This window comes from Apium graveolens, chromosome 3 (assembly GCF_009905375.1).
Source record: "Apium graveolens cultivar Ventura chromosome 3, ASM990537v1, whole genome shotgun sequence".
Classification (NCBI taxonomy): domain Eukaryota; kingdom Viridiplantae; phylum Streptophyta; class Magnoliopsida; order Apiales; family Apiaceae; genus Apium; species Apium graveolens.
The window spans coordinates 288272281-288416459 of NC_133649.1; the positions used below are offsets into that span (position 1 = coordinate 288272281).

General features: G+C 37.3%; 12 protein-coding genes across 14 annotated transcripts; 7 read left to right on the forward strand and 5 right to left on the reverse strand.

Annotated features, from left to right (window-relative positions):
* Positions 1-21664: 21664 nt before the first annotated feature.
* Positions 21665-23076, reverse strand: LOC141713529 (metalloendoproteinase 2-MMP-like). The gene has a single exon (XM_074516993.1). It carries the CDS (start codon positions 22923-22925, stop codon positions 21822-21824), a length of 1104 nt encoding a protein of 367 aa, XP_074373094.1. The 5' UTR covers positions 22926-23076; the 3' UTR covers positions 21665-21821.
* Positions 23077-34359: 11283 nt separating this feature from the next.
* On the forward strand, positions 34360-36292 carry LOC141713532 (non-functional NADPH-dependent codeinone reductase 2-like). The gene is made up of 3 exons (XM_074516995.1): positions 34360-34696; positions 34795-35038; positions 35241-36292. Exons 1-3 carry the CDS (start codon positions 34389-34391, stop codon positions 35643-35645), a joined length of 957 nt encoding a protein of 318 aa, XP_074373096.1. The 5' UTR covers positions 34360-34388; the 3' UTR covers positions 35646-36292.
* A 108-nt stretch (positions 36293-36400) lies between these two features.
* LOC141713530 (non-functional NADPH-dependent codeinone reductase 2-like) lies at positions 36401-38057 on the forward strand. Its single transcript, XM_074516994.1, has 3 exons — positions 36401-36824; positions 36938-37178; positions 37488-38057. The coding sequence occupies exons 1-3, from the start codon at positions 36502-36504 to the stop codon at positions 37890-37892; spliced, it is 969 nt and encodes a 322-aa protein (XP_074373095.1). The 5' UTR covers positions 36401-36501; the 3' UTR covers positions 37893-38057.
* Positions 38058-39119: 1062 nt separating this feature from the next.
* LOC141713533 (non-functional NADPH-dependent codeinone reductase 2-like) lies at positions 39120-40796 on the forward strand. Its single transcript, XM_074516996.1, has 3 exons — positions 39120-39525; positions 39607-39850; positions 40392-40796. Exons 1-3 carry the CDS (start codon positions 39203-39205, stop codon positions 40794-40796), a joined length of 972 nt encoding a protein of 323 aa, XP_074373097.1. The 5' UTR covers positions 39120-39202.
* Positions 40797-41416: 620 nt separating this feature from the next.
* On the forward strand, positions 41417-42893 carry LOC141713534 (non-functional NADPH-dependent codeinone reductase 2-like). The gene is made up of 3 exons (XM_074516997.1): positions 41417-41742; positions 41863-42106; positions 42217-42893. The coding sequence occupies exons 1-3, from the start codon at positions 41423-41425 to the stop codon at positions 42619-42621; spliced, it is 969 nt and encodes a 322-aa protein (XP_074373098.1). The 5' UTR covers positions 41417-41422; the 3' UTR covers positions 42622-42893.
* A 1800-nt stretch (positions 42894-44693) lies between these two features.
* LOC141711115 (non-functional NADPH-dependent codeinone reductase 2-like) lies at positions 44694-46243 on the forward strand. The gene is made up of 3 exons (XM_074513546.1): positions 44694-45109; positions 45218-45461; positions 45650-46243. The coding sequence occupies exons 1-3, from the start codon at positions 44787-44789 to the stop codon at positions 46052-46054; spliced, it is 972 nt and encodes a 323-aa protein (XP_074369647.1). The 5' UTR covers positions 44694-44786; the 3' UTR covers positions 46055-46243.
* Positions 46244-56802: 10559 nt separating this feature from the next.
* LOC141713535 (non-functional NADPH-dependent codeinone reductase 2-like) lies at positions 56803-58284 on the forward strand. Its single transcript, XM_074516999.1, has 3 exons — positions 56803-57228; positions 57316-57559; positions 57731-58284. The coding sequence occupies exons 1-3, from the start codon at positions 56906-56908 to the stop codon at positions 58133-58135; spliced, it is 972 nt and encodes a 323-aa protein (XP_074373100.1). The 5' UTR covers positions 56803-56905; the 3' UTR covers positions 58136-58284.
* Positions 58285-59305: 1021 nt separating this feature from the next.
* LOC141713536 ((1S)-1,7-diacetoxy-luvungin A aldo-keto reductase-like) lies at positions 59306-61004 on the forward strand. Its single transcript, XM_074517000.1, has 3 exons — positions 59306-59759; positions 59858-60101; positions 60376-61004. Exons 1-3 carry the CDS (start codon positions 59437-59439, stop codon positions 60778-60780), a joined length of 972 nt encoding a protein of 323 aa, XP_074373101.1. The 5' UTR covers positions 59306-59436; the 3' UTR covers positions 60781-61004.
* A 20061-nt stretch (positions 61005-81065) lies between these two features.
* LOC141711116 (putative protease Do-like 14) lies at positions 81066-86584 on the reverse strand. 3 transcript variants are annotated; one of them, XM_074513549.1, is made up of 12 exons: positions 86520-86584; positions 86053-86350; positions 85466-85531; positions 85284-85379; positions 84970-85094; positions 84605-84883; positions 83334-83455; positions 82894-83008; positions 82436-82528; positions 81777-81845; positions 81588-81676; positions 81066-81453 (listed from the first exon to the last, which is right to left on the reverse strand). In XM_074513549.1, the coding sequence occupies exons 2-12, from the start codon at positions 86339-86341 to the stop codon at positions 81333-81335; spliced, it is 1464 nt and encodes a 487-aa protein (XP_074369650.1). In that variant the 5' UTR covers positions 86342-86350; positions 86520-86584; the 3' UTR covers positions 81066-81332. The 3 variants fall into 3 exon arrangements, with proteins under 3 accessions (XP_074369650.1, XP_074369648.1, XP_074369649.1); XM_074513547.1 differs by having other exon boundaries at positions 85284-85385; XM_074513548.1 differs by having other exon boundaries at positions 85284-85385; positions 86476-86574.
* A 1449-nt stretch (positions 86585-88033) lies between these two features.
* Positions 88034-88630, reverse strand: LOC141715139 (uncharacterized). The gene has a single exon (XM_074518619.1). It carries the CDS (start codon positions 88628-88630, stop codon positions 88034-88036), a length of 597 nt encoding a protein of 198 aa, XP_074374720.1.
* A 2642-nt stretch (positions 88631-91272) lies between these two features.
* On the reverse strand, positions 91273-92112 carry LOC141715140 (uncharacterized). Its single transcript, XM_074518621.1, has one exon. It carries the CDS (start codon positions 92110-92112, stop codon positions 91273-91275), a length of 840 nt encoding a protein of 279 aa, XP_074374722.1.
* A 4903-nt stretch (positions 92113-97015) lies between these two features.
* LOC141715141 (uncharacterized) lies at positions 97016-97690 on the reverse strand. Its single transcript, XM_074518622.1, has one exon. The coding sequence runs from the start codon at positions 97688-97690 to the stop codon at positions 97016-97018; it is 675 nt and encodes a 224-aa protein (XP_074374723.1).
* Positions 97691-144179: the final 46489 nt, after the last annotated feature.

A 144179-nucleotide genomic window follows, 5' to 3' on the forward strand; every position in this document is an offset into this window, starting at 1 on the left:
CGTGTTGGTCTTGTGGGCAGGTTGGGCACTGGAGTAAGGACTGCCCTACAAAGAAGGCGAAGAAGGCTGAGGTGGTAGCACAAGCGAATGCTGTGCTTGCAACTACAAGTGGGCCCGTAGTGAACATGGTTGTTGGTGAGGCCACGGCTTCTGAAACCAACGCAGACCGGTATGTTTCCTACAACCCTGTATTATTTTCTACCTATCTGTCAAATGAATGGTTGATAGATACTGGAGCTAATGTGCATATTTGTGCTGATATTAGTCTATTTGTATCTTATCAACAGAGTCATAGCTTGACAGTGACGATGGGGAATGCTAGTGCTGCTCAAGTACATGGAATAGGAAACGTAGACCTGAAGTTCCCTTCTGGACGTATTCTATCCCTAACTAGAGTGCATTATGTTCCCGACATGCGTAGAAATATAATAAGTGGAAGCTGTTTAGTTTCCAATGGCTTTGAAATTTCCTTCAAATGTAATAAAGTAGTTCTTATTCACACTGGTACATTTTTTGGCAAGGGTTACTTGTCAAATGGTTTATTTGTAATTAATGCTGAACCCGTTTTGGGTACATTAAATAATGTTATTCTTCCTTCTGTGAATTGTGTTGAATCCTCAAGTTTATGGCACGCTAGACTAGGTCACTTAAACTTTGGTGCTCTTAAGAATATGATGAACTTAGAGTTGATTCCAAAACATACCATAGAAAAGAATTCTAAATGTCAAGTATGTGTGTCTGCTAAACAGATAAGGAAACCTTTTCATAACGTTGTTAGGGATTCAGACTTGTTAGATTTAGTACACACTGATATTTGTGAATTTGGTGGTGTGTTGACCAAGGACCAGTTTAGATACTTCATTACTTTTATAGATGATAGTAGTAGATACTGTTATGTTTATTTACTTAGACATAAGGATGAAGCACTTAGTAAATTCATTATATATAAAACTGAAGTAGAAAAACAAACTAGTAAGCTACTTAAAAAATTGAGATCTGATAGAGGTGGTGAGTATACGAGTAATGCTTTTAATGAATTTTGTGCAAACAATGGTATAGTTCATGAAGTTACTCCACCATACACACCTGAGTCTAATGGGGTTGCTGAGCGAAAGAACAGAACATTTAAAGATATGATTAATAGTATGCTTATTAACTCTGGGTTGCCTAAATACATGTGGGGAGAGGCTCTAAATACGGCTTGCCATATTTTGAATAGAGTCCCTCTGAAACACATGGATAAAACACCCTTGGAGTTATGGAAAGGCAGGATGACTAGTCTTAAGTATCTTCGTGTGTGGGGGTGCCTTGCTAAGGTGCTTGTTCCTGAACACAAGAGAAAGAAACTAGGTCCAAAAACTGTTGACTGTATCTTTCTGGGCTATCTTGAAACCACTACAGCTATGAGATTTTTAGTGTTAAAATCTGACATAGATGGTATAGTGGCAAACACGATAGTTGAATTTCGAGATGCGACGTTCTTTGAGGATGTCTACCCTATGAAGACTGGAATACCTGAAACGACTTCTGAGGAAGATCCTACTCACACATCAAGTTCTATTCCTGATCATGTGGAAAAGATAACAAATGTGGGGGCGGAACCTAGTAGTAGCTCTAGTCCTAAGGAACTAGAGGAACCAAGGAGAAGTAAGCGTGCAAAGGTAGTCAAGGATTTTGGAGGTGATTTCATCACTTACAATATCGAGGACGAACCTTTAACTTTCCGGCAAGCTATGGATTCTTCTGAGTCAAGGCACTGGAAGGGCGCTGTCAAGAGTGAAATTGACTCTATTGTTTCCAATGGAACATGGGAGTTGGTTGATCTCCCTCCTGGGTGTTCTACTATTGGGTGCAAATGGGTCTTTAAAAGGAAGTTGAACCCTGACGGCTCAATAGATAAGTACAAAGCTAGACTGGTAGCTAAGGGTTTTAAGCAAAAGGAAGGAATTGATTATTTTGATACATACTCTCCGGTTGCAAGAATGGTAACAATCCGAATGCTTATAGCATTGGCTTCAGTCCATGGTCTTATCATCCATCAGATGGATGTAAAGACGGCTTTTCTTCATGGTGAACTTGAGGAAGAGATATATATGGATCAGCCTGATGGATTTGTTGCATCAGGCAATGAAAGGAAAGTATGTAAGTTGATCAAGTCCATCTATGGCTTGAAACAAGCTCCCAGAGATTGGCATAAAAAGTTTGATGAAACTATATTGCCTTTCAGTTATAAGATTAATGAAAGTGATAAGTGTGTCTACACTAAAGTTAAAGGTAATGAGTGTGTTATCTTGTGCCTATATGTGGATGATATTTTATTGTTTGGAACCAATATTGAGATTATTAACGAGACTAAAGAATTCTTGAAAAGGCATTTTGAAATGAAGGATATGGGTGAGGCAAGTGTGATTCTTGGAATCAAATTGATTCAGTCCACTGAAGGAATAACCTTGACTCAATCTCATTATATAGAGAAATCTATACTTGAGAAATATGGTTATTCACAGTGTAGAATCGCTAGTACACCTTATGATTCGAAAGTTTCCCTTGTCAAGAATACTTCAGGAGTGCCTGTGTCTCAGTTAAGGTATTCTCAGATTATTGGGAGCTTGCAATATCTTGCTAACTGTACTAGACCAGATATTTCATATTCTGTGTCTAAATTGGCTAGATATACAAGCTGTCCAAACAGAACTCATTGGGATGCTCTTGATAGAGTACTTAGATATCTGAAAGGCACAATGTACCTTAGTTTACACTACAGGAGGTTTCCTGGTGTACTTGAAGGGTACAGTGATGCAAGTTGGATAGCTAAGAAGTCTGGTTCCAATGGAGTGACTGGATATGTGTTTACCCTTGCGGGTGGAGCAGTATCCTGGAAGTCGACTAGACAGACTATTGTGACTCGGTCGACATTTGAGGCTGAGCTGTGTGCACTTGATGCCACTGGGACGGAGGCTGAATGGCTACATGGGCTTATGTCCACGTTACCTGTAGTAAGCAGACCGCTTCCTGCGATTGCTATTCATTGTGATAGTCGAACAACTATTGACAAGATTAGCAGTAAAAAGCATAATGCTAAAACAAAGAGACACATTCAAGTTAGACTTAAGTCTATAAGGGGGTTAGTGTCTGACAGGATTATAGCTATAGAGTTCATAGGAACTCAGAATAATATAGCTGATCCTTTGACTAAAGGACTGGAACCTGCAGTAGTCCTTAAGTCAAGGTTGGGGATGGGACTGTCAACCCATCATAATTCATCAACAGTGGGAACCCAATACACATGAGAGGAGATCCCTCGAAGTGTATTCAATGTGGTAATAACAAGCTGTAAGGGTGAATTGGTAGTACCTTTGCTACATAGATGATACTCATGTATCTGAGTCTATCCCCTGTAAACCTAGAAGGTACTGTGACTGCTAAGAAAGTAAGAGTGTTACAACTCTGAATGGGATCAAGTCGTTAGACGAGATATTAGCAGTATATCTCTGGAGATGCCCAGCTAAGCGAATGTAATTGTGTGGTCGCAATTAGAGGAAAGGGTTATTCCTTGAAGCATTCGACGAACAGGATCGAGACATGACCATTAATGTCTCAAAGCCGTAGATTGGCTCCATAGCCGTTGATTTGTTGTTGTCTATGGAAAGTGGTAACACCCAACGGATTAAGATTCAAGGTGCAATATTCCATCTGAATCCGGTAGCCATTGAAGTAGAGAACTTAGGAGGGTTCAAACCCGGAAGGGTACCGACTCTGAAAAACAAGTCATGATGAGAAACCTGAAACGCATTTCTGTATGGATTTGTGGGGGATTGTTAGAAAATGGAGTTATTAAGTTCATAATTTTATTATGTTCTTGTTGTTAATTCCATAATCTAATGATTGGAAGTTGGTTCTAGATATCGGGACTTAAACTTTCATGTATGGGTTTAAGAATTTTCTTAATGAAATCCATAAGAGAAATGAAGTTGAAGTTAGTAGCTTGGAAAAGCTTGTTTTGAGAATGTGTTTGTCCCACATAGAAAGAAATAAAAGGGGTGTTGGCTTTATATAGTATAACACACATGGGTAGTGCATAACTACTAAGGTGTGTTATGGTGCGTGGTGTTCTCACGAGCCCACGCGCGCGCCGCCGCCGCCGCCCCGCCCCGCCACGCCTCGGCTCGGCTCGGCTCGGCACGTCACGGGTCGGGTCGGGTCGGGTCGAAGGGCGATTTGGGCGAATGTCTCGGCGTCTCGCGTACGCGAGGCGACCTGGGCGGGGAATTTTATTTCGTATCGATTTAATATAATATTTTAATTAGAATTTATTTATCAGTTGGGCTGGGTTGTGTCTGTTGGGCTCAATTGGACTGGGTCGGATTGTATAATTGGGCTAAGTCAGATACAATGAACCTAGACTTGTAACTGATGATATATATTCAGAAATTAAAGTATATATATATAAAACGGATGGTTTAATGTGTGGATTAATATATATCAGCTGTTACATTATAATAAATCAGCTGTTACGATTTATTTTAAATGTGCAGTTTAAATTCATATATTAAATTTGGGGTGGTCAGTTACACTTAGCCTCTAGTATAAATAAAGGACTAAGCTGCTGAGTTTCACACACCACACCCTACATTCTCTTCTCCTCTTCCTCTCTGCTCTCTGCTCTCTCTCCCAAACACAAGTCAGTCAGCAGTTGGTTTTCCGGCGAGTGAGGAGCTAGTCGTGGTTGAGCTTCGAAGGTGCTGTAATTCAAAGCTCTGAGCTGTTTTATCCTGGAGGAGGTGTTGCAAGCATTCCCAGTGCAGCAGGTGGGGGCAATTATCTCTTCAAGAGCAGTCAGGTCTTCGTATAAGGCCTGACGACTCAGCTGTTCTTGTAATTTTCTTGTTGTACATGTTTTTGCCTCAAGCTATGGCTACTGGTACAACTTCTTTCCTTCCTCTAGTTTTACAGTCACTGACATGCATGTATTTTACCTTCACGTTTTGTTTCAACTTGCTTGGCCTTGGCTTGTTTAATATGATATATAACTGCCTCTACGTTGCTATAATAATCAGTATTTCCAACAAAGGCGAAGTGAAACAATACTTGTATCCCTTGTTGAGCTCAGAAGAAGTTAAGAAAATCGAGACGAGCGAGATACTAGTGAATGTTTATGATGATGAAGAGAATGTGTATGAGATGAAATTCAAGCTCTGGGCAGAAAAGGTTTTTGTGCTTACTACCACGAACTGGTACAGGTTTTGCGAAGATCATAATTTGGTCGGAGAAGTAGATTGGATTACGATTTGGATGTTCAAGCATAGCGTTTATACTCATCAACTTTGCTTCGCCATTGTTCCTGGAAAGGGAAAATAACTAGCTAATATCAGTTGGAGCATGCATGCAGAGTACGTAACAAATTTATTATAATTGAAAACAAATTGTATTATAATTACTTTATTTTTTTATATAATTTAATTGGATAATGCACGAATCATGATGATTATGGTTTACTTTTTTCATGTTTATATTTCTATTGATTTATACATAATACTCCATCCGTCTCAATTTATCCGTCTTGTTTTATTTTTGATGGTCAAATTTACTCAATTTTAACTGTAAATAAAAATTTATTTTTTATTATTTTGAAAAATTGGAAAATACATATTAAAGTAGATTAAACATACTTTCTAATGATATAATTTTTATAAATATTTTCGATAACGAACTATGTAAAATTTTTAGTTAAAATTTGGTCAATTTAACTGTAAAAATTTAAACAAGACAGATAAATTGAGATGGTGGGATAGTTGTTGCTAATTAGTATAAGTGTTTACTAACAATTGTAATGGTTTTTGCGGTGATCATAATTTGGTTAAACAACTACATAACTGGGTTCAGATGTTAATTAAGAACGTAACTCATCAAACTTTGTTTTGTCATTATTCCTTGGAGAATAGAGTAATTTTGTATGAACTAAAATTAGAATAGTAGTAGAACCACGAGATTTGGTTATACATTATTAAAGTAGGCTTTTCTTAAAAAAAACCAAGACTAAATACATTTTTGTAAAAGTATTTTTTTTAAATGCAAAAATATTTTTTTATTTGTAAAAATACTATTTTTCAATTATTGTTTTTTTTGTAAAAATACGGTTTTTGCAATTTGATTCTACGGGATGCAACATTCGACAAATTTCTGCAACTCCATGCAATCTCATGCAAGCATAAAAAACTCGATTCAGCTAGTTGAATGTCTACTTGATTTTGGTTAATTCCGTATTTTTATAAAAAAAATTGGGAGATAATAAAATCGTAAGAAAACTTAAAAAAATAATATTTTTGTTAATTTCTCTTAAAGTAATTTAGGTTTATGTCGTCATAATTAATAGTTATATAAATTTTTTATATAATCTTTGTTTGGTTAAATTATGAGTATCTTGTCATGTTTATGATAAGAGTAAGTGATAGAGGTAACAAATTAGGTATCAAAATTTGATGTCAAATAATGTATCATTGGTGAATTGCTAATTTAAAATGTTTTAATTAGTAAAATTTATGCGAATGCAGAAAATTCACTTCACTGTTATTATTTAATTTATAACCAATCAAACAACACATGACATTCGAAATCTATTTCAAGAACCAATTTAACGCCTCTAAAATTATTCTCCTAACAAAGTTGGTTCAGATGAATTATTTTTCAGGTAATTTATATATGATAAGTGACATGTCTGGACTCAGGATCCCTAGTAGAGCGGATAATTTGGTACACGACACGAAACGGCACGAAAAATACGGATATGAGTTTTAATTTTTGATACACGAAACACGAATGTACACGAACACGAAATTACACGATAGATTTAGTATCGGATATGGGTTTCAATTTAGGTACACGAAAGTACACGAAATTACACGAGATAAATATATTTATAAATTAATATATATAACACATACATATATTTATGTATATAAAATAAATATAATATAAATATTTACAAGTTTTTATAGAATACTATGTAAAAATAGATATATTTATATATACACTCTCCATATTTCATTAAATTATACATTAAAATAGATTTTTTTATATATTATATGGATATATATATATTATATTAATTTTTTATTTAATATACACGAAAAGTACTCGGAAAGTACACGACACGATTCGAATCGGATATGGGTTTCACATATGGGTACACGAAATCATTTCGGGTCGGATATGTGTTTCATGTTTACGTACACGAAACACAAAATTACACGACACGAAAGTACACGACACGACCCGATTGCCCGCTCTAATCTGCTAGCCAGTCATGTGTATGTCTACGTGGCTAGCCACATTGGAAACCATGTGGCATGCAGGGACCATTTAGGAAAAGTCTACCATTTCTTACCGAGGTGGAAATTAGTTTCATCTCAACTAGGCAACATTACGTATCGTGTACAAACGTTCCGTGTACTTTCATATTTTCGTGTACCAAACTTTAAACCCGAATCAGATCCTTCAGTACACTAAAATACACGAATTATATATAAAAAATATTACTTGTTAAAAAATGTAATAGACACTTAAATGGTGAAGTGCTCACTCGTCAAGAAATCATAAAATATATTTTATTATTTACAATTATATATAAGTTATTTAGAATAGGTAAAATTCAAATTTGATATTTAGTATATATATATATATGTATATTATATATTTTTAAAATTTTAATTTTTTATTTATTCCGTTTATTTTCGTTCTGTGTCGTGTAACTATATTGGAAACTCAAACCCAATACTAATTATATTCGTGTTTTTTCGTATTCGTGTACTTTCGTGTCCGTCTACCAAATTTTCGAACCCAAACACTAATTATTCATGTCGTTTCGTACCGTGTTCACGTGTCATATATCAGTATTGTCAGGTATAATCTCAACATTAAACATGATAATTAATCAAGCAATGAATAATAGATTATTATATGCAGTTAGCAATAATGTATCTTTGTCCAAAGATTGTGAGTCTAGTTTAAGAAGCTGTAACTTGTAAGGCTTGAAAAAAAATGTGATATGTGATAGGGTATAAGAGACCCGGATAGGCGTCAACCTGGACTAAAGGGAGGCAGGCTCAACCGACCTGCTAAGACTCCCCTCTCCCAGGCCATTCAAGCATAGGAGCCCAGGCCCGGGTCTATCCTACTTCCCGGATCCGGATCCGCGGGTCTATCCTACCTCCCGAATCCGGATCCGCCTGCATACCCGGATCCGGATCGGGGCCAAAACCACAGTGAGGGAGGTCCCAGCAAGCACATGCACATCCCACAACCCGCCAAGCAAAGGTACGTGGGCACGTGACTATGACAGCTATCAATAACCAGCACACCAGACAAGCACGGCGTGTGTCAGGGGCCGTTAGGACACTCTGGAGGTGGTCCTCCCCTGGACACATGTGAGCAATCCACCCAAGTCAGGCGTCCTCTGGTCCCAAGATCCAACGGCCCAGATTTAGAGGTAACTACCCCTAAACCCTACCTTGGGGCTATATATACCCCCAAGGATGGAGGGTTTAGGGGTTGGAAAATATATTCACTCTCACACACTCACTCACACTCTCTCACACTCAAAAACACACAGCAGCCTCTAAAATTACATAAATATATACCTTCATCTTCTCCAAATCCTGTTCTTATTCTTACACCGGAGGCGCCGTGGGAGCCAAACCCCCCTTCCGGTGTTGTTTTGCAGGCGCCCAACTTGCAGCTACACCTCCCTCATGCACAGAAGGTCCAGGAACGCCGACGGACGGAGCCGCCCGCTCACCGGAGTTATCATTTGGCGCTAGAAGGAGGGGGCTCCATCCTTGGGTCTCGGTGCCCCTGGATTCATCTCCATCAGCAAACTCTTGAGAGAGTCCACTTCCAAACCTGTAAGAACATAAACAACCAAGCCCTTTCTTGAATATGAGTTTTCATTTTAGCCACGTTTATATGAGCTTGTTGATTTGGGCCTCGATTGTGTGAGCCCGCCCTTGTTTGTTAAGTTTTAGTTGTTTAGGGTTTGATAATTTTTGTAATCTTGAAGCCTGGGGTTTGATAGTCTTGGTGATTTTAAAACCCAGAACTGTTTTAGCTTGCATATTTTCTTTTGTGTTAAAGAGCCTGCTGTTCTTGTTTAGTATCATTCTTAGCAAAACCCAGAAAAGTTTGCTTGCTGTTATTCTGGAAATTTTTTGTAATCTTCAAAAAAGCAACCCCAGATCCACATTTGTAGCCTCAAATCTTGGTCAGTTATTTGCACAATTGTGGTAATGGCAAGAGCAGGAAAAAGTACAGCTGGTAGGCCCTCCGCCAGTACCCACATTCAGGATCAAGAACCCTCTCAAGCCCAAGAATCTGGAGACAGAGAGATCTTCCAGGAGCAACCACTGACGCAACATACCCCGGTAAGGGATGCCAGAAATGTCATAGAGCTCAATCAGTACAAGTACACCAATGTTCCAGTTGCAGAGGAGCATATGGCTAACTTAACAAGCCACGAACTCGCTGAAGCAATCAGGATCTACAGAGATGAACAAGCCCGGGCTCAGATGGAATTTGAGCAAGATGATGAGCAAGAAGAGTCCGGGGACTCTCAGCAATCCAGGAGATCTGTCTTCGACCGAATTGGGGCCAAGGCAAAGAAGAATCAGAAGGAGCCTAGCAAAAAGGAGACAGAGGCAACCAGAAAGAAAAAGCTAGAAGAAATCAGAGAAAAGATAAGAAAGGAAGAAGAGGAAAAGCTGGAGCAAAAAATTCAGAAAAGAATGCAAGTGGAGGAGGAGAGGCTCCTAGCTAAAGCAAGAAGCAAAAGAACTCGGAGGGACCCTACCCCCGAACTTATTTCTGATGAGGAAGAGGAGGGTCAGAAAGATCTCAAGGACATGATTTACGAGCTCCAAAGAAAAATGGAGAAAGAATCCGGGGTGGAAGTTGGGGAGACCCTCACGCCCTTCAGTCACTCCCTAGAAGCCATCCCTCGACAGAAAAATCTCAAACATTACAACTTTGACTCTTTCGACGGACTGGGGGATCCGGAAGAGCACCTCAACTACTTTGAACAGATAGCTCATATATACTATTACAATGACTTGACGAAATCCAGATTCTTCGCCTCGACCCTCAAAGGGGGGCTCAAAGATGGTTCAGCAGAATCCCGTCAAGAAGCATCCACTCCTGGAAAGAATTCAGAGGAGCCTTCCTTAGAAGATTCAGAGCCAATAAAACACATGAAATGCACATGTGCCACCTGGAGACAATCCGCCAATATGATAACGAAGCACTCTCAGCCTATATGCGGAGGTTCCAGGAAGCCATCAACAAAGTCTCGAATCTCGATGAAAGGGAGGCTCTAAGCATATTTCGAAGAAACCTGGATCCAGAACACAATGAGAGGTATATTGTGGAGTTGATAAACAAAGAGCCCCAAAGCCTGGCCGCGGCTTATTCCATGGCAGCCCGGTTCATAAAAGAAACAGATGTTCTCCAGGCGATGAGAATGACTCGGAATGGAGGGAACAGGAACAAATCTTCTGATGACCGACCGAAAGGGGGTTACCATCAGGAGAAAAAGTTCAAACAAATCAACCAAACCCAGCAAACAAATGTGGTACAAAACACCCCAATTTTCCAAAGATTGGGTCCTAAAACAGAGTCCAAAAGTGATCACGATCCCCCTAGGCAGCAAAGGGAGCCCAGGCAAGAGCCAGAGTGGACGCAACTAAACAGAACCCGGGAAGAGATACTGAAGGAGATCAAGGGAAAGCCATTCTACTATCCTCCAAAGCCAATGCAGACTCCGCCAGAGAGCAGGCCTTACAACAGGCAGTGCGACTATCATGAAACCCATGGACACAAGACTGAAAATTGTCTCTCTTTAAAATACTTCATTGAAGATCAAGTCAAGAAAGGCAACCTAAATCAATACATCTCAAGGGAGAAAAATCAGAGAGAGGAAAGGCAAAGAAAAGGAAAGAATGTGGTAAACGTGCTCCTGGGAGGTTCACACTCTCCCCCTAGGAGCCCAGGCTCAGGAGATGAGGTATTCTCCATTCAATCCTACCCGGAGATGATCATCTCATTCAGCAACAAGGATTATGAAGGAGTCAACCCAAATCACAACGAAGCCTTGGTCGTAACACTTGATATCTTTGACAACGAAGTAAGAAGGATGTTGATCGATAATGGATCCTCAGTAAACATACTCTTCAAGCATACCGTGGACAGGATGAAGCTTGGGAGCGTACGCTCCAATGAATGCCAAGAGGACCCTCTGTATGGGTTCGGGAACAACTTGGTCCCGATCCAGGGAACTTTATACTTGCCAGTCGTATTCGGATCGGGCTCAAACCAAGTTACCCATGTGATAAAGTTCTACGTGATCAATACTCCTTCATCCTACAACGGCATAATCGGGCGCTCGGCCTTAACCAGGATCCAAGCAATCACCTCCATATCACATTTGAAAATCAAATTCCCAACTCCGACCAGGGTAGGAGAAATCAAGGGAGACTATGAAGTAGCTGAAAGATGTTACAGCCAGGCTCTGGTAATGGCTGAAACCCACCAAGGCAACAAGAGAAAGGCCGTGGTACTCCGGAAACAACAAAGTATTAAGAAACATCGCCCCAACTCAAGAGACGATGCGAGGAAAGAAGTTCAGGTCATAGAGTCCCTCTCAAATCCGAAAGCAACCAAACCAAGCTCAGAAGAGCAAAAAAGCAACCAAGTCACAGAAGGGGTTGAATTGAGCCTAGGCCTTGGCCAAACAAACCCTACTGTGCAAGCAACCAACCCAGAAAAAATTGGAGAAATAAACAATAAAGAGATGACAGCCCAGGCTCAGATTTATATGAAAAAGAACGCAGAGGCTCGGATCCAGAAGATGGTATCAAATACGGATCAATCCAAGATAGAGGCCGCCGTTGAAACAGAAACAATTCTGATCAATACAAGCGATCCTTCCAAAAAGATAAAGATAGGATCCGGGCTCGAGCCTAATTTTAGAAAAGACCTGGTTTCGCTACTCCAAGGGTACTCTGACATATTTGCTTGGACACCAAGAGACATGCCCGGTTTGGATGAATCCATAGTGATGCATAGCTTGGACGTCAACCCAGAGAAGAAGCCAGTCAAGCAAAAGAGAAGAAATTTTGCCCCGGAAAGGCAGAAAGTAATCGATGAAGAAATTGAGAAACTACTGAAAGCCGGAATAATATGCGAAGTCAAGTACCCGGAATGGCTGGCAAATGTAGTGATGGTGAAAAAAGCAAACGGAAAGTGGAGAATGTGTATCGATTACACAGATTTGAACAGTGCATGCCCTAAAGACCCCTACCCTCTGCCAAATATTGATCAATTGATCGATGCAACCTCTGGGCACGTGATGCTAAGTTTCATGGACGCCTACTCGGGGTACAACCAGATCAAAATGAATCCCAGAGACATTCTAAAGACAGCCTTCATCACCCACAGGGCGGTCTATGCCTATGTAATGCTGCCGTTCGGATTGACTAATGCGGGAACAACATATCAAAGGGCAATGAATAAAATCTTCAAGGACCAGATTGGAAGGAACCTGGAATCCTATGTGGATGATATGATTGCAAAATCCACAAGCGTCCCCGGGCACACAGGAGATCTGAGAGAATGCTTCGACAACTTGAGAAAATACTCACTCAGGCTTAATCCAGAAAAATGCACATTTGGAGTAGGGGCAGGAAAATTCCTTGGATTCATGATAAGCAACCGAGTAATTGAAGCCAACCCAGAAAAGATAAAGGCAATCCAAGAGATGAAGGCTCCTAGAACACAAAAAGATGTGCAGAAGCTAGCAGGATCACTAGCTGCACTCAGAAGATTCATCTCCAAGCTAGCTGAGAGATGCCTACCCTTCTTTGACCTGTTAAAAGGAGCAACCAACAAGAGAGAAGTCAATTGGAGCCAGGAATGCCAAAGCGCATTTGAAGAAATCAAAAATTACCTTTCCCAACCCCCTGTTTTAACGAAAGCTCAACCCGGAGAACCCCTATCCCTTTACCTGTCAGCAGGGGCCCTGGCAGTTGGAGCAGCCTTGATCAGGGAAGAGAACGGGAAACAGCAACTAGTTTATTATATGAGCCAAGTGCTAAAAGATGCAGAGACCCGGTACCCGAGTCTAGAAAAGTTTGCTTTTGCCTTAGTCACAGCATCCAGGAAGCTAAGACACTACTTCCAGGGAAGAGAAATAAGGGTTGTAACAAATCAACCATTAAGAAAGATAATACACAAGCCAGATGTCTCAGGGAGATTGGTAAATTGGGCAGTTGAGCTAAGTCAGTTCAATCTAAGTTTCATTCCTAGAACAGCAATCAAAGCCCAGGCTCTAGCTGATTTCATCATAGAATGCAATTTTCCAGAAGAGCCCGTGCCCATGAGCATTGACCCTGAGAAAAACACAGATCAAGAAACAGAAGCCTGGGCTCTCAAAGTTGGTGGTTCTTCAACAAATGAAAGATCGGGAGCCGGGCTCATCCTAAAGAGCCCAGAAGGGTTCACAATCCAAACAGCAATCTCCTTTGCATTCTCAGCAACAAACAACCAGGCAGAGTACGAGGCCCTGATTGCAGGATTGAAGTTAGCAAGAACACTCAGTATCCAGAATCTCAAAATCTACAGCGACTCCCAGATCGTCGTAAAGCAAACAAATGGCGAGTACATAGCCAAGGATCCAGTTCTAGCCAATTACCAGGCTCTGGTCCAAAGCTACCTGGCCTCCATACCAAAAGTCCAAGTCATCCAAATCAGTAGAGAGGAGAATTCAGAAGCTGATTCATTGTCTAAACTTGTTCAAAATTCATCAGACCTGGATTGCTCCGTCTACTTCGAAGAATTGCAGAAACCAAGCACAGAGTCTGAGGAAGTCATGGAGATAGAAAATAGTCCGAACTGGATGACTCCATTCATTAACTACTTGGAGAAGGGAGAGCTCCCGGAGGATAAAGGGAAGGCTCAAAGGTTAAAGGCAAAAGCTTCGAAATTCTTCATGGAAGAGGGAATACTCTATCGCCGGACCTTTTCCTCCCCAATCCTCAAGTGCATAGGCCCAGGAGAGGCACAATACTGCCTCATGGAAGTTCACGAAGGAATCTGCGGGGACCACATGTCCGCAAAAGCACTAGCTCACAAAATCATAAGGCAGGGGTACTACTGGCCTACTATCCACCAGGATTCAATAGACTTTGTGAAAAAATGCAAGGAATGCCAACTCTTCAGCAATGTGACGCGGATGAGCCCAGTCCTACCCTCCTCAGTCTTGTCACCAATCCCATTTGCGGTATGGGGAATTGATATCATGGGACCCTTTCCCAGAGCCAGAGGAGACCTCAGGTACTTACTAGTCTCAATTGACTATATGACAAAATGGGTAGAAGCAAAGGCAATGAGGACAATAAACCAACAAGACTGCATCAAGTTTATGGACAACATATTGATGAGGTTTGGGATCCCGAGGGTACTGGTCTCAGATAATGATCCACAGTTCGTTGGTTCAGAATTCGAATCCTACCTTCAAGAAAGGGGCATCCGGCACAAGAAGTCATCAGTAGCCTACCCTCAAGGAAATGGGCAAGTTGAAGTAACAAACCGAATACTTCTCAGGGGGATAGAGAAGAGACTCAGGGAAAGCAAAACCAAATGGCCAGAAGAATTGCCTAATGTACTCTGGGCATACAGAACAAGCCCCAGAACAAGCACAGGAGAAACCCCCTTCAAGCTGGCTTATGGAACTGAAGCCATGCTACCAATTGAAGTAGGATCCCCCTCCCATCGAGCAATCAACTTTGATGAAATAGCAAACGAGGAGGGGCTCAGAACGAATATTGAGCTAATCGATGAAGTTCGAGACCAGGCAGTGGCAAGAATGGAAAAGTATAAGCAGAAAACAAAAGAGCACTTCAGCAAGAAGTCCCGGGTCAAAAACTTTCAAGTGGGAGATCTGGTCCTACGAGACACAGAAGCTTCAGACCCCACTAATACCGGAAAGCTAATGCCAAAGTGGGAAGGCCCATACAAAGTCAAGGAAGTTTTAAGGCCAGGAACATACAAGCTCATGAACATGGATGACTCTGAAGTACCAAATACATGGCATGGACTCAGGCTCAGAAAGTTTTACCAGTAGAAAAGCAACCAAAAGCAACCAGAACTTGTAGCCTATGGCAAGCAACCAATCTATGATCCGATATTTTGTATGAAAAAATTTGTAAATCAATGAAAAGAATTTTCCCTTCTCAGAAAGTTATTACTTTTAAATTACCAGTTATGGAAGCAAATAACAACCCGGGTACCTTCTCACACCCGGGTTAGAAGCAAACAACGAAAGCAACCACTATTTGCTTAGAAAAATTCTAAGTAGATGGAGCAATCACCAATCCGGGTTAGACATACCCGGATTGAAAGCAAATTTAAATTCAAAAAACAACCCGGATTAGCATTCAAATCCGGGTTACAAACAACCATTATGTACTTCAATTTTCCAAGTACATAAAGCAAAAAAGCAAACATCAACCCGGGTGGTTCATATACCCGGATTGAAAGCAAATTTAAAAGCAAAAAACAACCCGGATTAACATTCAAATCCAGGTTGCAAACAACCATCATGTACTTAAATTTTCCAAGTACATAAAGCAAAAAAGCGAACAACCCTGGTTAGACATACCCGGATCGAAAACAAATTTGATAGTAAAACTATCCCGGATAAGCATCTGAATCCGGGTTAGAAACAACCATTATGAACTTGTATTTCCCCAAGTACATAAAGCAAAAAATAATACTTCAACCCAGGTGGCCATCATACCCGGATTAAAAACAATTTCAAGAGCAAATCCGGATACGACTTCATACCCGGAAAGATCCGGATATAAAGCCCATCCGGATCGGGGGCTATAGCCACAACCTGGGTCAGGATCATTTGCACAATATAGCCATGATCCGGATTACTTATAAAAATAAAAACAACAGACGAAAGAAAAGCAAACATTTTCTACAACGGGGAAAAAGTTCAAAGAAGGATCCAGATTGACATCAATCCGGAACAAATCCAAATATTACAAACAGTTCAAATCAAAGTACGAGAATTGGAAATCCTAGAAAATGAAATTATATGGGCTGAGCCCGAAAAGCTTTGCAAAGCTAGTCCGGGTCTAGAGGAAGCTGGGGCTCGGACCATCATAAGGTTCCGGCTCCCCCTGACCCTGCTCAACCGCAGACTTTGCAGCAAGAAACTCCTGAATGAAGCTCTCCCAGGAAGCCAGGGGGTCGGTCTTAATGTGGCGCTCTGCAACGACCCAGGATCTACGGACTTCGGGAACCCCAGCCTGAGCAACTTCAAAATCATAAACATCGTTGGCCTTGAACTCAGCAATGATGGCCTCCTTGTTCAGATTTTCTTTAGCAGCAAGCTCGGCCTTGAGCCTCTCCACTTCTTTGGCCAGCCCCTCAGCCCGGGTCTCCGAATCCTTCAGCTTCTCATTCAACCCGGACTCCACCACACGGAATCCCTCCCGAGCTTCCTCCAGCTCCCCCTTCAAGGTATCGGCACGGATCTTCTCGACGTTAGTCCGGTTATTGGCCTCCCGGATCTCAGTAAAAGCAACATCAGAACAGATGGATATGGCACTCCCGAGCTGAGAAAAACAAAAAAAAAAAGATAAGCCAAGTATAGAATGAACTGGGGAGAATAATCCGGAACTAATAACTAAGAAATTCAGAAATCACCTGCACCCATTGACCCGTAACCCTCTTCAAGGCAGCCGCCATACTGTACCCCTCAACCTCCTCCCAGTCATCTTCGGAGGGGATACTAGACATGAACTCGGCTAGGTCGATTAGGGATTTGGTACCTATCTTCACGGCCTCTCCATCAGGCCCTTTGCCTTCCGAATCACATACAACCCGGTTGGAAACCACAGCTTTGCCCCGGGGTGGCTTGGTTGGAACGGATTTTCTTTTCTTCCTTGGGGGGCCATCACCGCCCGGAATCTCCTGGACCTCGGGCTCAGACTCGTGGCCCGAATCCGGGATGTTCTGGGGGACGGAAGACTCTGCCCCTCCCTCAATATCTGCGGAGCCAGATCCGGAACCAGGGGCTCCCTTGCTCGTCTTAAATGCCAGCCCTAGAGTGTTGAAAGCGGCAACATAAGCAGAAGAAGACATGATTTTCAAAAAATTGCGGTTGAAATGAGGCAGACCTGCGGAAATGAAACAAAGGAAGGTTAAATACCGGATCAAAGGCAAAAAAACTTATGCAAACAGATTACAAGCAAACTGGAACTTGATCCGGATCATCAAGCTGGATAAAAGAGATCCGGATCAGAGGCAAAAGACAAACAAACAGGTTGCAAGCAAACTGGCCCTTGATCCGGATCATCAAGCTGAGTGAAAGATATCCGGATCAAAGGCAAGCATCTTATACACAATCAAAAAGGAGAAATGAGACATGACCCGGGTCTCCAGGAGGAGAGGGGGTTCCGGACAAAAAGCAACATAAATTAAAGGAAAACTTACAGCCTAGACTAAAAAGCAGCTTATGATTCATAAATGTATCCCGAGTCGGCTGGAACTCGAGAGATTCACAGAAACATCTAATCTGGGTAACAGCCCGGTCTTCGAGCACAGCCGGATTAAACTTAGTCTGAACCCCCTCAGTAGTAAAGTAAGGAAGATAGGCCAAGTCATATCCCTTCAGAAGGATCATCTCCCCATTCCAGTACTTCAAAGAAGACTGGTGCATTATTGGCTTGGCTCTGCCCGGGCCGAAGCCGCATTCCGAGGCCCGGAACCTGATCTCATAAAAAGGCTTCTGACTCGATTTGGAGAGATAAAAAATCTGATGAAAAAGCTTCAAGGTGGGCAAGAATCCGGATTTGTTGCAGCAAGCAATGAACCATGTCATCGACTTTATCCCGTTCGGGGTGATTTGCATCGGAGATATCCTGTACACGTGCTTACAGAGGTGCTTGATAAACATATGGCACCGGGGGCTCCACCCGGATCTGAGATGTTCCATCCAAACCGGGACAAAACCATCTTCTGGCCGATGATAGATCCTCTCATCGGGTTCTGGCCATCTCCACTCAATATCTGGAGTCAACTGGAAAGCAGCCCGGACCGCCTCATTCATCTCACCCGGATCAGCCTCAGAAAACGAGTCCTTCAACTGGTAATGATCCCGGCTTATAGGGAAAGCAGCGAACATCCTCTCGAGAGCCTCCTGATTATATACCCCGGGGTGACCGTCGGCCTGCCTATCATATCTAACCCGGCTATAATAGACCTCGTTTTCGATCTCGTTCGGTTTCTCAACAAAGTGATACTTCACATCTATCCAGTACCCCTCGGGCGTGAAGGGAACTGAACCCCCAGGCATTCTCTTATACCTGAACTTTGAGATTACCTCAGCGGAAGGAGAAGCTTTCTTAACCATCTCTACCCGGATCTGTTCTCTACCGGATGAATCCGGGTCACTCTCCTCTCCAGAAAAGTGTGGGTAGCAGTTATAGACTTTTCTAGCCCGCTCCTTGATCCGGACCATATACCTATTAAAATGAAGGTCAGTTAGCCTGGGCCCTACAGATTTTATTTGTCTTACTAAGTGGTCCGGATCAGGTACGTTATGTTAATTTTATCATAACCTAATGATCCGGACCACCAATGCAAGTCCAACCCGGAAAAACATCAACGATCCGGATCATATTAACTACAACCCACAAAAGCAAACCACCGTGGACCCGGATCTTTATGGCAAATACCCAGATCCGGACCCATAGCAACAAAAAACTTAAAACAAAACCCATATACCCGGATCAAAAGAAACCAAAAACAACTTAAAAACCTCCCCCAGATCCGGGTCCTATACACTCAACCCGGATCAAAATCACAACCCTAACCCAAAAACAGTTAACCCAAGAATCAAACAGCAAAATCCACACATTTCACATATACATACAATTGTATTCTATCAAGAACGCGAAGAACAGACCTAAAAACCTCAGAAAAATCAAACACCCAAACCCAATTTTTCGTGTGAAACACATAGCAAAGTGCCTAAAACCTACAGATCTAAAAATACAAAGCCACAAACAGTTATATTCACCACAAAACCATTAATCCACGGATAGAAAAGCGAACTCGAGGCATGCAAGAACTTAAAGGAAAAATGCAATAAATCGAAAAGAAAAACACAAGGAAGCTTACAAATTGCAGACGGACGAGGCAACAGCGAATCAACGGTGGAAGAAAGTAGCCAACAACGCAAACCTTCGAAGAAAATTGAGAAAAGAGAAAGAAAGAAACGGCTGTTCGTCTTTGGGAGAGAATAAAAAATAAAATAAAGGAGAGGCTCAGCCTTTTATAGGCAAAAGAAGAGATAACCAGTCCCTGCCACGTGGCAGATCAGGGTTGGAAGAAAAAGCAGTTACAAAAAAAAACATATATATGTGTAATTACACACATATAAATGCGAATTAAACCCCATAATCATTATGGGGCGGATTTCTAGGAGGACAACTGTCGAAATTCAAATTTATGGGGGGAAATTAAGCAAAAAACGTTACAAATTCCAAAAAATTCGCAGGACCTAAAGCTTCCTACCCGGATCATATAAGCCTACACAGGAACATATCAATCTGGATTGATATCCATTGCACCAGATCCAGATTGGGGGGAAACCAGGATCAGAAATTTTTCTGAAGCAACTACTCCACCTTAATCCGGATTGGTATCCATTACACCAGATCCGGATTAGGGGGCAACCAGGATCAGAAATTTTTCTGAAGCAACTATTCTACCTTAATCCGGATTGGTATCCATTACACCAGATCCGGATTGGGGGGCAACCAGGATCATAAATTTTTCTGAAGCAGCTATTCTACCTTAACCCGGATTGGTATCCATTGCACCAGATCCGGATTGGGGGGCAACCAGGATCAGAAATTTTTCTGAAGCAACTATTCCACCTTAATCCGGATTGGTATCCATTACACCAGATCCGGATTGGGAGGCAACCAGGAGCATAAATTTTTCTGAAACACATATTCTACCTTAATCCGGATTGGCATCCATTACACCAGATCCGGATTGGGGGGCAACCAGAAGCACAAGTTTTTCTTTACTAAGCCAATATGCAACCCTACTCTACTCCCTCATCCAGAAAATCTGCATAAGGGAGTGGGGGGCAAATGATAGGGTATAAGAGACCTGGATAGGCGTCAACCTGGACTAAAGGGAGGCAGGCTCAACCGACCTGCTAAGACCCCCCTCTCCCAGGCCATTCAAACATAGGAGCCCAGGCCCGGGTCTATCCTACTTCCCGGATCCGGATCCGCGGGTCTATCCTACCTCCCGAATCCGGATCCGCCTACATACCCGGATCCGGATCGGGGCCAAAACCACAGTGAGGGAGGTCCCAGCAAGCACATGCACATCCCACAACCCGCCAAGCAAAGGTACGTGGGCACGTGACTATGACAGCTATCAACAACCAGCACACCAGACAAGCACGGCGTGTGTCAGGGGCCGTTAGGACACTCTGGAGGTGGTCCTCCCCTGGACACATGTGAGCAATCCACCCAAGCCAGGCGTCCTCTGGTCCCAAGATCCAACGGCCCAGATTTAGAGGTAACTACCCCTAAACCCTACCTTGGGGCTATATATACCCCCAAGGATGGAGGGTTTAGGGGTTGGAAAATATATTCACTCTCACACACTCACTCACACTCTCTCACACTCAAAAACACACAGCAGCCTCTAAAATTACATAAATATATACCTTCATCTTCTCCAAAGCCTGTTCTTATTCTTACACCGGAGGCGCCGTGGGAGCCAAACCCCCCTTCCGGTGTTGTTTTGCAGGCGCCCAACTTGCAGCTACACCTCCCTCACGCACAGAAGGTCCAGGAACGCCGACGGACGGAGCCGCCCGCTCACCGGAGTTATCAATATGATGCTGGGCCTGAATCCTGATAATTTGGGCTTGCTAATGATTGTTAAAACTCTTCAAATGCAAAGACTGATGGGCTTAGCTCCCATACAAATGGGCTTATCCGCTTATGTCATTGCTACATGCAAGTATCTCCATTTGAAAAATAGAATAATACAATTAGCGAATCACGCAAAGCTTTATAATTTATTTCTAGAATGAGTTGAATCATTTATTTACATTATCACTTCTATTTTCCACCATTCGATATCTCAATACCTTACCATTCTCTATGACATTAATTAAAGAGAAAATTGGGCCTTACGTTATCATCGGACACGTTGCCTAAAATTAAGTCAAGTTTGCATACAAATTTTAAAAAAATATTATTTTCAGAGCCATTTTTTAATTTATAAAGTGATACAGTAGCAAATTATCAAATTACCCTTATTTTATCCTTTTTAAGAGTTGTTTATTGTAAATACCCGAGGACAATATTGTCTTTTCATCTTTCCTTTACTCAAAAATTAAAAAAATAGCTCTTCAAATAAAGGTTCCCAATTTTAATTGCAAATAAAAGCACCATTAAATTTACAAATATACCCTTACTTCATACTTATTTTTCTTTCAAAGTCCAAGACACACATAAACAACATGAGATTTAATAGTCAAAACAAAAATTAGTGGGAATGCAATGTTTAACAAAATCAAACCAACTTTATAAATGATATATACATTCAACGAACATAACACCTAAGCTAACCTCCTCATCAATATGTGGGACCATTTATATATATACCAAAAACAAAACATGAAAAACCAAAAAATAAACAAAATATATAAGGGGCTACAATTTATTTTACAAAATAAATAAAACTAATCCCACAACTAAACCTAACATATGTCCCCACAATGGTCCCACAACATTAGCAAAACTAGACTCTCTCTCTTGTGAACCGGGATTGGTAGATGCCACGTAAGAAGGGTTGGACCCATACAACGATTGAATACCGTCCACGTCATCGCCGGCAAGTTGAACTTTCCTTGCACCGGAAGGAATTGACGGAAACATAACGGCAACTTCAACGGAAGAATGCCCTAACCCTAGTAAATGTCCAATCTCATGCACAACTACACTTTCCAAATCTACGGCCGAATATGACTTTAAATCCTCACCGTTGATCACCCAATTCTCGGCGCCATCTAAATGCAACCGTCCACTTGGCGGAGAAAATGCGTGTGCTAGGGTTCCTAGAACGCCGTCAAACTCTTCTCCGTCGCCATGATCGCCGTTATAAAACCCTATTTTTATATCGGCACGTCTATAATTATCGGATTGTAGAAAAGTCAACGTTGTCACCGTTGACCACCGGTCAAATGCGGTACGGAACACTGATTTAACATTGTCACCTAGTTGGTTTTCGGGTGCGAATGCATAGGTTAGCTCATTTTGTCCATTAGGCCAACGAGGCGATCCCGGAAAGTATGAATAATGAGCCACCGCGTGAAGCGGTGACGGCTTCGACTTCCCGGGATTCATAGTGCTGGTGCCGTTGACTATGTCAGCGACACCACATCTAGGTCTTTGGATTAGGGTAAGTGTAGTTTCATCAAGTTCTCCGGTGGAGTTTAGATTGAAGTTGCGTTGATAAGTCTTGAGAGCCGATTCGAGAGATTCATCGAAATTATTCGTAAAATTTTGGTAGTCAAGGTACCCGAATTGCTGCAAGTATTGCTTGAGTCTCGCTAACCCTTCTCGGCTTTCGCCGGATCGGCAACCGGTAAGGTTTTGGAAGGATTCCCATGCAGCAGTCAAGTTTGTTGGTGGTGAAGGTAAGGATGAAATGTTCGGAAAAAACTTCGGAACAAAGTCATTAGGAAATGCATGGCTATCTAGTACAGAACAAGATAAGGTTAGAAGAAATAATGAAGTGGTAAAGAAGTTTAAAGACATGTTTAGCATGTTAATGTGTGATTATGTTAATGTTTGTTTGGTAGGTTTGGGGATATATATGTAGGTTATGAAGGTAGTTGAAATAGTTGAGTTTCTTATGAAGGTTGTGGGAGAAAATGATTGGTGAAGGGCGGCATTTTGTAAGTTGTGAAATTGGAAGTATCGGTTGTTGTTGGACGAATCATGTCTTACGTGTTGAATTTTATTGATTTGGGTGTCTAGAAGAGAGAAACAAGAGTTTGAATTTTTCCGTATGTGTAAAGATATTGAAAAAGTCAGATATTTTGTTTAGCATAATTTCAATTATATACTACATCCGTCCCCTTCATTTCATTTCTTTACAGGTTTTTTCATATGTCCGACACATATTTTAAGGCAACTATAAAGTATATTTCCATAATTTATTTTTAAAATTTTCTTTTTTTTATAAAAGTTTGAACATTATATTTTATTTAGAAGAAAAATAAATTGAAAAAAATTATACAACTACATTTAATAAGAACATTAAAGTGCGTGTCGAGCCCCGTCCCCAAAATTGAGGGGGACGGAGGGAGTAGAGTTTTAACCTAAACAAACCAAACCTAAACCAATGATGTGTACAGCGGAGAATTTAACCTAATTAGGTATATTAAGAATTTATAAATATTACATATGGTATATTGAAATTTCAATTTACCATTTCTAATTGATAAAGTTTTTTATATGATAACTTTGGAAGTTCTCATTCGATTATTTATATTTCATTTTTTTTTTAAAAAAATTACATTTAATAACGTAAAATATAATTTGTAGGCTAGAACTCTCAAACTGGGTATTTTAAAAAAAATCTTAAATGATGTGGTATTGGTGACCTGACTTTATGAACGATTTTAGTGTACATGTATGGGAATTTATTTTAAATTGCATCATAATTAGAAAATATCACGTTATATTTGTGAACTATTTTCATATTCAATTTGGATAGTTTAACATTTTTTTACTAAAATATTGGTTGATCACAAAATATATACTTTCTACTCAATTTTCCCTTCTTATTTTAATATTTCTTGACCCGGGTCTAATTTAATTACAAAATATTGGAAGGGACTGGGGAATATATATTCCTTCTTTTAGATTCAACATAAAATTTTATCGATGTTTATTAAACTAAGTTAAAATTGAGCGAAATTTAATAAATGCACCCCCCACTATTGATATTACTTGCTTTATATAAAGGATCTGCTTTACATGTTCAGGTTATACACATGAGTAATATTATAATATCAATGAATAGATTGCAACTGTATTAAAAACGAAAAAAGCAATGCAGGGTCCGCACTGAATACCTTTAAAATAGTTAAAATTATTATGTCTTTTGTTTGCACTAATCACACGCCAAACAGAGAGAGCAATTGACTTAATCCAAAAGGCAAAACAGTCAAACGCGTATAAAAATAGTATTAACTTGAGGGATTTGTAATTTATTTAATTGTATGATGCTTTCTCATAGCTCATGGCATATATCATCAATTTGAAAAATATTATTTTAAAATGAATATGATCTTCGAGATTAATTCTAAGTGCAATATCTAATCCAAATTAATTGAAATATACTATAAAATTGATCTATGTTAGTACTTTCTAACTGGTTATAGCCGAAATTTGGTACGAGAGATATTTGGGTCAAAACCGGGTCAATATAACTCAATTTGAGTAAATGTTAAGGAAATGGATTTTCGCGGGCTGGTTGGCGGGAGCCCAAACTCTTGGACAGGTTGTGGCGAGCCCAAACCCTTGAACAGGATGACCCGAGCCAAAATTTTTGGACAGGTCGACGCTAACCAAAATTCTTGGACAGATCGACCCAAGCCAAAATCCTTGGAAAGGTTGACGCAACAAAACGTTCGCACAAGTTAGGGCGAGCCCTAAATATTTGACTGACAGATTTTTTGGACGGATTTTTCGGACATGATTACTTTGACAGATGCTTTTGACAGATTCATACCTTGAATTTTCTTGGACAGGGTTTTGGCAAACCCCGACTGTTGAATAAGTTAGAGTGCGCCCTTTGTACAAGGGATGGAAGAGATCAAACGCTAATGACACAGTGTGGCGCCAATATACATAAATATTTGGGCACATCCTTAGGCGCAGAATACAACTTTGATATACTACTTGGACGGACTCTTTGGATACTTCAGGAGGACGATGGATAATTATTACTAACATATTTTTTACAGGTAATTTATTGAAAAACTCCTTCATGTAATGCAACAATAAGAAGGCGGTGTCCGAGGCCAGAGACCTTCGGGGATCTGGCTGGACGGAAGGCCTCCTCCTGCAGTTAATGATTGTGCTCATTGGGGATGTGGGGTAAACTATGGTGTGTGCTTTAGGAGCTTTATCTCTTTAGTTCATGGGTGTCCTTGTTGAAATACTTCGGAGTATCTAGCACTTTGCACCCAAAATCTGGTAGGGGCTACTAATTCAGGGGAATAAGGGTACGTCCAACATTTGGGGGAAACCATGTTATACATGCGTCCACGGATTAGAGAAATAGCTGATATTGGAGGGTTATCCTCGACAAGGGAGATGTCTTATTCGCGAAGTCTCAAAACCGTGGATGAGCCTTGAGTTTTTGTGGTTAGGCCTCATCGACGGACATTCCTAAAACAAGTAGAATATGTTTTCCAATAGGTTTCCTACTGGGCCTCGGGATGAGAAATCTAAGCCTATTAGATTTCTTGTTCCCCAATAACTACGTTGACTTTTTTTATCGTAAGGAACCCGCAGCCGCTACCCTTCGGGTGCGCACTGGGTAAACCCCATGGGCTCACGCAATAGCCTGCAAACCACGTGAACCAAGGTAAACCGCATTTTAAGCAACAAGCTCTGACTCAGGAGGCATAATCATAAATTCTCATCCCGTGGGATTCGAACTCGTAACCAAGGGGATACTTATCCCCTCTTTAACCAACTGAGCCAACCATTACTTATAAATAGGGAAAGTAGAAAAATTGCAAGGGGTCGTAAGCGAGATAAAGCCATTCCTGAAGCAACTAAATAGGGTTCCGGGAAAATAGATTAAGGAGCCACCACCAACCCTAAACAATCTCAGCCCCCACATCACAACCATCACATTCCGCTCACTTTTCAGGCGAAAAATCACCATCATGGATCTTAATTCCGGCGTCAAACCTCAAAATTTATTGTTACTAAATTCCTTCTTCAACACTAACTTAGCTTAGAGTTTGTTTAGAGGTTCAAATTAACGTAGCCGAATTGAGCTATTCGAAGCGTGTTGAACTTGACTTTTTTAAACGAGCCGAGCGAGTTTAATAACTAAACGGAAAGTAATTTTCAAGATCGAATCCTTAATAAACGAGCGGCACACGAGTTTACTCACAAACAATCGAGTTGAGCCGAATTCGAACATCGTCGAGTTGTCCACTAATAATTTATATTTAATTTTTACTCGACCAATCTTAAAGTATAACATGTAATTTTACAAGTTAAGTTAAGATCAAATACTGGTCTTTCTCTTATAATGAATAATGATATACACAATCACAATCCACATTGTTTCTTAATATATATTATTTTATTTTTCAAGTCGAGTTTCAGTAAATATTCAATTTGATTTTAATTATTGACACATTCATAAATTTAGAAATCATACCTTATTTTTTAAATTGTCGAAATTTTATTATATTTTGATGTTTCACTTAAATTTATTTTTTATAAATTACAAATTATTTAATGATATTATGAAAATAAGAAGAATTGCAGACGAAAAGATTGTGATGACAATGTTTGTTAGTTTTCTTATGAAAATACTAAGTGCTTAATATAGAAATATTAACAAAGTTTTTTTTTAAAATTAAATTATTATTAAATGATGAGAAAAATGTACTACTAAAAATATTTAAATGATTAGTAATAATTAATCATTTGTAATATAAATTAAACTTTCTTCGAGCCAAGTCCAGTTATCCGAGTTCGAGTTGAGTCCGATCCAATTCTGAGCTAAATGAGCCGAGTTGAAGCCGGACATACAAAAAATTCGGCTCAACTCGTTTACTCGTCTGAACTCATTTTCATGTTTAAAATCGGCTCATTTTTCAATTTATAATTTTTTATAAGATATCGAAGGATCACTTCGTTTTCTCTATTTTTTAACGTAAAAAGAATGTTGTTTCTGTGGGCTACTTTCCTCGAATAACTAGATCGGTGAACCCGAGGAACAAAAGCCCAAAGGGGACTACATTTTCGGCCCACCAAATTTTGTAAGACATACTACATGCAAGCCCAGGAAGGATTATTGACATGAAAAGTTGAAATAATATTTATTTTTTCTTTGGAAACAATCTGGGAATTAACTACTGTTTGTATTATAATAGTTTTATGGAGACCATGTTTTTATCGGAGACATCGAAGACCATCTATATTCTGCAATCAAAACACTATGAAATATATTATCTTGTGAAATATGTTCAACGAATATCAACAATTCATTAAAATTGTTGAAGATCATTTAGTAAGTATAATGTGTATGTTTTGCAATTTTGAACAAATATTCTACAAACTAAATATGTTTCGTAGAATAAAATATCTTGCAATGTTCTACATGCAGTACATGCATGATTTTCAAGATTTTGAATAAAATAATGATCTTTGTAAAACATAATTCTAGAAAATAATACGTTTTACAATATTTTTATACAAGATTTTAGTTGCAGAACAAGAACATGAGTAGTCTTCAAGATCTCCAATAAAAACGTGGTATTCATAAAACTTGACTTTATTATGGATACGTATTTAGAGCATCAACCTCTATTTTTTATTGAATAAGTATAACTTTAAAAAGTTTCGTTAAAATGTTTGATATGGTTCGTGGACAACGAAATCTCTTTGTTTTTTTCCCTGGACAACGAAATGTCTCCCCAAACAAGTCTTAACATTGGTTGATTATATTAACCATGATTAAGTTAGATTAATGATTACTACATTAGTACTGATGTTGACTTGTAAAAGCACTGATACAGCCGGCCGGACAATTCAATAATGGTTGGCTGGCTGGGCTACCTGCTGCATATGCTCGTGGGACCTCCCGTTCATTTACATTTGGGTCGGGAATGGAGGGGTTAAATACGAAAATTAAGAAAAATGATAAAATGATAGAGGATAATTAAAAAAAATGAATAAAGTAGTGGGATCAATATCATATACACAAAATGACAAAATGACTATAGTGGATAAAAATAGTAGATATAATATAATTACTTTTTATATAATAAAACTTTCATATTTTTAGAAAATTTTGAAACGTAAACAATTGGAAGGGATATCCAAAAATGAAAATGTAAATACATAGAGGGACATGGGAGTACTTCTAAAACTAATTATTTTAAATTTAGACAAATACTAAGATCACACGTACGATATTTCATAAGTTCGATCTTTCTCATTTATAAATTGTATTGCTCTAGCACGAATATCCCCGCTAAAACAAAATTTAATTTCTTCCGCAACAAATTTTTTTTCAAATTTTAAAATATGAAAGATGTCCTCGAAAAATCCGCAACAAATTTTTTTTTCAAATTTTTTTTCAAATTTAAATATGAAAAGTGTACTACTAAAAATATTTAAATGATTACTAATAATTAATCATTTGTAATATAAATAATACTTTCTTCGAGCCAAGTCCAGATATCCGAGTTCGAGTCGAGTCCGATCCAATTCTGAGCTAAACAAGTCGAGTTCAAACGGGACATACAAAAAATTCGGCTCAACTTTTTTACTCATCTGAACTCATTTTCATGTTTAAAATCGGCTCATTTTTCAATTTATATTTTTTTTATAAGATATTGAAGGATCACCTCATTTTCTCTATTTTTTAACGTCAAAAGAATGTTGTTTCTGTGGGCTACTTTCCTCGTATAACTAGATCAGTGAACCCGAGGAATAAAAGCCCAAAGGGGACTATATTATCGGCCCACCAAATTTTGTAAGACATACTACATGTAAGCCCAGGGAAGATTATTGACATGAAAAGTTGAAATAATATTTTTTCTTTGGAAACAATATGTAAATATGTTATGTTTGCAAATAACTACTCCTGTATATAACCCGCTATGCACAGTTGTTTTTATCATTATATTATAAAATATAATTTAAATATATTATTGTGGGGATTCGAATCTTACCCCTAATATAATAATTTTACCATGTGGTATAATTTTTTATATATTGCTGCTAAGATTCGAACTCTATACTTTTTCTATAATAATTTTTAAGATTATATTCAACGGTTATCATTAGTTTCATCTGACGGCTCTGAATTGACTTATCAAGTATCAACAATCAAACTTTTAATATTTCGTTTTTAATATAATAATAATATAGATTGTATTATATTTTTTTCTTCAATTCATTTTATCACAATAAATAAGATCATAATGTGCAGTTATAATTTTTAGAAAAAAATACCCCTAAATAATATTAATATGAATACGTACTTAGGAGTATCGATCTCTAATTAATTGAAAAAGTTTAACGTTAAAAAGTGTCGTTAAAATGTTTGATATAGTTCCTGGACAACGAAATCTCTTTGTTTTTTTCCCAGGACAACGAAATGTCCCGACAAACAAGTCTTAACATTGGTTGATTATATTAACCATGATTAAGTTAGATTAATGATTACTACATTAGTACTGATGTTGACTTGCAAAAGCACTAATACAGCCGGCCGGACAATTCAATCATGGTTGGCTGGCTCGCTACCTGCTCCATATATTCCCCGTCCCTCCCATTTGTTTGTTTACATATACGTTGGACACGAAGAGGTTGAGCACGAAAATTAAAAAAAATGATAAAGTGGTGAGTTAAAGTGAAAAAAGTGAGTAAAACAGTAAAATCGATTAATATTATATGTATAAAGTGAGTATAGCGGAGAGAAACAGTAGATGTAATTATTTTTTATATTATAAAATTTTTACTATTTTTAGAAATTTTTGAAATATAAACAATTAAAAGGGATATTTCAAAAAGAAAAATGTAAATAAATATGAGGGACATAGGAGTACTTCTAAAACTAATTATTTTAAATTTGGGTTAAATATCAAGTAGGTCACTCATTGGGGCCAAATGTTTCAAGTAGGTCACTGACTGCAAATCTGACTCGATGTAATCACCGATTAACTCTATTTGTGCATTCCGTCAGAGTCAACCGGGTTTATAGTCAATTTAGACGGGAACCGTTAAGTGTTCCGTTAGTGTGTGACATGTGGACGTCTTCCTGCCCCGTGGCGCTGACTGTAACTGTTACGTGTAATGTGCTGCAATATATAACAAAAAAAAAAGAAACTATAGACATAATCGACAAGACAGCGCGGGAAGATGAAAGGGGAAAACTGCAAACCCTAATTACCCACTCCTTGAATCGTTGAATTGAAGTCGTTCTTGGCCGTATTGTTCAAGATTACACACTAACAAGCATCTGAGAATCATCTTAATCTTATTAAGGTATGTTTCGAACTTATCCCTAGGGTTTTAGGTCTTGCATGATAAGTTCTTGTTTTTTGATCATATTTTTATAAAAATTATGTAATTTTTATAGATCTTGTTATCTTTGATTTGTTTGCTTGAAGAAATTATTTTAATTCATTCTATATTTACTTCGTTTTTTAGAAATGTCTACGAGGGTTTCTATTTACTTACACCATCATGGGATATTTAGTCCTGAATCTTTTAGAGGTAATGCTGATTATGTTGGGGGAAGGATAGATATCATCGAAGATATTGACACGGACAAATTTTCGATTCTTGAAATGGATGATTATCCACTGAAATTTGAGTATAGTAAGAGTGATATGCTTTATTTTCAATGTGATGGTCATACCTTTAAGAATGGTATTAGAGTGTTATATGATGATCAGTCATTTAGGGATTTGATTGAGGTGTCCTTGCCGTTTAAAAAGTTACATATATTTGTGGATCATAAGAAAACAGGGCAGTGTACTGATTTGGTAGAGAAATATGATGAGTTCAGTGGACTTGACGTAGGGTTTGATATTGATGAAGTGTTTAATAATGATCTTGATGTTGGTGATGACTGGTCTAGTGATGGTAATGATAGTGACCCTAACTATGACCCTAAAGAGGGAGAATCTGATGAAGAGCTTGTAGCTTCTAGGCAACTTAGACAACAAAACCCCGATGCTAGTGATGAGAGTGAGTATGATGAGAATGACTATGCTAGTGATGAGTTGAGGTCCGAGGATTCTTCCAGTGAAGATGAAAACATTAAGAAGGGGTATGTTGCAATTCCTCCTGGTAATAAAAGGAAGAAGAAACCAGCAGTTTATAATCCTGAAAAGTTGGGTAGGCTTAAGTTTGAAGTTGGGCTTAAATTTTCCTCCATGGCTGAGTTCAGAAAAGCTGTTAGAGATTATGGAATATCTGAGAGGAGAGCCCTGCATTTCATCACAAATGATGCTAAAAGAGCACAGGTTGGATGTGAAAAAGGGTGCACATTTTATTTGTGGTGCAGTAGATTGGAAGGGTGTGAGGCTGTCCAAATTAAAACATGTCAGCCTGATCATCTATGCACCAAACCATACCACAATAGGCTTGTATCTGTGAAATACTTAACAGAGATGTATGGTGAAAAAATCAGAAAAAACCCACAGTGGAAGGTGAAGGAGATGCAAGAAACCATTAGGCAGGAGTTGGAAATTGATGTACCTAGAATCAAGTGTTCTAGGGTAAGACAGGCATTCATTTGCAGATAATGTCGAGAACAACATGTCTGAGTGTTTCAATAACTGGATAATTAATGAAAGGTAATATACTTGCAACATATTCAATTGTCTATTCAACATTTAATTGAGTTTGATGTGTTGTTGTAAGAATGTATTCAACATTTAATTGAGTTTGATGTGTTGTTGTGTAGGTACATGCCACTCTTGAATATGATTCAAGAAAAGATGCTGTACAAAGGGCTCCAGAAAATGACATTTGGTAAAAAGATGCATTGCTCTCACTGTAGGCAGACTGGGCATAAAAAACCCAAGTGTCCTGAGTTGCAAGTGCAAACTAAAATTGAAGCTGTTCATGAGCAGGGGGGAAGTGTGATAACTGAGAAGGATGACAAAGCTGGAAAGGAGAAAAGTACCAAGTTACCTGTCAGAAGGAAGAGCATGCCAGGTATTGTGACTAGAGAACCAGATAGCCAAGTTGGAACTCAACAATCTGCAGTTGTTGATGTAGATGCAAGTAAGAAGGGGAAGGAGAAACTGTTCCACAGCAAGAGAAAAGAAAGACCTTTTTGGATGCAAAAATTGAACAAGAAAAAAATTGACAAATTTGGAGCTGAGTGTGAGCAGTCTGGTGCAAATAATGAAAAGGAGAAGACAAAATCTCTTTCTGGTAAGAAAAGTTTGTATTTTGAGAATGAGAATGATGAAGTGGGATATAAGCCACATTGGATGAATGTAGAACCAATTCCCAACTTCAAAGAAAAGCTAATTGGCCTAGGTTTTGGCAAACTTTTCATGCCAACACCTGGTTTGACTAAGGCCAATCATGTACCTACTGGGACTCCATCCGCAGACACTCCACCAATCCAGAAATCACAATCAAACACCGCTAAGGACCAAGTTGCAGATGCAGAGGAAGAGAAAATTGATGTTGAGCCTGAGAGTGAAGATGAGTATGAAGAAGAAGGTCCACCAGCAGTTAGGAGGAGCACCAGACTACAGTGGAAAACCAAGTTCAAGAATACAGCAGAGACTCCAGTTAACCTAGATGATGACTAATTTAGTTTGCTTTCATTTATGCATTATCAGTTAACCTAGACTCCAGTTGGTATAATTAACACCTAACTAGGTGTTAATTGGATGAACTTGATAATCTTTTGGCTATGTATTTTGGGAAGAATTTGATGAACCTTTGGGAACTTGATAAGTAGTTATAATGTTCAACTATGATCAATGTAATGACTATTTCTATTGTGTTTATGAAATTATCTTTCTATTATTTATGCCAACAGTTTTTTCTTATGATCAATAACATTAGCAGAAATATCACAATCACAAACACTAACATAATTGTTAAAACATTAATATACTACATATCTTCAAAAACAAGCAGTGAGAACATAATTTAGTTAAAACAAGATACATTACATCAAATTTCCTAACCCACTAACAATAACACAGATACATTACATCAACTTCGCTAAAATCACTAACAGAACTATCAGAATGAAGTAGATCTTCCGATAATAACCATTTTTCTTCTCCAAAGCTCTCTTCTTTTCTTCATTACTTGCAAGTTTCTCCTCAAGCATTGCTATCTGTTCTTCAAGAAGTGCCATTTTTTCATCTTGAAAAATTCTTCTGTTATTCAAGTGGGTGATAATATCACCGTGTCTGCCTAAAGTTTGAGGATCGTACCATCGAAAATAATTGCATCTACCCTGCAATTTTTAAAAAATTATGAAGTTCCAAAAACCTAACTTAATTGCAGAAATATTTCAATAAAAAGGCTTACTTGGGGTTGACAACATGTGTAGAATCTTCTCCCGGGATTGTTGAGTGACCAAGATGTATACATCTTGGCCCTTTTTCCGCAATAACAAAGCTGTTCATTCGTCGAAACTTGGGACGACCTTCCGGAGCTTGACGTCATAGGCCTTTTGAACTTAAGGTTCAATTGAAGTTTGTCCTAGAACGAATTAGATGAATAAAATGGGATTGGAAAGATTCAATAATTTTTAGTTAAGAACCCTAGTTCTCTAAGGTCTGATTTTAGTCTGTATATATAGACCCATAATATTAGAGCCGTTGCACAACCACGTAAGCACCAGGTCATCCACTCAGTGGCTGCATATCCATGTCACACAGTTGACCGTTACTAATTTCTGTTGACTCTGACGGAATGCACAAATAGAGTTAATCGGTGATTACATCGAGTCAGATTTGCAGTCAGTGACCTACTTGAAACATTTGGCCCCAATGAGTGACCTACTTGATATTTAACCCTTTTAAATTTAGACAAGAACTAAGATCACACGTACGATATTTCACAAGTTCGATCTTTCTCATTTATAAATTGTATTGCTCTAGCACGGATACCCTCGCTAAAATTTAATTTAATTTCTTCCGCAACAATTTTTTATCAAATTTTAAAATATGAAAGATGTCCTCGAAAAATCCGTACACACAGTCACACACTACATGTATATAAAAGAGTAACGCTAGAAGCACAAAAAATGGTACAAAAAATTGTTACGTGTGTCATTGGTAATGTGACACTTTAGAATGATTTAATTGGTGCTTTTGATGTAAATACAGGGAGTCCATTTTCATTTATCCAATAAATATTTGACACTTGGCATTTTGTAATTTTTCCGTGTATAAAATGCATGTGATCTGGCTAAAAAAACAAAAGAACAGAAGAAGAAATTAGAAAGAACACAGAAACTAAAAGATGGCAATCACAGAAGTTACCATGAACAATGGGGAAAAAATGCCAGTACTGGGAGTTGGCACAGCTGTTTATCCACCACCACCAGCACAAGTGGTGACAAAAGCAGTTCTTGAGGCAATTGAGCTTGGTTACAGAATGTTTGACACTGCTGCATTGTACCAAACAGAGCAAGCACTTGGTGAAGCCATATCTCAGGCTCTTGATCTTGGCTTGATCACGTCTCGCGATGAAGTCTTCATTGTTTCTAAGCTCTATTGCAATGATAATCATGCTGATCGTGTCCTCCCCGCGCTTCAGAAGACTCTAGAGTAATATACAGACTCATTGTTAGTCTCTTTTAGTGTTTTTAGTATACATAGATTTTTTTAAAATTTGTTTTGGTTTATTGATTTTTGTTGTTGTGCAGGAATTTGAAGTTGGAGTACCTTGATCAGTATCTTATACATTGGCCAGTGAGCATAAAGGTCGACGCAGTTCTTTTTCCACCAAACCCTGCAGATGTTGTTCAAATGGACATTAAAGGTGTTTGGACAGCCATGGAGGAGTGCCAAACACTTGGCCTTACAAAATCGATTGGTGTCAGTAATTTCAGTTGTAAGAAGCTTGCTGACATTCTGAGTTTTGCTAAGATTCCTCCTGCAATCAATCAAGTAAGTTAGTTTTTTTGAATTGAACTTCTATAAGTACTTTTGTTGTCCTTCAAAGTTATTACAAGAAGTTCGAGAGTCTCATGCATCACTATGATATTGGTTTTTAGTTTGTACCTAAAGGTTTTTAGTTTGTATGAACTCAAAAGCACAAGTTGAAGTGCATGCATTCTAATATTGTTTTTTGATCTGTGTGTGTTTCAAGGTGGAGATGAACCCAACATGGCAACAAGGGAAGCTAAGGGAGTTCTGCAAGGCCAAAGGCATCACAATTTCTATTTACTCTCCTCTCGGAGCAGCAGGAGCATTGTGGGGAACCAAAAGTGTATTGGAATCAAAGGTTCTTAAGGAAATTGCAGATTCAAAAGGAAAATCTGTAGCTCAGGTGGCCCTGAGATGGGCTTATGAGCAAGGAGTTGTTATTGTAACCAAGAGCTTCAACAAGGGCAGACTACAACAGAATCTTGATATTTTTGACTGGAAACTGAGCGACGAAGATACTAAGAAGATTGCTGCTATCCCACAGGTCAGGGCAAATGAAGGAAATGGGTACTTTTCTGAAACTGGGCACATAAAGTCAGTCGAGGATCTCTGGGATGGAGAAATTTGAGTTGCTTTCCCCTCACAGAGTTCTGGTAGCAAATCTATTTGAATTGTATTCTTTTTCAGAATGTGAAACCTTTCTTTTGTGTACAAACTCTCCTAGTCTGCACAATATCTTCAAAATGAGGCTCTCTGTTCTTCATATATGCTTTGGCGTTTTCCAAGTTACATTGTATAAGTATATAGATAGTCTACCGTTGTTCTCTATGAATTCAATGCCAAATATTTGCAGGTGAATGCACATAATGAGTTATAAACTGGAATTGTATCAAATCTACCATACTTTCTCATATTAAAATTTTGATACTACAGAATCAGACTTTTGACAAGCTCAATGTTCAAAACATTGGAAGTCTGATGTGTATCACCTGTCTGTGGTCACTCATCTTGACAAACGCAACTACATTGATCAAATGCACCAGAATTGTTATGGATGCATGCCATCATTTAGTTAAGACGGCTAATTCTAATGTTGTTCAGGTTTCCCCCTTAGTAGTACAAAATACACGACGTGTATTATGTAAGATAGTTGAGAATGCTATGCCTATTACATCAACCGGTCCATCCCAGAAACATAATTGCAATTGCAAAATGATGAATTATGGGAGATAACTTTAGTACAAAAAAGTGATCTTAAACATCACCTCATGACATCAAATGAGGTCCTGGTCCTGGTCTTATAATTTGTTTGATACTGCTAGTTGTAGCTTCTCTTGTTTGGTCAATTCCTCTTATCTAAACCATTTGTCTTAACCTCATGGAGTCAATGCTGATGGCTGAGCTTAATAGAAAAGCAAACAAAAGGGTTCACCGGAAAACTTTATTTGAACACACTAAGCTTGGAAGGTCATAGCAACTGAAAGATGGCTGTACAAAGTATTCCAGAAGTTACTCTGAACTCTGGCAATGCGAAAACTATGCCAGTTTTGGGACTAGGCACAGGAAGTTTGCCCTCTCCAGCACCAGAAGCAGTAATAAAAGCAGTGCTTGAAGCAATTGAGCTTGGTTATAGGATGTTTGATACTGCTACTTTTTACCAAACTGAGGAAGCTCTTGGTGAAGCTATATCTCAAGCTCTTAGTCTTGGTTTGATTAAGTCTCGTGATGAACTCTTCATCACCTCTAAGCTCTTTTGCACTGATAACCATGGTGATCGTGTCCTCCCTGCCCTTCGAAAGACTCTGCAGTAAAACACAGAAACCTTATGTTTATTCACATTTACTAAGATTTTAGTTTTATGTTACTTTGCTGATGAAAATCTAGGAGTTCAAGTTTGTTGTTATCTTTTTTTTTGTGCAGGATTATGAAGTTGGAGTATCTTGATCAGTATCTTATACACTTTCCAGCAAGCGTAAAGCCTGGAGTAGTATTTCCACCAAAACTTGAGGATGTAGTTCCAATGGACACTAAATCTGTTTGGACAGCCATGGAACAGTGTCAAATACTTGGCCTTACAAAATCAATTGGGGTCAGTAATTTCACTTGCAAGAAGCTTGCTGATCTTCTGTCTTTCAGTAAGATACCTCCAGCAATTAATCAAGTAAGTTTAACATCAAACAATACTAAATGTTCAGTTTAACCCCGAGCTTGTCTCTCTAGCTACTACACCGTTTCTCTCTGGTAATTGTGCACCTTATACATTAGGGTAATCAAAAATTAATAACTGCCAGTCTTAGTTACAATAAAAATTCTTAGACTAACATCCCTGTATACTAACTTTTGTCGTAGTGAAGGCTGATAACACGCTAGCTCCTATCTAGCTCCACCTCTTATTTAAGAATAAAAGGAACATATGTGCACAAACAAAAGGTTAAATGTTGTCTTTCTGATATTTTTTTATTATTCAAAGGTGGAGATGAATCCAACATGGCAACAAAAGAAGCTCAAAGAGTTCTGTCAGGAAAATGGAGTCAAGATAGCTGCTTATTCTCCTCTTGGAGCAGGAGGAGCTTCCTGGGGAACCAAAGGAGTTCTTGAATCTGAGGTACTAATGGAAGTTGCAAAGTCGAAAGGAAAATCTGTAGCACAGGTTGCTTTGAGATGGGCTTATGAGCAAGGGGTTGTCATAGTGTTTAGGAGCTTCAACAAAGAGAGACTAAAGCAGAATCTACAAATTTTTGACTGGGAGTTGAGCGACGAAGACTCCAAAAAGATTGCTGAAATCCCACAGAGCAGGGCAAACCTTTGTAAGATGCTTATATTTGAAACTGGTCCTGTAACATCACTCGAGGAGCTCTGGGATGGAGAAGTGTAATATGTTTTTTCGCGAAGTATGTTTATTTGACCTGGCAAATCAATAAATGTCAGATACATATCCTTCCTTTGAATAATTTGTAAATTTGGATCCTGCAATGAAGTTCCTTTAAGGGTTATCCTTTTAGCTAAAAATTGTAACTGTGGGAATAAGTTTCATGTTTCAGAGATCCTCATTTTTGCCAAATATAGTGTGCCAGTCTAGCCAAGTTCTTCATGTTTCCGGCACAAGTAATGCCAGTTTGAGAATTAAATACATTATATTTAGCAGTTGATGATTAAGCCTATGATGCGTTCCAATGATAAGTGGAACAGCAGCATTACAGGAAAAAATTGACACTAAAAATTAGAAAAAGACTTTTTTCTGACAGTTAAACTTGTTTCAGGTTTGTGATATGGTCAGTCCATAAACTTCTAATTCTAAACTTGAAACTTTCTGAATTTTGAATTTACCAAAAGCTCCATTTTAGACATAAGTGTCACAACTTACATGTGCTAATTGAACATGATGGCAAGAAGAGGAGATGAGATGTAATAAAATAAGAGATTACCTCTGACAGAACTGAAAGATTCTGAGCTACCCTGTGGCGAATCAAGCAAGCATTTGCCATGGCCAAAGAAGCAATTTCTTTTTGATAATATGTAAGAGGGGAAGCAGAAAAGGGTCAACATTGTGCCGTCTTCTGAATTATCTGAACAAATTTGGTTTCTGGATGGTTGTTTTGTTTTATTCAATTACTGAAAAATTATACCTTAGAATGACCGTTTGACATTTCTTATGATTCAGTGAGAAGATGAGATAATATTGTTTTAATGTTTGACGATATTCTTCAAAAGTCCAGAGAATCTGCAGATACCGGCAAGGTGGAGGAAAAGTAATGCAATTATGTGACACATGTCAGTCATTCTACACTTCTAGATGGCCTTCCTGTCATCACATTGGCACATTCTTCTACTGTGAATCTTTCCCAAGTCAGAATGTCTCGAAAGCCAGGTGGATAATTGTATAGTTAATCAAAGAAGAAGAGGTTTAGCAACTACTTAATATAAAGAAATTGGAGATAAGACCATACAAGACAGAACAATAACATAGTAAAACATTAGATCTTAGGCAAAGTTGTTGACAGCAAATGTCAGCATGTTATTTTATTTACTTTGTCAATGATTCTAGTAGCCAATGGCGTGACAATTTCTCTCACTGTTTTTAAGTTGAGAGCAGGTGAAATATCAGACAACGGACGAGTGAAGTTTCTCTATAAATTATAAGCTTGGCCAAAGGTGCTTGACAGGTGATACAACACACACTCAAAGATGGGTCTGCAAAGTATTCCAAGTGTAGCTTTGAGCTCTGGAAATGCGAAAAGTATGCCAGTTTTGGGACTGGGAACAGCTACAGCTCCCCTACCGAAACCAGAAGTAGTCATAAAAGCAGTGCTTGAAGCAATTGAGCTTGGTTACAGGATGTTTGATACTGCTTCTTTTTACAGAACTGAGGAAGCTCTTGGTGAAGCTATATCTCAAGCTCTTACTCTTGGCCTAATCAGGTCTCGTGACGAACTCTTCATCACCTCTAAGCTCTGGTGCACTGATAACCATGGGGATCGTGTTCTCCCTGCACTTCAAAAAACTTTACAGTAAGACACACTACTGGTTTATTCAAAAAACTTTTCTGAAGGGAATATTGTAGTTCATTATTGTTTCTTGTTTTTTTTAAGGAATATGAAGTTGGAGTATCTTGATCAGTATCTTATTCATTTTCCTGTGAGCCTAAAGCTTGGGGCAAATCTTTTTCCACTAAATCATGAAGATATAGTTGTCATGGACATCAAATCACTTTGGACAGCTATGGAAGAGTGCCAAACACTTGGCCTGGCGAAAACAATTGGCGTTAGCAACTTCTCCTGCAAGAAACTATCTGACATTCTGGCTTTTGCTAAGATCCCTCCAGCAGTCAATCAAGTAAGTTCAAATTGTTAAGTAACTAGTCTGTCAAATACGGATTGACAACAACAAATATAACCAATGGGAGGACTTGAACCCGAATCCCTCCCTAAACCGAGCTCTGATACCATGTTAAGTAACCAGTCCGTCTAAAACCTGAAGGTGTTAGAGGAGGACCCCAACAAGATCTTATACTCTTCAACATGTACTGGTTAAACGATATTAAGCTGTCCGTTTCATCATTGAGCTTGTTCCTGTCATTTGTTGTATTGCTATTTCTTAATTAATTATATAAAATGTAGTACTAGCTTTACCTCTTAGCATGGTACAAAGGTCATGTTTCCCAAAGTTTTAAAATAAATAAATTTGTTTGGTCGATGGACCCGTCTTTAGTAATGGGCTTTTGAGCGAGGGAGAGTGTTTAAGATAAATGATGATGCAGTCAAGTCTCTGTACTAGCAACTTAAATATTGTACAGGAGTTGGTTACTTAACACTATTGAATACACTAAAGGTTGTAATCTTGCCCTGTCATCTTCCTGATTTTTTTATGTTCGAAGGTGGAAATGAATCCAGCATGGCAACAAGGGAAGCTGAAGAAGTTTTGCAAGGCAAATGGAATCACGATTGTTGCTTATTCTCCTCTCGGAGCAGCAGGAGCCTTTTGGGGAACCAAAGAAGTGTTGCAATCTGAGGTTCTAATGGAAATTGCAAAGTCGAAAGGAAAATCTGTAGCTCAGGTGGCTTTGAGATGGGCTTATGAGCAAGGAGTTGTCATTGTGATGAAGAGCTTCAATAAAGAGAGACTAAAGTCGAATCTTGAAATTTTTGATTGGAAATTGAGTGATGCAGAGTCCAAGAAGATTGCTGAAATCCCGCAGAGTAGGGCAAATCTTTGTACAATGTATATCTCTGATACAGGTCCGATTAAGTCCCTTGAGGACATCTGGGACGGAGAACTCTAAGACGACAAACGCAAGGATGTAATAAGGCATCACCACTAATATGTTCCCTAATTTTTTCTGAATACAAGGTGGTGATGATCCCTGATTCTGAATATGTTACTCCTGTTTTTTTATTGAACCAGCAGTTTAAAACAAAATTGCATGCCTGTAACATAACAGCTATCAAGAATCTACCAAGCATCGCATAAAGATGCATAGTATATACGGGGTCTGGTCAGTTACAAGTGATTGTTGCGACATATCATATAGGTCTCAATCCCATACTTGATATTCTCCTTTTGATCAAATTCCTCATTTTTAACTAAAGAATGTCGTTCCTCGTCTTCTCTATTACTCCCTCCGTCTCAATTTATGTTTGACTTTTTGTGGCTTGATCAAACTTTGAAAAGTTAAGTCAACTGGACCACGAAATAAATTGGGACGTAGGGAGTATTTTTCGATTGGTAATTCATTAGTCAATTGTAAGGAATCTAGTAAACAGCCGGCCACAATGCTTACCAGAAGATGAGACAAAATCAAAACCAGATTCGTTTTTGTTACATGTTCGTGTTTTATATGTAGTCCTATCGATTATTTAAGACAATCAAACTAAATTTACATAGTTGGCCAGAAATTTGAACTAAAACATGACAATTCCAGAAATTTCTCTGAGCTCCGGAAATGCAAAAGCAATGCCTGTTCTGGGACTGGGATTAGGAGCTTTTGATCCAACACCAGAAGTTATAGCTAGTACGATAAAAGCCGTTCTTGAAGCAATTGAGCTTGGTTACAGGATGTTTGATACTGCTTTTTTTTACCAAACAGAAGAAGCTCTTGGTGAAGCGATATCTCAAGCTATTAGTTGTGGTTTGATTAAGTCTCGCGATGAACTCTTCATTACATCCAAGCTTTGGTTGACTGATAATCATGGCGATCGTGTCCTTCCTGCCCTTCAAAAGACTTTGAAGTAACACACTCATACAGTCACACATGATTCATTAAATTTTATTTTTTAGACAAAGATCTTATTTCACTTTGCTGATGAAAATCTCTGAGTTCATTATTATTGTTATTCATTGTTGGACAGGGATATGAAGTTGGACTATCTTGATCAGTATCTTGTACATTTTCCGTTGAGCATGAAGGCTGGATCATACCCCTTTCAACTAAGCCCTGATGATATTGTTCCGATGGATATCAAATCTGTTTGGAAAGCCATGGAAGAGTGCCAAACACTTGGCCTTACAAAATCGATTGGTGTCAGTAATTTCACTTGCAAGAAGCTTGCTGATCTTCTGGCCTTTGCCAAGATTCCTCCTGCAATCAATCAAGTAAGCTTAAATTGACAAACTTTTCATCCTTTTACGTGTACTTTATATAGTAGTCTGCATTAGTATCGAATAGTAACAATGAAGTCTTATTGATCTCTTATTTTATAAAGGTGGAGATGAATCCAGTATGGCAACAGGGGAAACTTAGGGAGTTCTGTCAGGCAAATGGAATCAAGATAGCTGCTTATTCTCCACTAGGAGCAGCAGGAGCTTTTTGGGGAACCAAAGGAGTGTTGGAATCTGAGGTTCTGATGGAAATTGCAAAGTCGAAAGGCAAGTCTGTAAGCCAGATTGGTTTAAGATGGGCTTATGAGCAAGGGGTTGTCATTGTGGTGAAGAGTTTCAACAAAGAGAGACAAAAGCAGAATCTTGAAATTTTTGGGTGGGAGTTGAGTGATGAAGAGTCCAAGAAGATTGCTGAAATGCCGCAAAAGAGGGCAAACCTTGGGCAGTGGTTTATCTCTGAAACTGGTGTTATCAAGTCAGTTGAGGAGCTCTGGGATGGAGAACTTTAAAGTGATTAGAGCTCTGGTGTTACCGCTTTTGCATTTTAGTGGCTGAAATTTCAAATTTGCAATATAGTGGTCAAACATTTACTCTTTAAAATACATAAAGAGTTGTTTTCTTACTTTCTGCATTCAGTTCTTCAAGCTATTTCTGTACATTTCTTTTCAGCTAAGTTAATTTTGGACCCTATATTGGTAATTTATTTCTGTACCTTTTGATCCACCTGAACAACATGTACAGAGTCCTTAGTGTACCTGGTATAGTAGACGACCATATCATTTCAATTAGACATAGGAGCCATTCGATATCCAAAGCCAATTCCATATAGAAAGTGAAAGTTCATCTGAATTGAATGTGGAATACTCTTATAACACAGCCCTAGATGCTAACAGTGAATTTGGTTGCTTAAATGGAGTTGAAAACTGAACTAGAAACATCGGGCTTCTTTCAGTCTTTGTACTTCTCCAGAATGAATGCATCACTTATATTTTGTTGATTTCCCATCAAGTGATCATAGTACAACCATTCATCTTGTTCCCCAAGGGATGGTAACTGATCAAGGAATAAACCTCGTGAGTCCATCTCTGCTCGAATTCTTTTGAAGTCTAGGTCCAGCAAAATTAATCAAGCCAGAGACATTGAGATGGTACCTATAGTGTAAAGAATAAGCCTCGTATTTCCATCTCTGCTAGAGTCCAGCTCCTGCAAAAAGTTAAGGAGTTCTGTCAGTCAAAATGGAATCAAGATAGCTGCTTATTCTCCACTAGGAGCAGCAGGAGCCTTTTGGGGAACCAAAGGAGTGTTGGAATCTGAGGTTCTGATGGAAATTGCAAAGTCGAAAGGCAAGTCTGTACCCCAGATTGGTTTAAGATGGGCTTATGAGCAAGGTGTTGTCATTGTGGTGAAGAGTTTCAACAAAGAGAGACAAAAGCAGAATCTTGAAATTTTAGAACGAACTAATAAAAAATTGAGTAAATCAAAGCAGAATCTTTTTTACAAGTTTTTTGTAACTTGTTGCTGAATTAACAAACTGGTTTGTGTGGCCTACGAGAACTAATTTGAGGATGATGTTTGCTTGAATTCAGGAGCTCCTACAAACTATTTTGCATGGTGGCTTCGTCATTGTATAATGCAACTGAACCTCTTGTTTTCATGATCATGTACAGGATACACGATCAGGACAACTTTACAGCCTTATAATTGTTCAAGGCAGCAGAAACCGATTGTATAATTCTACACTGAAAAATTCCAGAATGCAACATGTTAAAGAACTGAAGCTAAGAACCTAAACTTTCATTACACAAGGTCATCGTAGGCTTCACAATGATGGGAGAGGGGGGAGTAATATCCACTACTGATTTAATGTTAGATGATCGACATGCTTAGATCATTTAGGAGATCCAAGACATTCAAATACAATTACGAGGACCTACATTTGGACTTGGAAGCAATTTACCTTTACTCTGTCCATATTCAGATGATAGGAACCGCTAACATATGAGGGCCTGCATTTCTCAAATTAAAACCTGTTAATTAGAAATGGCGTACAAGTTAAATTTTAAGTTATAAGTTGCTTAAGCAGCAGTTCTCAGAGTGACTTTGACAATGAAGCCTGCTGATGATATGAGTGAACCAACACACTCAACTCTAATAATTACGCCCAAAGTTGCTGGAGAACAGCTAAATCCAAATATTCTTTCTTCATCTACATATGTAGGTGATGTATGAGATTTTACCTGCAGGTGGGTTCCATAGGAAAGTACCAAATGATTAATAGGTGATATAATTCTTGTTTAACTCACTTTTCTTATGGAGTCGTCGCTGATTATTCTGGTAACAAACAGTTCCTTTAGATCACAATGCTTACCAAGAAAAGAAAATTTTAATACCATAATTGATTGCGTGTCCATAGCCCCTAGTCGATAGTTCTCCCTTCAAGGTAATCCAAAGACTCTTTACACTCGGCATAAGAGGTTGAAGGTTTAAGTTGCAGTAAATTGACCATTTTCAGAAAGCAAAAAAACATTTTTCACATATTTATACGTAATTTAGATGGTATCTTAATGTCTGGAGTCCTAGTTGATCATATACGAAAATCAAACAAACAAACCACAAATTAATTCATAAATACTAAGCTCGGAAAAAGGTGAGTGGCAGGTTATACCAACTCAAGATGGCTCTACAAAGTATTCCAGAAGTTACTCTAAGGTCCAGCAATGGAAAAACTATGCCGGTTTTGGGACTAGGCACAGGAGTCGCTCCCATTCCAGCACCAGAAGCAGTGATTAAGGCAGTGCTTGAAGCAATTGAGCTCGGTTATAGAATGTTTGACACTGCTTCTGTTTACCAGACAGAGGAAGCTCTTGGTGAAGCTGTATCTCAAGCTATTAGCCTTGGTTTGATTGAGTCGCGCAGTGAAGTATTTATCACCTCCAAGCTCTGGTGCACTGATAATCATGGCGACTTTGTGCTCCCTGCCCTCAAGAAAACTCTGCAGTAATGCAAACAAACCACTTCCTCGATTACATCTGAAACTTTGATCTTATATCAGTTTGATTATGAAAATCTTGTAAATAATTCTTCTCGTTGTTAATTGTTGTACAGGAATATGAAGTTAAAGTATCTTGATCAATATCTTATTCATTTTCCTGTGAGTATGAAGCATGGGGCTAACCCTTTTCCAGCAGACCCTGAAGATGTTGTTCCGATGGACATCAAATCTGTTTGGACAGCAATGGAAGAGTGCCAAACACTCGGACTTACAAAATCAATAGGTGTGAGTAACTTCTCTTGCAAGAAGCTTGGTGACATTCTGGCTTTCGCAAATATTCCTCCAGCGATCAATCAAGTAAGTTTAAATTCACAAATAAAATAAAATAAGAAGGTAATGTTGAATAATATATGTTGTGGTATAAGATCCTATTGGTGCCTTCCTCTGCCACCTTAAGGTTTTAGAGCGACTGGTTACTTAACAGGTAATACCAGCATTAACACAAAGTACAAATGCACTTTACTCTCTTTGATCAATGTGCAAAGGTGGAGATGAACCCGACATGGCAACAAGGGAAGCTGAAGGAGTTCTGCCAGGCAAATGGAATCAAGATAGCTGCTTACTCTCCTCTTGGAGCAGCAGGAGCACATTGGGGAACCAAAGGAGTATTGGAATCTGAGGTTTTAATGGAAATTGCTAAAACGAAAGGAAAATCTGTAGCTCAAGTGGCTTTAAGATGGGCTTATGAGCAAGGGGTTGTCATTGTGATGAGGAGCTTCAACAAAGACAGACTAAAGCAGAATCTTGAAATTTTCGGGTGGGAGTTGAGTGATGAAGAGTCCCAGAAGATTACTGAAATGCCGCAGAGCAGGGCTTGCTTTGCAAAGATGTTCATCTCTGAAACTGGTGTTATCAAGTCAGTTGAGGAGCTCTGGGATGGAGAACTTTAAAGTGATCAGTAAATGGACATTCTAGTACATGTACACCTTCTGGAATAAGGCTTAGCCACTGATAAGTCACTCATGTTTGCTAATGCTAATGCTTCATATGGCAGAATGGGAGCTGATTAACTCCACTGTTCTACCAACTTGGCAAACATGCCTGGTTGTGTTTAATAAAATTTGAGCACTTATGCATCACGTTACTACTAGAAAAAATACCTCAGACATCTGGTAAAAATCAAATCAATGTTTAATTCACGTTTCTCATTTTTTTAAACAACAGTTATTTTATTGACCGATGTCTACTATACGCGGTAAGGTCGTTTTAAAAATAACCGATATCTAAAATCTATAATATATTATAATAGACGAAACATTAAACGTTTGATAGTCGGTCGGTCAGTACTCGAAGAAATTACTTAATTACCCTCACTTAGTTATTTCAATTCTAATTATTGGGTCGATCAATTCTAATTCCAATTGATATTGAAGTCAACTTCCTCTATTACTTTACCAATTTCAATTCTATTTTATATCGAACTCTATATTTGACAGGGATAAATAAATTATGATAGTATAATTAAATACTGCAAGGTGTGGGCTGCTAGGCCCAATAAAAAGATATATGATACTCAGACCAGAAAGGTTAAGCCTGATGGACCAGATCAGGCCTGATGAAATAAAGAAGGCCCAAAAGCCCTGATTATTAATTAATTTCGTAATTAATTAATAAGGGAAAAATCAGCTATTGAGAAGAGTCCCGATAAGGATATAAATCCTTATAGATTAGCCTCAAGGGGACCTAAAATGATAAGGAATCAGTTTCCTACTATCTAGGACTCCAAAGTCCATTCTAATTATGAGACTTGCCCACCAAGTCTCCTATACTAAGTCCAATTCAAGGACTCCCAACATCTATATAAGGGGTCTCACCCCCACCAATCAGAACTACGTTTTTTGGCTTGATTCTCTAATTCACAGAGATACGTAGGCATCTCGTAAAGGCAGAATTAAGCTACGAAACACAAGAACAGCCATTAAAGGCCTTGAGCTCCCGAATCTTGGTAATAAATACAGCAAATAATAACCTTAGTTTTTTATCCATAACATTTGGCGCCGTCTGTGGGAAAGCACAACGACAACCATGGCGAGAACACGGAGAACAATTAGAACTCTAGAGGAAGGAACACCATCAGAGACAACCCAGGTGATTTCGTCAACCGTGGAGGTTCCTCCCCATTCAACTTATGCATCTACTCAGGGGGAAGCCCAGATAGGGGCAACTCAACCTCCGCCACAAGGGATAACTCCCCCGACTATTCAAGGTACGAATCCTCAAGTTCAACAAGTACATGTACCTGTGACTTCTCGACCCGTCGGGTATGAATATTCAACTGTTGTTACTACTAACCCCCCTTATGGATTGCCCCTTCACCCTGAGGTTGGAGGAAGCGGATATGCTGGGCGAAGCGAAGCACGAGGGCAGTCGCCCCCCTATATACGAGGTTTGGGTCCTATCCCTGAGGATCGGGAATTTTCTGGTCCTTACACTGAGAGAGACTCCGAATCTTCGGATGATGAAGTGGCCCCGAGAAGGAGGCGTCCTGGAAAAGAGCCAATGGACGATGGAAGGCAACGCCCCCAAAGCACCCCAGGGGCGAATCCCCAAGAAGTGCAGGAAAGGATCAGGGCTCATGAGGCTGAAATCCAAAGGCTGAGGCGTGATTTGGAGGCTCACCAGGCCACCAGACCCCAGATACCTCCTGGGGGGAGAAATCCTCCTCCTGTCATAGACCTGGATGGTCCGGTAAGAAGAAGGGCTGCTGTCCCAAGAACTGATCCAAGCAATCTCCTTCCCCTTGGAGATCCTGATGATCCAACTCCACCCTTCACAGAAGAGATAATGAATGCCCATATCTCAAGGAAATTCAAGATGCCCACTATCAAAGCCTATGATGGCACGGGAGACCCCGCTAATCATGTTAGGACATTCTCTAATGCACTGCTGCTGCAACCCGTGAATGATGCTATAAAGTGTCGGGCCTTCCCTCAAACCCTGTCGGGTATGGCTCAAAGATGGTACAGTCGCCTGCCCCCAAATTCTATTGGATCGTTCAGAGAATTAAGTCAGGCTTTTATTAAGCAATTCATCAGTGGAAGAGTCCATGAGAAAATTTCAGCATCTCTTATGAGTCTTGTGCAGGGAGCTAAGGAATCCTTGAGAGATTACCTGAATCGTTTTACAAAGGAGGCTTTAAAAGTCCCAGACCTTGATGATAAGGTAGCCATGATAGCACTGCAACAAGGAACTAGGGATGAGTTTTTCAAGATGTCCTTGGCCAAACGTCCCCCTGAAAACATGTTGCAACTCCAAGAGAGGGCAGGGAAGTATATCAAGGTTGAAGAAAGCATGAGGAAGACCGTAGTAAGTAATGAGCCCACTGGAGGCAAGAAGCGAAAAACTGATCTGGAGTATATCGCTAAGGACAAATATCCTAGAACCGAACAAAACCCTGATTCAACCCCCAAGAAGGGAGGACCTGGGCAAAAGTTCACTGAATACGCTAAGCTGAGTGCTCCTAGAAGTCAGATTTTGATGGAGATTGAGAAAGATAGAGATATTCGTTGGCCTAAGCCCTTGAAGGCTGATCCCGCCAAGCTAGATAAGAGCAAGTATTGCAGGTTTCACAAGGATGTTGGCCATGACACCGATGAGTGTAGGCAATTGAAAGATGAAATTGAGTTTTTGATTCGAAAAGGGAGGTTGAACAAGTATACTGGAGATGGAGGGGACAGAAACAATAATTGGATGGATTTAGCGGATACAACCAGATCAAAATGCATAAGGATGACATTCCAAAGGTATCATTTATCACTGACTTTGGTGTTTATTGTTATCTTGTTATGGCTTTTGGTCTCAAGAATGCAGGAGCCACCTATCAAAGCTTGGTAAACAAAATTTTTAAAGATCTCATTGGTAAGACTATGGAATGTACCATACCCAACCAAGAAGTCGGGGGCAGGAAGATGCCATACCTCAAGACAAGGGAGTCGATAATGAAAGCAAAGAGAAGGATGATAATGAAAGCAAAGAGAAGGATGATAAAGAGTATTGGGTTCTCTATTTTGATGGAGCATCAAAAACAAACTCCAGTGGAGCAGGATTGGTTTTGCAAAGCCTTGATGGGTTCTTAATTGAGTATGCTATGAAGCTAGACTTCCCAACCACAAATAATGAGGCAGAATATGAAGCCCTGATAGCTGGCCTTGGTCTAGCTGGGACACTCAGAGTCAAAAATTTAAAGGTCCGTGGAGACTCGAAGCTGATCATATCCCAGGTAAAGGGAGAATTTGAGGCAAGGGATGATACGATGGCTAAGTATGTCCGCCTAGTAAGGGCTGTGATGACCCAATTTAATGAATGCCATGTTGAACACATTCCAAGGGAAGAAAATGTTAAGGCAGATGCGCTATCAAAGTTTGCTTCATCTGAGATAGAAGAAAGTTCAGGAAGTGTATACTTCCGTGTTTTGAAGACACGAAGCATAGATGTTAAGCTTGTGGCTCCCATAGGCCTGGGGACGTCATGGATCGATCCCATTAAGGCTCACATTCAAACCGGTTGGTTGCCAAGTGATGCAACTGAAGCACGAAAGTTAACTGTTCGAGCACTAAGGTACTCTTTGATAGAGGGGATTCTGTATAAAAGATCTTTCGTGGTTCCTTACTTGAGGTGTCTCAGGCCCGATGAGGCACGCTTGGCTCTTGAGGAAGTGCATGAAGGTATTTATGGACAACACTTGGGGGGCAGGGCCTTAGCTCATAAGATAACCCGTTTAGGCTTTTATTGGCCAGAAATGATGGCTGATGCCAAACAATATGTAAAGAAGTGTGATCGCTGTCAGAAGCATGCACCAATTGTTAGACAACCCCCCGAGATGCTGACCTCTATCAACTCGCCTATTCCCTTTGCTATGTGGGGGATGGATATTCTAGGGCCTTTTCCTATGGCCACGGAACAAAGGAAGTTTCTGATTGTAGCCATTGATTATTTCACCAAGTGGATCGAAGCCAAACCCTTGGCCAAAATCACAACTAAGCAGGTTGCACAATTCCTGTGGGAAAACATTATGTGCCGATATGGAATTCCCCGTATCCTCGTCACTGACAATGGAACACAATTCAACAATGAGGAATTCGAGAAGTATTGTGAAGAAAATGAAATTGAGTTACGATTCACCTCTGTGGCTCACCCGCAAGCCAATGGGCAAGCAGAGGTAGCAAATCGGATAATCCTGGATGGACTAAAGAAGAGGATCGAGAAGTCAAGAAATAATTGGGTGGATGAAATACTTCCAATATTATGGGCCTACAGGACTACCTGTAGAGTCACGACAGGAGCAACTCCCTTCATGTTGGCATATGGGGCAGAAGCAGTAGTTCCAGTAGAGATATCACATTCCTCTCCAAGGATTCAGGCTTTCAATGAGGAAGAAAATGAGGAAGGGCAGAGGTTAGCCCTGGATTTAATCGATGAAGTGGGAGATAAAGCACATGCAAAGATAGTAGAATATCAGAAAAAGGCTTCATTCTACTACAACCTAAGGGTTAAAGAGAGGTTTTTCAAACAAGGTGATCTAGTATTGAGAAAAATAGAGGCTTCTGGTGTCGGACAGAAAGGAAAGCTTGCCCCGAATTGGGAAGGGCCGTACAGAGTCAAGAGCGTTCAGGGTAGAGGAACCTACAAGCTGGAAACTATGGATGGTTTTGAAGTCCCGAGGACCTGGCACGCACAAAACCTGAAGGTTTACTACGTGTAAGATAGGCGAAGTACGATTCTCACTTGTCATTGTGACAAGTAGGTTTAAAAGCACCTTGAAGCTTTGCTTGCGTAGGATTTTATATTCTAGTAGAATTTACATTGTCTAGTTATTGTTGATTAGGGTCGAACCCATGCTGTGTAAGGTTTTGGAAAACCGGACTTCATATTAAAGAGTTTGAAATTATTTCAATCTAAGGATGTTTAAAGTTCAAATGCGTATTAAGATTGTAAAGTTAAAATAGAAAGAGGCAAGAAAAGCAACATATGAAATATAACCCCGGAGGGTAACAAGTTCTGATATGAATGAAAGTTCAAAAAGAAGATATACAAAAAAAACTTAGGCCTTGGAAGGCTGAGATTCCTCGGAACCACTATCCGAAGTCTTCTCGGATGTCTCAGTCGTTCCTTCGGACGTCTCGGTCGTCCCCTCCGAAGTCCCTATAGAGGTTCCCTCTGCGGGAGATGCTGGCTGTTGAGGCGCCGCTCTTAGAGGCTCTTCTACCCTGGCCTTCTTAGCGACAGGCTCAAGCTCATCTTCGGAAGAATCTTCCTCCTCTCCATCCTTGATCATATCAGCAAGCTTCTCAGTAACACCTCCAAGCTCTGGAACTCGTACAGGGAAAGGAAAGGAGGACTGCTCGAGGACCTCTGGAAAATCATCCTGGATGGCCTCCACAGCAGCGTCCCAACCCTCTTTGTAGCTAACTGGGTGAAGAAGGGCATCATGCTCCACCATCAAGTCTTTGAATTCCTGGGTGTCCATCCAGCCATCAAAAGCTTTGTCCTTCTGCGCCTTCAGAATGACATTTTCTGCCCGGGCCGTTTCCAGATCAGAAGTGGAAGAGGCCAGTTGAGCTTCAAGGGCCTCTATTTTTTGGTTGGCCTCCTCCAACTTCTTGTTGGCATCTTCCAGGTCAACCTTCCAAGCCTTAGCTTGGTGAATTGCCCCTTGGAAATGGGCGTTAGCCTGCAAGAGAAACAGCAAAAGTTTAGAAAAGAAGCATGGAAAGATAAGTATGAAGGGCATAGGTAAAGGACGTACCGTCGCCAGAGTCTGGGCTCCAAATAGCTCATTCCCCTCTAAGTCCTGTTGAAGGACAAAATCTTGATAGTCCACCGGGGAGATGGAATGCTTAGACCATTCCTTGGACAGCGCCGTGCTGCCCACGATTGAGTCCTTGCCCCGGATCCCCCAAGCAGGTTGAAAATAGGCCCCTGGCCTCTGCTTGGTGCGCAAAACTTGGCTGGGGCCTTCCTCGCTTGGCTCCATTGCCTGAAGGAGGAACTCAGGGAAGCGATCACCAAGTCGAGGGTCTTTAAAGACCTTCCCAGCCCTCTTCATCCTGGTTGTCTCCAGGTCCTTAGGCTTAGTAGCCTCCTCAATCTTCTCAGCCACTGCAACAAACGAAGTCAGTTGAAGATCAATGGAATAAAAAATGAAGGAAATAAAGGAGGTAAGAAAGGGAACTTACTTTTCTTATGAACGGGCGAGAGGCCGCGTTCTACCAGGACGGTCTCCCGGATAAGGTCCCAAGAATGGGAAGTACCGTTGTCTTGTGTAAGGAGGTTGAAAGCTCTAGCCTCCTCCTCAGACAAAGTTATATCATTTGGGCTCCCGTCCACGGCCAACCCAAAGGATGATCGAAACAGGGAGCCCCAATCTCCACCTTCCCAAACAATGAACAAAAAATCTTTCTTCCACCCCAAGTTGTTGTCAGGGATGGACTTCCCATTCACGATATGGGGGATAGTGGGGCGCTGATTAATAGAAACCCAACCCGGACTTTTATCAGGGCTATTCTTGAACTGAAAAATCTTTCTGAAGACAGCAACAGATGTGGGGACATTGTGCTTGGCGCATTGCGACAGATAGCACAGAATCAGCCTCCAAGAATTAGGGGGAAGTTGGCAAGGGCTGATGCCCACATCAGCCAGTAGCAAAGGAATGAATGGATGAAAAGGGAGTCTGATACCTGCCCTTAGAGTATCCCTATAGACGCATAGCGCGTCCTTCTTCCACTGACAGGCCCTGTCGGCCGGACCTGCAAGAACCAGCTTGAAAGGTTCCTTGATTCTGAAGCAGCTGCTCAACTTTTCCAGCTCCTTGGGTCCCGTAAGGCACTGATATGATCGTGCGCGTCCAGATGCGCATCAGACGGGTACTCGTCCCCTCGAGTGTTGATCATATCGATTAAAGAAGTGTACCTCGATCGGATAGGGAACTCGTTGGACTTTCTAGCCACGTTCATCTTGGCCAAGCGGGTCATTTTCTTGTCCGCCATCTGCAAAAAGGACACATACAGGATATCTTAAGAAGGGCACCCAATAAAATAGACACGAAAAGAAAAGGGAGGGATTTTACCTGAAGAAGCGCTCCTAAAAAAGGCTTTGAGCTCCGACTTGCTGTTATTGCTCTGAGAATCTTAGCATGAGGAGAAAGAAGAAAACTTAGAAATGAGAAGGTAAGAAGTAGTAGCCTCTCCTCAGTTCTTTATATAAGAGGAAAAGGAAGTTGAAGGGACGAAAGCCCATTAAGGACAAAAGCCCATGGGAAAAAGCCCAGAAAAAGGAACATTCCAGAATATTCCAAGGATTCTAGAGGATTCTAAACGGATCAATATTAAGCCCAATAAAGAAGGCCCAGTAAATTTTGAAAAAGCCCAATAAAGGAGGCCCAGTAAGTTTTGGAGAAGCCCAATAAAGGAGGCCCAGTAAGTTTTGGAAAAACCCAATAAAAGAGGCCCAGTAAGATTTGGAAAAACTCAATAAGGCCCAATAAAGAAGGCCAGGCCCAAATCCAATTAGGATTTGGAAAATACAATACCTTAAATTAAAGCCAAATAAAAAAAGGCTAGTGGAAGACCAGGATTCAGGTCGAATTCCAGGTCGTGAATCCTGCTCGAAAACTTTCGAGCAGGCACCCGAAAATAACGGATAAAAAAGACCAGGATTCAGGTCGAATTCCAGGTCGTGAATCCTGCCCGAAATTTTTCAACTAGATACACGAAAACAACGGAAAAAATAGGACTGAATTGAGGTCGAAACCTCGACCAGGAATGAAGTCGAATTAGCCAAGCATCTTTCAAGAATGAGGATTAAAAACCCAGGTCGAAGTTCGACTAGGATCCTGGTCGAATTTCAGGTCGTGGATCCTAGTCGAAATCCTTCGACCAGGAAGCAAGAAAACCAAAGAATTTTCTAACAGGATTCAGGTCGAAATATCGACTAGAATCCTGGTCGAAATCCTAGTCGATAGGCTCATGACCAGAAGCTAAAAAAGGTGGGGGAATTTTCGACCTAGATCCAGGTCGAAATTTCGACTAGGATCCTGGTCGAATTCCAGGTCGTGGATCCTAGTCGAATTCCTTCGACCAGGATGGCAAGGCTGACCCCTATTTCGACTAGGATCCAGGTCGAAATTTCGACTAGGATCCTGGTCGAAAAAGGGCTGGAAATCTGAAAAATTCAGAAATTAAAGGAAAAATCCCAGAAAATTAGGGAAAAATCCAGAAATTAAGGATAAATCCCAGAAAATTAGGGAAAAATCCAGAAAATTAGGGGAAAATCCAAAAATTAAGGATAAATCCCAGAAAATTAGGGAAAAATCCAGAAAATTAGGGAAAAATCCAGAAATTAAGGACAAATCCCAGAAAATTAGGGAAAAATCCAGAAATTAAGGATAAATCCCGGAAAATTAAGGACAAATCCCAGGAAATTAGGGAAAAATTCCTGGAAATTAAGATAATTCCTGAATAAAAGGAAAATTCATTGTAAATGTGTAGGTCGCTCCACACTTTACGCGAAAACGAAACCCTGTAAGGGAATAAACAGACTTAACTTCTGCGAAACCTAATCAATGTTTCCCAAAAGTTGGGGGGCAAATGATAGGGATAAATAAATTATGATAGTATAATTAAATACTGCAAGGTGTGGGCTGATAGGCCCAATAAAAAGATATATGATACTAAGACCAGAAAGGTTAAGCCTGATGGACCAGATCAGGCCTGATGAAATAAAGAAGGCCCAAAAACCCTGATTATTAATTAATTTCGTAATTAATTAATAAGGGAAAAATCAACTATTGAGAAGAGTCCCGATAAGGATATAAATCCTTATAGATTAGCCTCAAGGGGACCTAAAAGGATAAGGAATCAGTTTCCTACTATCTAGGACTCCAAAGTCCATTCTAATTATGAGACTTGCCCACCAAGTCTCCTATACCAAGTCCAATTCAAGGACTCCCAACATCTATATAAGGGGTCTCACCCCCACCAATCAGAACTACGTTTTTTGGCTTGATTCTCTAATTCACAGAGATACGTAGGCATCTCGTAAAGGCAGAATTAAGCTACGAAACACGAGAACAACCATTAAAGGTCTTGAGCTCCCGAATCTTGGTAATAAATACAGCAAATAATAACCTTAGTTTTTTATCCATAACAATATTATTATAATTTATATTAAATTCAACTTCTTCTACCATTTTATATTTTAGTTCATATCGAGTTCTATGTTATTCTAATTTGTTACTTTGGGCTAAATTAATAAGCACACTAAATAAAAATTATTAAGATTTAGTTGATATGTGAATCGGGTTAAGATAAAATAATATTATTATCAGTCCTCCTAAACAAATGAATTTGGATATACAAAATAATATATTTTATTTATCCAGGATAAAAAAATACTTTATACAATTGATTCAGACTAACACAAAACTAAAATAAAAATACAAATCGAACAACACAAATAAAATAATATAAACTAATTATTCAGTCTAAAACAAAATTATCTTATTGATCCACACTTAAAAAAAATTAAAATTAAACTTAAATAATTAGTTTGATTTGGTCGGTGTATTGGGCATCGAGTTAAAATAAAATAATATAAACCACTGATCCGAGATAAATCAAATTAATATTAGACTCAGTATAATTCGTATCCTGTTGATTTGAACTAAAATTAAAATTTTAATTAAAACATATATATATATTATTTTTTTTAAAATACACATAAAATTATCAATAAAACTATATCATTCAATCAATAATATTGTCTTTTTCAAATATCTTTTATAGAATTACCGTTAATCGATTAAGTAATCAACATGCTAAAATCATATTTTTTAATGTCCCAACATAATGAAGACATTACAATATTTTTACCCTCAATAAAATAATAATTTCATTATAATAACATTTCCCTCCTTATCGATGTTATCACTTTAAATAAGTTTAAATGTTTCAAAAAGTTATGAACATATACGTCTACTAATATAATTATTATGAAATCATATCATTTAAAGTTTTAAATGAACAAAATTTAAAATTTAATTTAAAATTTTTTAAAAAAATTATATAATATTAAAAAAATCTGTGTGATCCGTGCATCGCACGAGTTTTAAGCTAATAACTTTAATATCTGTAACTTCTTTATAATATGATGTTTTTTTTCAAAAAATTTCATACTTTTTAAATGTTTAAGTTAAATATAGAGTAAATCCGTGGATAAATTTCCAAATTCAAATTTAATCTGGGTTTTGGAAATTTAGGCTAGAGCGGTTCACGAACCGAGTCGAGCCGAGTTTTGTTCGAACCGAGCCGAGCTTCAATTTTTTTCTGACGAACCGAGCCGAGATTTCTTAACAAACAGAAAACCGTGTTCGAGTTCGAGCTCATTAACTAACGAGCCCGAATTTAGGCTCCATCTCGTTGCTGACTGATCAAATATGGAGAAAAGTATAACAGCTCTTAAAAATTCTGGAGCCAAGTCAAATTTTGAGGAAAATATAGAAACTTCTAAAGAATTTTAGACTTTTGCGTGTTGGTTTTTTTGAATTTTTCATATCGATTCGAACTAATATCTACAACCTTTAGTCGTTGTTCATCTCTATGCACTGCCAACTACTTGCGTCAAAATGCTGACCAAGAGAAAACAAAATCAAATTCTAGTTGTTCTACTTGCATCTGTGACACCTACATGATCTTATAAGAATCACACAAAGGAAAGGCTAAACTCACACAAAATTTTTATCCAAGATGGCTCTACAAAGTATTCCAAGAGTTGCTCTGAGCTCTGGTAACGCGAAAACTATGCCAGTTTTGGGACTAGGCACAGGTGACTATCCACATCCAGCCCCAGAAGCAGTCATACAAGCAGTGCATGAAGCAATTAAGCTTGGTTATACGATGTTCGATACTGCTTCTGCATACGGGACAGAGGAAGCACTTGGTGAAGCTATATCTCAAGCACTTGATCTTGGTTTAATAAAATCTCGTGATGATGTCTTTATTACCTCTAAGATCTGGTGCACTGAGAATCATGGCGATCGTGTTCTCCCTGCCCTTCAAAAGACTCTGCAGTAATATATTGATCCCCTCATCATTTTCATTTTAAAGAACCTTGTTGATGAAAATCTTAAATTTCGACTTTTTGTTGTTGTTTACAGGAACATGAAGTTGGAGTATCTTGATCAGTATCTTATTCATTGGCCAGTGAGCATGAAGCCTGGATCAGAGCCTTTTCATGTGAATCAAGAAGATGTTGTTCCGATGGACATCAAATCTGTCTGGACAGCCATGGAAGAGTGCCAAACACTCGGCCTTACAAAATCAATCGGTGTCAGTAATTTCACTTGCAAGAAGCTTGCTGATCTTCTGGCTTTTGCCAAGATCCCTCCAGCTATCAATCAAGTAAGTCCAGATTTACGTGGTCAGTCTCGTTCTTCAGCTTGTCTCTTTAGCATTTGTGTACTTTATGCCATCATTTTTATAACTATAGAACAACAAAAGGAGAGGTCCTACGGGAACAAATACAAGGTACAATCTTGCACTTTGATCTTTCTAATGTATTTTTGTTTAAAGGTCGAGATGAACCCGGTCTGGCAACAAGGAAAGCTGAGAGAGTTCTGTCAGGCAAACGGGATCATGATATCTGCTTATTCCCCTCTTGGAGCAGCAGGAGCACAATGGGGAACCAAAGGAGTTTTGGAATCTCCGGTCCTGATGGAAATTGCAAAGTCGAAAGGAAAATCTGTAGCTCAGGTGGCTTTGAGATGGGCTTATGAGCAAGGAGCTGTCATTGTAATGAAGAGCTTCAACAAAGAGAGACTAAAGCAGAATCTTGAAATTTTTGACTGGGAGTTAAGCGATGAAGACTCAAAGAAGATTGCTGAAATCGAGCAGAGCAGGGCATGCAATGGGAAGATGTTTATTTCTGAAACTGGAACTATCAAATCTCTTGAGGAGCTTTGGGATGGAGAAGTTTAAGATGACTAATACATGGTTACTGGATTCAGTGATATCGAAAACCTTCTGGAATGAGGAATTTGGCTGCCATTACATCTTTCGTGTTTTCAGATATCTTCTTTGTAATTTATAGTTACTGAATAAGCCAGAATCAGGACAATTTGATGCCATTACGAGTCATTATCTGTCTGCATAAATATCAATCTTTTGTCAAAAATGCTAGCTAGTCATAACATAATTACTAGATGACAAACAATCAAGAAAGAGATAGATGACTAGTTTAACCTGCAAAGTTCTATCACTATAATTACTTATAAGCTACATATGTGTACAAGGTATTCCGGAGAAAAAGATGGATGTAATAGCAGTGAAAGCCTGCACATATTCTCACCATGAAGTATTGATGGTAGCATTCATTTCCTTATAGACATGCCAGTAGTGACCTTTAAAATGCTCTGGTTGTTTAGAATATAGCTTCAAGTTCAGCCCATCCTAATCTGATTAACTGGAAAATGATCAAAGAATGATTCTTGAGCAACAGAGTGAAGGCCAGAGGGGAGGGGGACTTGAAAGTTGAAACAAAATTGTTAAAGAAATCATCTGATCCCTTATAATCCCGCTTCGGTAACACTTAGATATTTTAGGAGAACCGGTAAATAAACTGCTTCGTTAACACTTTGAAATTTTAAGAGAACAAAAACGATAAGTTAATGTCTTATACTTCATGTTAATGAAGGACTCCCGCAAAACTTAAAATTTAACACTTTAAATTTTAAGAGAATTGATGACTAAACCGTTTCACCAACATTTTGAAATTTTAGTAGAATCGAAACAATAACTTGATATTTTTTATTTCATGTTAATTATCTGTCATATTTAATTTTTTGCGGTCAATTTGATCTAATTTAAACTGAAAATTTCATATAATAAATTATTAAAAATATTTATAAAAATTATATCATTAGAAAGTATTATTAATCTGCTTTAATATGTATTTTTTAATCAAAATAATTAGAAAGAGTTTTTATTTACGATCAAAGTTGATTTAATTTGACCATCAAAAATTAAATAAATAAATCGGGACAAGGGATTATGTGTTCGGTTCAAACAATTTTTGCTCACGGCTGACGTAAACAATTTTGATATTTGTGTGGTTCAAACAATTTTTCTTATGGCATCAGGGCTGTTGTTCTTTGAAAAAGTGACGCACATGTTGGCTTTATGTGCGTGACTTCTGTGGTATACATTATCCACACCTCTGATCACCTAAGAAAATCAAGTTACAATAGCTATTTTCTCTTGTAAATTGATCATACCAAGAGATGGCTCCTCAAAGCATTCCAGCAATCCCTCTGAGCTCCGTCGATGCGAAACCGATGCCAGTTCTGGGACTAGGCACAGGTGCTTATCCCCCTCCACCGCCAGAAACAGTGATTAAAGCAGTGCTTGAAGCAATGGAGCTTGGTTACAGGATGTTTGATACTGCTTCTTTTTACCAGACTGAGGAAGCTGTTGGTGAAGCTATATCTCAAGCAATTAGTCGTGGTTTGATCAAATCTCGCGATGAAGTCTTCCTCACCTCTAAGGCCTGGTGCACTGATAATCATGGCGATCGCATCCTGCCAGCCCTGCAGAAGACGTTGCAGTAATATAAATTGACTGCTCACTCATTTTCATTTTTAAGTACAAGAAATGTTATGCCAATTTGTTGATAAAAATATATGTTAACTTTTTTCTTTACAGGAACATGAAGTTGGAGTATCTTGATCAGTATCTTATACATTGGCCAGTGAGCCTGAAGCCCGATGCAAACGTTTTTCATCTGAAGCCAGAAGATGTTGTTCCGATGGACATCAAATCTGTCTGGACAGCCATGGAAGAGTGCCAGACACTTGGCCTTACAAGATCAATTGGTGTCAGTAATTTCACTTGCAGGAAGCTTGCTGATCTTCTGGCTTTTGCCAAGATCCCTCCAGCAATCAATCAGGTTAGTTCGATTTCACAAACTAAACGATATTAAATAGTCAGTTCCATCCTGTACCCTTCCTTTCAAGTAATTGTTCACATTATTGAATGTGTTAAGTAACCAGTCGCACTAAAACCTTAAGGTAGTAGAGGAAGGCCCGAACATGATCTTATACTATTTAATAGAATGAATAACTCAAAAAAACGAAAACAAACATATGGACACAAACACGTCGTACAACCTTGCACGTACGTGTTCTATATTCCTGATCTATTTGTGTTTTTTGTGTCGAAAGGTGGAGATGAACCCAGCATGGCAACAAGGGAAGCTGAGAGAGTTTTGTCAGGCAAAAGGAATCAAGATAGCTGCTTTTTCTCCTCTTGGAGCATCAGGAGCCTTTTGGGGAACCAAAGGAGTCTTGGAATCTGTGGTTTTGAAAGAAATTGCAAAGTCTAAAGGAAAATCTGTAGCCCAGGTGGCTTTGAGATGGGCTTACGAACAAGGAGTTGTCGTGATAATGAAGAGCTTCAACAAAGACAGACTTAAGCAGAACCAAGAAATTTTTGACTGGGAGTTGAGTGCTGAAGAGTCCAAGAAGATTGCTGAGATCCCGCAGTGCAGGGCAGACCGCGGGGAGTTGTTTGTCTTTGAAAATGGCCCGATTAAGTCTGTCGAGGAGTTCTGGGATGGAGAACTTTAAGATGATCATTACACAGATGTAATAGTATTTAGAAATTTTCAATAAGTGGAATCATATATTTCAAGGTCCTAGTGCAGAATAAGAACTTTCAAGGTTAAGAACTTGATATGCATTTGTTTAACTGTCTGAACTGTTATGTAACTTTCAAGGTCCTAGTGCAGAATAAGAGCTGTGAACAGCTGAAAACATATATTAAGACAGAAACAGAGTCCATTTTTTTCTTATTTTGTTTCCAGTAATTCTGCTGTATTTGGTTAGATGATAAACACTAAATTTCTCTAAAACAGATACAATACTACTCCTGAAAATTCACCAGTGATAAGTTGCCTTGTTCTATAATAGCCAGAAAATATAAAGTTATTTAATAGCCTCGATTCAGAATAAATTGCGGGAATAGATAAAAGCTCTATTCGGGGTGACATTATAAGTGTTAGAATTTAAAACCTAATTGGAGCTTCTTACTCGACAGATACAAGCTCTATTCGGGATGACATTATAAGTGTTAGAATTTAAAACCTAATTGGAGCTTCTTACTCGACAGATACAAGCTCTATTCGGGATGACATTAGTGTTAGAATTTAAACCCATTCTAGAAGTAATCCAGCAGCAGACAAGAATCCTCAAAATCTTGGACATTAAGGTTATTAACAGCTAGGTCAAATAATACAGCTGGGTTGTACATGTGTGAATAGAAGCAGTAATATGGATAAAATAGATAAGCTTTGGGTAGTACTAATTGTCAAAGCTTCTAGACTACATGCAAGATAGAGTTCTGAATGTAAACATCTGGGCTCTTAAATGATACTCCCTCAGTCCCTAAAAACGTTTCCCATTTGTGTTGAACACGTTTGCCGATGCACACTTTTAATATCTTTAATTTCGTAGTAGTATTAAATATAAAAATTTCACTGTATTAAAGTATTCATAAATACGAATCCAACAAAATCACTCATGACTATATTTGCTTTTATAGATTAGATGTAAATTAGTAGTCAATCACTTACCGTGAACAGTGTAAAAATTAAAAATGGAAACGTATTAAGGGACGGAGGGAGGAGGGAGTAGCAGAATTAAGATAAGATGGCTGCTGAATAGAACATCACAGAGTGTGTATGTGGATGAGACTGGGACAGTTTTGGCTATTTATTAGTAAATGTCTAATATAAGGTAGGCTGGTTTAAAGATTGCAGATGTAAGAAAGAGTGCACGAGATAGAACCAGAAACATATATGTGAGCAAGTAATTAATAGACATAGGCAACAAAAAACTACTTTCACTATATAAAATTTCATATTTTCAATATTTGATCTTCCAAAACCCCAGTTTATAGCATTATTTGCAAATTTGCCTGAACAACATAATTTTCTCCCACACAAATAATCTCCAATTATTCTCCAACAATCAGATTTTAAGCTATAAACTGATACTTTATACTTTACAATCATCGATTGATTCATCGTAGCCAAACCCGTAGTTTACATTCCCCCGATACTTAACCATTTCAAGTTTTGGAAGTGTTCTTGATCTTCTTTCGGAATCCATACAAAAAGAAATTAATAAAAATTTCAACGCAAATAACTCGCACAAATGCCACACACAAACAAAAATGTTTTTAAAATCATCATAAGCATGTATCTCTGCAATCGCAAAATTCTATGTCTATATATGAAAATTCTGGGAGAAGGAAATATAAAGTTACTTGCAGACACGGATCGTCATGTATAGCATTTGTCCACTCTCTCTTAATTAACAGCGAGAAAGAATGAATTAGAGATATCGCTTTGGCTAAGCATTTGTCCACTCTCTTTTGCTTTATAATTATCTTAACCTAGCATGGGGTATATGTAGGTTCCGTCGGATGATATCTATGGTATCGATCCCAATGCTCAGGATTTCTTAGTTTTCCTTCTTCGCTGATCCAGTCATAAGCTGTAATTTTAGGCCAACTAAGAGCAATAATGAAAACAAATGTTATAACAAAGATTTAGAATAGTGCTCTAAGGGCCAAAAGAGAAAACAAAACTAATTAAATTCACTAAATTCAAAATAAGTTAAAAAGATTGTGAAGAAGCTAGAATTGTGAAGACATGTTTTCTTCAACCAAAATAAGTTCAAAAAATGTCCACGCAAAACAAATTTTAAATCATTTTGAAAAACATAAGGTGTGCAAGTTAAATAGAACAAAATTCTAATCAGAATAATAATATTGGGTTGAATATCAATTAGGTGACTAACCGCGTCCAATAAACTCAAGTAGGTTACTCATTGCAAATTTGACTCAAAATAATTATAAATTATCTTAATTTGATCATTTCGTTAAAGTCGAAACTGAAAATAGCCGAAATTGTAAATGGTAACAGAGGAAGGTATAGCTCGTTTTAGGCTTCAATATGGTTACTAAAATTTTGTATTTGACTCACGGAATCATAATGAAATATCGCTTAATTCTTCGAAATAACTCAAGTAAGGGGAATTAAAACCATATTTCATCATGATTCGTGAGCCAAATAGAAAGTTTTAGTAATTATATTGAAGCCCAAAATAAGCTCTACCCTCACATGTTACTATTTTTTAAATTCGGCTATTTTCAGTTTTCAAATTTAACGGAATGATCAAATTTAGTTAATCGATGATCACTTTGAGTCAAATTTGCAATGAGTGACCGACTTGAATTTTTTGGACGCAGTCAGTCACCTGCTTGATATTTAACCCGAATAATATTAGTTTAGAATAGCAAAACTTCCTACTATATGATTCATTTTCCACTCTTCTTCATTTAAGAAGATCAAGGAAGATAAACACAGAAGCAATGATAATGGTAATTACAAAACATCAGTAGTAGCTAGATTACCATTCATTAAACCTCTTGTCGTCGACTGAAACTTTGTCAGCCTCAATGCTAATATTATCAGTACGACGATCATATGGTTTTATGACAACCTGATGCATATTCAATTGCATCATTATCAGGAAAAACTCAAAGAATTAAACATATCGATTATATGATTCCAGAATTATTATACTCACCTTGAAACTTTGTCCACCCCAATTACCACAACTCATTGCTTGCGATGTCTCTGACAATATTCGATAATACTGCAAGAACAGATAAAACATATTTAAAACCAGATATCCAATCTTAAAACTGCAGAAACCCAACAATATTTATTAAAACAAAAATTCAAGATACAAGGGTTGAAATGCTGAGAGCACTTAAATTTCTCAGGAAAAGGAAATTGCATCTTAAATTATTAATTAATAGTTTACACACAATGTCATCAGAATCATGATTATAAACATTGCTTAAACGTAGCATACGAGATTCGTATTGAATTCCTTACCTGCTTGGAAGTCCGTATCAGAATTCCATTACAGGTAGCCACTAAGTCACCAGGGCGTACATCATTTTTATCAGCAACTAGTGATCCTTCAGATACCTGATCATGAGAAAATACAGTTGCTCTAATAGTAAATCTGCTGGAAATTCAGCATGAATTTATCACTTTACTGCATTCAAGATATATGAAACTAAAGTAATACTATTAACTCTGTTTTCCTATGTTCTACCCATATGGCCTATGGCCTATGTGCATTCAGCCTTGCATGACATATCTGTTGTAACAGTAAATTTTCCCCTCTTGACATATAGTGTATCTGCTATAGTGACTACTGAATACAACGGAGTTAAACTTGAATATTAAACGGATGTATTACATCTTCAAGTCTCTTAATGAAATATAATGATAAAGTACTAGGATGCTCACCTCTTTGACAACAACATATGACTCTGCAGGGGATATATTTAACTTTTCCCATACTTGATAAGATAACTGATCCAAATCAACCACGCTAATTCTAAACCAAGGCCATACGACGCTCCTGCATTTAGGGAAACTAAATCCAAAAGAATTTAGGAACCAAATGAAATGACAAAAAGACATCTAAAATAATGACAGAATTGGGCTGTAAAACTGAGGTCATTGTCTCCGCCAAAACATTCTAAACCCCAAGTTCAGTTCCGACTTAGAGACCAACATTCTAAGAACCCAAGTAACTACCTACGAGTAAGAATTTGCAAGGGGGGCTAATGAAAGCTTATTAATTTCATGCATAATAGTATAGGAGAAAGGGGAACCATTGGATCGACCATTTTGGTATACAAGAAATTAAAGTGTCGTCATACCTATATGACTTCCACATCTCCAATCACGTAAAAATAATTGGAATAGGAAGATAATGACCACAATTCATGTTAATACCCAACTACATATCTAGTACTGGTGACAAGTGGTCCACCTTCGCAATCCTGTTTAAGAAAACACTTTCTTCAAGGGCTAATCCAGAAAAGATAGGGTAATATCAAAAAATAAATATATATATAATGTTCAATTAGAGATATGTTGATGTGATTACTATAGCATATTTCTACCAATGAAAATAAAACTGGCCAAGATCACTCCCCGTACATATTTATAAGAAAATTAGGGAAAATACATAAAGCTTTAAGCAACATATCGTAAAATTATAATAAAATAGCAATGTGACTAATTATTTAGAACCTAGTAATGACAATGTCACTTAAAATAAACGTTAGTGAGATAGCAAACATTTTCATAATGCTACCACACTACAAGAAACAGGGACTTATAATGACCGATTTGGCGGTCGGTAAAGGCCATGTTTCTTGTAGTGCCAGTTGATACACAAAACACACTAGCTTATAGTCTCACCCATGTCTTCTACTTTGAAATTGATGGCAGTGTGCACAATGAGCGCTTTCTTTTTTAAACATATTATTTGGGATGAAAGAAGTAGTTAATCACTTAAACCATTAAAGTTTTGAACTAATCCTCCAAAAAATTGTCTTCAAAAATCATTTAGGTAATAACGAATTTGATGAATATTTCACTCCACAAAAATGTTTTTCTATATAAGACAGAAGGAAGAAAGAGAATACCTCAGTGGCACAAGTAGACCTCAAGAGCTCATCACAACCAAAATTTGGGTATTCCAGATTTAAATTTCTATTATTATCAACCAAGGAGCAGGTTTCAAAGTTACGACCCAAAGCAATGACATTCATCCCTTTAACAATATCTGATTGCCTGGATCTCAAATCACATACTTTTGTTCTACTGGGGACTTTACTTTCATAGTAAGAACATTGTGATAATAGTCCACATAGTCTTCTTTAGCTAGAAGCAATGTTCCATCTGTCATCCTTACAATTCTCTGAAAGAAAGTAACACTTGTTAACTTCAAATGTATAACATCTAGTAAAACTAAAGAAAATTAGGCAAATTGTAAGAATCATTCAAATTGAACTAACGGAAAATTCAAAAGTGGAATCCTTTTCATTCCAAAGGAGTTTTGCAGAAGTCAGTATGGTAGCCTCATTCTCACTTGAACTCCAATCTATTATAAGACCCGAGCAATCAATTTTCCTTTCCACGCCTAGAATAGATATAAAGTTTTGCATCAAGTTTTATTACAACTATAACTATATCAGCTATAGAAGTTAAAAAAATATCAAAACAATTTGTAAACTATCATAAAAAAAGGACATATATTACAAACCTCTTCAAACCCTAAATTTAGATAACAATTATTATAGAGTAAGTGATAGTTAGTTACCAAGAAAAGAAGAAACGGATACAACTGAAGGTGTGATCTGGGAATAGACCCCCCACAATTCTTTTCTGTTGACACTAGTATTGGAATGCTTGGTATCTGTGACTAGAAAATCATATGATCAAAATATATTTCAAAAAAAAAAGAATAAATAATGATAGAAAGTACTATCATATATAGTAAATATTACCTCGGGTAGACATTTGACAACCAATATCTAGAGAAGGTTTAGCATCAACATAGTAATCCAAAATTTCTGCACATAATTACAACGTACACTACAACATATTAGGCCATTTACGATGATTTTTTTGTACTGAAATCGTCGTAATTGAGCCAATTACGACGGAATTTTTTCGTCGTTTTTGCTGGAATAGTAAGTTTAATTTTTCGTCACAAAATACAATTTTTGTCGCAAGTTAGTAAGCAGGGGTCCGCGTTCTCAATAAAATAATAAATCAATCAGAGACATCCCTGATTTTTCCGGGGGCCTTGGCCTAATGTACACACCGCATTTTACAAATTTCATAATATAAGGGATTCAAAAACTTTGGGGTACTTGAGTGTTGGAAACCCTAGGCGAAAGGCTTTCTAGCCCAGGCCACTCCCATGATACTAATTATACTGATGCATACAATAATACTGATTTACTAACTTTTTAAGCCAGGAGATTGATCGAATCTGGCATCTAATGATCTGGTCTCCCTTTCTTCAGGAAACCTAAGACACAGTTCAGGAACGTAGTACCCGCCCAAGGGCGTGTAGGTTGGGCTGGTGTGCGAGTAGACGGGGCTGCTGGGCGTGTAGGAGGGGCTGGTGCGGGAGTAGGAGGGATAAGACGAGTCCATAAGTTAAATTTAACCTGCAGTTAGAGGTGGCCAAACGTGCGGGTTCGAACCTGCAGTTTCGTATAGCCATGCAACTAGTGAGTAAATCATATTTCACCAGCACTAATGAATAATTATACAAAACATGCACACGTATATATTATACAGAAGTCCTCTGATTGATGATGGTGACTGGTGACGTGACAAATTATAAAGGGGGATATGCTAAATCTATACTTATCCGGGTATAATTTGTAATTTGGTTAATCCTCATTTTCGCTATCCCTTTCTATCACGACCGTTGGATATTTTTCATCAAATAATCAGAGCCGTTAGATTCAAATACTTAAAAAATACACTCCACAAGTTCTCAGATTCGAATCCCGTCAAAAACAAACATTTATATTATTATTTATAAAGATACATATAAATTATGAGGTTCAAATCTTACCAACAACAAATATTTATATTATTATTTATGAATAAGATCTCATAGATAATATACTATTTATAATATTTGTACCTAACTTGAAATTATGCACAATGAAATTATAATTATATAATCATTATGTAGTATTTAATTATTTATATAGTATTTTAATAAAATTATAAAAAATAAAAATGAAAATATATAAATATTAATCAAGTCGCACGGGGCGTAAGCTAGTCTGAATAATTGTAAAACTATCCTATGAGCTTATTAAATTTTTGACCCTTATAATATATGCGTTTCTATACATAAATCTCCGAATTCTGTGAACGTACTTTTTGATCTTGTATGTATTTTTTTATTCTTCCGCCCTTTTTATCATGACACTAAAAGTTGAAGTTAAAAAAAATATTTGACCCTCCAAGTTATATCGTTATATGGGTTATGGGTTAAAAAAAAATATTACTTTTTTTTCAGAAAAAAATATTACTTATATCTTAAGTGTCAAAGGATACACCAAAATATACCAAAATATACTTTAAAGCGTAACAGTTAATTATCTGACATTGTATAGACTAGTACAGAAAAATGAAACCACAACGAGTCACCATGGTGATTAATGATAGTTGCTACTAGACCTGTAAAATTGGTCTGTATCCGAACAACCGAACTGAAATTTATGGATCCAAGATCTGATCCGAGATCCGAATTATATAATCCGATAATTATCCGAAAACTAAATTAAACCGATCCGAAAATTATCCGAACCGAAAATTTAACCGAAAATGATCTGAAATACTAGATCCGATTATAAATTGGAACCGAACAAAACCGATTCATATAATATTTGAACCGAATATGATCCGAAATAAGCAAACTTCATACTTAAATGTATCTTATATTCGTGATAATTTAATTATTTAATTATAAATTAATGTAAAAGTACATTATATTATATTAAAAGTACTACATTTAATAAAAAAATATTTTTTAAGTTAAGTTAAGATCCGAAATATCTGAACCGAATTTAATCCGAACCGAATTTTGTCCGAATTTCATCCGTTTTTTTATCTGAATTAGACTCGAACCGAATCACATCCGATCCGATCCGAATAACCTCGAATTATATCATAATCTAAAAGTGGAACCAATTCGAAATAGATCTGATTCAAAACCATGACAGTTATCCGATTTGCCGGGTGTAGTTGCTACCATATGTAAATGAATTTATACATGATAAATTCACCAAAAGAGTTGTGATTAGTTAATGCAATCATACATTTGTTAATTAGCTAAAACGAAGTGCAGTCATTAAAATATGTCCTACATATGACACGTATATTTATTGCATGGGTCATGGTAATAAAAAGGGTCGAATATATTTTTTACCCTCCGACTTTTTACTAATCACAGTAAAAAAGGTTAAAGAAATTGAAAACATATATCTTGGGTCAAAAGTAGGCTCGCAGAATTTAGAGATTTATGAATACAAATGCATATATTATAAGGGCAAAAGAGTTAATTAATAAGCCAATGATAAAACTTAAACTTATTTAATATGTTTATATTAAACAAAAAAATATTTTAAAATTATTTAAAATCTTTATTCATTTTCAATCTCATCTGTTTATATGTTTAAAAAAAAACCAAGTTTGCTACTTTCATTTTCAATCTTTTATAAATATTTTTTATGATTCCAATTTATTTCATTATCTAAATTTTAAATTTATTTATAAGAATCTTTCATTTACAGAATCTTAATAATAATTATGATGCAAACTGAAATTCATAGTAATTACACGTATATCATATTATTTTGATATTTTCTATAAAAGTATATTATTTTAATAATGACAAAAGATACCGTAAAATATAGTAGCTACATATTTTAGGATTTTTATAGAGATGAGAAAAAAAATTGCCAAAAAATTTTAACAATTAAAATGCGTGTTGTTAAGTTCACTTGGTTCCCTTCTCTTATTAACAAATGGACCCAAGTTTAATAACAATTTTCTATAATACGTACATGAGCATATAATAAAAAATTATATATTAAATTTTGATTAATTTTTGAATCATAAATATTCAAGGACCTTTTACATTAACACCAATTTTACTAATAAAAATAAATCAATATTATAGGAATTGGTGTTTAATATTTGCTAATGAGCACATATTACAAAGAAATTCAATAAACAAATATGTAAAAGTTAGTTCTAGGTGTGCACAATATATTAGTCAGCTTATGATGGACTCTCCTGCATGCACAAAAATTTTCACCAATAAAATTTTTACAACTCATTAATCACACTTTTTTAGCATGTGCACGTGAACACACACTCGACAAATCTTCGAGATGTCAAAAGACCGTAATATGGTATGTTTGCTAATCCACATCAACATACACTTGTCAAATTGTACTGCCCAAGAAACTTCCTTCATCTAGCAGCGAGCGATTGACATTGTGATTGAGTTCGATGAAACGAGAAGACTACATTTTGTTGGAAAATGTGGGTATTGAGCCCCACATTGTCAAGTCATTTTGAGCCGTTCTTGAATGGGTGTCGCTTGGGATATGTTCCCTCCGTGAGAGCTTTCCGAGACACTTTGAAACACTCAAAATGTTTAAGGGATGAATGAGATACGATCATTCAAAGTTGGTCCTTTGAAGGTGGAATTGTAGATGTGAAAACTTGTATCCCACATTGAAATGGAAAAGGGGTTTCCATTGCTTTATATAGCACAACACTTTAGTAGTGTTTAAAAGTGTTAGTAAGGTGTTGCTCCATCTCCTACGTGCGCGCGCAGGGGGTGCAAATTGTGGGATTTCGAGGGGTAATCCGAGGCTTGCGAAGCCTTCGGGCTTGCCCGCGTTTGCGACCTGCGGACATGAATGTAGCAGAAAATTGGCCCGAATAATCACGGACTTGTTTTGCTAATTTTCTACTGGGCTTGGGCTCTTGAATAAATATTCATTATTTAGTATTTATTTTATAAATACGAATATGAATTGATTTGACAGTTATAATTCGATTCAATTACGGATAATAATTGACTCTCGAATTAAATTTAATTAACGCGTTTAATTAAATAAGAGAAGTAGTGCACACGTTTCTCTAAGCCTATATATTTTCGCTATAGGGTTTAGGGTTTTACTCACTCAGAACACACAGCCGTCTCTAAACACAAACCCTATTCTTCTCTCTCTCGTCGGTGATAGTTTCTTGCTCTATTCTAGCTCGCCGGAGGTGCCGTTTGTACAACGACACCGTCTTCTCGTTTTATCCTGGGAGGCTGTCGGCTCGCACATACGGTGAGAGGTGAAATAGCTTTAAGGAGACAGTTCCTTTCAACTGGACTCGAGAACCCTCTCATATCCTTATCTCTTTTGTTTATTTTTCTGGTTTACACAGTTATACTCGCACACTGTTATTCGCACACACTGTTTCAATTGTATGTATTAATCGCAGATTATATTCACAATCTTAAAGCTATTTTATTTTATACATCTGTGACTTATACATCTGTATCTGCTTGTTTTGTTGAGTAACAGATCGATGGAGAACCAAACTGTGAACGATCCGATGAACATGACGGCTGATCCCAACGCACAGATCACTGGATCCGATGGGGTTCACCAGCAGCCGATTAACCCTAACGCACAGATCGTACGATCTGATGGGGGTCAAACGCCTGTTGGACATGTGCCTTCGGGACATGTGCCTGTGGGACACACTATCATTGAACAGTTTAGTGTTCCTCTTGGACATATATCGGCAGGATTCACTCCTCCGATCATACCTGCGGTGCCTACTGGTGTGCATACACCTGTAGTACAGATGCACGTACCATCTGTTCCACATGTGGTGCCTGCTACACCTGTTATGCCAACTGTGCCTGCTGCACATGCTGAAAAACCTGAGAAGTTCAACGGAACGAACATCAAACGTTGGCAACAAAAGATGCACTTTTATCTGACCACGTTGCATATGGATCGCTTCCTTAAGGAAGAACCACCGTTGCTCACTACTGAGAGTAACATGCAGACTGTGTATGCTGCTGATGCTTGGAAGCACTCCGACTACATCTGTCGGAACTATATGCTAAATTGTTTGTCTGACTCGTTGTATAACGTATACAGCGCGAAGCCAATAGCTAAGGTCTTATGGGAGTCACTTGACCATAAGTATAAAACCGAGGACGCTGGGGCAAATAAGTGGATTGTTGGCCGCTTTCTTGATTATAAGATGGCAGACTCTAAGACTGTGGTCAGTCAGGTGCAGGAACTGCAGGTGATCATTCATGACATTCATGCTGAGGGAATGGTCATAAGTGAGTATTTCCAAGTCGCTGTTGTTATTGAAAAGCTTCCACCTGGATGGAAAGATTTCAAGAACTACCTTAAGCACAAGCGAAAGGAGATGTCTATGGAGGATCTTATTGTTAGACTTCGTATTGAAGAAGACAACAGAGGGTCCAAGAAGAAAGTTAATGTTGCCACTGAGAAGGCAAACATGGTGGAGCATGCTCAAAGCTCCAAGCCCAAGAAGACTAATTCTGGTAAAGGGGCAAAGCTGGCACCCAAGGGAGGAATTTCAAAGTCAAAATTTCGAGGGAAGTGCTACAACTGTGATAAAGTTGGTCATAAGTCTTCTGACTGCAAGAAGCCAAGAAGCCCAACAAGAAGAAAAAAGCAAATATGGTAGAGAATATCTCCAAGGAGATGGGTGATATAGACCTCTGTGCTACGGTCTCTGAAGTAAACCTGGTCGGTTCTAATCCACGTGAATGGTGGATTGATACTGGTGCTACTAGGCATGTTTGCTCAGACAAGACGATTTTCTCTAGCCTCAAAGCTTCCGATGCAGGTGAGAAGCTCTACATGGGGAATTCAGCAACTTCTACCATTGATGGTGAAGGCACGGTGATCCTGAAGATGACCTCTAAGAAGAATCTGACTTTGAAAAATGTACTTTATGTGCCTGATATTCGCAAGAACCTTGTGTCTGCTTCTCTGTTGAATAAGCATGGTTTTCGCATTATAATAGAGTCAGATAAAGTTATTTTGTCTAAGAGTGGTATGTTTGTAGGCAAGGGTTATTTAACCGATGGGCTTTTTAAGCTCAATGTAATGTCCGTTAAGGACGATAATGAAATGAAGAATTCTTCTGCTTACTTGCTTGAGTCTCCTAATTTATGGCATGCTAGATTAGGACATGTAAATTATGATACTTTACGACGTTTAAGTGCAAAAGAATACATACCAAAACTTACTGTTGATTCAAAACATAAGTGTGAGACTTGTGTTGAGGCAAAATTAACGAGATCATCATTTAAACGTGTGGAAAGGAACACCAAAGTGCTAGACCTAATACATAGCGACATATGTGATTTAAAATTCGCTCCAACAAGAGGAGGAAACAAGTATTTTATTACATTCATTGATGATTGTACAAAATACTGCCATATATATTTGTTGAAAAGTAAAAACGAAGCTATAGATAAATTTAAAATCTATAAAGAAGAAGTTGAGACACAACAAACTGAGAAAATCAAAACGATACGAAGTGATCGTGAAGGTGAATATGTTGAACCATTTGGGGAATTCTGTTCACAACATGGTATAATCCATGAGGTCACTGCACCATACTCCCCTCAGTCAAATGGTGTGGCTGAAAGGAAGAATCGCACTCTAAAAGAGATGATGAATGCGATGTTATTAAGCTCTGGGCTTCCACAATCGATGTGGAGAGAAGCCATCTTAAGCGCAAATAATATTTTAAATATTACGATGCGCAAGAATAAGGATGTAAGTCCTTATGAAATGTGGAAGAAAAAGAAACCAAGCTACCAACACCTGAAAGTGTGGGGGTGCCTTGCAAAGGTACTGATCCCTACACCGAAGAAGGTGAAGATAGGTCCTAAGACTGTGGATTGTATCTTCATCGGATATCCTCCACACAGTACTGCATATCGGTTTCTTGTTCATGAATCCAAGATTCCTGATATTCAAAAGAATACCATTATGGAATCAAGGAATGCCTCATTCTTTGAGACGATGTTTCCCTGTAATCCAGGAAACCAACAAACTACGACGTCTAAATGATCTCATGAGTCTGTAGATGACGATAATGAGAGTGACGAAAGTGAAGACGAAAATGTGGGGGTAGTGAGAAGGAGCAAAAGACAACGAACGGAGAAATCCTATGGGTCTGATTTTATGACCTATTTGCTCGAAGAAGGTGACCCAAAAACCTATAAGGAGGCGGTTACCTCACCTGATGGGCCTATGTGGAAAGAGGCCATCAAGAATGAAGTTGATTCAATTATGCAGAATCATACTTGGGAACTAGTGGACTTGCCAACTGGTTGCAAACCATTAGGTAGCAAGTGGGTTTTCAAGAAGAAGTTGAAAACTGATGGCACTATTGATAAATATAAGGCCAGACTTGTGATTAAAGGATACAAGAAACAAAAATGCTTTGATTACTTTGATACATATTCTCCTGTAACGAGAATAACGTCCATAAAGATGATGTTTGTTATTGCTGCAATGCGTAATCTAACTGTACATCAAATGGATATGAAAACAGCTTTCCTAAATGGAGACATAGATGAGGAAATCTATATGGAACAACCCAAAGGGTTTGTTGTCCCAGGACAAGAAAGAAAAGTTTGTAGATTGGTGAAATCATTGTATGGTTTGAAGCAAGCGCCTATGAAATGGCATGAAAAATTTGATGAGGTCGTGCTGGCCAATGGCTTCAAAATCAATGAATGTGATAGTTGTGCCTATTACAAGGATAACGAGAGTGGCTATATCATGATGACACTATATGTAGATGATCTACTTATTGTCGGAAGCAATGATAAAGTGATCAAATCTACCAAGGACATGTTGAAATCTAGATTCGACATGAAAAACAAAGGACTAGCAAATGTAATTCTGGGAAATCAAATTTCTAGAACATCAGAGGGTCTTGCATTAAGTCAACCACATTATGTTGACAAGATCCTTGAGAAGTTTCTTAAGGATAATTTTGAGAAAGCTAGGACACTTGTGGATATGACTTTGCACCTATCCAAGAACAAAGGTGTAGTTGTTTCTCAATTGGAATACTCGAGGATAATTGGTAGTCTGATGTACCTCATGAGTTGTACAAGACCATACATTACATACTCAATTAGCAAGTTGAGTAGGTTTACGAGTAATCCGGGAGCTGATCACTGGAAAGCGATCATAAGGGTACTAAGGTACTTGAGGGAAACTCGAGACTATGGACTGCACTATAGCAGATACCCAGCAGTATTAAAAGGATATACTGACGCAAATTGGATATCTAGCAAGAAAGCACTTAAGTCTACGAGTGGCTATGTGTTTACATTAGCTGGAGCGACAATATCATGGAAATCCTCAAAACAAACGGTGATAACTCATTCCAAGATGGAAGCTGAGTTTGTGGCACTAGATAAATGCGCCGAAGAGGCTGAATATCTACGTCAGTTTCTGGAGGATATTCCAAGATGGCCAAAGCCTGTAACTGCAACAGGGATTTACTGCGATAGTCAATCCGCTATTGGCAGAGCACAGAGCACGATGTATAATGGAAAGTCTCGTCATATACGACGACGACACAGTTCCATTAGATAATTGATCTCAACCGAAATTATCACTATTGACTATATACCATCAAAAGATAATATTGCGGATCCACTAACCAAAGGGTTATCAAGAGAAGTGGTTGAGAAATTATCGAGAGGGATGGGCCTTAAGCCTATTGCTTAACGGCACCATGGTGGACACCCAACCATTGCTGCTGGAGATCCCAAGAACTTAGTTCAATGGGACAACTAAATCATGATGACCAAATCACTGTGGGGGTAACCCCTGGCATGTTCCTATAACGAGGAAACAGTGAGACCCGTAAGGTACGAGGTTGAGCTTTGAGCTTTTAATGATCTTTGATGAATACATGGAGTTCAGGAGTGAACGCATGGAATTCAGTTGAGTAAACGCGGGTTACTCTATAAGATAAAGATCACATATGTGGGAGAGAAGTGGGGCCACTTCAAAGGAGAATTGCGAGGCACAATTCTTTAGAAACTCCTGCAGAACCAGGACGATGTTCCATGGCCAAAATGGACATACTCATGAGAGCTGAATGAGTCAGAAATGATATAGTGATAAGTATATCATCGTTTACACAAACGGTCGAACAGTTCAAGGACAAGCATGTCTACTGTCTACCAGTAAAGTCGGTATGTTTAGTCGAGCGAAGGTTCAAGGAGCATTCTCTACCTATCGTATGCTATATCTGATCAAAGAAACTATCACCAAGTCAAACTCCGTGTCTGTCTGTCTGGTGTGTGCTACTGAAATATCAATCTCATCCATGTGGGGGATTGTTGGAAAATGTGGGTATTGAACCCCACATTGTCAAGTCATTTTGAGCCGTTTTTGAGTGGGTGTCGCTTGGGATATGTTCCCTCCGTGAGAGCTTTCCGAGGTACTTTGAAACACTCAAAATGGTTAAGGGATGAATGAGATACGGTCATTCAAAGTTGGTCCCTTGAAGGTGGAATTGTAGATGTGAAAATTTGTATCCCACATTTAAATGGAAAAGGGGTTTCCATTGCTTTATATAGCACAACACTTTAGTAGTGTTTAAAAGTGTTAGTAGGGTGTTGCTCCATCTCCTACGTGCACGCGCATGGGGGGTGCAAATTGTGGGATTTCGAGGGGTAATCCGAGGCTTGCGAAGCCTTCGGGCTTGCCCGCGTGTGCGACCTGCGGACACGAATGTAGCAGAAAATTGGCCCGAAAAATCACGGACTAGTTTTGCTAATTTTCCACTGGGCTTGGGCTCTTAAATAAATATTCATTATTCAGTATTTATTTTATAAATACGAATATGAATTGATTTGACAGTTATAATTCGATTCAATTACGGATAATAATTGACTCTCGAATTAAATTTAATTAACGCGTTTAATTAAATAAGAGAAGTAGTGCACACGTTTCTCTAAGCCTATATATTTTCGCTCTAAGGTTTAGGGTTTTACTCACTCAGAACACACAACCGTCTCTAAACACAAACCCTATTCTTCTCTCTCTCGTCAGTGATAGTTTCTTGCTCTGTTCTAGCTCACCGGAGGTGCCGTTTGTACAACGACACCGTCTTCTCGTTTTATCCTGGGAGGCTCTCGGCTCGCACATACGGTGAGAGGAGAAATAACTTTAAGGAGACAGTTCCTTTCAACTGGACTCGAGAACCCTCTCATATCCTTATCTCTTTCATTAATTTTTCTGGTTTACACAGTTATACTCGCACACTGTTATTCCCACATACTGTTTCAATTGTATGTATGAATCGCAGATTGTATTCACACATTTAGACACGCAACTCAACAAAAAAGTTAACCATTTTACGTGATTAAGATCAACGTAGGCATGTATGTGTTAGGGATGTCCACCCCGCCCCGCCCCACTGAGCTGACCCCGATTTGATCCCATTTAGACATGCAACTCAACAAAAAAGTTAAGGGTTAATTGCAATGTGCAACCCTTTGGTTTGGTCCATTATCAGTTTGGTATCTATACTTTGCATATTTGCACTTCGCACCCGGGACATATTAGTGCACTGCATATTGCACCCAGTTGACCAACTTCCGTTAAAAATCAACGTTACCTCCTTAACAGCAGGGTTATATTTGTCTTTTTGCAATCCTTTGTAAATGAATAGTCATCCATTATACTATTATTTCCTATTTCACTATTATTTCCCGGTTTATTTCACTATTATTTCCTTAATCAAACAAACAACCCCCAATTTATCATGCCGATTGAAACCAAACAAAGTGAAACCCTAAATTTGTAAATTAGCTTAGTTTTTCTCCATTAATCTGAGAGTAATGAGAGGCCGATTAAGATGCGTTTTGGATGTTGATCATGTAACCCTTCAAAAATTGACGAAGGAAGCCGTTTGTAGTGATGAAGGTCCTGTTCTTGTCGATTATGGTCTTCCGGATGGGAAAGAGGTCCCCGATTACGAAGGTCAATATCTTTCTCTATGTTGTTCTTGTTTGAACCTTGCATGTGTATGTCTACGTAGTTGTTCAAGTAAAACCTTATTTGTGATCTGTTCGTGTTTGTCTGTTGTGTGACTCGTTATAATTCTTGTTTTAATTATAATTTGTCAGTTGTGTGATAATTATTGTCATGTTTATGTATTGTAAATTGTTGGAATGGGTTTTTTTATGCAGTGTATAGTCCTTACTTCTCAATTAAACTTCGATATGGTGGCAAATTCAAATGTGACTTCACCTCATACTGTGGTGGGAAGATAGCATATTTTGATATGTGTTCTATGGAAAAATTAGATTTAACTGAAATGGAAGCCATGTATTTTGAAATTGGATTGAATAGTTTAGACATGGATTTCTGGTACACTTATGATGAGTTGGATATGTCAGTTAATGGTATAATTCCTCTTGAGACTAATAAAGACCTGAAACATATAATTCAACTAGTGGAGTCTAATTACAATTTGGTAAGGTTATATGCAACCCCTAATGGTCCATGCTCTGAAGATGAAAATATGATGGATTTCTCCTTCACTCAAATGACTATTGATGATAGAATTAAAAGGGTAGAAGACATCAGAGTTGAAGTAGAGGGAAATTTGAATGAATTACTAGAAGATGCTTTAAATTATATGGAAGAGGAATGTAAAGATATAGATGCTTCGAGCTTTCATGGAGACACCTCCAATTTGGACTCAAGTGATGCTGCTTGTCCCAAGTCTAAGAAGAGAGTGAAGAGAGTGCCACCACCAAATCCCCCTTATAGGACAAGAAGAAGAGGAAGATACTCTATGTTGAGGGGTTTGTTTAAGAACACAGAAGATACACATGTGATAATTGATGAAGATAATGGTGCTAACAATCCAGGGAAGAAAAAGGTTGACAGAGGGAAGGGCAAAAAAATTGTTGATCATGACAGTCCCGTGAAAATGGGGCAAAATGACAAGCAGAGGATACAACAAAGGAAAGCATCCATGGAAAAGAAGAAGACCGGGTTCTGTACCAAGGCCTTAAAAAAGATAAATTTGTAAGTTTCCCCTCATTTTGAAAGTCAGATTATGTGTTAAATGCTATTATTTTGCCTAGACAATGTTGTATAACATATAATAATGTCACTTAGGGCAATTAAACTGGCTGTTAAAGCAAGTCCAGTTTGGAATGGTGGAGATAAGTATCATGTTACCATGTCAGCAGGAGGACATGAGGTAGTGGTAGATTTGAAGGAGAGAAGTTGTGCTTGTAGAAAATGGCAATTGACAGGAATACCTTGCTTCCATGCTGTGGCCTGCATACAGTTCCAAAAATTGGACCCTCATGATTTCATTCATCCATGCTATAGCAAGGAGACATACATGCATGTTTATAGCCATATTTTGGAGCCAATAAATGGGGAGCCTTATTGGGAAGTAACTGAAGCTGAGGAACCATTGCCTCCATTGAAGAGAACAGCACCTGGTAGGCCGAAAAAAGTTAGGGAGAAAATAAATGATGCTCCTCCAACTAGAGCCAATAATCCTAATATGCTTAAAAGACAAGGAACAAGTCTAAGATGCTCACACTGTGGCCAGTGGGAGCACAATGTCAGAAGTTGCCCAAGAAAGGTGTGATTTCATAATTTCACATTTATCATTCATAAGGTGTTCCTATTTCAGATGTTTACAATAACATATTATTTGATATTTGATTTGCAGAAAGCTGAAGAAGAGCATGGTGAAGAAGCACTAAAGTGGGAACCTACAATTCCAAGGTGCCCATATTGCAAACAGAAAGGCCACAACTTAAGGTCTTGCACCTCTAGGGTGAGTGAACTCTACATTTTGCTCCATCAACTTGAGTTTAGTTTTTTTTGTAACTTTTGTCAAAAATGTGTAGAAAGTTGACCTTAAAACCAAGACCAAAGAAAAGAATGCAGAAGATCAAAGAGTGTTCAAGGAGAAATTGTCTAATATTCAAAAAGCTCAAACAGAAATATGTGATAAAGCATCTGCACCAAGGAGGGCTTATGACACTACCAATAATACCAAGTCTCATGGAGGAAGCCCTTCAAACCACCAGCACAGGCAGGACCATCAGGGGTGGAATGTGTGGACAGAGATGGTGATCAATTCACAATACTAAAACAACTGCAATCTGCACTAATGAAGAAGAAAAGTATGTTGGGAAAAAGGAAGAACAAAGCTACTTAAGTGACTTGCTTGCTGCTAGACATTTAGAACATCATATCCGTGTGTGCCAAACTATTTTTATGAATTTGTGGTGACTTCCTTTGGCAACACTGATATAATGTTGTGTTGTCTTATTTTGTGGTAAAACTGCTTTTGGTAATCATGCTTATGTGTAAGTGAACTAGGTTTATGACAGTTTGGAACTAAGGTTATGGCAATTTGGAACTTATTTTGCGTGTTATGTTTTGGTTTGCTCAAGTTAAAGTACAACTTTCAATTGTTCATAAACATTCAACTACAATTTAGCAACCCCAATTTTATTACAATCTACCAAATTCACACTTAATGCAACAACATCCAACTAAACTAAATTAAACTAAACTAAATGCAAACAGCCACCAACTATACTAAATGCAACAGCTAAAGAAAAGAGATGTTAGAGATGTTTTATGGCCCATGAATTATTACACCTCTTCTACCACTTCTGTCTTGCAGATCCAGTAGAGTAAGATCACCATCCATGTCACAACCAACAAAATTAGTGTGACTTTGCTACTTGATTTTTCATCTGGGATCATTCTTTGCCCATCAACTTCATTCAAACAAGCTACACTCCTCCTAACTTCAGCTTCACTTTGAAGGCTTTCAAGATAGTTAATCCTCCGCAAAAGCCCATGAATGATGATTCTTGAACGCTCACACAACGGTGCATCCAACCACCGAAAATGACGACATCGGTCGCACGATATAAAACGTCGACCGGCATTCAAGTTCGTCCAAGCAGTTTTGACAATAAGCCATGCTCCACATACACACCTTTCACTCATTTTTATTCAACAAATTAGTTCTATGGGCATATACATATAACATACAACTTAACTTATATAAGGAGGGAGAAGGAGAATATGACCGTTGGGCACTTTACAATTTTAAGGACAATTTTACCCTTCCCTACATCCAAACTAACGGCACAATCTAACGGAACACCGACGGAAGGGTGCAATATGCAGCGTACTAATATGTCCCGGGTGCGAAGTGCAAATATGCAAAGTATATATATCAAAGTGATAATGGACCAAATCAAAGGGTTGCACGTTAACCCAAAAGTTAATGATTTTATGCAATTAAGATCGCATGTACATGACTATGTGAGCAATCAAAATAAAAAGAAGTTAAAACCATTTCAATACAATTATATGCAATTCATTTTTGGCCGGATATTACGCCAAAAACTTTATATACTTATAACGATGGTGAAAATGATAATCCATTGTAAAATTCATAATTAAGGTATGAGGATAAAATCCCAAAAACTTATTTCTTCTTCAACTTGCAATTTAACAGCCAGGGAGAATGAATCAGAGATATCGCTTTGACTAAGCATATTTTTACTCTCTTCCACTTTATAATCTTATTCTAGCACGGGGAATAGCCTGGCGACGTCGGTTGATATGTACTGCGGTATTGGCTCCGGTGCCCAGAATTTTTTAGCTTTCCTTTTATGTTGATCTGGTCATCAGCTATAACTTTAGGCCAACTACGAGGAAAAATGACACAGATGTTACGACAAATATTAAGGATTGTGCTATAAGGGCCAAAACCGAAAACAACACTAAATTCAAAGTAATGATATTGGTTCTTACAAAACATTAAGTTATAGTAGTAGATTACCATTCATTAAACCTCTTGTCGTCGACCGAAACTTTGTCAGCTTCAATGCTAATACTATCAGTACGACGATCATATGGTGTTATGACAACCTGATGCGTATTCAATTGTATTATTATCACTTTTATGCTAATAGGAAAAACTCAAAGAACTAAAGAAGACAGATTACGATTACAGAATTATTATACTCACAGTGAAACTCTGCCCACCCCAATTACCACAAGACATTGCTTGCGATGTGTCAGACAGTATTTGGTAATACTGCGAAGGATAGAAGAAACATAATTATAACCAAATATCCAATGTTAAAACCGCACAAACCGAGAAAAATTAGAACAAAAATGCAAGATATAAGGGGTGAAACTCTGAGAGCAATTCCATGTTAAGATAAGGCCGAAAGCAATCTCATATTAACTGTAATACTGGATAAGAATCATACATAATACAAGACCATTAGTCAGCTTAGTTACCAACATATAGGCTGATTTACATTTCACTTGAAAGCTATTTTTATTTAAACCACTCAGGATTTATTTTCTTAGTCTGATTTGGCCGTTATATAAAATCCTAGAAGGATTGAAGCAAAGCATAAGATTACTTTCTTGGTCCTTCACCACCTGCGCTGAACATTATGTTAAGTAAAATACAGTTACCTGACATATTTTCTTTTTAGAAGAATGTGCAAAAAAAAATTGAGTTACAAATCGTAGTACAAGCAATAACCTAAAATTTCTCAGGAATAGAAAATTGCATTTTATATCATTAATTGATAGCTTACACACAATGTCATCAGAATCACGATTTTAACATTGCTTACATGTAGCATACAATCTTGGTATTGAATTCCTTACCTGCTTGGAAGACCGTATTGGAATTCCATTACAAGTAGCCACTAAGTCGCCAGGATGTACATCATTTTCATCAGCAAGTGATCCTTTGGATACCTGATCATGAGAAAATGCAGTTGCACTAATAGTAAATCTGCAGGTAAAATCTGCAGGTAATACACAGTTGCACTATTCGTTTATATGAGTTTTACTTCCTTTTTATTTTTATCATCTCTGATCTATACCTAATAGAACTTGATTATTAATATTAATTTATGTCTGACTCCCCATACAGGTTCATCTCTGCATATTTCTTCCTTGAGGCGTTAGAGCACAAGGAAAAATATTAAAATCAAATTAAATTGCCTCACCTCTTTGACAACAACATATTCAAATATTAACTTGAATATTAAAGGGTTGTATTACATCTTCAAGTCTCTTAATAAAAATTAAATTAAAACTAAGATATTAAAATGCCTCACCTCTTTGACAACAACATATGAACCTGCAGGGGACATATTTAACTTTTCCCATACTTGATAAGATAACTGATTCAAATCAACCACGCTAATTCCAAACCAAGGCCATATGACGGTCCTGCATTCATGGAAAGTAAATCCAAAAGAATTTAGGAACCACATGGAATGACAAAAAAACATCTAAAACAATGACAGGTTGGGCTACAAAACTGAGGTCCTTGTCTCGGCCAAAACATTCTCAAACCCAAGTCCACTTCCCACTTAGAGACTAACATACCAAGAACCTGAGTAACTAGCTGACCTATGAGTAAGAATTATTAATTTCAGCATATTTTGTCAAGAATCTTACCTACAACCCCGGTATAGTAAGAACATCAATTAATTCATTTTGGTAGACCCCATAAGCAACAATGGTAAAATTGACATACAAGAAAGTGTCATACCTATACGACTTCCATGTCTCCAAGAACGCTAGAATAATTGCAGTAGGAAGATAATGACTACAATCCATGATAATACCAACTACATGTCCGGTACCTGTGACAAGTGGTCCACCTTCGCAACCCTGATCAAGAAAACACTTTACTCAAGGGCTAATCCGAAAAAGGGAGGCTAATACCAAACTATATATAATGGTCGATGAAGGATATGTTAATGTGATCACTATAGCATAATTCTACCAATAAAATAAAATCGGCCAAGATCACTCCCCATACATATTAATAAGAAAACTACTGAAAATGCATAAAGCTTTAATTAGGCAACATAATGTAAAACATAATAAAATAACAATGTTTTTAATTAATATAGAAGCTAGTAATGACAATGTCACCTAATATAAAAGTTAGTGAGCTAGCGATATCACTTAAAGCTATGTAGGTATGTGCTGGATTCTGGTTATTTGGAACTGGCATATTGATGTTGAATATTGAGATTGTTGAGAAATTCTTTCTTCCATATTTTAACTAGAGAATCAAATTGCAATGTGTAAATTTGACAAAATAATAAAAATTGTGTAGGGAATTATTATGTAAATTTCTAATTTAGCAATTGAATAGGATAAAGTTGTGTAGAATGTAGACAACAGTACTGCAAAGAATTGGAGATGGATTAAAGAATTGGGTAGCAGACATGTAAAATAGTAGTACTAAAGCAAATTTACTGGTTTGGCAATAACTATTAAGTTTATTTTTCGTATAGGTCATTGAGTTCTTAGTTTTTTTTGTATTGGCTTTTTTTGTTGCGGCTAAACATTTATGTAGCTATCGTATATGATGCTGGGTAGTTGATGAAATTCAAAATGAAACAATCAAGAATCATACTTATACATCTAAAGAACATAATTATAACTGCTGATGATTTATATATAACTGCATAGGAAATTAAGCAGTAAAACGCTATAATCCCTCAAGATAAATACTACAAGCTACATGGCACAGTCCCTTGAGATAAAAAGAAATACATATAGCTTAGTCTTCGACTATTCGCGATCAATGGAAGTATGCACAATGAAAGTGGTTCGTTTTTGTAACAAATGTTTACTGAATTTAATCACTTAAAACATTGAATTTATGAAACTAATCCCCTAAAAAATTGTCTTAAAAAGTATTATGTAATAAAGGATTTAATGAACATTTCACTCCACAAAACTTTTAATGAACATTTCACTCCACAAAACTTTTTCTATATAAGTCAAAAGGAAGTAAGAGAATACCGCAGCAGTGGCACAAGTAGACTTCAAAAGCTCACCACAACCAAAATTTGGGTATTCCAGATTTAAATCTCCATTATTATCAACCAATGCGCAGGTATCAAAGTTACGACCCAAAGCAATGACATTCATTCCTTCAACAATTTCTGCTTGACTAGATCTCAAATCAAATACTTTCGATTCTATTGTGGACTTAACTTTCAGAGTAAGAACATTGTGATAATAGTCCACATAGTCTTCTTTAGCTAGAAGCAATGTTCCATCTGTCATCCTTACAATAATCTGAAAGAAAGTAGCACTTGTTAACTTCAAACGTATAACAACTAGTAAACTAAGCAAATTGTAAAAATCATTCAAATTGAACTAACGGAAAATTCCAAAGTGGAATCCTTTTCTTTCCAAAGGATTTTTGCAGAAGTCAAAATGGTTGCCTCATTGTCACTTGAATTCCAATCTATTATAAGACCCGAACAATCAATTCTCCTTTCCACACCTAGAATAAATATAAAGTTTTGCATTAAATTTTATTACAACTACAGTTATCAGCTATATATAGCAGTAAAAAGAATATCAAAACGCTTTGTAAAATATATGAAAAAGAACATATATCGATTACATAACCTCTTCAAACCCTAAATTTAGATAGCATCCGATTATTACGGAGAAATTGATAATTAGTTACCAAGAAAAGAAGAAACGGATACAACTGAAGGTGTGATCTGGGAATAGACCCCCCACAATTCTTTGTTGTTGACACTAGTATCGACATGCTTGGTATCTGTGACTAAAAAATCATATGATTAAAAAACATTTGAAAAAACAGAATCAATCAATAATGATGGGAAGTACTATGGTAAATGTTACCTCGAGTAGACATTTGCTGGACAATATCTAGAGAAGGTTTAGAATCAACATAGTAATCCAAAATTTCTGCACATAATTACAACCTATAGTTATAATATTTTATTGAAGATTAAAGATCCCAATTGAGAGCCGGCCTGAGCTTTCTGGGACCTAAATCAAAATCAGTTTTTGGGGCCTAACGTACATGCGTGCACCCACATTTTACAAATTTATATATATAAGAGATTCAAAATTTTTGAGGCCCTTGTACTGGGAGCCTAGACGTGAGGTTTCTCGGCCACTCCCATAATAATAATAATACTAATTATCAAGTTGATCACTATATAATTAGGAAAGTTTCAAATTTACTACCGAAAAATTCGAGGTCTCAAATTGGCCACTTTCAAGTCGGTAAGTCTCAGATTGACCACTTTTCAAGTCGGTTTTAAGCTAACGACATCTCAATATTATCACCGAAAATTAGCAATTTTGTGAAAAAATGGTCAATTTGAGACCCCAAACTAATCGATGATAAATTTGATATTTGCGGCAAATTTGATACTTAACCTAATGCATAAATCATATAAAGACAGGTGTGAAATACTAACTTTTCAAGTCAGGAGATTGATCGAATCTAGCATCTAATGATCTGGTCTCCCTTTCTTCAGGAAACCTAGGACACAGTTCACGAGGAGGTGAGTACGAGGGGGAGGTGTGGTAGTAGGATGAGTAGTGGATAGTGGGGGAGTACCGGGGGGTAGAGGAGGAGTAGTCTGGGGTAGTGGGCGAGTAGGAGTAAGCTGTGGGGGAGTAGACGGGGCTAGAGGGCAAGTAGGAGGGGCTGGCGGGGATGTAGCTGGGGCTGGTGGGAGAGTAGGAGGTATTAGCCGAGTCCATAAGCTAACCCTGCAGTTTCATGTAAGCCAAAACAATCGAGTAAATCATACGACAGTACTGCCACTAATGAATAATCAAACAAAACATGCAGAGTGCAAACATATATATTACACAGGGTCTGAATGATTAATTACCTGAAAGCAATGCAGCAAAGGAAGAGATTGGGGTTGAAAATTACCTGAGATTGAACAGATTGCTTCACGGTTGCGCCGTTACAAATCACTGCTTTTCTTACGTACGTTGTGTTAACCTAGCTAGGGGCCTATGTTGAGTATATAAGAATATAAATATCAGAAATTATTTTTTTAATACTTTAATATTATAATCATTTATGAAGTTTTTTTATCAGTGTATTATTTCTATTACTGTTATAATGATTACTAACGAAAGCCGTGCGGATTATTTTTAATATTATATAATTTTTTATTTTAATTTTCAATAAAAATTTCAAGCTATGAAATTTAATTATTAGAAATTTTTATTAATATAATTTGATAATAATTTTAAATATACATATGTATAATTCATAAAAAAAATAAGACTAATTGACCAACTAATTATATTAATTTATTTAATTTTAGCGTAGAACAATAATATACATTAATTTTGTTTTATCACCACGCCCGTTATAACAACCAGCTAATTATATTTAATTTATTTTAAAATTATATTTTAACTCTGGGTGAATATTATTTTATTTTAAATAGAATAGATAATATATTTTGTCATAGCCTCATAATATTATATCGACCAACTTATTACATTACAAATTTTATTTTTGTTTTAGCCCGGTTTAGTAAATATTTTTTTAGCTTGATCAGTAATATTTATTATTTTGTTTTTGCATGAGATAATAAATCTTGGTTTTATCTTATATCAATAAAATCTAACTAATTATATTTAGTTTTTTATTTAGTTTTGTATTTTAGCCGAGGGTAAATAGGTAAATATTATTTTCTTATATACCGAATGGATAATATATTTAATTTTGTTTTAGCCTGATGACATTAAATGAGCTAAACGAATTTTCTTTCAAATATTTTATTTTTCTTTTAACCCGTTTATTATTTTGTTTTAGCCCGATAACATTATATCGACCAAATGAATTTTCTTTCAAATTTTTTGGTCTTTATTATTTTATTTTAGTTCGAGACTGCAAATCCAACTAATTGTATATAGTCTATTATTAATTTTTATTTCAGACTGGATCAATTGTATAATTTTGTTTAGCTCGGCCCAGGTGAATATTATATATTATTTTGTTTAAACAAAGTTCATTGGATATATCATAATTCTATTTGTAGTTATATAATTCTAGTGTAAATATTAATCTATTTATGAGAGTGTTTTATTTTAAATATTGCTATAATTACGGTGAACAAACTGACTACCGACCAAACTTTTATTGTTTCGTCTTTAATATAATAGTATAGATTATTATTATTATCGATATTATTATCATTATAATTGTTATTATTATTAGAATATATTTTTAGCAAATCATTATCTTTGAACTTTCTATTTTCGCTTAAATCTCAATGTATTATTGACTACATTTTAAATTATTTTTATTTTATTACAAGGTTTTGTGTTTTCCAAGCTTTATAAGTTATAGAATTACATTTAAATAGTAACTTTTACTATTAATTATTTTCTACTAATTAATATTTTTTTTGACAAAATGTTGTTTTATTACTCAACTAAATCGTTCCACATAGAATTTTTAATCTTGATTGGAACAGACCTACAATCAAAAATACGATCAGGATACATATGAGACACATGAGCTAGTTCATGAGCCGACATATTCGCAGACCGTTTAATAAAATACAACTTAACGTTGTTATGCTCACGAATTAATCCTCTGCATTTCTCAATCACTTCCCCAAGTCTAGATCGCATCGGAGTTGAACTTCTTATAAGCTGAATCACTACTAAGCAATCTGACTCGATGATCACTGTCCTATCATTCCAGTCTTTTATCAAGTGCAATGCTTCTTTGACAGCCAAAGCTTCAACTAAAGTCGAAAGCATCACCTCACTGAAAGCTTTGGTTTTTGCTGACATGAACTGACCCTCATGATTACGTGCTAGGATTCCTATGCCTATACTTCCTTTCTCCTCAAAGATTGCCGCGTCCACTTTGATCTTCACTTCATTATATTGTGGCCTTGCCCAGGTTACTGCCCCATCGCCTAGTACAGGAGGTTGAAGGGGTACCATGTAATACCTTTCCTGAGCTATAGTCCATTGTGAGAGGTACTCCCAAGTTTTAGCAACAATTCTCATTGAGTTCCATGGTTAATTATTCCAAACCAAATCATTTCTAGCTCGCCAGATAGCCCAACACAACGTAAAAACTTTAATCTTGGTTCGAGCTGTTTGTCTCGATAAACTCTTTTCTATCCACTTCTGAAAATCCATAGGCTCATTCGTGCTGATATCTGAGTTATAAATCTGCCAACAGGAAGCTGTTGCCTTACACTTCACCAAAGCATGAAATATTGTTTCTGATTCCTCCTGACACACTGGGCATAAGTTGTCTATTTGCACATGCTTCATCTGGAGAATAACCTTAGTTGGTAAACACTGAGATGTAGCTCGCCAGACTAAGTTTAAAGTTTTTGAAGGTGCTTTAATCCTCCACAACTCCTTCCAGAAATCAGAATTATTGGACTCTACCCATGCTCCTTTTTGTTTCTGCAGAATGTTATATGCACTTTTCACTAAATATTGGCCCGAATGTTCTAGCTTCCAATATAAAATATCAGTATCCAGTTCCTGTTCCACCCTTGTATTAGTAATACAATATTGGTCTCTATCATCAAAAAGATCATGGATCACATCCATATCCCATTCTGTGTTGCCAGACCGGAATAATGATGCAACAGTTTGGTTCAATAATGAAGGAGAATCTGTAGAAACATATGGATTCTCTACATTATTTAACCAAGGCTGGCCAATAATCTGCACTTCCTTTCCTGTACCAATCCTCCATTGTGAACCTGCAGCTATTACTCTTCTAGCTTCTACAATACTCCGCCAGATAAAACTAGGACTACCACCTAGTTTAGCTTCCATAAAATTCGAGTTTGCATAGTACTTGGCTTTATAGATACGAGCCACCAAACTTTCCGGCTGAGTAATAAGCCTCCAACATTGCTTTCCTAGAAGAGACAGATTGATGTCATGTAGAGATTTAAAGCCTAATCATCATGCGTGCTTGTGTCTTGACAATCTCTCCCAAGCCATCCATGTAATCTTTGAGTTATTCTTTCAGGAAGTGTTCCAAAAGAATTTAGCCATGGCTTTCTCTATATCCTGAATTAATTCCAGGGAAAGAAGAAAAACATTCATGGCATACATCGGTAAAGTTTGAGCTACCGTCTTGATTAGAACTTCTTTCGCCGGTCTGGAGACATTCTTTTCAGTCCAATTCTGAATACTAGCAGTGACTTTGTCCTTAAGATACCCAAATATTACAGACTTATTCCTGCCCAAAATATTAGGCAGTCCCAAGTATCTAGATGTATGATCAGCCTCCCGTATTTGTAATGTTTGGCAAATCAATTCTCTATTAGACTGAATAATGTTTGAGCTAAAAAACATTGTGGATTTACCCATGTTTATACACTGGCCAAAGGCTTTTTCATAAGCAGCCAACATCTCCAGTATTTTATTAGCTTCTCCCTGGTCTGCCTTACAAAATAGGTAACTGTCGTCCGCAAATAACATGTGACTAATTGACGAAGCTTTCCTACATACCCTGATCCCATTCAGCCACTTGTTGATTTAATATTTCCTAATCAGACTTGTTAAACCTTCAGCACATATGATGTAAAGATAAGGAGATAGCGAATCTCCTTGGCGGAGACCACGACTTGGCTTAATTGGACCCATCTCAAAACCTTCATGAATAATGGTATATTTAAAAGTAGAGACACACTGCAGAATTAAATAAGTCCACCAACTATCGAAACTCATCTTGAGGAGCATTTCTCGTAGAAATTTCCATTCTATCCAATCATAAGCTTTGGAGACATCCAGTTTAAGAGCCATGTAGCCTTCTTTTCCAAACTTCTTCTGCTTCAGGTAGTGCATTACTTCAAATGAGTTCATGATGTTGTCTGTAATTAGCCTTCCGGGTAAAAATGCACTCTGCGTATCAGAAATGACAGAATTCAGAACTTTCTTGAGTCTGTTAGCAATCACCTTGGTAATCACTTTCATCACCACATTGCATAACGTGATGGGCCTCAGATCCGTCAGTGCGGTTGGAGATTTCTTCTTTGGTATAAGAATAATGTTAGTAGTATTAATGTTCTCCAGCAAAATACCGGTTGTAAAGAAATGTCTTACCATCTGAATTACCTCTTTTCCTACCACACTCCAATTTTTTCCAGAAAGAAAGCAGGTGTATTTCCATCCGGTCCTGACGCTTTATCGGGGTGCATATGAAACACAGCGTCTTTGACTTCCATCTCTGACACTGGTTGTACCAGAACCCTATTCTGCTGATCTGAAATAGTTCTCGAAACACAATTCAGCACCTCATCCCTCTGAGTTTGTTCTTCCGTAAACAGCTTTTGAAAATAATCTTTAATAAGCTCTTGCAGACCTGTACTCTAATCGACCCAATCCCCATCTGCGTTTTTCAGCCGCTGTATATGATTATTTCATCTCCTCTTGTTACAAGAAGCGTGGAAATATTTCATGTTCTTCTCCCCTGCTTGCAACCAAAACTGTTTTGATCTTTGTCGCCAAAAGATTTCTTTTTGATCTAAAACTAAGTATAGTTGCTTTCTTGTGTTATCAAACTCCGCTACAGATTGAGGGTCTGTTTTGTTGCGTAGATTCTTAAGCCTGATTTTACAATCTTTGATACGCCTATTAAAGCATCATGTTACTTCCTTCCCCCACACATCCAAACTTTATGAGCATCGGCTTATTTTCTGAGTTAAAGAACTGCTCCCATCAGCTTCCCAGCAGTCTTTGATAATTTGGAAACACGCTGGCTCTGTAAGCCATGCGTTTTCGAGCAGAAATTGATATCTTCTTCTACCCCTGGTTTGCAGCTCCGGGCACAACAACAATGGACTGTGGTCAGAGGGGGAACCCTCTAAATTATAGACCTTAGCCCTAGTAAATAAATTCATCCACTGCGTATTTGCTAAGACTCTATCCAATCTTATTTCGGTCCAATGATCCGTGTTTCGATCATTTTCCCACGTAAACTGGTGACCAACAATATTAAGGTCATGAAGATCAGTCTCATTTAAGCAGACATTAAAACCCTCAATTAGGTTTTGAGGATAGGGAGGTCCTCCTTGTTTATCTGCTTGGGATGTAACATTATTGAAATCCCCCACTAAGCACCACGGGAGGTTTGCATCACGTGATAAATTTCTTAACATATCCCATGTTTTATGTCTCTGAGTGCGCGCAGGCTCCCCATAAATACCTGTCAGACGCCAATCGCAGCCATTAAACTTATTAATTGTAACGTCAATATGAGACCTTGATAAACTTAGTAACTTGCCTGCATCTGCATTTTTCCAAAATAAGGCTATACCTCCACTTCTCCCTTGTGGCTCAACTGCTATAAAACCTTTAAATCCCAGAACATTACTCAGCTTTTCCATCTTTGAATAATTACTTATTGTTTCACTAAGAAAAACAAACACTGGTTTCTCACTACGGGTTACTTCTTTAAGGAACCGAATTTTTCCAGGTGAACCCAAGCCCTGGCAGTTCCGCGCTAAAGCATTCATAATGACTGGCGGGACTGCACAGCAGTACCCGCCAATAACTCGTTTTTTGACTCTGATGAGTTGTCATTCTGTATCTCCATATATGTCCCTTGGGCTTGTGTTTCAGAAATAAAATTAGAAGGCTCATGGTCCATTCGTCGTCTTTTTGAGTCCATGATACTTATCACAGCACTATCCGACCCACTAATATTAATAAAAAAGTTTTGCCATATGTTTTAAAATTATACTTTTAAAATACTTTACCATGATATCTAAATAAAACTTATTAAAATATATTACCAGGGCTGATGAATAATGAAAAATCAATCAAAACTCACGACTGGTAAATAAATCATTGTTGATATATAATCAAACACGACATGAATACATTACTAAATTTCTTAATTACAATAACAATACACATATCGATTAGGCCGATAAAAATACTGAAAATAATGCACTACTAGTTTTTCTAGCAATACACATAACGAATACGCTGATAAAAAATACCCGAAAAAAATGTTGCAAAAAGATAAGAGTTTTTCACCTACGTTGTGTTAATTTATTTATTTTTTTGGCCAATGAAAGTCGAATTTTATCAATGACGCAAATCATTCGACAATACAATATTAAGATCGGAATGGACAGTCCCCATTCTCCACATACGATCAGCTTAAGAACAATTATGTCGTGCTAAGTAATGTGCAACTTTGTTCGCAGACCGTTTAACAAATCTAAACTTAACATTTTTGGGTTTCAAGCTTGCTAAAAGACCTCGGGGCATTCGATAACCACTCTTCCAAGATATGAAGATCCTTGAAAGGAGCTACGAATGGCTTGGACTAGAGACAAGCAATTTGTTTCAACCTCTACATCGTTGAAATCTCCATTCTTAATCCAACTTAAAGCCTCTCGAACACCGGTGGCTTCTGTTAATTCAGGGCCGATGTTACCTCTCGAACACTTCGATCTAGCTTCCAACAAACTGTCCGTGTAGTCTCGAATAACATAGGCATAAGAATAACAGCTTGTTTCTTCAAAAATGGCGACGTCGGTGTTAACATTAATACTTCCAGTCGGGGGAATGCACCAGTGTTCTACACCATCGTCTTGGGAGATGAATCCTAAAAAGTGATCGAAAGTTCGATCTTGAACATTTCTCCATTGTTTAAGGTATGAGTACGCTAAATTTACCACTTCTAGAGGTTCCAAACGCGTTGATTCCAGACCATGTCATTTCTATTTTTCCATAACATCCAACATATCATGACTGTTACAATGGTGTTCTCTCTGTTCGTCTGTTGGAACACTTCATGGATCCATTCTGTAAAATCGCCAAAACTACCAGACACCTGTAGGATATCTGATTGATTCCAACTTGATATGACATTTGGGCAATGAACCATAATATGCAAAACTGATTCAGTTTCAGAACCGCACATAGGACAAAGATCACTTACCTGAACTCTTCTTGATCTTAACTGATCTCTTGTGGGTAGACAATTAGACACAGCCCTCCATAAAAAAATTCTTTACTTTTGGAAGGATTTTTAAATTCCACATACTCCTCCAAAAGCTTGAGTTTGCATCTGTAACATTGGATCTATTGTCCTCTTGAGAGAGAAAATATGCACTTTTCACCGAGTAGGAACCCATTTTCTCGTGCCTCCAATACCACGTATCTTATTCATTAACGTCCACTGGGATTGAAAGGATAATATTAGAATCTCTTTCGTTGAAGAGCTCCAACACTAAATTTGTATCCCAAGTTCCTGTAACATGGTGTAGTAGAGAGTTAACCATCTTACCTCTTAAATTCTCAGTGGAGGTTTGAACAAAAGGCTCGTTCTGTAAAGGTAATCAGGGGTCTTCAAGAATATTAATTTTGCTGCCACTACCAACTTGACAGCCAACACCTCTTCTGATTAGGTCTTGAGACTCCAGAACACTTCTCCAGATATAGCTAGGGTTACTACCCAATTCTGCATTAAGAAAGGAACCTCGAGAGAAGTAACGAGCTTTATAGATTTTGCTCACCAGTTTCTCCGGATATATAAGTAATCTCCAGCCTTGGTTACCAAGAAGAGAGATATTAAAATCTCTTATATTCCTAAAATCAATACCTCTCAACGATTTCCGTTTACACATCTTTTTCCAGCTTTGCCAATGAATACCACGATCTTTGTTTGAGCTAGAATACCAAGAATGATCTTTGTTCGATCATTTGCTTCTTTAAAACCAAGTTTTTGACAGAGATCATGTTTTAAACCAGTGGGAGTGTTGCTGCTGAAAAACACCGAGGACTTGTCGATATTAATTTTCTGATCAGAAGCCCGTTCGAACATGCATAACTCGAGTTGCACTCTCTACTGAGGCCTTGCAAAAAATATAAGAGTCATCAGCAAAAAAACATGTGTGTTATAGATTGTGCTGACCTTGCGACTTTGATACCCTTAATCAGCTTGCGATTTTCAAATCATTCAAAAGTACAGAAAGACCTTCGATGCATACTAGAAACAAATAAGATGATAAAGGGTCTCCTTGTTTGAGACCCCTTGTTGGGTTGATCGAACCAAACAACCTGCCTGCATGGGAAATTTTATAATTTACCGAGGACACACAACTCATGAGCAAATTAACAACCTGTTGATCAAATCCCAACTTCATAAGCATAGCTTCCAAGTAGTCTCATTCCACTCTATCGTAAGCCTTTGACATATCTAATTTAAGGGCCATCCACTAATCTTTACTCTTCGTTTTACGCCTCATATAGTGCATAACCTCAAAAGTTATCATGATGTTATCAGTAATTAATCTTCCTGGTATGAAGGCACTCTGAGATTCCAAAATTATAGAGTCTATGACCTGCTTCATTCTATTTGCTAAGACTTTAGAGATAATTTTATAAACCACATTACATAAAGATAGAGGACGAATATTTTTCATGTAAACGGGATTATACTTTTTCGGGATCAAAGCAATGTTAGTACCTTGAAGTTGACTATCAATGCTACCAGTACTGAAAAAATTCTGAACTCGTGAAACTACATTTGCCTTTACGATTTTCCAGCATTTTTGATAAAAGCCTGGGGACATACCATCTGGACCCGGAGACTTGCCAGGGTGCATATTAAAAAGAGTTTGCTTGACTTCTTTTTCATCCACATCAGCTAATAGAAAATCGTTCTGCGCTCTCGTAACTTTGCATGGAACACAATTCACCACCTGGGACCAATCCGTATAAGAGGCAGTAAATAATTGGCTGAAGTAATCAATAATTACATGCTCTATACCACTCTCCCAGCTGACCTTATTACCCGCAGAATTAGTAAGAGAACTAATATGGTTGGCCTTCACGAAGCCAAAATTGTTTGGATCGTTGACGCTGAAAAACTTCTTGTTAAGCGTATGTTTCTTCCAACTTCTTCTTTTCCTCCTGAACCAACTTTATAGATTGCTCGTCTCTTCTTCCTTTCAGAGTTTTCAGCGCCCTCTTACTCTTGTTTATACGATCTTTAAAGTTGCCTGTTATTTCCTTACCCCAGATGGATAGAACCTCTGAACATTGATACAACTTATCATAGAAAGAACCATTACTGCTTCTCCAAACATCTTCGACTAGCTGATAACACATCGGCTCCCTCAGCCATGCATTTTCGAAACGAAATATCTTTGAAATAGTCCATTTAATACCAACTGTTGGCTCCAGAAGTATGGGACAATGGTCTGAGGTGGAAACTTATAAATTGGAAAGTTTAGCTTCGTTAAACATGTTTTGAAAGCTTGTGTTGATGAGAGCCCTGTCGAGGCGAATTTCTATATGACTTTCAGTACCAAATCCTCGTTCCCAAGTGTATTGAAAACCATTCAAATCCATATCTATAAGATCACAATCATTTAGAGCTTCCTGAAATCCTTGAATTAATCGAGAAGGGTAAGGTGTACCTCCTTTCTTGTCATTTTGGGAGAGGACATTATTCATGTCACCGATTAAAACCCAAGGAAGGGAATTATTATCTGCTAACCGTCTTAGCAAGCTCCAAGTTTCCTCTCTTTTTGAACGGTCTGATTCCCCGTAGATACCCGTAAGTCTGTACTGAAAACCGTCTTTAGTTGAGATGACTGTGTCAATGGGGTTTTTGTTAAAGGATTGCAAAAAAACATCTTGCTTATTACGCCAAAATAAGACTAAACAACCGTTGTGCCCAATGACCTCAACTGCAAACATACCTTCGAATCCCAAGGAAACTCTGACTCTCTCTGTTAGATCTTTCTTGCATAATGTTTCACAAAGAAAAATGTAATCGGGTTTCTTTTGGAGTACTAACTCCTTTAGGAATTGCGAAGCCCATGGGGTCCCAAACCCATGGCAATTTCAACTTACTATATTCATAATGCTAGGCGAGCACCACCATATGTACTCGCCTCTGGTCCGTTTTTTGAAACCAAAAAGTTTTGTGGGCTAACTTGTTCAATGTTCATGTGTTCCTCTTCGCTTGAGTCCAATATAAAGTCTGAGTTGTGGCCCATTTGAATACCTTGGCCCAAACCATCTCTAGTTCTTCTTTTTTTTACTCTATTATTGTCACGATTTCTTTAGTATTAATTGGCGGGTCAATTCCTCCAATATTTTGGAATTTTCCTTATCCCGCTGATATCGTCTGTTAGAGGTTTTTTGGAATTATCTTCTCCACGATTTCCTCCTTGACAAACGACAGTTTGATTCCCTAACGAAAAATACGGATCGTGACTGTTACCACCACCGAACTAACTCTGAGAATTTCGATCATTGTCTGCAATCCCAGAACGCAACCACTTCGCTCCTATAGGTTTAATCTGTCTTTTAAAAGGTGCCCTCATCCATGGCCCACAAGGCTTCACTATTTGATCTTCGGGAACTTCGAAAAGGCGACTGCAGAACTTATCAGAATGACCCAATGTTCCGCAAATAAAACAAAACGTCGGAATGTTTTCGTATTTGAATGAAATCCAGAACCAATCCTCTGCTGCTTTTTTTTATCTCCATTCTTCTCTTGAGAGGTTTGTTAACATCTATTTCCACTCGCACTTGAAGATAATCCCTCCACACTCCTTTGAAATTACTGGGACATGATGCTATGAATTTTCTAATGCTATTTCTCACCTCAGTTATGATTTTCTCAGTCATGAATCCAGCTTTGAGATCGTAAACTTGAACCCATAATTTCATATTGTTTAAGTCAACACTTCGAGGATTTTCTCCTTCTTTTAAACGACGCATAATTAGAGCTCTTCTATTAAAAGACCAGGGGCATCCCTCCATAACTCTTTTAACATCCACCTCATGATAAAATTGGAACAGATACAGATTCATTTCCAATTCCTTCATGTAAATTCCTCTCCCAGGTTTCCATAGGGCAGCCATTGTTTGTTGCATTGCAGAAAAATCTATCCTCCCTTCTGACAGAAATCGGGCCACCACGCATAATTTAGCGTTGAATCCATTATCTATGTGATGGTCCTCCACCAGAGTTTCTGGTTCTATCGATAATCCTCCTTCTTCCTCGTCTTCAAGAGAAATGTTGTTCATTGTGTACTCCAGACTATTCGTTGACGTCATTGATAGATCTTACGAGAGAAAGACTAAACTAACATATCATGTCACGGAGACAAGACTTTAATATCTTAAAATTTTAAAGGAAGTGCTTTAGAAAGTGATAAAGGGCGGTGGGATATTAATAATTCCTTATACTAATATTAATAATAATCATAATGGAATTATTTTAAAACAATATTAATAATAGTCATAATGGAAAAATAGACTAACAATTAACTAGAAAAGTTTTTTAGTACTTCTCAAATTCGTATTATTCAAATATTTAAAATTAAGATTTAACTGCCCAAATGCAAATGTTTAGTGCAATGCAAAAGTTGTCGAATAATTTAGGGATTTTAGTAGACGAAAATCTTATCCAAAAATTATTATTTATGTACGTTATGTACTTCCAATTCGTCAAAAATAGCCGTATGATATAACATTTAAATTCATAAAATACAATCATTAGGTAAATTATTTTTAAAAAAAAGTCAACTAATCTCAAATTACTTGTCCCCTTTAAATAAAACTAAATTTAAAATTAATGTTTAACTGTGAGCTGCTTCAATTCTAAATGATTTACAAGTATATTTCATTCTTGTAGATAAAATTTCGTTCTCGTGTCATAATCCTTACTTGTCTCGTCTCATACTTAGAACGTGAAGTAAGTGTTGAGTGATGATTACTTTTGGTAAATCTGAATCATTTATATCTGATTCATTAATATTTCTGAATGATCTGAATGAATCAAAAATCTGAATGTTAAATGAATAAGATTGTTTGGTATACACTTTTCTTTTATGAAATCAGAATAAATAAATTTTGTGATTAACTATTAAAAAATTATGTCTAATAAATTACAAAATTTAAGAATCTACATGCTATATGTTGGATGTAATAAATTTTTAACAATTAAGAAAATATGTATTATAAATATACCAAGAAATAAATAAATATAATTTGTTATTAATACCTAGTATTAATCGTATTATTTTATTTGAATTTTAGTGCAATACGATATAGACTATGTGACAAAATAAGAATGAATAATAAAGTATAAAAATTGAAATAGAAAATGGGAATAAAGACGGTGGATACCTGCACGAACCATTCAGACAGAGTTTTTTATATGAATAGCTCAGTGCTATATGAATCGTTCAAATGCAGATTTTTTTAACAAATGAACTGACTGTAAGATTCACTCATATAAGTGTTTATTCATGAGCATTCAGTGCCAAACAAATGGGCCTTAGTGATCTTTACGACTTCGACGGTCTCTATTTTTCATTTCGATCCTTACTTAAACTCATCTCATATTAAGCGGTCGGGTTAGGTGGTTATACATAAAATTCTAACATAACACATTTAGTTTGATTTTAGTAATTTTTAGCTCAATTAAAATTCGCTTTATATTTTATTCAGTTAAATCCTTTAAAAAAATCGGGTTGAATCGATTTGGTTTCGGTAAAATAAACTACTAGATAACGAGGTAAGATCATATAATTTTGTACTCACAATTTTTTCAGACAAGATCAGCTCATAATTGAGCTTTAATTGAGCTTGTTTGACAATAATTTAGTCCTTGTTAAATGGGGCAATTTTTTTTCATTTATCACAGTTGAGCTCATATTAAAAATGCACTCACTTCTTTCGAATCATAAGTTATATGTGATATAATACCATTTTAAATCGAAATTGATGCACTTATACTTATCACGAACAAGTGATATAATACTAGATTAAATTTAATTATAACTAAAATTATTTTAGTAAAAGTAAATAAAATATACTTATCGGGTTGAACTGGGTTTATTACACCCAAAAATATAATATAATTCATTTAAGTCGGTTTTAATAATTTTATTCTGACTTTCGCCCATAATTGATAGATCAATTCATGTCTATAAGATCTTCATTGTAAATTATCGTACACGTTAATGAAATTACCTGAAATAAAATATTTTAATTCTAGTTATGACCGATTGTTTTTTCAAGAAAAACTTGTGATCAATTTGATACACCGCAAATTTTTATTAAGAATTATGACAATTAACATTGATTATCAAATTTATAAATGCTCACTCATCATCTTTTTATCTTTTTTACTTTCACCAATATTGTGAAGCCGGCACTTTCTCGTGCCAATCATCAATCAATCAACATACTTATATAAAGGAGAAGACGGAGGCGTTTAGGTGGCACATCTCAAATCGTCTCATTCTATTTTTCTAATTTTCTCAATTTTTTGAGTTAAAAAATATCAAAAATTATAATTACCTTATATTCTTCTAAATATATTTTCCTAAAATTTCTACAAGATCTTTCATTAAAATTTTTAAAATCAACTTATCATCTTAATATTCTCCTAAAACTTATTCTTTATTTTTAAATTAATTTTCCATCTTCTAAAGTTTCTACAAGATCTTTCATTAAGATCTTTTATCTTACTGAGTACTTAGGTACTCAGTAAAATGAAGAAGAAGGTGAATTTCTTTTCCTTTTTTACTAACTAGAAGAAGGTGAATTTTGATTAAATAAATAGTATGAGATTGGATTTTATTGCCAGATTAAATAACAGTTTTTTTATAATACACTTTAATTTATCTGTAACTATATAACATTTACATGTTTGTCAAAAATATTTATATAAAAATAGTTTATTTAATATCAATTGAAAATACATCAAAACAAGTTTTACGGACTTATAAGCTACTTATAAGCGTGAACAACAGAACAAGTAACTTAAATCAGAAGGCCCAACATAGAAAAAAATCTTTAAAATAAACTCTGCACCGTTAGTTTCTGTACTGATCAATAGAAACAGTTCTACTATTAATTAATAATAAGATACATGTGTCTCGTCTTATGATGAGTTTTTAAGTCTCGTATTTTGACGTGTGGGTTCTTGATCTTTAATTCTAGGATACTGCAGATTCTTTTGTTTCTCTTTAATGGCAAGTTCATCTAAACAGAATATGGAGGATCGAAACATTGAAGAGAGTTATGCTAATCTGACAATCGATGATAATGATGAGGAAGGGTTAATTGTGGAGGAAGATGATGAAGAGGGCTCAGAATCGGATTTGGCACTTTGTCTGGTGGGTAGTTTCTTAACGAACAGAAAAATCAATTTCGCAGCAATGCAGGACACTCTTTCTTCTGTTTGGAGACCCATGAAAGGTGTTAGGTCACACACACACTGTAGAGGGGGTGAATACAGTGTATAGTACACTCAAATCGAACTTTAAGAACTCAAGTAACAGAAAACAAACTTTATTGAAACAATAAACTCTGTTACAGTATGGAACTGTTACCTCTCAGTGATGAACAAATATCACGAGAGCTGCTAGGGTTATAAAGAATAATAACTTCGATAATGATAACACTTATAGTGTAAACCCTATGCCTGTGTTTATATACTACACAGTTACAAGATAATCGCTAATTGATATGGAATATAATTCTGCTTCCTAAAATATATCAATCAGATATCTTTTCTTCCAAGTATTCCATTCTTTACGGAATTCCTTCTTCATGTATATCTCTTCTTATGTTTATCTCGATCTTCTTTCCTTTAATCAGCTACTGTCCTTATCTGATTGTCCTTCACCACTTAAGTTCTGATATCTATCTTCTGATGATTATCTCCTGATAATATAAGTACTGATATCCTTAAGTCCTGACTTCTAGTATAAGTACTGATTTATCCTGTTCACGTAAGATCTGAAAGCTAAACATAAAACATATTAGCCATGACATTACCAAATATATCTAACAATCTCCCCCAACTTGTAAATTAACAAAATATACAAGTTTAACAGATATTTGATGATGTCAAAAATATTAAGTACAAATGCATGAGAAACAGACTAGAAAACTACAACTTACAGTCCTTAAAGTTTTTACCAATTTCAACTTCTGATAACAACTTCAATCTGTATAAATATCATAATTTAAGCAGTTGTAGATCTTCGACTTGGCTTCTTCATTTTCTGATCTCTCTGATGTCAGGAGTTGTTCTGAGATAGTTCTTCAACAAACATTTCTCAGCATATCTTAATTCATCAATCATTCTCCTTTTAACACCTTTAAGCTCTGCAGTATCTTCACCAGTTTGAAAGATTGCAGCTCTGAGATCATTAATCTTTGCTTTTCTTAACTCCTGATCTAATCTTATGACATAAGCTTTGTCAGATTCAAGATTGAATTCAAGTCCCTTAATACCAAGATACGTTCTGATCTGTGCAGTATTAGGCTTCATATCAACAATATCACCATTGTGATCTCTGTACTTTGGAACATATATGCTGTCAGACTTAACAGAATAAAGCCTTTTCTGTCTCTGAATCTGTTCTTTTAAGTAGTTTGCAGCAGTCTCTGTTATTCTGTCATCCACTTGAAGTAAGAAAAGTATATGCTCCAATTCTTCAAAATACTTCAAAGGAATGGCATTTTGTCTTATATGATAAACCCTGCCATCTGTCATGAAATACAACATGATGTATTCTTTCAAGTAGGTATGGTAAACCATCTGTACAGATTCCAGTTGATTCAATCTCTCAGGAGTTGCTCCAATACCTGGTTCACTCAAGGAAGTTGGATCATTGGTAGTGTTGTGTACTCTTCTTTCATCAGCACTTCCCAATCCAGTTTTATCTCTAGCTTCCTTTCCAGTAACTACTCTTGCTTCAAAACCACTTGCAGTAGTCTTCAAAGATTGAGTCTGTTTTGCTTTAGTGAATCCTGGTAGGAGTGTTTTAGATCTATTTTCTGATATCAAGTTAACTTGAGCACTGTCAGAGGTTACTTGCTTCTTCTGAATATCAGAACTTACAATTTCTTGACTCTGAACAACTTGAGCCATGTCAGAGGTTGTTTTAAGAACTTTTCTTGTAGTCAGAGCAAGATCATCTTTTCCATCAGTAATTTCTTCTTCCTCAGGAGGTACATAAGGCTTGATAGGTTCACCAACCTTTTCTTTACCCTTGGATCTTGGATCTATCTGTGGTTGTGATCTAGCCAAAGTTGCTTCAGTATGTATCCTTTCTTTGATCACAATGCCTTTAGGTTTTGGAAGTAACTTTTTACCAGAAGCTTCAGATTTAGATGTGACTTTCTCTGATTTAAGTCTGGCTTCTTCTTCCTTTAAACTTTCCAAGTCCATCCCTGGATTTTCTTGAAGAAATAACTGTCTTGATATTTCCTCATCAAGATCTAGAAGTTCATCAGAACTTATCCTTTTATCAGCAGCAGAACTTATTCTTTTCCCAGTATCAGAACTTGTTCTGTGACTAGCTTGTCTTGATGTAAACCTTCTACCTTGACTATGACCACTACCCATTCCAGAGGTTCCTTGGTCATCTTTTCCATCATCCTTTCCTTGCAGTGTCTTGTTGGTTTTGCATTTGGACTTAATTACCTTCTCCCCCTTTTTGGCATCAGCAGGTAATAAAAGAGAGATAAGTAGTTCCACTGAGGTCTGGATTTCAGTAAGTTGCGATTGCTGAGAAGCTTGATTTGTCAGAATTTGATCAATCTGAGCTTGTTGTTTCTCTTGAGTTTTCTCAATATAAGCAACCCTGTCAATGGTAGGTTGGAAGAACTTTTTCTTATCAATTTTCCAAACTTGTTCCTGTTTGATAAAGTTCTCATGAATCTTGTGTAGCTCTGCATGAGTATTGGAATGAAGACCTTGTAGATGTTTAGTAATCAATGCAGTGACTCTAAGCTGGATTTTAAAATCATCAGAATTTAACATTTCATCAGCTTTAGTCAAGTGCTCAGCAAGATGTAAGGCATTTGGAACACATGAAACTGAGTTCCATTCCTTAGTCCACTCCTGACCTGCAGGAGTTTCACTCCAAGGTACTGGTGCATCCCTGATAACAAACTCCTTTACCAGTTCAGACTTAGGAAGAGTCGGTGGAGGAGTATGTCCTGAAGGACCTGCTTCATCAGCATCTACAGTTGTAGCAGCTTTACCAGTATCTCCAACATTTGCAGCATCAGAAATTAAAGAATCAGTATCTTCTGATAAGACAACAGTGTGAGTAGCAATGGAGGCTTCAGCATCCTCTAATTGCTGATCTGATACGAAGTTCTGATCAACAGCCATATCCTGATGCGCACCTAAAATCTGATCATCAGCATCTTGATGCAGAGAAGGTGTTGTTGAGAACTCTGGAGTTTGAACAGCATCAATAACAGGTGTTGTGGAAGTATTATTTGCTGTTGGAGCTTCTAAGAAAAGTATTGCAGGCACAACCAAGTTCTGAATATCAATTTCAGCACTTGTGCCTGGATCAACAAGAGACACAGATGGTGAGTTAGCCTTGTCAGATACAGCTTCCTGAGATGGAGTTGATGGAGAAGAAGTGACTGGAGCAAATTCCTTGTCTTGTGAGAACAGAGATTCCTGATCCCCTTTCTTAGCTGCTTCCTCCTCATCATCTGAAATTGTCCTTTGTGCCCTCTGTTTCTTGTACTTCCTTGTTGATTTGGATTCCTTGGGAGTTTCAGGAACTATCATGCGTCTAAGCCTCTTGAGAAGCCTAGAACCCCCAATTACAGAATCCTTCTGAGAAGTTGCGTTCTCAGCTTCAATTACCACAGGTTCTGAAGAAGGAATCTGTTCCTCAGAATCTGATTCATCTCTCAAAGTAATTCTCCTCCTCTTTTGAGGTGTTTGAGGAACAGTCTTTGTTCTCTTTGACTTAGAGGATGTAGGCTTCACAGTAGGTGCTGAAGAAGAAGGTTGAGCAGTCTGTGAAGTAGAGAGATAGGATTTGAGATAAGTTCTGAGGGTAGGTTGAGTAGAATGAGTGGTAGGTGCTGAGGAAGATGGTTTTTGGGTGTTTGTGGTTGGTTGGAAATCAAAGTAAACAGATCTATAAGTATCAGGATCAGCATTTACTAGGATCTGTTTTACAGACTGAGGAATCTGTAATGGTCTAACCATTTTTTTCTTTGTATCAGCATTTACCAGATCATTAAAGTATCGTTTTGCAACTCTAAAAGGTGGGGTTGAGGAACTGACTAATTGAGGTTCATCAGTACAAAAAGTATATAGAAGTTGACAGAATCTAGCGAAATAGATAATATTTCTATTCTCTGTCATCCTATCCCCAATAAAACCAATTATTCCAGTTGCAAAATCAAAATGAGTTTGATGGATAATAGCATACCCTATGTGCTGACTCAGAATTGGGATAGCATCAAAATTTGAACATTTGTTCCCAAAAGCTTTGGTGATGCAATCAAAGAAGAAACTCCATTCTCTTCTGATATTAGCCCGTTTCAACTGTCCAAGTTTCGTCAGACTCTTTTCATATCCCAAATCAGCCATTAACTCCTGAAGTGCTGATTCCTCTGGAGTTGAAAAAGTACAATTTTCTGGGAGATGTAGAGCTTTGCGTATTGTACCAGGAGTGACTACATAAGATGAATCACCCACTTCAAAAACAATACTGGGAGTGCCATGTTTACCACCATCATCAAAGTGCCCAGTCCGCCAAAACGTCAGAACTTGTTGACTCGAAAAGACTTCAGGCTGTGTTAATGCGTACCCAATCTCACTGTGTGCAACAAGATCTTGCACAAAATGCAATTCAGATGGAGCTTCAGCATGATCAAGAATTGCAGCATAGTTATTTGGAACAAACTTAGCTCCATCAATGATTAAATCCTTTGGTGCCATGTGAAAAAAATATTGAGATTCAAGTATGCCTGTTAGGTGTTTGAGATAATGTCTGTATGAAAAACCAACATGAGAAAGAAGGAGAAAGAGAGTAAAAGTAAGGAGAGAGATAAAGTATAAAGAAAATAAAAGATTAAAGAAATCTTCTCTCTGTTGTACTTATACTCTGAACAAAAAATGTTACCGTTGGACACCTGTCAGACATGCAGTAATAACGGACAGTTACTGGGCTCGAGAAAACAGGAATGATTACTTACCCAGTTGCCTTGTTTCAAGGAAAAAACGTTCCTTTAATCAAGAGAAACAGTTTTAATTCAAAATTTAAACTGTTAGCACTGATTGAATTATTTTTCACTGCAACATTAATATTCTGAAAATAAATCATGTTAAAAATGACCGAGATAATTTCGATGAATAAGTGCTGACAGAGAATCAGAACTTAAATAAAAGCACAATTTAAATGGTCATCAGAATATCAATCAGGATTTATCAACACAAGATAAAATAACTCAGAGACAAAAATCTTGAAGTAAAAACAATTTTCATTAATATATCAAGTCAATACATTTATGAAATGGAAATGACATCAATACTTATACAAGATTTTCCCTAAGCTTCTAATCCTAATGTCAACAGCTTTAGTCCTAGCTAAGAAGCCTGACAAAGCTGATGATGAAGAAGAACAGGAAGAAGACAAGATTAAGTCATCTTCCTCTTCCTATCTTCGACGAACAAGATGGCGAGTCGTATGATTCACTCTTGCTGACAGATAGCTTCCCGCCTTTCCTCCTCCAATCACTCCAGATGGCGATGGTAGTCCATATAGAAGAATAGGAGGTGAGTTAGCACCTCCTGTGGGACAGAATCCCAGATCTCCTCAGGAATGGCTGTTACATGCCACTCCTGCTGCCAATCGGCACAACTTAGCTCCATTGTGAAGTTTTGGTTGTTCAAAAACATGTTATATCGAACCATTGTGTTTTTGATAGAAGAAGGAGGATAAGTGTGTGAGAAGAATGTGATGGAAAGACTGATGTGAAGTGGTTGCTTATATAGGCAAGAGAATGCCAAGAGATGCAAAGATATTTAATGCTGACAGGTAGAATTAATTCTACCTCGTCTCCCTAGACTTTGAAAAAGAATAACAGTCATTGGAAAGAGGAAGCATGGTCTAGACCGCACAAAACACAAGAAACAGTGGTCTGTTCAAGTACAAATACCATTAATCCTAATCACAGTGACTATTAATCTTCCACTTCAACATATTCGAGTACAAACTGAGACTGTTATCAAATTTTATTCAAAGATAAGCCAAGTAAAGGATTAGACTGAGAAATCAGAACTTAGACCTATACCAGAACTTAACAGTCATCAGAACAAATTTCTTAACTCGAAAAAGGAATGCCTATCTTAGTAAATACTCATACAAGTTCTGAGTTATGGACGCCAGTACTTAATCATCAGAACGTGTAACTTAGAACTTGTCCTCAGAATTTGTGTAATAATGACACATTGACTGTTTTATCTAAAATAACATAGACCACCACATAAATTTTCATCATTCAGAGGGAGTGATTAGTGTGTGCATTAAGCTAAAAACAGACAAAGAGTAAAGTCTGATTCACTGCAGTACATCTTAGAAATAAGGCATAACTAAAATTTTGCTAAAGATCGGTCATTGTCCTGAAACCGACTGAAGAATGAGTTTATGCTTGAGTCCACCTCAACTGTTTTGTGCTAATTTTATGCATCTTTTGAAATTCTATTTTACAGTGGCTTCTCAGTGTAAGTGAGTCACGACTGTTTATCAGAATTTATGCTATTTTCAGAGTATTTCTCCAGTAATCATAGAGTGTGAAAAGTCACCAAGAAAATATTTTGCTTTTCTGATGCCTATTTACTTGATACCAGCAATGCACTTGGGTCGTCCCTTTCACATTTTTACTCTAGATCTCAAAGGAGTACCTGATTTTAAACTTTGATCTTTTTGCTTTTACTTTTGATAAGAGAGGTCTATCAGCACTTAGTACATTCAGCAGTTTTACTAGTATCAGAACTTAACAGATGAGTAGCATTATTCTAATTTGTGACTTAGTAATAAGATATACAAAGTGAACTTAACTAAGCTCAGTTATCAGAATTTGCTAGTGTCATAAGATTTCCACTGAAATAATTACTTCTTCCATGGAATCATTTGTTTATTGAAGACTACTAGGTCAGTATCTAGCACAGTTATCCTCATAGGATTGAATAGGTACTAGAACAGACATATCACTTATCAGAATTTAGAAACATATATCATACAACAGTCAGTACTTAAAGACATTTATCAATTAAGCACAGAATACACAATGAGATTAATTCTGCTAAATACTGAGCATAAAGTCCTGATAACACAGAACAAGTCTAAGCAGATTTAGAGAAGGAACCTGAAACCATTCCAAGTTCATTTACCTAATCTTGTAAAAGTAGCTTCACATAATGGTTTTGTGAAGATATCTACCAACTGTTGATCTGTGGGAACAAAATACAATTCCACTGTACCTTCATCCACATGTTCCCTGATGAAGTGGTACCCTGATGCTGATGTGCTTTGTCATTGAGTGTTGAACTGGATTACCTGTCATAGCAATAGCACTTTGATTATCACAGTAAATAGGGATTTTGAAATATGTTAACCCATAATCCAGTAACTGATTCTTCATCCAAAGAATCTGTGCACAACAGCTTCCTGCAGCAATATACTCTGCTTCTGCAGTTGATGTGGAAATTGACTTTTGTTTCTTGCTGTACCAAGAAACCAATCTGCCTCCAAGAAATTGGCAGCTTCCACTTGTGCTTTTCCTGTCAATTTTGCAACCTGCAAAATCTGCATCTGAGTAACCTATTAGTTTAAAATCTGATTCTCTAGGATACCATAATCCCAGAGCAGCTGTTCCTTTAAGATACTTAAAGATTCTTTTTACAGCTATTAAGTGAGGTTCTCTTGGATCTGCTTGAAATCTTGCACAAAGACAGGTAGCATACATGATATCAGGTCTACTAGCAGTTAGATAGAGTAGAGAGCCAATCATACCTCCTGTAGTCAGTAATATCTACTGATTTACCGGTATCCTTATCCAGTTTTGTTGCAGTGGCCATTGGAGTGGATGCACTTGAACAATCTGGCATTCCAAATTTCTTTAGCAAGTTTCTGGTGTACTTGGTTTGACAAATAAAAGTGCCTTCCTCATTCTGCTTGACTTGAAGGCCCAGAAAATAGCTAAGTTCCCCCATCATACTCATCTGATATCTTGACTGCATAAGTTTGGCAAACTTCTTGCAAAGTTTGTCATTTGTAGATCCAAAAATGATATCATCAACATAAATCTGGACCAGAAGTAAGTCCTTTCCATGGTTGAGGTAGAACAGTGTTTTGTCTATTGTCCCTCTGTTGAATCCACTTTCTAGAAGAAACTGAGCTAAAGTCTCATACCATGCTCTAGGAGCTTGCTTAAGTCCATAAAGTGCTTTGTCAAGTCTGTAGACATAATCTGGATGTTTGGTATCTACAAAACCTGGAGGTTGTTCAACATATACCTCTTCCTCCAATTCTCCATTGAGAAAAGCACTTTTCATATCCATTTGAAAGACAGTAAACTTTTTGTGAGCAACATAAGCCAAAAATATCCTTATGGCTTCTAACCTAGCAACTGGTGCAAATGTTTCATCATAATCAATTCCCTCCTGTTGAGAATATCCTTTTGCAACCAGCCTTGCTTTATTCCTTGTAATTATGCCATCACTGTCAGTTTTGTTTCTGAATACCCACTTTGTACCAACAACAGATCTATTCTTTGGTCTTGGTACTAAGGTCCAGACTTTGTTTCTTTCAAATTCATTCAACTCTTCCTGCATTGCTTGCACCCAATCAGCATCTTGAAGAGCTTCTTCCACTTTCTTTGGCTCAGTCTGAGAGAGAAAAGAATTGTAAAGACACTCATTTGAAGTACCTGTTCTAGTTTTGACACCTGCATCAGGATTTCCAATTATCAAATCATGTGTATGTGATTTTGTCCACTTCCTTGCAGATGGAAGGTTTTCTCTAGAACTGGATGCTCCCCCATGATCCATGCTATCTTCATTTTCATTTTCTGATGCTCCCCCTGAAACTATGCTTTCTGAGTTGGATTCTTCAGTATTTAGATTTTCAGTACTATCAGAACTTGGCTTATCAGAACTTGACGAATCAGAACTTGAAGAGCCAGATGCATGTTCGAATGTTTCTTGAGATGTGGTAGGATTTTGAGTATGCTCCCCCTGCATAGGGATATCTTCATTTAACGTAGTCACCATAGTTTCAATAACATCAGAGTTTAATCCATCAGAGTTTGCAGTATCAGGACTTAGACTGTCAGGATTTTCAGTATCAGAATATGAGTCTTCATTTTCAAATCTCAGCTGATCATGGTCAATGAAATCTTTAAGACCAGTGATCTTCTTGTCATCAAAAGAGACATTGATAGATTCCATGACCACTTTTGTTCTCAAATTATAGACTCTGAAGGCTTTTGTGGAAAGTGGATATCCAACAAAGATTCCTTCATCAGCTTTTAGATTAAACTTTGTTAGCTGTTCAGGATGAGTCTTGAGAACAAAACACTTGCATCCAAATACATGAAAATATTTCAGATTTGGCTTCTTTTTCTTCACCATCTCATATGGTGTTTTTGCATGCTTGTTAATGAGTGTTGCATTTTGAGTAAAACAAGCAGTCTGCACAGCTTCAGCCCAGAAATAGGTTGGAAGCTTTGCTTCTTCAAGCATTGTACGTGCAGCTTCAACGAGAGTTCTATTCTTCCTTTCAACAACTCCATTTTGCTGTGGAGTTCCAGGAGCAGAAAATTCCTGCTTTATTCCATGGCTTTTGCAGAACTCTTCCATTATCAAATTCTTGAACTCAGTGCCATTATCACTCCTTAAAATTTTCACAGAATCTTTGACCATTTTATCCAGCTGTTTGACATGATCAATCAAGATAGATGCAGTTTCACTTTTTGTGTGCAAGAAATACACCCATGTGTATCTGGTGAACTCATCCACTCTGACCAACGCATACTTCTTCTTTGCAATAGACATGACATTTACTGGACCAAATAGATCAACATGTATAAGATGATAAGGCTCAAGAATTGATGATTCAGTCTTGCTCTTGAATGAAGATTTTCTTTGTTTGGCTTTCTGACATGAATCACAAAGACCATCAGGAGCAAATACTGTGTTTGGCAATCCTCTCACAAGATCTTTCTTGACCAGTTCATTTATATTGTTGAAATTTAAATGAGAGAGTTTCTTATGCCAATTCCAGCTTTCTTCAATTGATGCTCTACTTAACAGACAGATTGCAGAGCCATCAGTACTTGTTGAAAGCTTAGCTTCATAAATGTTACCACGTCTGTATCCTTTCAGAACAACTTTGCCTTTAGATTTACTCACAACTTCACAGTGTTCTTCAAAGAAATCAACATGATAACCTCTGTCACAGATTTGACTTATACTCAGTAGGTTGTGTTTAAGTCCTGAGACCAGAGCTACTTCTTTAATGATGACATTCCCAAGATTGATATTGCCATATCCCAATATTTTTCCAATGTTGCCATCTCCATAAGAAACACTTGGGCCAGCTTTCTCCACAAAGTCTGATAGCAGGGCCTTATTTCTAGTCATATGTCCTGAACATCCACTGTCCAGAACTAGAATATTTTTCATGTTGCCCTACAATCACAAAGACCACTAATTATTAGTTTTAAGGACCCAGACTTGCTTGGATCCTTTGGCCTTATTAAGTTTGTTAACATTTGCAGCGGATTTAGCATCAGAGTTTATGTTAATATTTTTCTTATCAGAATTTACATTATCAGACTTTGAATCAGAATTTACACTAGAAGGAACAATGGAAACTTTCTTCAAAGAAGGTTTTATTTGATAATAATCATAGTACAAACTATGATATTCCTTACAAGTATAAATGGAATGCCATAAACTACCACAATGAAAACAAGGATTTTGTGGTTTGTATCTAATTGACTGACTCTTAACTCCTGATTTTGAAGGTAAGGAGTTAATATTCTTATTTTTCCTGCAAAAAGAAGCCAGATGGTTAGAACTTCCACAGTTATGACATGTTTTCCTAGGAGCATCAGGAACAGGTTTATAATCATTGCTTTTATTCACACCTTCCTTTCCATTCCTATTTTTCCTAGGTGATTTTACCTTGTTTGCATTCTTGACATCTTTCAGCTTATGCTTAAGCTGTTTCTTTGTCATTAAGCCTATGTTTACTTCAGCTGTCTTTTCCTGTTTTAGTTTGTCAGAAGTTAATTCCTCTTTAACTTCTGATTTCTCATTATCAGACTTTACAGTTACAAACTTAACAGGTTTTAACTTTGGCTTTTGCTTAACAACAGGCTTAATTTCTTCAGTTCCTTTATCATTCTTATTCTCTCCATAACCTAAGCCCTCTTTCCAATTTTCACTACTTAACAAATTTTGAGTTGTTCTGCCAGAGTTAGTCCAAGTCCTGATTATCTCTCTTTCCTTTTCTAACTCAGTTTTTAGAGATTCATTCATTTTTAGCACTTCATCCCTAACATAAAAAGCATCATCTCTATCCTTCTGAGTTTGATGGAATATAACTAACTCTTTTTCTAAGAAATCATTTCTTTTCTTAAAAGCAAGATTTTCAGAAGTTAATCTTTCACATGTTAAAGTTTGATCTCTATAACTAACAAACATGGTTTTAAGATATCTTCTCAACTCATTAATATCATCAGTATGAAAAGCATAAGTAGTCTGAGGTACCTTTGTTTCAGCAGCTTCAGAACTGCTCTCAGCACTTTCTTTATCAGCATTTGCCATCAATGCATAGTTCTCCTCACTTTCAGAGTCTGAAGTGTCTGTCCAACTTTTCTGCTTTGTGACAAGAGCCTTGCCTCTGTCACCCTTTACCTTCTTGCAGTCAGGAGATATGTGGCCTTTCTCACCACAGTTATAGCATTTAACATTGATGTAATCTCCTCTGTCAGACTTTCCTCCTCTGCCTTCAGATCTTCTGAAATTCTTCTTATCAGAACTTATGCTTTTTCTGGAAAACTTCTTTCCCTTCCTGAACTTCCTGTATGCAATCTTGGTGATTCCTTTCACCATAAGAGCACACAGCTTCATCATCTCCTCATCAGCATCGGTCTCAGGCAAGCTTTCAGAATCTGAGTCATCATCACTCTCAGAACTTGATGACTCAGTATCAGACTTTATGAAAAGAGCTTTACCCTTGTCTTTCTTTGAGGAAGCTGCCTTGGGGAATTCTTCTTCAGCCTTAAGAGCGACTGTCCTTGACTTTCCTCCTTTCCTCTTGCTTCTTTGTTCTATCTCCAGCTCATGAGTCTTGAGCATTCCATAGATTTCGTCAAGAGTTGTTTCATCAAGATTGTAGTTGTCTCTTATTGTCGTTGCCTTCAAATCCCAGCATTCAGGAAGAGCTAACAGGAACTTAAGGTTTGAATCTTCAAGATCATACTCTTTATCAACCAATGACAAATCATTCAAAAGTTTGACAAATCTATCATATAAATCATTCAATGACTCATTAGTCTTTGAGTCAAAGTGTTCATACTCTTGAGTGAGTATTGTCTTCCTGTTCTTCTTAATTGTGTCAGTTCCCTGACACCTTGTTTCCAGAGCATCCCATATCTCCTTAGCAGTCTTGCAGTTGATTACCCTGTTTGACATTACATTATCAATGGCACTGTGCAGTAAGTGTCGTACCTTAGCATCCTTAGCAATTGATGCTATGTCTTCAGCAGTATAATCACTCTTCTCCTTTGGTACGGTCATTGCTGCTTCACCTGCAACTGCAACAGCGAGTTTGGTTGGTTTGTGAGGACCTTCCTTGATTCTATCCAGGTATTCTCGATCTGTTGCTTCCAGGAACATGGTCATCCTTACCTTCCATATGGGATATTCAGATGGTCTCAGAATGGGGACTCTGATGGTCTCATACCGACTCTAAATTAGTGTCTTTGGTGGTTCCTCAGTTGTGGTAGGCTTAGTTGGAGTTTCTGTGTCCGACATGATTGTGTTTGGATCTTTAACTGTATGTAAGTTAACAGATAGGCTCTGATACCAATTGTTAGGTCACACACACACTGTAGAGGGGGTGAATACAGTGTATAGTACACTCAAATCGAACTTTAAGAACTCAAGTAACAGAAAACAAACTTTATTGAAACAATAAACTCTGTTACAGTATGGAACTGTTACCTCTCAGTGATGAACAAATATCACGAGAGCTGCTAGGGTTATAAAGAATAATAACTTCGATAATGATAACACTTATAGTGTAAACCCTATGCCTGTGTTTATATACTACACAGTTACAAGATAATCGCTAATTGATATGGAATATAATTCTGCTTCCTAAAATATATCAATCAGATATCTTTTCTTCCAAGTATTCCATTCTTTACGGAATTCCTTCTTCATGCATATCTCTTCTTATGTTTATCTCGATCTTCTTTCCTTTAATCAGCTACTGTCCTTATCTGATTGTCCTTCAGCACTTAAGTTCTGATATCTATCTTCTGATGATTATCTCCTGATAATATAAGTACTGATATCCTTAAGTCCTGACCTCCAGTATAAGTACTGATTTATCCTGTTCACGTAAGATCTGAAAGCTAAACATAAAACATATTAGCCATGACATTATCAAATATATCTAACATCATATGCCCCTATTTATCTGGCATCCGAATTACACTTCCTTAACATTGATACGTGAAACACGTTATGAACTTGTTACATGTTCGGGGGTAGGGCTAGCTCATATGCTAACTTCCCAATACGTCTTAATACCTCAAAGGGTCCAATAATTCGTCGGCTTAGCTTTCCTTTCTTTTTGAACCTCATCAATCCTTTCCAAGGGGTACCTTTAACATTACTAGGTCCCCTATTTCCTATTCTTCATCCTTTCGTGTCAAATCAACATACTTTTTATGTCTATCTTGGGCTACTACCAGCCGTCCTCTGATTAGATCTATTATATCCTTGGTCCTTTGGACCACTACTGGTCTGAGCATTTTGCGCTCTGCAACATCATCCTATCATAAGGGAGATCGACATTGTCTTCCCTCAAGGATCTCATAAGGCGATATCTCAATACTGACATATGATCTATTATCATAAGAAAACTCAATCCGTGTTAAGTGATCATTCCAATTTTTTTCAAGTCTATTGCACAGACTCTCATTATAGCTTCTAGCGTTATAGCTTTTGCTTCTCAATACTCTTTCTTTTCTAATTCGTAAGCGTTACTATCTTCCGTTCCTAATATTATACTGGTTACACCTTTGCTCGTTAGCATTTTATAACCTTTTAATACACGCATCAACCTTAGTATCATGAATGTGTCTCCATTCTGAATACCACCATAACTTTACTACTCCTTTTTCAGCTATTTCTATTTTCCAAAGTTTGATCAATCATATAGAAGTAAAAAAATTTATTGAGAGATCACTATGATCATGAACACTTGTTATATCGCATAGTTAGTACATAAGGTGGCCAGCCTTTAGTACTTGACAAGCAATTAAACAACATGTGGTATCCTACTAGGCTTCTATCACACAGATAGATAGTCATTCGGCAATACCTCCCCTTCTGGAAGGGTTGTTCTTCTCAGCTTACATGAAATGAAAAGAAGAGAAAAGAACGAATTGAAGAGAATTGTATATATGAAAAAATATACTGCCACAAAATATTTGGCTTGGAACCTACCTCTGAACTATAGAGGTTTGTCATTGGAGAACAAAACATATATGTATTTATATCAACATCAAGTATTATAGCATCGCATTTCACATGCTTAAATATTTTTGCTATTCCGTCCATCATTCTATGGACCCATGCTCTTCCTCGAGCTTATACACAATCACCTTTGAAACTCCCTTGATATCGAAAATCGAATCTGGGATCTCATTCTAGACATCATCGTTACTAGAATCCTATGCTTGCACCGCAACCTTCCTCATATAGTAATACGACTCTCTTTTCATAAGAGGGAATAAATATTCAATAGGTAGATACTCTACTTAATTAGTCTATCAATGATAACTTATACACTACCACGACCCGATTAGTGGTACTCAATCTCAACATCCATTCCAATACAACTCTCACGGTTGTAATCAGCTCATTACTCGTAGAATCATTGCTGCATTACTATGGTCCACTACTGACCTACTGTCGTCATTCACGTTCCATGAAATCTTAATATCTAACCATACGGAGTCCATACATGTCGTATCAAATCCTTCTAAGGAGGTAACATAATCACCATTCCTGATTCATGAAGAACACTCCTGATCCTGACATACATACATGACATGAAGCAGATAAAATTGCAGAAGAGTTTCAGTCAAGCAACGATAGCAGGTGAATACCATTCTTAATCGTATGCCTTAAATAGAAGACTTAACTCAAGGTTCGTTTAGTCCTTTTTTTTTTGAAATATGGTCCTGGATTATTCTCAAGATAGTACCTTCTGAGATAGATAGCCCGCTCATGGCGATTACACGAATTAAACCTTTACCAACTACTATTACGGTTGGGTATTGCACAGTCATCAGAAGGAATGCCAATCTTCCAAACCATAATACAATCTGCATAGCTTTAACCATCATCACTGTATTCCTTTGGCACAAGCGCCTAAATTATCCTCTTACCTTTAAAGTGTTGGCCACCTCTTTGGCCTTTCCTGATAGTAAAATTTCCTTACAGTCAATGTCATTTTAACCACCTCCAAATAAATTTTCTACCTTATTTCAATCACAGCTTATGTGAAGATGTTTTCCTTAAAATCTGATGAGTAAAAAAAATCACCATTTTTCCATAAGTTATTGCCTCAGTCTTTAGAGGTTAATCACTGTCATGACTGACTCTCAATCATAATTAGAACATCTTTTATCTTAAGTCCTAATTGCCCTGAACAATTTCGACCATTACTGGTTCGATCGATACCTTCTCGTGGTTTAACACGTGCCCCACTTGGCATCATTATAATTACGTCATATTTCCTTTATCAACATTTCTATTCTTGAGAATTTTGAATATTACCTTTCTCCTTGTAAAACCTCTAAGGTTATCCTTCAATCGTTCCTCCTGTATTCCCTATATACAGGGCATATCAAAATACCATTTACTAATACTAGAACCATTGTCTATATACTTCTGAAAAAATTCTCCACTGATTCTTAAAGGTTGTTGTTACCTTAACCCTTTCCAAATCATACTGTCAAAACTCATATTGTCCCTATTAAGGGTGAAATGCCAACCTTTATGCATTCCCCTAGGATTCATTTTAAGTTACCGATGTTCTATCCTTAATTCTATCTTTAAAAAGGTACATGCATCCTTCCATGGATAAATCAAGTCATATATCCCTGATAAGGGTGTCTTATTCAATCATTCCCACCTCGATAGTATATGCCTAGTTTCACAATAATATCTGCATTCAAAATGAGGTCAATCAATATGGCCTCCAAAAGATAACAACGGTTATCTGCTTTTCTTGCCTAATTTGGTAATGATAACAAGGATGTTCTGGAAGATATTGGTCGTGTTCAATGTGAACCTCTTCTTAATAATTCCTTGTTTACTTTTGTTGTTTATCTCAACAGTCACCTCAATGTTGGGATATCTTTCATATCTGGCGTCTCCCTTTCTGGGTATCGAGCCACCGGTCTTACACTTCACATTCTTGAAGGTCACTTCCTTCATCCAATTTTCCTAATTTCTTACTTCCTTGTCTCCTTAGTCTATCCGCGTCTCATTATTTACCCTTTGAATTATCTCAAGGTTTCATTGAATCCTCCCAACTCATAGGGGATAAAATATATGTATCTCTTATGCCCTTAACCATCAATTTTAACTCATGGTGAATCACCCTCATCCTGACGATTACATACTTTTCTATTTCTATTGCTACGAGTCTTTAGGGTTTCCTCATACCCAATTCCTTTATCATTCCTCAAACTCTATTGCCTTTATATTCCTTTCCACTTCAGTTTCTTTTTTTTCTTTCTCTTATCATTATTTCATGAACCAACCCAACATAAGCATCGATTTCAAACATCCCGTCATTCTGGATTCGTGTCCTCAGAACGAATCTTGATGACTTTTACAACTTAGATTCATAATTCATCATACTCGTCTGCCTTTGTTCTGGCTCTAAAGCTTTTACACTATCTCCATAACCTTGGGAAGTACTTTCCCGAAAATAATTGTCTGAACTTAAATCAGTTTATTATAATCTCTTGCTCCGTGCCTTCCTTGGCCTTTCACCAGTGGGTGGCCTCTCTCTTAGGAGGGTAAGTGACAAAAACACTCTTTTGTGATTCGTCAATCATTCAGAATCTCAAATGATTCCTCTATTTCCTTTAGCCAGGCTCTTGCCTTGACTAGGTCAACCTGTTCCTTGGAACTCTGAGAGCTTAAAGACTTAAAGGTCCTGAAAGAATTTCCTACCACATTGTTTCCTCAAGGTGGTGGTTGGGGATAATAGTCTAAATTCTGTCTAGACAGGTCCATAAATTGTCGTATAGGAGTACCATCTCGGGTCTCCTTTCCTTACTCGACTTTCTGTTTCCTTAGTATGAAATGTTTCAACCTTCTCCCATAATCGGGGTTATCTTATACATTAAAAACCTTGTTTTCCACTCTATTATGTTATGGGTTCTTTCTTTCTTGATGGCAACCTCCCTGACTATCACATTCAGGGTTTGCCCTAAATCTTATTCCTCAAACTATGGCTCTCATCTAAGTTCTCATCCTTAAGCTCTTGAACTTTTGGAACCCAATTTCTGTAGGAACACCTCACTATCCCCTTATCATCTTTCTCGGTGTGGATCTCTTCTCCATTCATTGACTCTCTGCCTTCATTCATCACTTTTATTGGCACGATATGTTCTTTTCCAATAATTCGGGCTGTATTGCAATCTCAAACAGCTTTTCGGTACCGGCTCCGGTTACCTTCACTTCTATTTCTATTTTCTCAAAATCTCTTATAAACTCCCCAAAAGACATTATCATCTTGAGTCTCTCCTTTTTACTAAGGGCATCAGCCACCATATTGGCTCTCCCCGAATGATAAAAAATCTCCCAATCATAATTCTTGATTAGCTCTAACCGCCTCCTCTGGCGTATGTTGAGCTCTTTCTACGTAAAAATGTACTAGAGCTTCTATGGTTTGTGAATCTCGCACTTCTCTCCATACAAGTAGTGCCTCCAATCTTTAGGGCAAAACTATTGCCACGAGCCTAAGCTCATGGGCGGGGATATCGAATTTTATATTCCCTTAATTGTCTTGACACGGACGCGATTATCTTGCTGTGCTGCATAAGAAGCACCCAAATTCCTTATGCGAAGCGTCACTACAAATCACAAAATCTCCTTTTTCCATCCGGCAACGCCAACATAGGGGCCGTCACCAACCTTTGCTTTAGTTCTTAACAACTGTTCTCGTATTTCTCTGTCTATTCGAACTTCTCAGTCTTATGAGTAAGCCGCGTTAAAGGGGCTACTATCTTTACAAACTTGAACGAACCTCCGGTAGTGACCGACCAATCCTACCTCTGATAGTCGCTCTAACCATGGTTATCAATTCCACAGTTCCTTTATTCATTCTTGTCAGGATCCTCCACGGGATCCTCCTCAACCACAATCCCTTCTAGGACAGCATCCTCAACCGCTACATCCTCAATATGAATATCATCTAATCCTGCGTTAGGACGCTCTATCGGATCCACAATGTGATCTCCAATAAGTAATAAAACATCAACGCGTTGTTGCTCCTCAACCTCAGGGTTCGGAGTCCCGCTACCATATACGATAACGAACTATGCTTCTATCGCTACATTTATAAGGGTTCCCATAAGGGTTTTAACTGTCGGTGCTACGTTAGGTAGCCCGACTATGAACTTGGAAAGAGTTCTTATTATCTTAATGAACTTATTATCTTAACGTCACATCATCTCTGAGGTTTATAACGCTTAGCTCTGATACCACTTCTGTAACACCCCCAAATCCGGGGTCGGGGATCCGGGTTGTCACGAGTTCCATTTCCCTTAATAACACCCAATCTTAATAATTAATCAACTACTCTGTACTGTGACCCCACAATAAACACACACACCACAAGTTATAGTCTCAGAGATGAACATCCAAAAATAATCACAAGTCATTTTATTCCACAATTATCTGCCAATATACCTTAAAAGGTTTTCTGGATAAATTTACATTTCTTTGTCATTATTACAATTCATAAATATACATAAATCTGGTACATCAAAAGTTAAAAGCCTAGCCTATTGGTAGCTCCTATAGGAAACTGCGGAACGTCTCCTAACCTCTTGCGAATCGGGAGCTTGGTCTTGTTCATCTTGTCTATCAGATGTTGTGTGATGAAAGAAGAAAGCAAGGGTGAGCAGCAAGCCCACCAAAATAATATGTATAATGATTAACAATATATGAGCCTTCTCATAGTACTCATGAAAGTCTTGGTCAAAAGAAATGAACCAAGTTGATATCTTAATGCGATGAAGTCGCAAAATATTCAGTATATATATATATACATATATACTTTTCAAAATATTGGAAGTCCTCTTCCATGCATAATACACACAGAGTTCCAGTGTATAACTGTATAAAAATACCGTTGCAAGGTGATCTCATATATCTAACCTTGTCTCAACGTTTTTCTGAAAATCTTTGTCATGCATAAGATAATCATTTACTAGATATAAGTTTAAAAGATGAAGTTACAAGATACTCCAATATACTTATATCTTTTCCAAATACTACTTGAACTACCACCATTCAAGTTATAATTAGTTTCCAAAGTTCATCACATAGATGAGACTACAAGACCAGTTTTGAATAGATTAAATCTTTAAAATATCATCAAAATAAAATGAAGTTACGAGATACTTCATTTGATGCAAACATCATTTTGAAAACTTGACCCTGCCAACACTCAACAATCGCCCAACCGTAGCCTTTCTATCGAAGTGCTCTGGGTAGTGTTGCAGAAATATCCAATTGGATGATGAACTCATTACGGGAGTTTGCCACGCCAGGAAGACCACTTACGATGATCAGTCGTAGTAGTGCAACCCCACCATTTTCTACATGTAGAGGAGAACCTGTCGGATTTACTTGTCAACCGAACACTGAACTCCTAAGGAATGGACCGCCTTAACGGAACTTCCAGGCCATTTGGGCCAATATAATAAGGCTGGGCCGGCGCCACTCGACCACTTACGCCACTCCTAGTTCAGATGAAATCCATGACTCTGAAACGTAAAGCTCGTTCCCCCTTTCCCCAAGTAGAAACTTGTTGATACGGCTCCACCAAGAAGTCGTATCTAGTTGGAAAGGAAAACTCACCGATATTTCCCAGGCGATGCCTGTTAATGGATTAACTTGTTCCAAGAATTTTACTTCCCGAGTGTTGGGTAAGTAATCAATTCATTTATCAAAACAGCAACCTTGTTGCGAATATAAAACACACCATATAGCCGGATCCCTCAGGTTTTGAGCGAGTATTTAAATCCCCTTCGAAAGGAGGATCTTAAATATAAAAATGAGTTTTGGGATCCGCTCTAACTTTTAAAAATCATTTTGAAGACTCGCAAAATATTTTTAAGAATGTTTGGAGTGATGCTGATTTAACAAGGTAAATCAGTCCCAATATATTAGAAAATATATGAATATTATTATTTAAATAATATTCCCATAAAGAATAATCTTTATAAAAATAATTGAAGTAGAAGTTTTAAAACTTATACTTGAAATGAATATTAAATAACCAAAGATATACCTTCCTTGAAGTGGTGTGAGTAGCTAGGAAGCCTTAAGAAGTCTTGAGATGACTTAGGGATGCTTGGATCTTAAAGGAAAAACAAGAAAATCAAGTTAAAATTCTTGAAGTCACTATTCATTGTCTTCTTCATTGATTTCTTGAAGAAGATTGTGAATGATTTGGAGGCTTAAACTCATAGAATAGCCATAACTATGCATAAGGAATACTATGGAATTATCTTACCAATTTAGGAAGCCTTGAACTTGAATTTTGAAAATTGTTTTCTTTGAAAATGGCAAAAGCCAAGAGCAAAGGGAGGATAAAGGAGAATTTTGTGTTTTTGTTTTGATGAAAATGAATATTTGCTTGGTTGGTTGAATTAGTTTTGTTTTGTTTTAGGTTAATTACCCATTTACCCTTGATTTTGTGTGGTTAATATTCCACCACATTTCCTTCCCTCTTATGTCATGCTTGTATCACTTTGTGATGTCATCACCCCTCCTTTGTCCTCTTTCTATTGGTTGGATGACACCATCCTCTCTTATCCCTTTGATTAACTTCCTAATTGTTTGCCTAATGATCGCTGATCTGTTATACGGTTCGCTTAACTTTCGTTTTCGTTTATCGTTTGAGGGATCATACCCGGGATCTTATTACTTGGGTTTCCTTAACCTTTCTCAATACATTATATTCCTTTTATGATCCTCTCTTATAATCCTTTAATTTAAATCCTTTTTATCCTGTTACCTTATACTCAATTCTTTCCGTATCTAGTGGATTTCCGGGAAAAATCAAAGTGTTCGGAATTGGATTCTGACGATCTTTACATCACTTATATACCACATAGAGTACTAATAATATCCCAGAAGATCAATAACAGAACCCCTACATAGTGTGGCATGAAAAGTTTTCTCATTCAGCATAATCTGCAAAATCACTATTCATATGGGTTTCAAAAATTTCCAAAAATTTGGGTTATTACATCGCACACACTTGGTTAACAAATACACGCTTCTGATTTGCTAATTCTACCGTCATAATCTCACTTAACAATTCAACTGGACAATTCAGCTTCTCAAAAAAATCTTGAGAAATAAATGATCGAGTTGCTCCCGAATCTACTAACACTTTAGCACATAAGGAATTCACAGTAAGCGTACCTGCCGCAACATCAATGTCCATGATAGCATCCTTCACAGACATGTCATAAACTCTAGCTCTGGGATGTTCATTCACTGTTGGAGTAGCTCCCATGATTCTCAGCGTATTATTGACTAGAACTGGTGCCTTGAAATCCCTTTCTATGTGTCCTGGCTTCCCGCACTTGAAACAGGTAAATCCAAATGCTATAAGCTTGCCTGCCTGATTCCTGGTAGGTTGATCCTTGTTGACTGGCTCTCTGGCTGGCTGATTACGGCATTCCCTTGAATAGTGCCCCTCTGGTTGCATCTGTATCATACCACATTCAACTAGTTGCACACTCCTCCATGCTTCTTTCCACATACTTGACATTCTGGTAGAGCTGGCCTCTGCTGGGTTGGATGGTTCCCAGTGGCTGGACGGTTACCTTGGCCTCCATTGCCTGTATTCTGTCTGTTAAAATTTCTTTCGGGCTGGAACTTGCCTTTCCTCTGATTAAAATTTGGAAACTTCCCTGCTTGGGACTGTCCCTCACTTCTCTCAAAATTCCTCCTCTTACTATCCTTCTCCTTCTGAGACATCTCACTTTCTGTCTCCGCGATCATAGCTTTCTGCACAACTCCCGCATACGTATCCCATTCAAATATGGCCACCTTCCCACGGATCCATGGATTAAGACTTGCTGAAACCTCTTAGCTTTCTTACTATCAGTTTTTACATATGATGGTACAAACCTAGACAATCCTCAAACTTACTTTCATAATCTGCCACTGACATATTTCCCTGCTTTAGCTCCTGAAATTTCAACTCCATTTGATCCTGAACAAACTGAGGGAAATACTTCTCTAAAAACAGCTTCTTGAATCTATCCCACGTAACATCATTTGTACCTTCCAACATCTTAACGGTTTTCCACCAGTAGGTTGCTTCATTCTTCAAATAGTAACTTGCAAACTCAGTCTTCAGCTCCTCTCTCACTTTGACTAAGGCAAATGCCTTCTCAATTTCCTTCAACCAGACTCTTGCCTCAATAGGATCTACAGAACCTTTAAATTCTAGTGGATACCGCCTTAAAATTCTTAAAGGTTACCTGAGGGTTGGTTTGCCTCTGCTGTTGTTGAGTCAGGTGAACTGTTTGTTGAGCCAAGATCTGAAGAATATGGGCTACAGTTGGGTTTATGGGACCTGGATTGGCATTCTGGTTATTGCTGTCTTGGGTGTTGTTGTTGTTGTTGTTGGTTTCTTCATTCTGGTTGGTAGAACAGGTATTTCTTCTAGGAGGCATTTTCTGTAAAAAATCAAACAACTTATTTAGCCTTTAAATCAAAACCCTTTTTATGAAAAGATTTTGTAAAACAGAAATATCCCTTTTTGAAAACATTTTCAATCATCAAACTAAGTAAATTGCATGCTTCTTTACAGAATGTAAACAGTTAAGGGGAAAAGGGTACATGTTATCACAAGACTTTTATAACAGGTGCAGTAAGGTAAAACATGTATGGTAGAGTAAATGACAATGCTGGAAAAGAAAAAGTACTGACATATACACCAAAGTTTGGTAGTACAAGCACGAAATGTTTATTAAAGGCAAAGGTACATCAGGCCTATCCATTTTTCAGCAAGTCTAGTTCATTTATATACCCACCAAAAGTCTGATAGTACACACTACATACTAAAAGAAGAGCCTCATACTTATGGTAGGGAACAGGGTGTTGAAAAAACTGAAAAGATGCACCTGACACTGAATGTCCAGTAGAATCAGAATCAGCAGGTGGGGGTCCTCGAATAGGTGGTCCCATGCAAGGAAGTGGAATAGCCTACAATGGTGCAACCATCACAACTGGTATTATAGCCATCACTGGTGGAAGAGCTGGGCGTAGGTCAGATGATGGTCTTCCGACTGAAGGCTCAGAGTGATCAGATGACATCGGGATAAAGGAATCTGCCATCGCCGCTATCTGGAAGTTGTACTACTAGATAAGAATCTCGAATCTCATCACGAATCATACTAAAACCTACCATTTAATCATACTCAACCTCTCGACATTCTATTTTTCTATTTCTTAATTCTAATCTTAACCTTCTACCCATTCCCGAGAATCTAGACTTGTGGCAGTGACTTTTAAACTGTGGCTCTGATGCTAAACCTGTGGCGCCCTCCAAACTCGAGTCAGAAGTTTCGGGTCCATAACACACACACAGCATATATAAACCTGTTTATATAATGATAATAATATATACAAAGACCCTACTTACGATAATCCATGGATCGCAACAGTTCAAAGTATGTCCACAAGCCACAACCTTATTTATTACAACATACCAAAACCCAAATTTATTTATCTTACAACTGAAGTAAAACTTTATTACAAACTTTCAACACACACCTAGCCACACATCTTCCACTAGCTTATTCCATTTCAACCTGGAAACCTAGCTTGCGCACTGGACTAGGGATCCTCGCTACCACAAGTTTCCTTTTTAACTGGAAAAGAACATAAACAGATTTACAAGAGTGGGCTAACTAGCTCAGCAAGTCATAATGACAATCACTAAGATTAATAATGATCAATTGAAATAATATAAGGAATCAAGTTTCCTAATAAGTAATGATTAAAATTGGATATTCACTTTCATTTTTTTAAAAAAAACCAAGGTTAGGCTGCTGATCGGTCACGCACTAACCCCGAGCAAGGCTCCCAGCTTTGCTCTATATACTGGATCCAAGGCACACATTGGCCTATCATAACCGCGAATCTGGTCCGACCACGAATCCGGTCCATATTTAAAAATAATCCAATTCCATAATAATAACATGATAAATAATGTAAAGCAATAAACTGAATCATAAACAACATTTATCTTGGAGCATAGGGTGATTCACAATACCATGAAGTTATAACAAGGTGAACAGAAAGATTGATTTTCAATTCAGGGAAAGAATCAGAATTTAGAAGACCAGGGTTCAATGGTTACAAGGAATGGTCTTCTTTTATACATGGCATAAAGGTTCGTATGTTAAGCAATCTCATATCAAGAATCAGTATGTGATATATATGTATATATGGAGTAGTATTGTATATGTATGGTCCATATCCAAAAATTCAATAATCAATGGTTTATAAGAAATCAGGATTGCGGCTCAAGATTAATAAGAATCAGGCTTTAGGGTTAAGTACTTCAAAGTACTTGCAATATAGAACAAGAACTATTAGGAATAGTTGCAACATAATGAAAAGAGTTCAAAAGTACTTGCATTACATTACAAGAAAGATCAGAAGCACTTGCAATTATACTACAAGAAGGTTCAGGGACACTTGCCTTATCAATCTGCTTTTACATTACTAACACTTATCAATTGGTTCCCACTCACTGACCACTTGATTTCCCTTTCTACTTCTCACTTCCTCTGTTAGACATCACACGTACTTATCAATACTACTTTTCATCTCATTCTATCTGATACAAGCTTCTATCTACCCTTCGTTTCACCCAAATCCGACGTACGAATTGAAAGTTACAGCAAAAACCATCAAACAACGCACATACAGTCATATTACACAACAATCGGATCACATATAGCACATAGCACGCAAGATATTCAATCCAAATAAATTTTCAAAGAAGATTCGGGGTTAAATAATTTCCAAGTATTAAATACGAATTTTTGAACATTTTTCGGAATTAAAACGGGTCATCGAATCATTTTATAATTAAATAATAGGGTTCGAACACCCAAATCTGACTTTAAAACAATTTGATAATAATTATCGAGCTTTGGAAATAATTTTAAATAATATTTTAAAGCTCGAAACTATTTTTCGGAATTTTTAAATTCAAATAAATAATTAAAACAAATTCAATAATCAATTAAAATTAATTAATAACTAATTTAAATTAATTGACTAATTAAATAATTAATTGTTAACTAAAATTAATTAATTAAATAATTAAGATTTATTTTTAAATTAAAAATGATTTATCAGAATTAATAATATTGATTTTTAGAATTTTTAAATATTAAAAAACTATTTTCTGAAAATAAAATAAAAAGGAAATACGATTTTTGAAAGTTTAGGAAACTGGAATCCAAACTGCAGGGGCTGAAGTGGAAGTTTTCAAAACATAAATATTAAAACTGAATATTCTGGAAACATACAGGGGCTAAACAGAAAAGATTTACATGATTCAAGCATCAAATCACACAAACAACATCAAGAACAAAAATTCATATTTTAATCACTAATTAATTCGAATTAAAAAAATTAAATAAAAAAATACCCTTGATTTATGCACTAAAAGTGATTATGACTATACAGGTAAAATAAAATAAGGAAAGGGCTATTTATATTTATATAATATTAATACTTGTTGGATCGTATTGGATCGAAAAATAAGTTACTTGGCCGCTAAGTAACTGCAAAAACGATCCGATTGGATAATATTTTTGATAACCATCATCCTGTTTTGGATAACTATTAAAACTTTCGGATAATTATCAAAACTGGGCTTCTTATAAAACACTTTATATGAAGATAATATTATCGAAATGATTATCGTATCGAAATTTTTGCGTCGGGCCGCGCACAGGTCAATTTGTAATGCGGATCGAAAAAGTCAAAATACGGAAAATGTCCGGAATTATCAGATTAGGTTAGGAAGGAGTTTTCGGAAGAGTTTCGGCTTGTAAAAACATAAAAACGGTGGAAGTTGGACGATTCCAGGCTTTAAAAAATAGTTTTGTAATTATTCGGAAAATAAAAATAAATTCATAAATTAATTTAAAATCATGTAACACTCCAAAAATTACCATAAAATTACCTTAATTACCAGTATTTTATTCTGGACATAATAAAATTAACATACTTATACCTTACCACATATAAACATTCACATATCAACACCAATCATCAGATAATTCACCGAAAATCACATAATAATCGCATAATAATTATTTATTGATAAAAACAATTGCACGCTATGTCCCGGATTTTACAAGAGAGATGAGACCGGGTGGAGGAAAAGAAAAGAAAGGGGAGGAGGTGTAACACCCTCCAGACCCGGGGTATAAGTCTGGGGGTTACTAGCTAATCACCAAACCTGTACAATTTGATTAACAATTAATAAAGAAATGAAATTAAACCCCTTTAACACTAACCAGGATCTTTTTAGGTTGAAGTATGAAAACAAAAACCACTAACTACTTTTATTACAAACCAACATTCAAAGTCTCACAAACTCTCTTAATTACAAACCATTGTCTAATTCATTTTAAGCTAAGTTCAACTTTTATTCAAACACACACACCTACTATCTATCAACACTCCACCTGTTCGGGCAACTCAAAGCTTTCTTCCTGGATTGGGATCAACACCTTGGGTATAAGAGGATCCCGAGGCTTGACTCGCTTCTTTACCACTCGAGTCCTGATTGGTTTCATATTCCTTCTTAACTGAAAACAATAAGGTGAATAACAACAAAAAGGGTGAGCCAAAAGTTGCTCAACAAGTCCACAAACATATAAACAGTGTTAAAGCATTTTAAATGAATCCGCCATCCCAGGTATATCTGCCAAGATATAACCTCACGAGAATAGAAAGAAGGCCATTACTGGCGAGTACAAATAAACTAAACTGGACACAAGTTCGCATCTATATTCTGCTGATCAGTCAGAATATAATGCAGATCCATATCTCAGTATATAGATCCAGTCGGGTACCCAGGCACTACGGCCCACGTCGAGGCACCAGTCATCCCGGTCCTCAGGATTAAGACACACTCAATCCCAAAATATCCTTATCCAGCCCATCGCTTAGCAACCGGGACAATCGGTATGCTTTGATATATTCCAAACACTAGAATATATCAATCTACATGTGTTACCAACAGAATATGAATCAAGAATCAAAAGAAATGGAGAAATCAAGAATTGAAATGAAATATTAACAAAGGAATAGGGATTGTATATTAGTGATTAAGAACAATAATAAAGAGAATGTAAATGTGATAAATATTTGAATCAATATCACTATTCCGAAAGTAGAATAGAGGAAAAACTTGCCTTCTGCGCGACTTACTGCAATTGAATCACTTATGTCTATCACCTTGGACTATTACCGACTCAACTGGCTTGGCTGGCTTAGCTTCTGTTGGCAAAACAGACTGGTTAAGTCACGTCGTACTTCATTTACATCTAGAATCGACTTCAAACTGATCCTAACATCTACCCATGCGCTTATGACTGACTCATGTATTACATATAAGCAAGTAAGACTCGATTAACCACGTAATACACATAAGCACATAAGCATATAATCATTTTTATGGTTAAAATAATTTTTAAAACCAAAATCGTCTCGCTGATTGCTCAACTGATCGTTATCAGACTCGTTTCCCATTTTTTCGGAATTTTTCGGACTCGTCTCGGCACGTTACTTGACTGATAATCAAACAAGTCACAAAATCAACTAACTTCTAAAAAAAAAATTAAGCTTTGATATTATTTTTAATGAAAAGGATTCATTTTTCTGAGTTAACAGGCTTTCGTTTCACGCAAAACGGACTAACGGTTGAATTATTATTAATTAAATACTGATAATTCCATTTATTAATCATTATAAATAATTATTACTAATTTTTAAAACCCAAAAATAATTTTTAAATCATTATTTAACAAAATCAGAATTAAAAATAATTTTTCTATAATTTTTGAAATTAAATTGAATTTATTATGATTTATTGAAAATTATTTGATTAATTATCAAAATAATTAATCACTTTTAAATAATTAATAAGTAATAAATAAATAATAAATAATTAAGAAAATAATTCAATCTGATTTTTAGAAAATAATTCAGAATTATTTATAATATAAATTAATTAATTAAATAATTAATTAATCAATTTACAAAATAAATAAAACTGATTTTTAAAATTAATAAAAATAAAATAAAAATCAAAATTTCAGAAACAGTTGTCAGAAATTAGTTTCTGACAAAAACAGATCAAAACCGGGTAATCTGAACGGGTCAAACGGGTTGGATTCCGGGTCACCAAGAACACGCCGGAATTTTTCCAGATTTTGGTGAGTTCCCGGAGTCCGGCCAAGCTCCGATCAGCCCCAAATCAACACCATTTGGTGCTGTGTGAGTGCTTTTCATTGCAAATCAACACAGCAATCCAACCTCGGCCAAAACATCACAGAATAACTCCTGAATCAACTTCTCCGGCAAAATCGACATAAACTCCGGCCAAAAATCGAATTAGCAGAATCGTACATAAAATCAAACGTTATATAGTGCAAAATGAAGCTAAGAACATATACAATCAAAGCCCTAACATTACAAGAACCAAATATTCACAGAAATCATCCAGTTGTGTTTTGAAAATTCGACCTAAACCCTAGAATTCGTGAATCACTATCCAAGCATCATTTGTTCAATTAAACACCATGAATCGACTGTAAATCATCTAACAAAGCTATATCAATCATCAAAACATTACAATAACCCCAGAATCAAAAAGCCCTAATTCGAACATAAACCCTAAAAATCAAAAATAAAAAACGATGCAATAAAACGTGAAATTGATGCAAGAAACAGAAAGAAGGGATCACAACCTTCGATTTGAGTACTTGAATCACACGATTTGATGTTGTAATCAGTGAGAAATCACGACTTGATTCTTCGACCCGAACCTGTTCTTCCCGACCCGATTTCAGAGAATTTTTGGTAATTTTGCATATTTTAATGATTAATTATAATTAATTAAATAAAAATTAGGCTATTTATAGTAGTAAAAATAATACTCCTAATTAAAATTAAGGGGCTAATTATACATTAAATAAAAATATTGGGCCCTAATTTTTATAATTTTTGAGTATTAAAATTTAATTTATAAATATTTTATTTATGCAATATATATGCCAAAAATTCCCAAAAATTGTGAATAATGCAAAAATGCAAAGAAATAATATAAATGAAAGTCCTATAATTTTATAAAAATAAAAATGTGATTTTTGTGGGGGTTTTGACACCCAATGGGGCCCGAAAAAATCATTTTTCGCAAAACGAGAAAATTTATAAATTATCTAGATGTTCAGAACAAGGCGATTGTAAAAGCCATTTGATGAAAAATAAGGCCCATTATTTTATTTGAAATACTGGCTTTAAAATCATCGTTTGGGTCATAAAATGTTTGAAATAAAACCTATAAATGCATAATAAAATATCTGAAAAATACCTTAAAATACAGAAATGACATGGAATACACGTATCACGTAACAGTTAGGGTTTATCAGATAATCACACATAAATGACACATTAATTCACATATTTTATTATAATCATTATATAATATAAACGTAAAGTTCCCATTCGTTACATCCTCCCCCTTAAAAGGATTCTGTCCTCAGAATCTTCTATGAAAACAAATGAGGGTATTTATCTAATATTTCACTTTCAAGTTCCCAGGTTGATTCTTCAACCATAGGATTTCTCCACAACACTCGCACTAAATATACAGACTTATTTCTCAACACTTTCTCTCGCCGATCTAAAATTCTTACCGGCTGTTCTATAAAAGACAAATTAGGTTGGATCTTTATCGGCTCATACTCGATTACATGCCTAGAATCAGGATTATATCGCTTAAGCATGGACACGTGAAACACATTGTGAATATGCTGCATATGAGGCGGTAAAGCTAATTCGTATGCAACTTTTCCCACTTTCTTCAAAATTTCAAACGGTCCAACGTAACGTGGTTTCAATTTACCCTTATTTCTAAATCTGGTTAATCCTTTCCATGGCGATATTTTGAGTAGTACGTTTTCTCCTTCCTGATAGTCTATATCTTTCCTGGCTTGATCTGCATATTTGCGTTGCCTGTTTTGCGCTGCATCGAGTCGTTTTCGAATGAGTTCAATCTTTTCTTTCATCTGTTGAATTAGTTTTGGACCCAAAATTTTGCGTTCTCCAACTTCATCCCAATATACTGGTGATCTGTATTTTCTCCCGTATAATGCTTCATACGGTGGCATTCCAATACTGGCGTGATAACTGTTATTATAAGAAAATTCCACTAGGGGTAGATGTTCATCCCAACTGCCTTCAAAATCGATCGCACAAACTCGTAGCATGTCTTCATTCGTTTGGATAGTTCTTTCACTTTGCCCGTCGGTTTGCGGATGATAAGCGGTACTCATGTTCAATTTAGTTCCAAGACATTCTTGAAATTGTCTCCAAAATCTTGAGTTGAAACGAGGATCTCGATCAGACATGATAGATACTGGAACTCCATGTCGCATCACAATTTCTTTGAGATATATGTGTACTAGCTTGTCGAGTGAAAATCTTTCATTGATTGGTAGAAAATGTGCCGACTTCGTGAGTCTGTCAATGATTACCCATATCGCATCATGATTTGCCTTTGTTCTTGGTAGTCCTACCATAAAATCCATCGCTAGATGTTCTCATTTCCATTCTGGAATATCTAATGGTTGCAATAATCCACTCGGACGTTGATGTTCCGCTTTAACTCGCTGGCATGTGTAGCACTTACTTATCCATTCAGCTATTTCCTTCTTCATGTTCGGCCACCAGAAGTTTTCTTTCAGATCACGATACATTTTTGTACTTCCTGGATGAATGGAATACTTCGAATTGTGCGCATCTCGCATTATTTCTTCTTTTAATTCCACTACGTTAGGGATCCAGATTCTCGACGCAAAGCGTAAAATTCCTTCATTATCTTTCTGAGTTGTGATTTCTTCTCCCGTCAGGTCGTCATCTTGACTCATCACTTCATTTTGACAGCAGCGAATCTTTTCTAACAATTCCGGTTGGAAAGTCATAGTGTAGATAGCTTCTGCAGATTCATTGGGAATACGAATCTCAATTTCCAATTTATCGAATTCCTTGATTAAGTCTTCACACGAAGTTAACCGATTCAATCTTTCTTTCCTGCTCAGCGCATCTGCTACAACATTTGCTTTCCCTGGATGATAACTAATCGTGACTTCGTAATCCTTTATCAATTTCAGCCATCGACGTTGTCGCATGTTCAGCTCCTTTTGCGTAAAGATATACTTTAGATTTTTATGATCTGTGTAAATTTCACATTTTTCACCGTAGAGATAATGTCTCCAAAACTTCAACGCAAATACGATCGATGCCAATTCCAGATCATGAGTAGGATATTTTTGTTCATGAGGTTTAAGTTGTCTCGAAGCATATGCGATGACGTTACCGTGCTGCATCAGTACACATCCTAACCCGCGATATGAAGCATCGCTGAAAATGACGAAATTTCCTAGCTCGTCTGGCAATACAAGTACTGGTGCAGTTACTAACCGATTTTTCAGCTCTTGAAAACTTTCTTCACACTTATCACTCCATTCAAACTTTTCACTTTTTCGAGTTAACTTGGTCAGCGGCGGTGCTATTTTCGCAAAATGTAATAACCCCAATTTTTGGGAAATTTTTGAAACCCTTATGAATAGTGTTTTTGCTGAATGAGAAAACTTTTCATGCCACACTATGTAGGGGTTCTGATATGGATATTCTGAGATTTTATTAGTACTTTATATGGGATATAAGTGTATGTAAAGATCGTCAGAATCCAAATCCGAACACTTTGATTTTTCCCGGAAATACTCTAGATACGGAAAGATTTGAGAAAAAGGTAACAGGATAAAAAGGATTTAAATTAAAGGATTATAGGAGAGGATCATAAAAGGAATATAATATATTGAGAAAGGTTAAGGGAACCTAAGTAATAAGATCCCGGGTATGATCCTTCAAACGATAAACGAAAACGAAAGTTAAGCGAACCGTATAACAGATCAGCGGTCATTAGGCAAACAATTAGGAAGTTAATCAAAGGGATTAGAGAGGATGATGTCACCCAACCAATGAGAAGAGGACAAGGAGGGGAGGATGACATCATGAGGATGACACAAGCATGACATGGGAAGGAAGGAGATGTGGTGGCTTTTTAACCACACAAAATCAAGGGCAACTAGGTAATTTACTAAAACAAACACAAAAATCAAACCAACCAAGCCAAGCAAATCATTTTTCATCAAAATCAAAAAGAAACCAAGGCATTGTTCTTCATGCTCTCGGCCAAAATAGAACCAGAACACTAAAACTGATGTATCTCCTTCATTTCTCACTCAAATATTGTGTTCTATAGCTCATTGGAAAGGTATTGAGATGGCCTACAACTCTTGTTCACAAGTCTCATCCAAATAATCATGGTAAGACCCCTCATTTTTATAGTTCTTTAAATCGGACTTTTAGAAACTTCAAAGCCTAACTTTGTGTTCTTGATTTCTTTGGAAAGATCAAGCTTGTAAGAGGCTCCCTAAGGCTTCCTAGCAACTTAACACCTCCCAAGGAAGGTATAAACTTCAAACCCTAGCCTTTACTTTATTTGTTAGTAAGTTTAATGGTTGGTGTTGTGAAATGAGAAGCATGGATTGTGATTATTAGTAGTTTGGTTTGATTTGGAAGTGTTTTTGGTAATTGAAGCTTGATTATAGTTCATAGGTCGTGATTGTGGTTGTTTGAGTTGAAAACCTTGGAGATTATGGACTGATGTGGTATGGATTAGGTGAAGTTTTGTTGTATTGATGGTTATGAGTTGGTTGGTGGTTAATTGGAGTAGTTTAAACATTGGTAATCGCGTAAACATAGCCGTCGTAACGTCCGATTTTCTTTGGACTGTTTTTGTGCATAACATTAGGACCCGAGAACCCCCTGCTAGATTATGACCACTGCCATGTTTAGATAGCTCATGTTACGAGCTTCGTTTTGATATGTAGTTCGTTCGATTCCGATGCACGGTTTAGGAGAAACGACCGTTTCAAGTAACGGCGTTTCGCGAACAAAACTTTTCCCCTCGCCTTACTTTGAAACATAGGTTAAAGACCAAAAAGGGTTAATTAATGCATGAAACATTTATGGTAAGTGTGTTAGGCAGTTGATAAGACACTCGCGAAGGAATCGCCTTAAAACTCGTAAAGGTTAAATTATTAATAATGGTGGAGCCGAGGGTACTCGAGTGACTTAAGAGAATCAGTAAGCGCAAAATGAGCGTTAGAGTCTGAGTTGGTTAGAGTATAGATTTACAAGTGACTTTGGTTTAATTCCAACTTACTTGTTGTTTATAGGTTACCAGACTCGTCCCGAGCCATTCGTAGCCCCCAGTCGCTCAGGCAAGTTTTCTACCCGATATACTGTTGTTGTGATGTAAATATATGTATATGCATTATCTTGTGATAGTGCATGATTGTTATTAGCAAATTTTGCGATATATTGGAGCATGCTGATATGGTATATATGCATGTCTGTTTCGTAATCTGGTTATCTATCTGTTGATTTCAATGCTTATAGTTGCATAATACCTATGCTAGAAATAAGCAAGTAGTTGCGTATACCCTTAGTATAGGGGATAAAAGGTGAACATATTTCTAAACTGGGAGTCGATGTTCCCGAGTATATTATATATATATATATTCATATATATATGGATATAGTTTTTAAAACTATGGATTGAATAAGGTTTATTCGATACCTTTATTTTACTTAATTGAATATTAATTTGAGTATTCATTCGAGGGCTTATGACTCAGTTTATTTTATTATTTGAATATTATTTGAATATTCATTCGAGGGCTTATGACTCAGTTTATATTATTATTGAATATTACTTGGATATTCATTTGAGGATGTATGACTCCTTTATTTTATGAATATTATTTATAGTATTCATTCGAGGTATTATGACTCCGCTTATTACTTAATAATATTCTTTATTGTATTAAAGAATAAGGTGTCGATAATCAAACTTACTTTTGATTATTCAAATAAAGATATTACTTTCGTATAAGTATATCTTTGATTATTTGCTATTCATTTCAAGTATAAGTTTTAATACTTCTACTTCAATTATTTTATAAAGATTATTCTTTATGGGAATATTATTTAAATAATAATATTCAGACATTTTCTAAATATTCTGGGGACTGATTTACTTCATTAAATCAGCTTCACTCCAAACATTCTTAAAAATGTTTTGCGAGTCTTCAAAATGATTTTTTTAAAAGTTAGAGCGGATCCCAAAACTCATTTTTTTTAAGATCCTCCTTTCGAAGGGGATTTAAATACTCGCTCAAAACCTGAGGGATCCGGCTCTGTGGTGTGTTTTATATTCGCAACAAGGTTGCTGTTTTGATAAATGAATTGATTACTTACCCAACACTCGGGAAGTAAAATTCTTGGAACAAGTTAATCCATTAACAGGCATCGCCTGGGAAATATCGGTGAGTTCTCCTTTCCAAATAGATACGACTTCTTGGTGGAGCCGTATCAACAAGTTTCTACTTGGGGAAAGTGGGGACAAGCTTTACGTTTCAGAGTCATGGATTTCATCTGAACTAGGAGTGGCGTAAGTGGCCGAGTAGCGCCGGCCCAGCCTTATTATATTGGCCCAAATGGCCTGGAAGTTCCGCTAAGGCGGTCCATTCCTTAGGAGTTCAGTGTTCAGTTGACAAGTAAATCCGACAGGTTCTCCTCTACATGTAGAAAATGGTGGGGTTGTACTACTACGACTGATCATCGTAAGTGGTCTTCCTGGCGCGGCAAACTCCCGTAATGAGTTCATCATCCAATTGGATAATTTCTGCAACACTACCCAGAGCACTTCGATAGAAAGGCTACGGTTGGGCGATTGTTGAGTGTTGGCAGGGTCAAGTTTTCAAAATGATGTTTACATCAAATGAAGTATCTCGTAACTTCATTTTATTTTGATAATATTTTAAAGATTTAATCTATTCAAATCTTGCCTTATAGTCTCATCTATGTGATGAACTTTTGAAGCTAATTATAACTTGAACGGTGGTAGTTCAAGTAGTATTTGGGAAAGATATAAGTATATTGGGGTATCTTGTAACTTCATCTTTTAAACTTATATCTAATTAATAATTGTATTATGAATGACAAAGATTTTCAGAAAAATGTTGAGACAAGGTTAGATATATGAGATCACCTTGCAACGATATTTTTTTTTATACAGTTATACACTGGGACTTTGTGTATATTGTGCATGGAAGAGGACTTCCAATATTTTGAAAAGTATATATGTATATATATATACTGAATATTTTGCGACTTCATCGCATTAAGATATCAACTTGGTTCATTTCTTTTGACCAAGACTTTCATGAGTACTATGAGAAGGCTCATATATTGTTAATCATTATACATATTATTTTGGTGGGCTTGCTGCTCACCCTTGCTTTCTTCTTTCATCACACAACATCAGATAGACAAGATGAACCGGACCAAGCTCCCGATTCGCAAGAGGTTAGGAGACGTTCCGCAGTTTTCTAGAAGCACTGATGCCGCCATAGCTGAGGTAGGAACTACCAATAGGCTAGGCTTTCAACTTTTGATGTATCAGATTATGTATATTTATGAATTGTAATAATGGCAAAGAAATGTAAATTTATTCAGAAACCTGTTTAAGGTGTATTGGCATATAATTGTGGAATAAAACGACTTGTGATTATTTTTGGATATTCATCTCTGAGACTATAACTTGTGGTGTGTGTGTTTATTGTGGGGTCACAGTACAGAGTAGTTGATTATTTATTAAGATTGGGTGTTGTTAAGGGAAATGGAACTCGTGACAACCCGGATCCCCGACCCCGGATTTGGGGGTGTTACAGAAATGGTATCAGAGCCAAGCGTTATAAACCTCAGAGATGATGGGACGTTAAGATAATAAGTTTACTAAGATAATAAGAACTCTTGCCAAGTTCATAGTCGGACTACCTAACGTAGTACTGACAGTTAAAACCCTTATGGGAACCCTTATAAATGTAGCGATAGAAGCGTAGTTCGTTATCGTATATGGTAGCGGGACTCCGAACCCTGAAGTTGAGGAACATCAACGCGATGATGTTTTATTACTAATTGGAGATCAGATTGTGGATCCAATAGAGTGTCCTAACGCAGGACCGGATGATGTTGATATTGAGGATGTAGCGGTTGAGGATGTTGTCCTAGAAGGGAGAGTTGCTGAGGAGGATCCCATGGAGGATCCTGACGAGATTGGATAAAGGACCACTGATGAATTGATGACCCTGGTTGGGTCGACTACCAGAGGTAGGATTGGCCGGTCACTACCAGAGGTTCGTTCAAGTTTGTAAAGATAGTAGCCCTTTTAACGCGGCTTACTCGTAAGACTGAGAAGTTCGAATGGACAGAGAAATGCGAGAACAACTTTTAAGAACCGAAGCAAAGGTTGGTGACGTTCCCTATGTTGGCGTTGCCTGATGGAAAATGAGATTTTATGATTTGTAAGTGACGCTTCGCATAAGGAATTAGGGTGCTTCTTATATAGCACAGCAAGATAATCGCGTCTGCATCAAGACAATTAAGGGAATTTAAAATTCGATATCCCCACCCATGAGCTTGGGCTCGTGGCAATAGTTTTGCCCTAAAGATTTGAGGCACTACTTGTATGGAGAGAAGTGTGAGATTCACAAACCATAGGAGCTCTAGTACATTCGTACGTAGAAAGAGCTCAACATACGCCAGAGGAGGCGGTTAGAGCTAATCAAGAATTATGATTGGGAGATTCTTTATCATTCGGGGAAAGCCAATATGGTGGCTGATGCCCTTAGTAAAAAGGAGAGACTCAAGATGATAATGTCTTTTGGAGAGTTTATAAGAGATTTTGAGAAAATGGAAATAGTAGTGAAGGTAACCGGAGCCGGTACCGAAAAGCTGTTTGAGATAGCAATACAGCCCGAAGTATTGGAAAAGAACATATTGTGCCAGTAAAAGTGATGAATGAAGGCAGAGAGCCAACAAATAGGTATGAGATTAATACCGAGAGTGATGATAAGGGAATAATGAGGTATTCCTATAGAATTTGGGTTCCAAAGGTTTAAGAGCTTAAAGATGAAATCTTAGATGAAAGCTAGTTTGAGGAATAAGAGTTAGAGCAAACCCTGAACGTGATAGTCAGGGAGGTTACCACCAAGACAAAAGGAACCCATAACATGATGAAGTGGAAAATGAGGATTTAAATTATGTAAGATGACCCCAATTATGGGGAGTAGGAAGAAATATTTAGACTGAGGAAACAAAAGTCGAGTAAGGACAAGAGACCCGAGATGGTACCCCTATACGGCAATTCATGGACCTGTCTAAAGAGAACTTAGACTATTATCCCCAACCACCACCCTGAGGAGACAGTGCGGTGGGAAATTCTTTCATGACCTTTAAGTCGCTAAGCTCTCAGAGTTCCAAGGAACAAGCTGACCCAGTCGAGGCAAGAGCCTGGCTAAAGGAAATAGATGAATCATTTGAGATTCTAAATGATTGACGAACCACAAAAGACTGTTTTGTCACTTACCCTCCTAAGAGAGAGACCACCCGCTGGTGAAAGGCCAAGGAAGGCACGGAGCAAGAGATTATAATAAACTGATTTAAGTTCAGTCAATTGTTTTCAGGAAAGTACTTCCCAAGGTTATGGAGATAGTGTAAAAGCTTAAGAGCCAGAACAAAGGCAGACGAGTATGATGAATTATGAATCTAAGTTGTAAAAGTTATCAAGATTCGTTCTGAAGACACGAATCCAGAATGACGGGATGTTTGAAATCAATGCTTATGTTGTGTTGGTTCATGAAATAATGATAAGAGAAAGGAATATAAAGGCAAGAGAGTTTGAGGAATGATAAGGGAGTTGGGTATGAGGAAACCCTAAAGACTCGTAGAAATAGAAATAGAAAAGTAGGTAATCGTCCGGATGAGAGTGATTCACCATGAGTTAAATTGATGGTTGAAGGTATAAGAGATACATATATTTTATCACCTGTAAGTTGGGAAGATTCAAGGAAACCTTGAGATAATTCGAAGGATAAATAATGAGACGCGGATAGACTGAGGAGACAAGAAAGTAAGAAATTAAGAAAATTGGGTGAAGGAAGTGACCTTCAAGAAGGTAAAGTGTAAGACCGGTGGCATGATACCCAGAAAGGGAGACGCCAGATATGAAAGATATCCCAACATTGAGATGACTGTTGAGATAAACAACAAAAGTAAATAAGGAATTATTAAGAAGAAGTTCACGTTGAACATGACCAATATCTTCCAGAACATCCATGTTATCATTACCAAATCAAGAAAGAAAAGTGGATGACCATTGTTATCTTTTGGAGGCCATATGGATTGACCTCAATTTGAATAAGGATGCTATTATGAAGTTAGGTATAGACTATCGAGGTGGGAATGATTGAATAAGACACCCTTATCAGGGATATATGACTTGATTTATCCATGGAAGGATGCAGGTACCTTTTAAAGGTGGAATTAAGGATAGAACAATGGTAACTTAAAATGAATCCTAGGGGAATGCATAAAGGTTGGAATTTCACCCTTAATAGGGACAGTATGAGTTTTGACAGTATGATTTGGAAAGGGTTAATGTAGCAACAACCTTTAAGAATCAGTGGAGAAATTTTTCAGAAGTATATAGACAATGGTTCTAGTAATAGTAAATGGTATTTTAATATGCCCTGTATCTAGGGAATACAGGAGGAACGATTGAAGGATAACCTTAGAGGTTTTACAAGGAGAAAGGTAATATTCAAAATTTTCAAGAATAGAAATGTTGATAAAGGAAATATGACGTAATTATAATGTTGCCAAGTGGGGCACGTGTTAAACCACGAGAAAGTATGGATCGAACCAGTAATGGTCGAAATTATTCAGAGCAATTAGGACTTAAGATAAAAGATGTTCTAATTATGATTGAGAGTCAGTCATGACAGTGATTAACCTCTAAAGACTGAGGCAATAACTTATGGAAAAATGGTGATTTTTTTTTTACTCATCAGATTTTAAGGAAAGCATTTTCACATAAGCTGTGATTGAAATAAGGTAGAAAATTTATTTGGAGATGGTTAAAGTGACATTGACTGTAAGGAAATTTTACTATCAGGAAAGGCCAAAGAGGTGGCCGACACTTTAAAGGTAAGAGGATAATTATAGGCGCTTGTGCCAAAAGAATACAGTGATGATGGTTAAAACTGTGAAGGTTGTATTATGGTTTGGAAGATTGACATTCCTTCTGATGACTGTGCAATACCCAGTCGTAATAGTAGTTGGTAAAGGTTTAATTCGTGTAATCGCCATGAGCGGGCTATCTAACTTAGAAGGTACTATCTTGAGAATGAGCCTGGACCATGTTTCAAAAGGACTAAACGAACCTTTGAGATCAGGAGTGTTCTTCATGAATCAGAAATGGTGATTATGTTACCTCCTTAGAAGGATTTGATACGACATGTATGGACTCCGTATGGTTAGCTATTAAGATTTCATGGAAAGTGAATGATGACAGTGGGTCAGTGGTGGACCATATTAAGGCAGCAATGATTCTGCGAGTAACGAGCTGATTACAACCATGAGAGTTGTATTGGAATGGATGTTGAGATTGAGTACCACTAAACGGGTCGTGGTAGTGTATAAGTTATCATTGATAGACTAATTAAGTAGAGTATCTACCTATTGAATATTTATTCCCTCTTATGAAAAGAGAGTCGTATTACTATATGAGGAAGGTTGCGGTGCAAGCATAGAACTCTAGTAACGGTGATGTCTAAAATGAGATCCCAGGTTCGATTTTCGAAATCGAGGGAGTTTCAAAGGTGATTGTGTATAAGCTCGAGGAAGAGCATGGGTCCATAGAATGATGGACGGAATAGAAATATTTAGGCATGGGAAATACGATGCTATAATACTTGATGCTGATATAAATACGTATATGTTTTGTTCTCCTATGACAAACCTCTATAGTTCAGAGGTAGGTTCCAAGCCAGATATTTTGTGGCAGTATATTTTTTTTATATATACAATTCTCTTCAGTTCGTTCTTTTCTCTTCTTTTCATTTCATGTAAGTTGAGAAGAACAACCCTTCCAGAAGGGGAGGTATTGCCGAATGACTGTCTATCTATGTGATAGAAGCCTAGTAGGATACCAACTATTGTTTAATTGCTTGTCAAGTACTAAAGGCTGGCCACCTTCTGTACTAACTATGCGAGATAACAAGTGTTCATGATCATAGTGATCTCTCAATAAATTCTTTTACTTCTATATGAAGGATTAAGCTTTCGAAAATAGAAACAGCTGAAAAAGGAGTAGTAAAGTTATGGTGGTATTCAGAATGGGAACACATTCGTAATACTAAGGTTGACGTGATTATTAAAAGGTTATAGAACGCTAACGAGCAAAAGTATAACCAGTATAATATTAGGAACGGAAGGTAGTAGCGATTACGAACTCGAAAAAAATGGGTATTGAGAAGCAAAAGCTCTAATGCTAAACGCTATAATGAGAGTCTGTGCAATAGACTTGAAAAAAATTTGGAATGATCACTTAACGCGGATTTAGTTATATCACGACAATAGATCATATGTCATTATCGAGGTGTCACCTTATGAGATCCTTGAGGGAAGATAATGTCGATCTCCCTTATGTTAGGATGAAGTTGTAGAGCGCAAGATGCTCGGACCCGCAGTAGTCCAAAGGACCAGGGATATAATAGATCTAATCAGAGGACGGCTGGTAGTAACCCAAGATGGACATAAGAGGTATGCTGATTTGACTCAAAAAGGACAAAGAGTATGAAATAGGGGGCCTAGTAATGTTATAGGTATCCCCTTGGAAACCCTTGAAAAAGGATTGATGAGGTTCGGAAAGAAAGGAAAGCTAAGTCTACAATTTGTTGGACCCTTGGATATATTAAGACGTTTGGGAAGTTAGCATATGAGCTAGCCCTACCCCCGAACCTGTAGCAAGTTCATAACGTGTTCCACGTATCAATGTTAAGGAAGTGTAATTCGGATGCCAGACAAATAGGGGCATATGAGCGCATAGACATGCAACCAGACGTAACCTATATGGAGCAACCAGGAAGGGTATAGAGTAAAAAGGAACGAGTGCTTAGGAGAAGGGTTATCAAACTAGTAAGAGTTTGATGGTAGAACCACAATGTGGGAAAATTTACTCGAGAGTTAGAAAGTGCAATGCTAAGAGAGTATCCCTATTCATTTTCTATCTGATTCCGGGACGGAATCCTTTTAAGGAGGGGAGACTGTAATAACCCCAATTTTTGGGAAATTTTTGAAACCCTTATGAATAGTGTTTTTGCTGAATGAGAAAACTTTTCATGCCACACTATGTAGGGGTTCTGATATGGATATTCTGAGATTTTATTAGTACTTTATATGGGATATAAGTGTATGTAAAGATCGTCAGAATCCAAATCCGAACACTTTGATTTTTCCCGGAAATACTCTAGATACGGAAAGATTTGAGAAAAAGGTAACAGGATAAAAAGGATTTAAATTAAAGGATTATAGGAGAGGATCATAAAAGGAATATAATATATTGAGAAAGGTTAAGGGAACCTAAGTAATAAGATCCCGAGTATGATCCTTCAAACGATAAACGAAAACGAAAGTTAAGCGAACCGTATAACAGATCAGCGGTCATTAGGCAAACAATTAGGAAGTTAATCAAAGGGATTAGAGAGGATGATGTCACCCAACCAATGAGAAGAGGACAAGGAGGGGAGGATGACATCATGAGGATGACACAAGCATGACATGGGAAGGAAGGAGATGTGGTGGCTTTTTAACCACACAAAATCAAGGGCAACTAGGTAATTTACTAAAACAAACACAAAAATCAAACCAACCAAGCCAAGCAAATCATTTTTCATCAAAATCAAAAAGAAACCAAGGCATTGTTCTTCATGCTCTCGGCCAAAACAGAACCAGAACACTAAAACTGCTGTATCTCCTTCATTTCTCACTCAAATATTGTGTTCTATAGCTCATTGGAAAGGTATTGAGATGGCCTACAACTCTTGTTCACAAGTCTCATCCAAATAATCATGGTAAGACCCCTCATTTTTATAGTTCTTTAAATCGGACTTTTAGAAACTTCAAAGCCTAACTTTGTGTTCTTGATTTCTTTGGAAAGATCAAGCTTGTAAGAGGCTCCCTAAGGCTTCCTAGCAACTTAACACCTCCCAAGGAAGGTATAAACTTCAAACCCTAGCCTTTACTTTATTTGTTAGTAAGTTTAATGGTTGGTGTTGTGAAATGAGAAGCATGGATTGTGATTATTAGTAGTTTGGTTTAATTTGGAAGTGTTTTTGGTAATTGAAGCTTGATTATAGTTCATAGGTCGTGATTGTGGTTGTTTGAGTTGAAAACCTTGGAGATTATGGACTGATGTGGTATGGATTAGGTGAAGTTTTGTTGTATTGATGGTTATGAGTTGGTTGGTGGTTAATTGGAGTAGTTTAAACATTGGTAATCGCGTAAACATAGCCGTCGTAACGTCCGATTTTCTTTGGACTGTTTTTGTGCATAACATTAGGACCCGAGAACCCCCTGCTAGATTATGACCACTGCCATGTTTAGATAGCTCATGTTACGAGCTTCGTTTTGATATGTAGTTCGTTCGATTCCGATGCACGGTTCAGGAGAAACGACCATTTCAAGTAACGGCGTTTCGCGAACGAAACTTTTCCCCTCGCCTTACTTTGAAACATAGGTTAAAGACCAAAAAGGGTTAATTAATGCATGAAACATTTATGGTAAGTGTGTTAGGCAGTTGGTAAGACACTCGCAAAGGAATCGCCTTAAAACTCGTAAAGGTTAAATTATTAAAAATGGTGGAGCCGAGGGTACTCG

Coding starts and splice junctions, on each gene's coding strand:
- LOC141711115 (XM_074513546.1), top strand. CDS start 44,787: ATGGCTCTACAAAGTATTCCAGAAGTTACTCTAAGGTCCAGCAATGGA. Junction 45,110..45,217: donor GCCCTCAAGAAAACTCTGCA/GTAATGCAAACA, acceptor ATTGTTGTACAG/GAATATGAAGTTAAAGTATC. Junction 45,462..45,649: donor TTCCTCCAGCGATCAATCAA/GTAAGTTTAAAT, acceptor CAATGTGCAAAG/GTGGAGATGAACCCGACATG.
- LOC141711116 (XM_074513547.1), bottom strand. CDS start 86,341: ATGGACTCGGCTAATACCTCCTACTCTCCCACCAGCCCCAGCTACATC. Junction 85,386..85,465: donor CCAGCAAATGTCTACTCGAG/GTAACATTTACC, acceptor ATGATTTTTTAG/TCACAGATACCAAGCATGTC. Junction 81,677..81,776: donor GGGGTGGGCAGAGTTTCACT/GTGAGTATAATA, acceptor AATACGCATCAG/GTTGTCATAACACCATATGA.
- LOC141713535 (XM_074516999.1), top strand. CDS start 56,906: ATGGCTCTACAAAGTATTCCAAGAGTTGCTCTGAGCTCTGGTAACGCG. Junction 57,229..57,315: donor GCCCTTCAAAAGACTCTGCA/GTAATATATTGA, acceptor TGTTGTTTACAG/GAACATGAAGTTGGAGTATC. Junction 57,560..57,730: donor TCCCTCCAGCTATCAATCAA/GTAAGTCCAGAT, acceptor TTTTGTTTAAAG/GTCGAGATGAACCCGGTCTG.
- LOC141713530 (XM_074516994.1), top strand. CDS start 36,502: ATGGCTGTACAAAGTATTCCAGAAGTTACTCTGAACTCTGGCAATGCG. Junction 36,825..36,937: donor GCCCTTCGAAAGACTCTGCA/GTAAAACACAGA, acceptor TTTTTTGTGCAG/GATTATGAAGTTGGAGTATC. Junction 37,179..37,487: donor TACCTCCAGCAATTAATCAA/GTAAGTTTAACA, acceptor TATTATTCAAAG/GTGGAGATGAATCCAACATG.
- LOC141715141 (XM_074518622.1), bottom strand. CDS start 97,690: ATGACGTCAACGAATAGTCTGGAGTACACAATGAACAACATTTCTCTT.
- LOC141713532 (XM_074516995.1), top strand. CDS start 34,389: ATGGCAATCACAGAAGTTACCATGAACAATGGGGAAAAAATGCCAGTA. Junction 34,697..34,794: donor GCGCTTCAGAAGACTCTAGA/GTAATATACAGA, acceptor GTTGTTGTGCAG/GAATTTGAAGTTGGAGTACC. Junction 35,039..35,240: donor TTCCTCCTGCAATCAATCAA/GTAAGTTAGTTT, acceptor GTGTGTTTCAAG/GTGGAGATGAACCCAACATG.
- LOC141713536 (XM_074517000.1), top strand. CDS start 59,437: ATGGCTCCTCAAAGCATTCCAGCAATCCCTCTGAGCTCCGTCGATGCG. Junction 59,760..59,857: donor GCCCTGCAGAAGACGTTGCA/GTAATATAAATT, acceptor TTTTCTTTACAG/GAACATGAAGTTGGAGTATC. Junction 60,102..60,375: donor TCCCTCCAGCAATCAATCAG/GTTAGTTCGATT, acceptor TTGTGTCGAAAG/GTGGAGATGAACCCAGCATG.
- LOC141713529 (XM_074516993.1), bottom strand. CDS start 22,925: ATGCTAAACATGTCTTTAAACTTCTTTACCACTTCATTATTTCTTCTA.
- LOC141715140 (XM_074518621.1), bottom strand. CDS start 92,112: ATGAATGCTTTAGCGCGGAACTGCCAGGGCTTGGGTTCACCTGGAAAA.
- LOC141713534 (XM_074516997.1), top strand. CDS start 41,423: ATGACAATTCCAGAAATTTCTCTGAGCTCCGGAAATGCAAAAGCAATG. Junction 41,743..41,862: donor GCCCTTCAAAAGACTTTGAA/GTAACACACTCA, acceptor ATTGTTGGACAG/GGATATGAAGTTGGACTATC. Junction 42,107..42,216: donor TTCCTCCTGCAATCAATCAA/GTAAGCTTAAAT, acceptor TATTTTATAAAG/GTGGAGATGAATCCAGTATG.
- LOC141715139 (XM_074518619.1), bottom strand. CDS start 88,630: ATGAGAATTGTTGCTAAAACTTGGGAGTACCTCTCACAATGGACTATA.
- LOC141713533 (XM_074516996.1), top strand. CDS start 39,203: ATGGGTCTGCAAAGTATTCCAAGTGTAGCTTTGAGCTCTGGAAATGCG. Junction 39,526..39,606: donor GCACTTCAAAAAACTTTACA/GTAAGACACACT, acceptor GTTTTTTTTAAG/GAATATGAAGTTGGAGTATC. Junction 39,851..40,391: donor TCCCTCCAGCAGTCAATCAA/GTAAGTTCAAAT, acceptor TTATGTTCGAAG/GTGGAAATGAATCCAGCATG.